We start from the raw sequence: 137614 nt of genomic DNA, 5'->3' as shown, positions 1-137614 counted from the left end.
ATAGATAAAAATAGATACATAGGTAGGTAGGTAGGTTGAGGATGGATTTTGTTCCAAAGTTTTTTTTTATGTTGACACTTTGAGAAGTATTTATTTTACTCATTGTCTTAGTCAGGGTTTCTATTCCTGTACAAACATCATGACCAAGAAGCAAGTTGGGGAGGAAAGGGTTTATTGAGCTTACACTTCCACATTGCTGTTCATCACTAAAGGAAGTCAGGACTGGAATTCAAGCAGGTCAGGAAGCAGGAGCTGATGCAGAGGCCATGGAGGGATATTCCTTACTGGCTTGCTTCCCTTGCCTTGCTCAGCCTGCTCTCTTATAGAACCCAAGAGCACCAGCCTAAAGGTAGTACCACCCACAAGGGGCCCTCCCCCCTTGATCACTAATAGAGAAAATGCCCCACAGCTGGATCTCATGGAGGCACTTCCCTAACTGAAGCTCCTTTCTCTGTGATAACTCTAGCCTGGGTCAAGTTAACACACAAAACCAGCCCATACAATTGACCCCTTGTCAACTTGACATACAAGCACATCACGATTAAGCCTCAACCTTTACTTTCTTATTCAACCCCAAGATCTAAATAACTTTAAATGTCCCACAGTAGTGAAACAGTATTCGGCAAAACCAGAACGGGGAAGTGGGAAGGGGTGGGTGGGAGGACAGGGGGAGAGAAGGGGGCTTACGGGACTTTCGGGGAGTGGGGGGCTAGAAAAGGGGAAATCATTTGAAATGTAAATAAAAAATATATCGAATAAAAAAAAAGTTCAATCCCTCTGGGCGGTGGTGGTGCACGCTTGTAATCCCAGCACTCTGGGAGGCAGAGACAGGCTGATTTCTGAGTTCGAGGCCAGCCTGGTCTACAAAGTGAGTTCCAGGACAGCCAGGGCTATACAGAGAAACCCTGTCTCAAATAAACCAAATCAAAAAAAAAAAGTTCAATCCCTTAAAAATGTCCAATATCTTTAAAAATTCAAAGTCTTTTAAAAATTCAGTCTCTTAACTGGGCTCCACTAAAATACTTCCTTCCTTCAAGAGGTAAAAATATCAGGGCACAGTCACAATCAAAAGCAAAACTCAAACTCCAATGGTTGAATGTCTGTGATCCAACTCATGATCTTCCAGGCTCCTCCAAGGGCTTGGATCACTTCTCCAGCTCTGCCCTTTGTAGCATACACCTTGTCTTCTAGGCTCCAGCTGCCTATACTCCACTCCTGCTGCTGTTCTTGGTGGTCATCTCATGGCACTGACAACCCAAAAACACTGCTGTCTTCCACTGTAACTAGACTTCACCAATAGCCTCTCATAGGCTCTTTTCATGGTGCCAAGCATCAACTCCTATGCATGACCCCTTCAGTCCTAGGCCATCAATTGCAACTGAGGTTGCACCTTCACCAGTGGCCTTCCATGACTTCACACAGTGCCGAGGCTCAGCTGCTCTTCATGACCCCTTCATGACTTCAAAACCAGTACCATCTGGGTGACTCTTAAACACTACCATGTCCAGCCATAGCACAAAGTACAACCATGGCTATCTCTAGAACACAGCCTATATGCTCTCAGAAAGCACTTCCCAGAAGATTTCACCTAAGCAATGCTGGCCCCCTCTTCTTTTTTCTTTTTGATTTTTAAATTGAATTTATTCTTCATTTACATTTCAAAGGTTATACTCATTCCCGGTTTTCCCCCACCCTGAAAACTGCCAACCCATTCTCCCACACCCTGCCTCCAAGAATATACTCCTCCACCCAACCCACTTCCATGACCCCCACTTGATTTCCCCACACCGGGGCCTATTGAGCCTTCACAGGACCAAGGGCCTTTCCTCCTACTGATACCCGACAAGGCATTCCTCTGCCACTCTTTTGGCTAGAACCATGTGTAACCCTTAGTTGATGGCTTAGTCCCTGGGAGTCCTGGGGGGTCTGGTTGGCCGACATCATCGTTCTTCCAATGGGGGTACAACCACCCCACTCCTCCAGTCTGCCCTCCAACTCCTCCATTGTGAACCCCATGATCAGTCCAATGGTTGGCTGCTAATATTTGCCTCTGTATTTATAAGGTTCTGGCAGGGCCCCTCCAAAAGGCAACCATAGCAGGCTCCTTTCAGTAATAATCATTTATCTGTGACCACATACCATGTATGTTCTTTTGTGATTGGGTTACCTCACTCAGAATGACACTTTCTATTATTTAATTTATTATTATTTTTTAGGATGACACTTTCTAGTTCTATCCATTCGCCTAAGAATTCCATGAATTCATTGTTTTTAATTGATGAGTAGATCCATTGTGTAAATGTATCACAATTTCTGTATCCATTCCTCTGCTGAAGGACATATGGGTTCTTCCCAGCTTCTGGTTATCATAAATAAGGCAGCTATGAACATAGTGGACCATATGTCCTTATTACATGTTGGGGCATCTTCTTGGTATATGCCCAGGAGTGGTATAGCTGGGTCCTCAGGTAGTACTATGTCGAATTCTCTGAGGAAACAGCAAACTGATTTCCAGAGTGATTGTACCAGCTTGCAATTCCACCAGCAATGGATAACTGTTCCTCTTTCTCCACATCCTCTTCAGGATCTGCTGTCCCCTGAGTTTTTCATCTTAGCCATTCTGACTTGTGTGAGGTGGAATCTCAGGGTTGTTTTGATTTGCATTTCCCTGATAACTAAGGATGTTGAACATTTCTTTAAATGCTTCAGAGCCATTCGAGTTTCCTCAGTTGAGAATTCCCTGTTTAGTTCTGTACCCCATTTTTTATTAGGGTTATTTGATTGTCTAGTGTCTACCTTCTTGAGTTCTTTGTATATATTGGATATCAGACAATTGAATGTAGGATTGGTAAAGAACTTTTCCCAATCTGTTGGTTTCCATTTTGTCCTATTGACAGTATCCTTTGCCCTACAGAAGCTTTTTAGTTTCATGAGGTCCCATTTGTCAATTCTTGTTCTTAGAGCATAATCCATTGGTGTTCTATTCAGGAAAATTTCCCCTGTGCCCATGTGTTCAAGTTTCTCTCCCCCCCCCCCCCCCCGATTTCTCCTCTATAAGCTTCAGTGTATCTAGTTTTATGTGGAGGTCCTTGATCCACTTGGACTTGAGCTTTGTACAAGGAGATAAGAATGGGTTGATTTGCATTTTTCTGCATGCTAACCTCCAATTGATCCAGAACGATTTCTTAAAAATGTTGTCTTTTTTCCACTGGATGTTTTTAGCTCCTTTGTCAAATATCAAGTGACCATAGGGGTGTGGGTTCATATATGGGCCTTCAATTCTATTCCATTGATCTTCCTGCCTGTCTCTGTACTAATACCATACAGTTATTATCACTATTGCTCTCTCGTAGAGCTTGGGGTTAGGGATGGTGATTCTCCCAAGAGATCTTTTGTTTTGGAGAATAGTTTTTGCTATCCTGTGTTTTTTGTTGTTCTAAATGAATTTGCAGATTGCTTTTTCTAGCTCTATGAAGACTTGATTTGGAATTTTGATGGGGATTGCATTGAATCTGTTGATTGCTTTTGGCAAGATGGCCATTTTTTACTATATTTATCCTTCCAGTCCATGAGCATTGGAGATCCTTCCATCTTCTGAGATCTTCTATGCTTTCTTTCTTCAGAGTCTTGAAGTTCTTGTCATATAGATCTTTCACTTGGTTGGTTAGAATCACAGCAAAGTATGTAATGTTATTTGTGACTTTTGTGAAGGGTGTCATTTCCCTAATTTCTTTCTCAGACTGTTTATCCTTTGATTAGAGGAAGGCTACGATTTAGTTGAGTTAATTTTATTTCCAGCCACTTTTCTGAAGTTGTTTATCTGCTTTAGAGTTCTTTGGCAGAATTTTTGGGATCTCTTAACTATACGATCATATCATCTGCAAATTTTAATACTTTGACATCTTCCCTTCCAATTTGTATAACTTTGACATCCTTTTGTTGTCTAATTGCTCTGAATAGGACTTCAAGTACTATATTGAATAGACAGGGAGAGAGCAGGCAGCCTTTTCTGGTCCCTGATTTTAGTGGGGTTGGTTCAAGTTTCTCTCCATTTAGTTTGATGTTAGCTACAGATTTGCAGTATATTGCTTTCACTATGTTTAGGTATGGGCCTTGAATTCCTTATCTTTCCAACACTTTTCTCATGAAGGGATACTGGATTTTGTCAAAAGCTTTTTCAGCATCTAATAAAATGGCCATGTGGTCTTTTTCTTTGAGTTTGTTTATTCAGTGTATTACATTGATTGATTTCTGTATATTGGACCATCCCTGCATCCCTGGGATGAAGTCTACTTGATCGTGGTGGATTATTGTTTTGATGCATTCCTGGATTTGGTTGGCCAGAATTTTGTTGAGAATTTTGCATCAATGTTCATAAGAGAAATTGGTCTCAAGTTCTCTTTCAGTGCTTGGTCTTTATTTGGTTTAGGTATAAGCATTATTGTGGCTTCATAGAATGAATTTGTTAGTGTTCCTTGTGTTTCTATTTTGTGGAATAGTTTGAGGAGTATTGTTATTAGCTCTTCTTTGAAGATCTGATAGAATTCCCCACTGAATCCATATGGTCCTGGGCTTTTTTTTTTTTGTTGGGAGACTATTACCAACTGCTTCTATTTTCTCAGGACTTATGAGACTATTTAGATCGTTTATCTGATCCCGTTTTAACGTTGGCACCTGGTATGTGCCTAGAAAATTGTCCATTTCGTCTAGATTTTCCAATTTTGTTGAGTATAAGCTCTTGTAAATCTGATGATTTTGTTTGAGTGTCCAGAGTTTCTGTTTTTATATCTGCCTTTTCACTTCTGATTCATTAATCTGGGTAGTGCTCCTGAGCCCTCTGGTTAGTCTGGCTAAGGGTTTATCTATCTTGTTGATTTCTCAAAGAACCAGTCTTGGTTTTGTTGATTCTTTGTATTTTTTTTTTTGTTGTTGTTGTTGTTTCTATTTCGTTGATTTCAGTCTTGAGTTTGATTATTTCCTGCCATCTACTCCTCTTGGGTGTATTTGGTTCTTTTTGTTCTAGAGCTTTGAGGTGTGTTGTCAAGTTACTACAGTAAGCTCTCTCCAATTACTTTTTGGAGGCACTTACAGCTATGAGCTTTCTTCTTAGCACTACTTTCATTGTGTCCCTTAAATTTTGGTATGATGTATCTTCATTTTCATTGAATTCTAAAAAGTCTTTAATTTCTTTCTTTATTTCTTCCTTGACCAAGCTATCATTGAGTAGAGCACTGTTCAATGTCCTTGTGTATGTGTGTTTTCTCTTTATTTTATTTGAACTCAAGACCAGCCTTAGGCCATGGTGATCTGATAAGGTGCATGGAATTATTTCAATATTCATGTATCTGTTGAGGCCTGTTTTGTGATCAATTATATTGTCAATTTGGGAGAAGGTACCATGAGGTGCTGAGAGGAAGGTACTTTTTTTTTTTTTGCTTTAGGGTAGAATGTTCTATAAATATCTGCTAGATCCATTTGGTCCATAACTTCAGTTAGTTTCACGGTATCTCTGTTTAGTTTCTAATTACATGATTTGTCCATTGTTGAGAGTGGGGTGTTGAAGTTTCCCACTATAATTGTGTGGGCTGCAATGTGGGCTTTAAGCTTTAGTAAAGTTTCTTTTATGAATGTGGGTGCCCTTGGATTTGGAGCATATGTGTTCAGAATTGAGAGTTCATCTTGGTAGATTTTTCCTTTGATAAGTATGAAGTATACTGCTTTATTTTTGACAACTTTTGGTTGAAATTCAATTTTATCTGATATAAGTATAGCCACTCCAGCTTGTTTCTTAGGACTATTTGCTTGGTAATTTTTTCCAACCTTGGACTCTCTGAGGTAATGAGTGTCTTTGTCACTGAGGTGAGTTTCTTGTATGCAGCAAAATGTTGGGTCCTGTTTATGTATCCAGTTTGTTAGTCTATGTCTCTTTATTGGGGAATTGAGACCATTGATGTTAAGAGATATTATGAAGAGGTGATTGTTGCTTCCTGTTACGTTCTTAGTTAAAGGTGAACTGTTTGTGTGGCTATCTTCTTTTGTATTTGTTGAAAGAAGATTACTTCATTGCTTTTTCTATGGTGTAGTTTCCAGTGTTGTATTGGTATTTTGCATCCATTATCCTTTGATGTGCTGGGTTTGTGGAAAGATATTGTATAAATTTGATTTTGTCATGGAATGTTCTCTCCATCTATGGTAATTGAGAGTTTTGCTGGACATAGTAGTCTGGGCTGACATTTATGTTCTCTTAGGGTCTGTATGAGATCTGTGCAAGATCTTATAGCCTTCATAATTTCTGGTGAGAAATCTGGTATAATTCTTTTTTTCTTTTCTATATTCTTTGTTTACATTCCAAATGATTTCCCCCTTTTTGGTTCCCCCTCCTCATATGTCCCATAAGCCTTCTTCCCTCTGCCCATTCCCCAATCACCCCCTCCCATTTCTCTGTCCTGGTACTCCCCTACAATGCAGCATCAAGCCTTTCCAGGACCAGAGCCCTCTCCTTCCTTCTTCCTGGGAATCATTTGATATGTTAATTGTGTTTTGAGTATTCAGAGCTTCTGGGCTAATTAATATCCACATATCAGTTACTGCATTCCATGTGTATTCTTTTGTGATTGGGTTACCTCACTTAGGATGATATTTTCCAGTTCTAACCATTTGCCTAAAAATTTCATGAATTCATTATTTTTAATTCCTGAGTAGTATTTCATTGTGTAAATACACCACATTTTCTGTATCCATTCCTCCACTGAGGGACATCTGGGTTCTTTCCAGCTTCTGGCTATTATAAATAAGGCTGCGATGAACATAGTGGAGCATGTGTCCTTATTGCATGCCGGGGAATTCTCTGAGTATATGCCCAGGAGTGGTATAAGAGGATCATCCGGTGTGGTGGTGCATGCCTTTAGTCTCACCACTGGAGAGGCAGAGACAGGTGAATCTCTGAGTTTTAGGCCAGCCTGGTCTACAAAACAAGTTCAAGGCAGTGAAGGCTACAGAGAAACTTAGCATGAAAAAATAAAAATAAAATGAAAAAAGTGTGTGTGTGTGTGTGTGTGTGTGAGAGAGAGAGAGAGAGAGAGAAAGAGAGAGAGAGAGAGAGAGAGAGAGAGAGAGAGAGAATTGTTTAGTTCTATGCCTCATTATTTTAAATAGGGTTGTTTAGTTTCATAATTTTTGAATTTTTTTAGCTCTTTATATATTCTAGTAATGTCATATATTTACACAATGGAATATTATTGAACTCTTAAAAAATATACAATTATGAAATGCACTGATGTGGTAGTTTGAATAAAAATGACCCCCATAAAGGGAAGGGGAGATGGGATTAGGAACTCTTGAAGGTGGGACTGGGAAGAGGGACATTTGTAATGTAAATAAATGAAAAACCTTTGCATATGGTAGACCAGAGACACTTCTGCCACAAGGAAGAACCTAGTTCCTCATACTTTCTAGAGAAATGGCATGAGCAGGGCATTCGTTAAGAACTACACCTCCCCTAAGAGGCCCAGAGCTGCTCTGGGACTCACTTCTCAGCAAACTCCAGATCACCAATCCCCTTCCATCCCTTCAACCCCTCCATCCTCCCCTGCCACTGCCCCATTCCATTGGATGTGGTAGATCCACGCCACTTCTGCCATGGGAAAGATCCTACTTCCTAATACTTTCTAGAGAATTGGCAGCAGTAGGGCATTTGAGAACCGGCATCAGCAGAACATTTGAGAACTAGCAACCTGCAAGGCATTCGACTCTTACCAAATCTGCCACAAGGAAGATCCCATCTCCTGACACTTCCTGGAGAATCAGCTGTATGCAGGGCATTTGAGAGAAAGGGAATCCCAGGAATACAGAAACACAGGCCTGCAGACCAGAGAAGTTAGAGACAACAAGACCAGCTAACACCAGAGATAACTAGATGGCAAAAGGCAAATGCAAGATCATTACCAACAGAAACCAAGGCAACATGGTACCATCCAAACCCAGTTTTCCCACAAGAGCAAGTACTGGATACCCCAACACACCAGAAAAGTAAGAGCTGGATTTAAAATCACATCACATGATGCTGACAGAGGACATCAAGGAGATAAATAACTCCCTTGAAGAAATACAAAAGAACATGGGTCAACAGGTAGAAGCTCTTAAAGAGGAAACACAAAAATCATTTAAAGAAACACAGGAGAACATGGGTCAACAAGTAGATGCCATTAAAGAGGGAAAACAAAAAGCCCTTAAAAATTTCAGGAAAACACAAACAAACAAATGAAAGAACTGAACTAAACTATCCAGGATGTAAAAAATGGAAGTAGAAACAAACAAACAAACAAACAAACAAACAAAAAAACGCAAAGTGAGACATCTCTGGAGATAGAAAACCTTGGAAAGAATTTGGGAGTCATAGATGTAAGCATCAACAACAGACTACAAGAGATAGAAGAAAGAATCTCAGGTGCTGAAGATACCATAGAAAACATTGACTCAACCGCCATAGAAAATGCAAAAAGCTTGTAACCCAAATTATCCAGGAAATCCAGGACACAATGAGAAGACCAAACCTAAGGATTATAGGCATAGAAGAGAGCAAGGATTTACAATGTAAAGGGCCAGCAAATATCCTCAACAAATTTATAGAAAAAAACTTCCCTAACCTAAAGAAAGAGATGCCCATGAACATACAAGAAGCCTACAGAACTCCAAACAGGCTGGACCAGAACAGAAATTCCTCCTATCACATAATAACCAAAACACCAAATGCACTAAACAAAGAATATTAAAAGTAGTAAGAGAAAAAGTTCAAGTAACTTATAAAGGCAGACCTATCAGAATTACACCAGACTTCTCACCAGAGAAGTTTGGTGTCTTTGGGTAAGTGGGAAATCAGGAAAGTCTTTACCATGGGCAATGTAAATGAAGATGATATTCAATAAATTAAAGAAATAATTAAATGAAACAAAAAGAAATTAAAGAAAAGGTAGCCCCCACAGGTCCATATATTTGAATGCTTATTTTTTGTTGTTTTTTTTATTCGATATATTTTTTATTTACATTTCCAATGGTTTCCCCTTTTCTAGCCCCCCACTCCCCAAAAGTCCCATAAGCCCCCTTCTCACCCCTTCCCACTTCCCCGTTCTGGTTTTGCCCTATACTGCTTCACTGAGTCTTTCCAGAACAAGGGGCCACTCCTTTGTTCTTTTTGTACCTCATTTGATGTGTGGATTATGTTTTGGGTATTCCAGTTTTCTAGGTTAATATCCACTTATTAGTGAGTGCATACCATGATTCATCTTTTGAGTCTGGGTTACCTCACTTAGTATGATGTTCTCTAGCTCCATCCATTTGCCTAAGAATTTCATGAATTCATTGTTTCTAATGGCTGTATAGTACTCCATTGTGTATATATACCACATTTTTTGCATCCACTCTTCTGTTGAGGGATACCTGGGTTCTTTCCAGCTTCTGGTAATTATAAATAGGGCTGCTATGAACATAGTGGAGCATGTATCCTTATTACATGCTGGGGAATCTTTTGGGTACATGCCCAGGAGTGGTATAGCAGGATCTTCTGGAAGTGAGGTGCCCAGTTTTCGGAGGAACCGCCAGACTGATTTCCAGAGTGGTTGTACCAATTTGCAACCCCACCAGCAGTGGAGGAGTGTTCCTCTTTCTCCACATCCTCACCAACACCTGCTGTCTCCTGAATTTTTAATCTTAGCCATTCTGACTGGTGTAAGATGAAATCTCAGGGTTGTTTTGATTTTACATTTCCCTAATGACTAATGAAGTTGAGCATTTTTTAAGATGCTTCTCCACCATCCGAAGTTCTTCAGGTGAGAATTCTTTGTTTAACTCTGTACCCCATTTTTTAATAGGGTTGTTTGGTTTTCTGGAGTCTAACTTCTTGAGTTCTTTATATATATTGGATATTAGCCCTCTATCTGATGTAGGATTGGTGAAGATCTTTTCCCAATTTGTTGGTTGCCGATTTGTCCTTTTGATGGTGTCCTTTGCCTTACAGAAACTTTGTAATTTTATGAGGTCCCATTTGTCAATTATTGATCTTAGAGCATATGCTATTGGTGTTCTGTTCAGAAACTTTCTCCCTGTACCGATGTCCTCAAGGGTCCTCCCCAGTTTCTTTTCTATTAGCTTCAGAGTGTCTGGCTTTATGTGGAGGTCCTTGATCCATTTGGATTTGAGCTTAGTACAAGGAGACAAGGATGGATCAATTCGCATTCTTCTGCATGCTGACCTCCAGTTGAACCAGCACCATTTGTTGAAAAGGCTATCTTTTTTCCATTGGATGTTTTCAGCCCCTTTGTCGAGGATCAAGTGGCCATAGGTGTGTGGGTTCATTTCTGGATCTTCAATCCTGTTCCATTGATCCTCCTGCCTGTCACTGTACCAATACCATGCAGTTTTTAACACTATTGCTCTGTAGTATTGCTTGAGGTCAGGGATACTGATTCCCCCAGAATTTCTTTTGTTGCTGAGAATAGTTTTAGCTATCCTGGTTTTTTTGTTATTCCAGATGAATTTGAGAATTGCTCTTTCTAATTCTGTGAAGAATTGAGTTGGGATTTTGATGGGTATTGCACTGAATCTGTATATTGCTTTTGGCAAAATGGCCATTTTAACTATATTGATCCTGCCGATCCATGAGCATGGGAGGTTTTCCCATTTTTTGAGGTCTTCTTCCATTTCCTTCTTCAGTCTTGAAGTTCTTGTCATACAGATCTTTCACATGTTTGGTAAGAGTCACCCCAAGGTATGAATGCTTATTGATTACAGAATGGCACTATTTCAAAAGTTTTGAAGATGTGACTTTACTTGGAGTGTGTGTGGCCTTGCAGATGAAAGTGAGTTACTAGATTGGGCTTTGAAGTTTCAAAACCACATTACCAGACCCAATCTCTGTCTGTCTCTCTCCTCCCCTCTCTCTTTCTCTCTTTTTCTTTAACTCCTTGAACATTAGAATGTAGTTTTCCAGAACCAAGCCTGCTTGCCACCATACTCCCTGCCATGATGATATGGACAAAGTTTCTGAAAGTGTATGCCAGCCCCCAATTAAATGCTTTCTTTTATCAGAGTTGCCTTGGCCTTGGTGCCTCTTCACATAGATATACAGTGACTAAGAGAACAGGTAAATAGAGGGAGTTATAAACATTCTAAGTGAGGTAAACCAAACCCAGAAGTCAAACATCAGGTGTTTAATCATTTGTGAATATTAGCTTGAATCTTCAAACATCTGTGTCTCATTTGTAGTACACATAAAGGTCAGACAACTAGTAAGGGGCCATTATTAATGATGAGCACATTTTCAAGGAGGGGGGAGATAAAACAACTCTATAAAGGGTTAAATGGGGTAAAAAAGGAAGGCTAGAAGAGAAAATAAAGTGAGGAATAACTAACACTACTGACTTTCTGAAAGAATCATATGGAAACCAGGCTTCCTAAGATATAGATGTACATGCACATAAAGAGAGGGTAAAGGGCTTAAGAGACAGCTCAATGAAGAGCACTGACTTCTCTTTCAGATTACCTGCATTCCATTCCCAACACACACATGGTGGCTCACAGCCATCTGTAACTCTAGTTCCAGAGCATCTAACACCTTCTCTGGCTTCCATAAGCACCAAGCACATACATTGTGCATAGACATACATGCAGACCATAAAAACACTCATACATGTTAAATAAAAAATTCATAAAGAGTTCTGGAGTTACACTACAAATGGACAAGTTCAGAACATGTGTTCTAGACACTACAAGCTAACAACTAAAAATGCCAATGCCAAACATGAGTTATCTCTTTTGAGACTGTTGGCCAGTGAGATTTCATAGACACTCAAACTTTATAGGTTATTGCCAATGTTCTTAGTTGTCCTCTAAAACTTAGCAGTGAGACCCTATTGCTGAAGATATCACAATCTAACATCACAAAAAACACAGAGAAATCAAGCTGGTACCAACATGGATGCTTTGATCCTAGTGGCTACAGTTTATGGTACTGAAAGATGCTATATAAACTACTGAATAAGACCGTCACCAATCCTACTTAGATATGAACACTGAAGACAATAATGACTTGCTTGCCAAGACATGCCCACTGGTTTGACAATGGCACAAACAATTGTGGGAACAAGCAACCATTTTCTGGTAGGATTTAAGGTACACTCCATAAAATGAAACCCATACCTGGCACCATTAACAGGCAAGGTCTTGTGTTTAGGTTGTATATTCTAAAAGAGAACCTACTACTTACTGTTCATCTGCTAAATAAACATAGAATTTAATTGAATCCTAGTATCTTATACTCATAGATTAATTTATATTTCAACTCTCATCACAGAAGCTTATTTTTGCAGTAGGTGATGATGAACACAAAGGCCTACATCGTGTTAAGGTGAAGAAAATAAGAGACGACAAATGTTTAGTCCTAAATGAGACATCTATATCACAACCCTCCTTCCAGGGCTCTAGAGTAAATGATAAAAAAGGGGAAGACAATAAAATCCAGGTAATGAGTGACTACAAAGAAATAGTATTTTCTGGATACAATGGGCAGTTGCACATATGAAATCACAGTGGTTGTGACAGCATGCACAAGACCTATACACACTCAAGCCAAACCAAATGCCAGTAAGGACAGGGTCATGAGCACAAAGTCTCGATTATGCTGAGGAACTATTGGCTGCTGTAAGCTGCTGGCAGAAGGTTGGTTTACTTTAAGGGTGTAATACCTGGTAGGTCTACCATTCTCCACTGGTTGGCCACTCATCTAAAGGAATATGGACAGCACAAATTTGACATCATTTTTTTAAAGGACACAAGGTTATTCAGGTAGGGAAGGTGAGGAGGATTTGGAAAGAAGTGAATAATAATCAAATAACATTGTTTTCAAAGAACATTTCAAAGATTTAAAAAAAAAACATTGCTCAGTTTTTATACTGATTCCAATATCCTCCCTTTAATGTATCAAAGTAGAGATTAACCTTTACACATACATAGAAAGGAACAAACCCTGACCTTCAACCCCAGATTTCTGGTGTAAAACTTCATGGAAAGAGAGTAGCTCCCCTACACATTCATCATACATGTGTTCAACCCTCCTTATGAGAACACACTCTCTGTTCCACGGGAGACTACCCTGTGTCCTGCCCATACAGTGTGCTTTGAACTTCTCCATGCTCAATAGATGACATGGTGCCAGACGGTGAATTTTACTTTTGCCCACCATAGAGGGATTGGACATGGCTGTAAGACATGTTATTTCCCCTGGATTCTTACTTTGAAATTCCTTCTTATGATAACAAGCTGTTTCTCTAATTATTGTGTTAAATATTCCTTATAAATACATGGTGTAAGAAACATTACACACACACACACACATGAACGTGTACTTAAAATGTAAAGTAGAGGTGGCTCAATGGTTAAGAGCACTGAATGCTGTTCCAGAGGTCCTGAGTTCAAATCCCAGCAACTACGTGGTGGCTCACAACCATCTGTAATGTGATCAGGTGCCCTTTTCTGGCATTTCTGAAAACAGCTACAGTGTACTTACATATAATAAATAAATAAATAAATAAATAAATAAATAAATAAATAAATAAATAAATAAGTAAATAAATCTTCCCCCTGCCCAGTTCTTTCTGCTGGAGCAGACTCTTTTTATTCGATGTATTCTTTATTTACATTTCAAATGATTTCCCCTTTTCTGGCACCCCCACTCCTCGAAAGTCCCATAAGCCTTCTTCCCTCCCCCTGTTTCCCCATCTACCCCTTCCCACATCCCTGTTCTGGTTTTCCCCTATACTGCTGCACTGAGTCTTTCCAGAACCTGGGACCACTCCTCCGTTCTTCTTGGACATCATGTAATATGTGGACTATGTCTTGGGTATTCCAAGTTTCTAGGTTAATATTCACTTATCAGTGAGTACATACCTTGATTGATCTTTTGAGACTGGGTTATCTCACTTAGTATGATGTTCTCCAGCTCCATTCATTTGTCTAAGAATTTCATAATTCATTGTTTCTAATGGCTGAATAGTACTCCATTGTGTAAATATACCACAGTTTTTGTATCCATTCCTCCATTGAGGGACACCTGAGTTCTTTCCAGCTTCTGGTTACTACAAATAGGTCTGCTATGAACATAGTAGAGCATGTGTCCTTATTACATGCTGGGGAATCCTCTGGGTATATGCCCAGGAGTGGTATAACAGGGTCCTCCAGAATTGTCATGCCCAGATTTCTGAGGAACCACCAGACTGATTTCCAAAGTGGTTGCACCATCTTGCAATCCCACCAGCAGTGGAGGAGTGTTCCTCTTTCTCCACATCCTCACCAACACCTGCTGTCTCCTGAATTTTTGACCTTAGCCATTCTGACTGGTGTGAGGTGAAATCTCAGGGTTGTTTTGATTTGCATTTTCCTAATGATTAATGATGCCAAACATTTCTTAAGGTGCTCTTAGCCATCCAAAGTTCTTCATGTGAAAATTCTTTGTTTAGCTCTATACCCCAGTTTTTAATAGGGTTATTTGGTTCTCTGGGTTCTACATTCTTGAGTTCTTTGTATATATTAGATATTAGTTCTCTGTTGGATTTAGGGTTGGTGAAGATCCTTTCCCAATCTGTTGGTTGATGTTTTGTCCTTTTGGCAGTGTCCTTTGCTTTACAGAAACTGTAGTTTTATGAGGTCCCATTTGTCAATTCTTGATCCTAGAGTGTAAGCTATTGGTGTTCTGTACAGGAACTTTCCCCCTGTGCCCAAAGCCTCAAGGGTGTTCCCCAGTTTCTTTTCTATTAGTTTCAGTGTGTCAGGTTTTATGTGGAGGTCTTTGATCCACTTGGAGTTGAGCTTAGTACACGGAGATAAGAATGGATCAATTTGCATTCTTCTGCATGCTGACCTCCAGTTGAACCAGCACCATTTATTGAAAAGGCTATCTTTTTTCCACAGGATGTTTTTAGCTCCTTTGTCGAAGATCAAGTGACCATAGGTGCGTGGGTTCATTTCTGGATCTTCAATCCTATTCCATTGATCCTCTTGCCTGATATTGTACCAATTCAATGCAGTTTTTAATCACTGTTGCTCTGTAGTAATGTTTGAGGTCTGGGATACTGATTCCCCCAGAAGTTCTTTTACTGTTGAGAATAGTTTTAGCTATCCTGGGTTTTTTGTTATTCCAGATGAATTTGAAAATTGCTCTTTCTATCTCTTTGAAGAACTGAGTTGGGATTTTGATGGGGATTGCATTGAACTGTAGATTGCTTTTGGCAAGATGGCCATTTTAAATATATTAATCCTGCCAATGTATGAGCATGGAAGATTTTTCCATTTTCTGAGGTCTTCTTCCGATTTCCTTCCTCAGAGATCTAAAGTTCTTGTCACATAGGTCTTTCACTTGTTTGGTTAGAGTCACCCCAAGATACTTTATGCTGTTTGTGGCTATTGTGAAGGGTGTCGTTTCCCTAATTTCTTTCTCCGTCTGCTTATCCTTTGAGTATAATTTGCTTGGGTGGATTTTGTAACCAGCCACTTTGCTGAAGTTGTTTATCAGAAGTTCTCTGGTAGAGTTTTTTGGGTCACTTAAGTATACGATCATATCATCTGCAAATAGTTGTAGAGTCCAGCTCATACATTCTAACAGTGGGTTATCTGGAAGGAGAGATGGGTATAGGAACGGAGGCAAAAGAAAACACATGGAGAGACACAAAGACACATGGCTTCTGGTTCAAGTTTCCATCTTTAATTCCTTCTCTCCCAAGATACAAAGGCAGGCCAAGACCCTCCCCTGAAGGCTGGAAACCGGTTCTTCTTGTTCTTCAATGAGGCAGCTGGATCAGGTTGCTGGCTGCTATTCTTTTAGAACAGTGGGCAGGCAGGAGGAGGTCACAAATAGTGATAGTTTGACTTCTTCCTTTCCAAATTGTATCCCTTTGGCCTCCTTATGTTGTCTAATTGCTCTAGCTAGGACTTCAAGAACTATATTGATAAGATATGGAGAGAGGGGGCAGCCTTGTCTAGTCCCTGATTTTAGTGTGATTGCTTCAAGTTTCTCCCCATTTAGTTTGATGTTGGCTACAGGTTTACTGTATATTGCTTTTACTATGTTTAGATATGGGCCTTGAATTCCTGCCCTTTCCAAGACTTTTAGCATGAAAGGATGCAGAATTTTGTCAAATGCTTTTTCAGTATTTAATGAAATGATCATGTGGTTTTTTTCTTTGAGTTTGTTTATGTAGTGGATAGCATTGATGGATTTCCATATATTGAACCATCCCTGCATTCCTGGGATGAAGCCTACTTGATCATGGTGGATGATCGTTTTGATGTGTTCTTGGATTTGGTGGGCAAGAATTTTATTGAGTATTTTTGCATCGATATTCATAAGGGAAATTGGCCTGAAATTCTCTTTCTTAGTTGGATCTTTGTGTGGTTTTGGTATCAGCATAATTGTGGCTTCATAGAAGGAGTTGGGTAGTGTTCCTTCTGTTTGTATTTGGTGGAATAGTTTGAAGAGTATTGGTGTTAAGTCTTCTTTGAAGGTCTGATACCATCTGGTCCTGTGCTCTTTTTGGTCGGAAGGCTTTCTATGACCCCTTCTATTTCTTTAGGGGTTATGGGTCTGTTTAGATGATATATTTGATCCTGAGCTAATTTTGGTATTTGGTATCTGTCTAAGAAATTGACCATTTCCTCCAGATTCTCCAGTTGTGTTGAGTACAGGCTTTTGTAGTAGGATCTGATGATTTTTTGAATTTCCTCAGTTTCTGTTGTTTATATCGCTTTTCATTTCTAATTTTGTTAATTTGGATACTGTCTCTGTGCCCTTTGGTTAGTCTGGCTAAGGGTTTATCTATCTTGTTGATTTTTTTCAAAGAACCAGCTCCTGGTTTTGTTGAATCTTTGTATGGTTCTCTTAGTTTCTACTTGATTGATTTCAGCCCTGAGTTTGATGATTCTCCTCCTGGGTGAATTAGCTTCTTTTTGTTCCAGGGCTTTCAGTTTTGCTGTTAAGCTTCTAGTGTATTCTCTCTCCAATTTCTTTCTGGAGGCACTCAGGGCTATGAGTTTTCCTCTTAGCACTGGTTTCCTTGTGTCCCATAGATTTGGGTATGTTGTGCCTTCATTTTCGCTAAATTCTAAAAAATCTTTGATTTCTTTCCTTATTTCTTCCTTGACCAAGGTATCGTTGAGCCTCCATGTGTTCAGCCTCCATGTTCATGTGTATGTGTATGTGGGCTTTCTGTTGTTTTTATTGTTATTAAAGACCACTTTTCCTCCATAGTGGTCTGATCGGAGACGTGGGATTATTTGATCTTCTTATATTTGTTGATGTCTGTCTTGTGACCAACTATATGATCGATTTTGGAGAAGGTACCATGAGGTGCTGAGAAAAAGGTATATTCTTCTTCTTTGTGATGAAAAGTTATATATATATATATATGTTAAATCCAATTGGTCCAAAGCTTCAATTAGTTTCACTGTCTCCCTGTTTAGTTTCTGTTTTCCTGATTGATCCACTGAGGAGAGTGGAGTGTTGAAGTCACCCACGATTATTGAGTTAGGTGCAATGTGTGCTTTGAGCTTTAGTAAAGTTTCTTTTATGAATGAGCATTCCCTTGCATTTGAAGCATAGATGTTCAGGATTGAGAGTTCTTCTTGTTGGATTTTTCCTTTGACCAGCAAGAAGTGTCCTTTCATGACTCTTTTGATGACATTAGGTTGAAAGTCAATTTTATCTGATATTAGAATGTCAACTCTGGCTTGTTTTTCTGAGACCATTTACCTGTAGAATTGTCTTCCAGACTTTTACTCTAAGGTAAGTTTTGTCTTTGACAAGGAGGGGTGTTTCCTGGATGCAGCAAAATGTAGGGTTCTGTTTCCTTATCCAGTCTGTTAGTCTATATCTTTTTATTGGGGAATTGAGTCCATTGATGTTAAGAGATATTAAGGAGTAGTGGTTATTGCTTCCTATCATTTTTGATGTTAATTTTATATTTGTGTGGTTATTTTCTTTTGGGTTTGATGAAAGAAGTTGAATATTCTGCTTTTTTCAGGATATAGTTTCTCTCGTTTTAATGGTGTTTTCCCCCTATTATCCTTTGTAGGGCTGGGTTTGTGGAAAGATATTGTGTAAATTTGGTTTTGTCATGGAATATCTTGGTTTCTCCATCTATAGTGATTGAGAGTTTCGCTGGGTAAAGAAGTCTTGGTTGGCATTTGGGTTCTCTTAGAGTCTGCATGAGGTATGCCCAGGATCTTTAGCTTTCATGGTCTCTTGTGAGAAGTCTGGTGTAATTGTGATAGGTCTTCCTTTATATGTTACTTGCCCTTTTTCTCTTACTGCCCTAAGTATTCTTTCTTTGTTTAGTACATTTGGGGTTTTGATTATTATGTGATTGGAGGTATTTCTGTTCTTGTCCAGTCTGTTTGGAGTTTTGTAGGCTTCTTGTATATTCATGGGCGTCTCTCTCTTTAAGTTAGGGAAGTTTTCTTCCATAATTTTGTTGAAGATATTTGCTGGCCCTTTAAGTTGTAAATCTTCACTCTCACCAATTCCTATAATTCTTAGGCTTGGCTTTCTCATTGTGTCCTGGATTTCCTGGATGTTTTGGGTTACAAGCTTTTTGCATTTTGCATTTTCTTTGATTGTTGAGTCCATGGTTTCTATGGTATCTTTGGCATCTGAGATTCTTTCTTCTATCTCTTGTATTCTGTTGTTGATATTTGCATCTATGGCTCCCGATTTTTTCCCAAGGTTTTCTATCTCCAAATCTGTCTCTCTTTGTGATTTCTTAGTTGTTTCTACGTCTGTTTTTAGATCCTGGATGTTTTTGCTCAGTTCCTTCACTTGCTTGTTTGTGTTTTCCTGTAATTCTTTGAGAGATTTTTGTGTTTCCTCTTTCATGACTTCTACCTGTTGATCATAGTTCTCCTGTATTTCTTTTTTTTATTGATATATTTTTTATTTACATTTCAAACGAATTCCCCTTTTCTGGGTCCCCACTTCCCTCAAGTCCCATAAGCCCTCTTCCCTCTCCCTGTTCCTCCATCTACCCCTTCCTGCTTCCCTGTTCTGGAATTCCCCTATACTCTTGCACTGAGTCTTTCCAGAACCAGGGGCCACTCCTCCATTCTTTTTGGACATCATTTAATATGTGGATTATGTCTTGGGTATTCAAAGTTTCTAGTGATTTTTGCATTTCCTCCTTATTGGCTACTAACTTATGACCCATATTCTCCTGAATTTCTTTAAGTGATTTTTGTATTTCCCTTGTAAGGACTTCTAGCTTTTGATCATTTTTTTCCCCTGAATTTCTTTAAGAGATTTATTTATGTCCTTCATGTGCTCCTCTAAAAGCATCCTGACCTGTGATTTTAAATCCAACTCTTGTTTTTCTGGTGTGTTAGGGTATTCAGGACTTGCTGTTGTTGGAGAATTGGGTTCAGATGCTGCCATAATGCCTTGGTTTCTGTTAGTAATGTTCCTATGTTTGCCTTTAGCCATCTGGTTCTCACTGGTGTTAGATGGTCTCATTGTCACTGGCTGGTGCTTCAACCTCCTGTGGACCTTTAAGGCTATTTCCGCGACACTGGATGACTGGATTTCCTCTGGCACAGATTACTGATATGCTGCCTTCTTCTTTTGTGCCTTTGGAGCCCTGCTGAGTCTTACCTCAAGCTATGTTATACTTGGGTTGTCTCAGTGAACCAGGTGTTCCCCGACTGCTCTGTCATGGAGCAAAGATGGCAGCGGAGAATCCCTCCCTTTACTGCTCTCCATGTAGGACACAGGCCCCATGATCAGCCAGCTGACAGACGAACCTTCTATGTGCTCAGGTCCTGGCTGCAGGCAGACCCCTGGAGGTTTGCCTGGAGCAGACTCTTGCCTGGTCTGCTCCAGGGAAAACACCATCCTAGAGAACCTACTTCGCTCAGAGCAGTTAAGGACCCACTGCACTCAGAGTAGTTGAGGATCAACTGCACTCAGTGCAGTGGGACAATATCTGGACTGCTTCACAGAAAACCCAACAGTCTGAAGGCCTCCCAGGAGATGTACTGCAGCCAGGGCAACAGATCAGCAGTTTCTCTGCCCCTGTGAAGAGGCCCCAGTTGGAAGGCCTCAAAGGTGGTCTCCTATAGCCCGGGCTTCAGGCCTACCAGGAGACTGAAGCAACCAAGGGACAAAAACGGCAGACTCCAGACCAACAAACACCAGGGATGTCCAGATGGCAAAAGGCAAGCACAAGACCATAAGCAGCAGAAGCCAATATGTGTGGGCATCATCAGAACTCAGTTCTCCCACCACAGTAAGTCCTGAATACAACAACACAGGTGAAAATCAGGAAGCCGACCAAAGATTCTATCTCATGCAAATAATAGAGTTCTTTAAGGAGGATATCAATAACTAACTGAAATACAGGAAAACACAGGTAAACAGGTGAAGGAATTGAAAGCAATCCAAGACCTAAAAGTGGAAGGAAAAACAATAAAGAAAACACAAATGGAGGCAAACCTGGAAATGGAAAACCTAGGAAAGAAGTCAGGAATTGCAGATGCAAGTATCACCAACAGAATACAAGAGTTTGAAGTGAGAATCTTAGGTGTAGAAGATACTGTAGAAGAGATTCACACAATTGTCAATTAAAATTCAAGACATTAAAACATGTAACCCAAAGCATCCAAGAAATTTAGGACACAATGAAAGACCATATCTAAGAAAAATCAGAATAAAGGAGAATGAAGATTTCCAGCTCAAAAGACCTGAAAATGTCTTCAACAAAATCATAGAAGAAAACTTCCCCAACCTAAAGAAAGAGATGGCCATAAAGGTACAGGAAGCCTATAGAGCAGCAAAGAAAGGGAACCAGAAAAGAAAATCCTCTTGTCACATACACATACAATCAAAACACTAAATGAACAGAACAAATAAAGAATATTAAAAGCTGCCAAGGGAAAAGAGCCAAGTAACATACAAAGGTAGACCTATCAGAATTACACCAGACATCTCAACAGATACTATGAAAGCCAGAAGAAGCCTGCTCAGAGGTCATTCAGACTCTAAGATAACACAAATGCTAGGCCAGGTTACTATACCCAGCAAAACTCTCAACCAACATAAATGGAGAAACCAAAATATTCTAGTACAAAACCAAATTTGAACAGTATCTATCTACCAATCCATCCCCACAGAGGATCCTAGAAGGAAAACTCCAACACAAGGAGGGAAACTGCACCAAACAAGGACAATATATTAACCATCACACAACAAAGTCAAAAGAAGAGAACCACAAGCACATAAAGCCACCTACAAAACAAATGTATCAGGAGCCAACAGTCATCTCTCTTTAATATCTTTGAATATTAATGGGCTCAGCTCACCTATATAACGATATAAGCTAACAGACTGGATTCACAAGCATGATTCATCATTTTGCTGCATACAATACACACACTTCAATAACAAAGACAGACACTATCTCGGAGTAAAAGGATCGGAAAAAACTCTTCCAAACAAATGGTCCCATGAAACAAGCAAGAGCTGCCATTCTAATATTCAATAAAATAGACTTTCCACCACAAGTTATCAAGTATGATGAAGAAGGACACTTCATGTTCATTAAGGGAAAATTCACCAAGAGAAAGTCTCAATTCTGAACATCTATGCCCCAAATGCAAAAGCACCCACATTCTTTATAGGAAACGTTACTAAAGCTCAAAACATACATTGAACCCATATTGTAATAGTGGGAGACTTCAATACCCCACTCTAGTTAATGGGCAAATCATGGAAACATAAACTAAATAGACACAGTAAAACTTAGAGAGGTTATGAACCAAATGGATTTAACCTACATCTACAGAACATTTCACTCTAAAACAAAAGAATACATCTTCTTTCCAGCACTTCATGGTGCCTTCTGTAAAAGCAACCATATAATTCACAAAACAATCCTCACCCAATACAAGAAGATTGAAATAATACCATGAATCCTATCAGATCACCATGGCCTAAGGCTGGTCTTCAATAACAGCAAAAACTACAGAAAGCCCAGATACACATGGAAACTGAACAACTCATTACGCAATGATAACTTGGTTAGCAAGAGAAGAAATAAAGAAAGAAATTAAAGACTTCCTGGAATTTAATAAAAATATTAACACATCATGCCCGAACTTATGGGACACAATGAAAGCAGTGCTAAGAAGAAAGTTCATAGCACTTAGTGCTCAGCTAAAGAAACTGGAGAGATCTTACACAAAAAATTTGACAGCACACCTGAGAGATCTAGAACAAAGAGATCTAAAGCAAACTCACCCAAGAGGAGTAGAAGGCAGGAAATAGTCAAACTCAGGGCTGAAATCAACCAAATAGAAACAAAGAAAACAATACAAAGAATCAACAAAACCAGAAGCTGGTTCTTTGAGAGAATCAACAAGATAGATCAACTCCTAGCCAAATTAACTAAAGGGTGAAGAAACAGTATCCAAATTAACAAAATCAGAAATGAAAAAGGGAGACATAACAACAGAAAACAGAGAAATGGAGGAAATTCAAAACAATCAGCAGATCCTACTATAAAATCCTATACTCAACAGAACCGGAAAATCTAGATGAAATGATGGTTTTCTAGACAGATATCACATCTGACAAAGTGGGTAGGAGGTATGGGATATGGAACAGTTGGAGGGTGGGCAGTAGTGGTGGTGAATAAAATATGGAGTGTAAAAAATATAAATTAATTAATTGAAAAAAGGAAACTTAAGCTTTACACATGGTTTAGTCTTTGTAGTTGTTTGTAAGTGCCATCTTTTCAGTTATATTTCAGAAACCACAAAATCATATGTATATCATTTTAAAGACACTTAGGATCGCCTATTCTCTCTGTGAACATCCCAATTTAAACTTAAAGCATGTAAAAAATTTTGTCTCCATCTCTGCTTAATAAACTGTATTATGCTTCAAAAAATGTCAAAGTAACACTTTCTTTCCTCCTGGGGCAATCATTGAGAACATTTCTTATTGGCTTTACTTTAGTTTTAATGCTTTTGAAGCATCTAATTCATAATGCAGGTATTTTTATTTTAAGTGGAAAGAATTATATTGTACAAAGTCTTTAAATTTTGACATTGTTTTTATTATATGTCTATGGCTCCTGTTCTGCATGCATACATGTCTGTGCAATATGCACATGCAATGCCTGCAGGGACCATGGGAGGTCGTTAGATCCCCTAACTACAGTTAAAGATACCTATGAGTAAACACATATGTGCTGGAATCTAACCCTCTGGAAGAGCCAGTGCTTGTAACAACTGAGTCACCTCTCCAAGTCTGTATAAAGGGATGTAAGATTTATATTGGAAAATACGATTTTGAAGTTGTAGAAACACATTTAAAAATAATGTTTTATTTATTTTGGGTATTCGATATAATTTCTTCTGATCATCTTCATCTTCCTTCTCTTTTTTTCTCCCAGATCCTATTCTACCTCCCCTAAAACTCAACATTGTGAATTCCACCCCCTCCCTCTGTGTCTGTCTGTCTGCCTGTCTGTCTTCATCTATCTATATATCTCACTCTCTCTCACAATCTAATTAAAAAGGTGAGTAAAAGCCAGGTATGGTGACTCACATCTTTAATCTCAGCACTCAAGAGATAGAGGCAGATAGATCTCTGTGAGTCTGTGGCCAACTTCATCATATCAAGTTCAAGGATAGCCAGTGGTAATAGAGAGAACTTGTCTCAAAAAAACAAAAAAACAAAACAAAACAAAACAAAAACAGTTGATCAAGTTCAGTATCTGTTAGCTTTGGCATGGGGCCTAACCTTGAGTGAAGTGGATATGCCAGTATCCCACCAAATAAACTGATTTTTCTTCTCCCAATAGCAAACAAATTACAATAACTCTTTAGCTAGGAATGGAATGTCCTGACCTCTTCCCACTCCTCTATGCTAGGATTTTATCTGGCTTGAGATTGTGCAGGCCTTTTGTAGACTGTAATGACCTCTGTGAGTTAATATATGCATCTGCCCTGCTGTGCTGGGAAATATTGGCTCCTTTAAGTCATTCCCCATCTCCGAATCTTAACCACCTGTCTTAGTTAAGATTTTATTGCTGTGAAGAGACACCATGACCAGTGCAACTCTTATAAAGGAAAACATTTAATTGGGGCTGGCTTACAGCTTTGGAGGTTTAGTCCATTCTTGACATGGTAGGAAATATAGTGGTGTGCAGGTAGATGTGGTGCTGGTGAAGGATGAAAGTTCTACATGTTGATCTGCAGGCAGCAGGAGAACTGAATGTTACACTGTTTGCTACACTAACTGTAGCTTGAGCATAGGAGACATCAAAGTCAGCCTCTACAGTGACAGCCTTCCTTCAACGAGGCCACACCCAAGAGTGCCACTCCCCATGGAACAAGAATTCAAACCCACAAATCTATGGAGACCATTCATATTCAAACCACCACAACATCTTTCCAACAAATCTTCCTTATATATTCCTTAAAAGAAGAATGTGATAAAGACATATCATTTAAGGCTGAGTCTAACAAGTAAACAGACCTTAGTACTACTGACTCCATTGTGGAAGTACTATTCAGGCCATAAAATTTAGCATATAGACAGCAACATCAGGCAAAATGAAAACAAAGGCCTAATCCTTCCAAGTTTATACTTCTGGGAAAATCTCTAAATGCACCAAGTTGCTTTTGACTTTTGTAGTTCCACTTCTGGCTAATTGTTCTTGTTCACTGAGGTATATCATCCCAGGATATAGTGTTTTTGTGCATAAAAGTTCAGCCTGACAAAGGCTGGGGGCTACACTGAAATCCTGAACACTGGTATAGTTACTAGCCAGCTAATAAAGACTTTCTACTGGCTTTAACCTGTGTCTGAGTAGTCTCTGGTAGATTCCCCACAACACCCAATACTCCAAAGTCTCTTGGGTCTGCTCATTGACCAGCTGTGGGTCTCCATGTTAACTGCCATCTACTTTGAGGAGAATCTTCTCTGATGAGGGTTTGTGGATGTAGCAATAAGTAATTGAGGATCATTTTATTGTTGTGTCCTGTTGACAGTAGGAACACAGATCACATGATGCAAGGCAGTGTGAAATGACCATGGTGTTGAGTCATGGACTCTTTTTTTTTTTTTTCCAGTGTCCTTTTTTTTTTCTTTTTTCTTTTTTTTTTATTCGATATAATTTATTTACATTTCAAATGATTTCCCCTTTTCTAGCCCCCCACTCCCCAAAAGTCCCTTAAGTCCCCTTCTCTTTCCCTGTCCTCCCACCCACCCCTTCCCACTTCCCTGTTCTGGTTTTGCCGAATACTGTTTCACTGAGTCTCTCCAGAACCAGGGGCCAGTCCTCCTTTCTCCTTGTACCTCATTTGATGTGTGGATTATGTTTTGGGTATTCCAGTTTTCTAGGTTAATAACCACTTATTAGTGAGTGCATACCATGATTCACCTTTTGAGTCTGGGTTACCTCACTTAGAATGATGTTCTCTAGCTCCATCCATTTGCCTAAGAATTTCATGAATTCATTGTTTCTAATGGCTGAATAGTACTCCATTGTGTAGATATACCACATTTTTTGTATCCACTCTTCTGTTGAGGGATACCTGGGTTCTTTCCAGCATCTGGCAATTATAAATAGGGCTGCTATGAACATAGTAGAGCATGTATCCTTATTACATGGTGGGGAATCCTCTGGGTATATGCCCAGGAGTGGTATAGCAGGATCTTCTGGAAGTGAGGTGCCCAGTTTTCGGAGGAACCGCCAGACTGATTTCCAGAGTGGTTGTACCAATTTGCAACCCCACCAGCAATGGAGGAGTGTTCCTCTTTCTCCACATCCTCACCAACACCTGCTGTCTCCTGAATTTTTAATCTTAGCCATTCTGACTGGTGTAAGATGAAATCTCAGGGTTGTTTTGATTTTACATTTCCCTAATGACTAATGAAGTTGAGCATTTTTTAAGATGCTTCTCCACCATCCGAAGTTCTTCAGGTGAGAATTCTTTGTTTAACTCTGTACCCCATTTTTTAATAGGATTGTTCGGTTTTCTGGAGTCTAACTTCTTGAGTTCTTTATATATATTGGATATTAGCCCTCTATCTGATGTAGGATTGGTGAAGATCTTTTCCCATTTGTTGGTTGCCGATTTGTCCTCTTGATGGTGTCCTTTGCCTTACAGAAACTTTGTAATTTTATGAGGTCCCATTTGTCAATTCTTGCTCTTAGAGCATACGCTATTGGTGTTTGAGTCATGGACTCTTAGCACTTTGAAACTGTAACGTCCCAATACTCTTATGAGTTGCCTTGTTCATGGCGTCTTATCACAAGCAATGGCAAATTAACCAAGATAACAGTACATTCTTGAGTCATAGAATGTGAATAAGTGAAGGGGGTACTGACCTGGTATTTTCATTCCTTCTGGCTAGACTTCATGGTGCTGGAAGGTAATATAAATGCTACTAGAGGTGAAGAGTGACTGTCAAGCTTATCCACTTTGGAAACTAGTGAAATACAATAACAACCTACCTGGTGTGAGATGCACCCTGATGCAGTACTGACATGGTAGCTATGGATTTATGCAACCATTTTACAGCCCAGGTTTAAGGCCCAGTTCATGAGGTGGAAGCCATACCTGACACTATTAACCAGACCGAGAACCTGTGACTAGGTAGGGTATAATATCTAAGAGAAAGCCCATTATTACAAACTTACTAAATGAGCATAGCATTGAATGATTTCTAATGGCTTATTGCTTTGCCTGTATATCAGTGTATCTTTCAATCCTCATCAGAGACCCACAAATAACATGTGGGGGATAAGAGCATTCATTGTAGGCATAAATTTTTCTCAACTTATTTTAATAAGTGCTCAACCTCTCGTCTAGCCCATTAACAACCACAGGTAGTGGAAAAGAAAAGGTATTAGGACACTGCGGAAGCAGCCCTGTTTAGAAAGAGTTGTTTGGGGGCAAGTTCAATCTTTGTTGTCATAATATCAGCAGTTCAGTCCAGTAGCAAACAGTAAATATGAACCCAGAGCTGCAGTCCAATCACCACACACAAACCAGAAACTGCAGTTCAGTTCAGAAGATGCAAGGTTCACCAACCAGCCTGAGGTGTTCTCTCTATGGCATCACTACAAGGGGATCTCAGCATCACAATGTAAGGTGAACCAATACATGTGTATCATTAGTAAAGAATAGTGAGGCGGAGCAAAGCGAACCAGTGATCGAGCTTCCGTTGTCTGTGGGGTCATATTTATATTCCTTATGAATATCATGTGTCCTTTTACAAATTTGCTATAGCAAAAATCCTTTCATCTGTGTCTGCTTCAGAAAAACCTTCTTTCACATGTGTGCTTTAGCAAAACATCCTTGTACCTGTGTTATCCAACAAAAAGTCATGTGACATAACTGGCTTTCCAAAGAAACCAGAAGTTTCCACTTCACTTCATGTAGTGATGTGTATACTAGAGGCTGACTTTAATAAATGTCTGGCTGTAAATGAAATGTGCAGCAAACCCTTTATGTCTGACTTGACTGAAATATTTCAGCAAAGCCTTTGCCGTGTTTGGGTTAATCAGTAGAGCCTGAGAAATTGTTATGAGACTGAACCTTGAAGAAATGTTGTCTTTCTAGAAAGTCGTATGTGGTCCTACATGAGAATTTGTAGCTGCACTAATCTTAGTCCTGAGACACTCCTGGCAGACCTGGAGTTCCTACTTTTGATTATGGATGGCCATGGTCAAAAGGGACTGAGATTTGTAGTGTTGTCTGCTCTTATGAGCAACAAAGGGCAAGATAACTTTGGTAGCTGGAACCTTTTGCAGCCCCAATTAACCTTGTATGATGTTTGGATAAAGTAACTGGAGTGAGTTAGCTGGGTATCAGTCTTCCCTGGGAGGTGGTACCCCTCTGCTTCTTCAGATAAATGATGGCTTAGCATCTTGGTGAGCTTCTCTCTCTACTATGGCACCTACAACCAACATCCATCAATAGTTTCAAATTGCTCATTCCTAAATAGGAAATCCATATCACACCCCTTCCCTCAAGACTCGAGGATTACTTAGGAGTGGGACTAGAAAGACTCTTAAGAGCCAAAGGTGATGGATATTTCCAAAGAAGCTAAATTTGGGGCACAACAGAACCCATGCACATGTTAATTTACCGCATTACAAGATGAGGGCACGTTCAAGTCAGACAAAAATACCAGTGTAGAAGAAGAGAGTAAGCACATAGACCCACCAATAACTAGAAATGTATTGGAATTTGATAGCCGATTGGGAAAATGGAATTGTGTTCGTTAATCTGTGACCTCTGTTATACTGACCACACTATAGGACTGGTGTGCTGTCAAGCTGCTAGTGTATGCTCTCACCAGTTTCTTTTTGGAGGCATTTACATCTGTGAGTTTTGCTCTTAGCACTGCTTTCATTGTGTCCTAAAAGCCCAGAATACCCAAGACCACATGAAGCTCAAGAAGAAGGAAAACCAATGAGTGGATGCTTTGGTCCTTATTAGAAGGGGGAACAAAATACTCACAGGATGAAATACTGAGACAAAATGTTGAACAGAGACTAAAGGGAAGGCCATCCAGAGACTGCCCTACCTGGGCATCCATCCCCTACACATTCACCAAACCCAGACACTATTATGGGTGCTAAGACATGCTTACTGATAGGAGTCTGATGTAGCTGTCTCCTGTGAGGCTCTGCCAGATTCTGACAAACACAGAGGCACATGCTCTCAGCCAACCATAGGACTGAGTATGGGATCCCAAACTGAGGAGTTAGAGAAAGTACTAAAGGAGTTGAAGGGGGTTGCAACACCATAGGAAGAAGAAAAAGATCAACAAATCAGAGCTCCAGATTTCCCAGGGAATAAACCACCAACCAAAGAGTAAGCAAGGAGGGACCCATTGCTCCTGCTGCATATGTAGCAGAGGATGGTCTTGTCAGGCATCAGTGGGAGGAGAGGCCCTTGGTCCTGTGAAAGCTCAGTGCCCCAGTGTAGGGGAATGGCAGTACAGGTAAGTGGGAGAGATTGGTTTAGTAACCAGGGGGAGGAGGTGAAGATAGGAGGTTTCTGGGGAGAAACCAGGAAAGAGGATAACATTTGAACTGTAAATAAAGAAAATATCCAATAAAAAGTGGGAAGGGGTGGATGGGAGAACAGGGTGAGGGAAGGGGGCTTATGTGACTTTCGGGGAGTGGGGGTCCAGAAAAGGGGAAATCATTTGAAATGTAAATAAAAAATATATTGAATAAAAAATGTAGGTGTCATCAAAAACATACAAATTATTGTCCAATGAAATACTTTTCATTGAGTATACTGCCAAAAATATAAGAATAAAAATATCCTAAAGATGTGTCAAGCAGTTAATTAACAAAAAAAAAAGAATAGCTGGACTCAAAGTGTTCAGAGAAACACACACACACACACACACACACACACACACACACACACACGGGGGTGAAGAGATAGAGACAGACAGAATCAGAGAGACAGAGAGAACATGACAATGTGTAGTATGGTTAAGGAGGAAGGGGTGGAATTGGAGGAGCTGGGGAGGGTAAATCTGTTCAAATTGTGCTGCATTAAATTCCAAATAATCATAAAGTTTGTTTATTTATTTATTTATTTATTTATTTATTTATTTATTTAATTTGATATATTCTTTATTTACATTTCAAATGATTTCCCATTTCATGGATATCTCCCCCTCCCTAAAAGTCCCATAAGCCCTCTTCCCTCCCCCTGTTCCACAATCAACCCCCTCCCGTTTCCCTGCCCTGGTAATCCCCTACACTGCTGCACTGACCCTTTCTAGGACCAAGGGGCCTCTCCTTCCTTCTTCTTGGGCATCATTTGATATGTGAATTGTGTTTTTGGATATACTGAGCTTCTGGACTAATATCCGCTTATCAGTGAGTGCATACCATGTGTGTTCTTTTGTGATTAGGTCACCTCACCCAGGATGACATTCTCCAGTTCTGCCCACTTGCCTAAGAATTTCACGAATTCATTGTTTTTTAATAGCTGAGTAGTAGTCCAGAGTGTAAATATACAACATTTTCTGTATCCATTCCTACGTTGAGGGATATCTGGGTTCTTTCCAGCTTCTGGCTATTATAAATAGGGCTGCTATGAACATAGCAAAGCATGTATCTTTATTACATTCTGGAGAATCCTCTGGGTATATGCCCAGGAGTGGTATAGCGGGGTCCTCAGGTTGTATGATGCTCAGATTTCTGAGGAACTGCCAGACTGATTTTACTATGTTTAGATATGGGCCTTGAGTCCCTCTTCTTTCCAAGACCTTTAACATGAAAGGATGCTGAATTTTGTCAAATGCTTTTTCAGCATCTAAAGAAATGACCATGTAGTTTTGTTCTTTGAGTCTGTTCATGTACTGGATTACATTGATGGATTTCCATATATTGAACTATCCCTGCATTCCTGGGATGAAGCCTACTTGATCATGGTGAGTGATCATTTTGTTGTGTTCTTGGATTCGATTGGCAAGAATATTATTGAGTATTTTTGCATTGATATTCATAAGGGAAATTGGTCTAAAGTTCTCTTTCTTTCTTGGATCTTTGTGTGGTTTTGGTATTAGTGAAATTGTGGCTTCATAGAAAGAGTTGGGTAGTGTTCCTTCTGTTTCTATTTTGTGGAATAGTTTGAAGAGTATTGGTGTTAGGTCTTCTTTGAAGGTCTGATAGAATTCTGCACTAAAACTATCTTGTCTTGTGGCTTTTTTAGGGTGGGAGACTGTCAATGACCGGGGTTATGGGACTGTTTAAATGGTCTATCTGAGCCTGATTAAACTTTGGTGGTTGGTATCTGTCTAGGAAATTGTCCATTTCATCCAGATTTCCCAGTTGTCTTGATTATAGGCTTTTGTATTAGGATCTGATAATTTTTTGGATTTCCTCAGTTTCTGTTGTTATTTCTCCCTTTTCATTTCTGATTTTGTTAATTTGGATACTGTCTCTGTGCCCTCTGGTTAGTCTGGTTTATCTATCTTGTTGATTTTCTCAAAGAACCAGCTCCTGGTTTTGTTGATTCTTTGTATAGTTCTTTTTGTTTCAACTTGGCTGATTTTAGCCCTGAGTTTGATGATTTCCTGCCTTCTACTCCTCTTGGGTGTATTAGCTTCTTTCTGTTCTAAAGCTTTCAGGTGTGCTGTTAAGCTGCTACTGTATGCTCTCTCCCATTTCTTTTTGGAGGCGCTTAGGGCTGTGAGTTTTCCTCTTAGCACTGTTTTCATCATGTCCCATAAATTTGGGTATATTGTGCCTTCATTTTCATTAAATTCTAAAAAAAAAATCTTTGATTTCTTTTCTTATTTCTTCCTTGAGCAAAGTATCATTGAGTAGAGGATTGTTCAGCTTCCATGTGTGTGTGGGCTTTCTGTTGTTTTTGCTGCTATTGAAGACCAACCTTACTCCATAGTTATGTGATAGGAAGCATGGAATTAGTTTGATCTTCTTATATCTGTTGAGGTCTGCTTTGTGACCAATTCTATGGTCAATTTTGGAGAAGGTACCATGAGGTGCCGAGAAGAAGGTATATTCTTTTATTTGGGATGAAATGTTCTAAAGATACCTCTTAAATCCATTTGATCCAAAACTTCTGTTAGTTTCACTATGACTCTGTTTAGTTTGTGTTTCCCTGATCTGTACATTGAGGAGAGTGGGGTGTTGAAGTCATCCACAATTATTGTGTGGGGTATTATGTGTGCTTTAAGCTTCAGTAAAGTTTCCTTTACAAATGAGGGTACCCTTGCATTTGGAGCATAGATGTTTAGAATTGAGAGTTCTTTCTGGTAGATTTTTCCTTTGATGAGTATAAAGTGTACTTCTGTTTCTTGTTTGATGACTTTTCATTGAAAGTCTATTTTACTGGATATTAGAATGGCTACTCCAGCTTGTTTCCTGGGACCATTTGCTTGGAAAACTGTTTTCCAGCCTTTTACTCTGAGGCAGTGTTTGTCATTGACACTGAGATGCGTTTCCTGTATGCAGCAAAATGTAGGGTCTTGTTTAGGTATCCAGTCTGTTAGCCTATGTCTTTTCATTGGGGAATTGAGTCCATTAATGTTAAGAGATATTAAGGAATAGTGATTGTTACTTCCTGCTATTTTTGATATAATTTTTATGTTTGTTTGGTTATCTTGTTTTGGGTTTGTTGAAAGAATATTTTCTTGCTGTTTCTTGTGTGAGTTTCCCTCCTTTTGTTGGTGTTTCATTCATTATCCTTTGAAGGGCTGCATATGTGGAAAGATACTATGTAAATTTGTTTTTGTCATTAAATATCTTGGTTTCTTCATCTATGTTAATTGAGAGATTTGCTGGATATAACAGTCTGGGTGGGCATTTGTGTTCCCTTAGGATCTGTATGACATCTGCCCAGGCTCTTCAGGCTTTCATGGTCTCTGGTGAGAAGTCTGGTGTAATTCTGATAGGTCTACCTTTATATGTTATTGACCCTTTTCCCTTACTGCTTTTAATATTCTTTCTTTGCTTAGTACATTTTGTGTTTTGATTATTATGTGACAGGAGGAATTTATTTTCTGGTCAAATCTATTTGGAGCTCTGTAGGCTTCTTGTATGTTCATGGGCATCTCTTTCTTTAGGCTAGGGAAGTTTTCTTCTATAATTTTGTTGAAGGCATTTAAGTTGGAAATCTTCACTTTCTTCTATACCTATAATCCTTAGGTTTGGTCTTATCATTTTGTCCTGGATTTCCTGGATATTTTGGGTCAGGAGCTTTTTGTATTTTTCATTTTCTTTGACTGTTGTATCAATGCTTTCTATGGTATCTTTTACATCTGAGATTCTTTCTTCTATCTCTTGTATTCTGTTGTTGATGCTTGGATGCATGACTCCTGACTTCTTTCCTAGGCTTTCTATGTCCAGAGTTGTTTCCCTTTGTGATTTCATTATTATTTCTACCTCCTTCTTTAGACCCTGGATGGCTTTGTTCGATTCCTTGACCTGTTTTGTTGTGTTTTCCTTTAGTTCTTCAAGGGCTTCTCCCTGTTTACTTGTGTTCTCCTGTATTTCTTTAATAAAGTTATTTATGTCCTTCTTGAAGCCCTCCATGCAGCCCTCCATCAGCATCCTGACCTCTGATTTTAAATCCCAATCTTGCTTTCCTGGTGTGTTGGGGTATCCAGGACTTGCTGTTATGGGAGAATTTGGTTCAGATGGTGCCATATCACCTTGGTTTCTGTTAGCAACGTTCCTATGTTTGCCTTTTGCCATCTGGTTATCTCTCATGTTAGCTGGTCCTGCTGTCACTGGCTGGTGATTGTCCTCCTGTGTGCCTGCAAGTCTATCTTAGCAACCCTGGGTAACCTGCTTTCCCCTGGCACAGATTGCTGTGGTGCTGCTGAGTTCCTGGGTCCTGGCAGGTCGTGTCTCATGTGATCCTTTACTTTGGTGATCCCTGCCTACTACTTTGCCCCCCCCCACCTTTACTGGATCACAGATGGTGGGGCCCCACCTCCAAGCACAGGACTCCCTTTACCTGCCTCCATGCAGGGCAGATGACTTCTGGTGCCTAGCTGCCTGGCTGTGTTGCTGCCGAACTCCTGGGTGCAGGAAGCATCCTGGCGAGTGCATCCCAAGAGATATTCTACTGTCCTTTACTCTGGATATCCCTGTCCACCAGTCTGCCCCTCCACACAGTCACAGGAGCAAAGATGGCGGTGTCTCACCTCTAAGTGCAGGACTTCCTCCAACCACCTCCCTGTAGGGCAGATGACCCCCGGCAGGATAGGTGCTCAGCTGGCTGGCTGTGGCACTGCGGAGCTCCTGGATGCAGATGGAGTTCTGGTGGGGTGTGTCCCAAGTGATCCTCTACTCTAGTGAACACTACCTCCCAGTCTGCTACACAGTCACAGGAGCAAAGATGGCAGCATCCCCCATAAAGATTATTTAAAACACAATTTGTATTTATCTGTTTGCTAAGATGTGGAGTTTTTAATCAGTTGAATTTTCAAGGTTTGTTGACACAGGAGCCCATAATCTCACATTTTAGCTGAGTGAAAGAAGGAAAAATTGATACGTTCATGGAATTAAATGCAATATAGTAGCAAAAATGAATTAACTACAAGTTCAAAAATACAATCTTACCACCACAAAATGAAAATTTTAAAGATAGAACTTCAATTACATCCACTTAGAAAAAAAAGTCTCTAAATTTCTAGATTGTATACTATAATTTATTTATTTGCTTGTTTGCTTGCTTGCCACAGGGTCAGACTACATAACTCTGCCTGTGTGAAAAATCACTGTGAAGACCAAGCTGGCATAGAACTCAGGGGGATACAGTCATCTGTGTCTTCCAAGTGTGCCATCATGCCTGGAGAGTTTTTGCTTTTAATTCTTAATTTTAGCCATTAAACCTAAAAGTAAAGCTTATATAATATGTTCACAATGGTTGCCCCATGAGAAGAGAAAGGGTTACATTGACCTAAGTACAGATTAGTGTACACAGTTACTTGCCATGTGGGGTATGTGTAATTCCATGTTGTAGCAAGTGATTTTCAGGAATATTTAAAAACGATGCTTAGAGAAATACTTTATTACTGTAGGAATGAATTTCATATAGGAGACTCTGGAAAACAAAGTGTCTTAGAGCTAATCCCTGTGTGGTGGGCAAAAGTAAAATTCACCCTCTGTCATGTCCTCTATGGAGTACGGAGAAGTTCAAAGCTCACTGTGGTCTCCTGTGGAATACAGTGTGTTCTCTGGAGTCCTGTTCTGTGCTATCAGGCTGTTTGAATGGCTGTGGTGACATCCACCACTACGGAAGAACTAACTTTTAATGACTTTCCAGCCCCCAGAGTGAACTCTCTGGTGTAGCTCAACTTGGGGAAAGGTATGTCCCCAAAGGCAACTGGCCTGGTCTACTTAATAAATTCATCAGGAGACTCATTTCAAAGGTGGAGGACTGATATATTACTTCTCTGGGTGCTCCAAAAAGATGCACTAAAACAAGGCCATCAAGGCCTCAGGTACCAAGGGGGGGGGCAAGTCAATTGGAAGGGTACGTGCTGCCATTCTGTGTGCAGTTTGGCTGTGGATGTGTTTAGGAAGCCTTCCCTGCACATCTATCTGTGGGATGGAGTCGCACTCAGTGAGGATGCCAAGACACCCTAACCTGAGACAGAGAGTGAGGTACAAAGAACCTGTCAATGTTCCCACTTGCCAGTCTCCTTGTGCAGACCATGATCTTATCAGATGTTTTGTCTCATGTCTCCTAATACATTTCCTCTTAATTTCTCTACACCTCTTTATCTTCACACACATTTACTATTTTCTATTCTTTATCTTAGCATGTGTTCTAGCAAGTGTTCTACATGTATTGGTGTAGGACCCCATCTTCTCATCTTTTCACAAATATTGTCATTGGCCACCTGTCCTCTACATTTGATTGCAGATACTGTTTCCCCTGGCCAAGGCAGTGCACAGTCTCACTTGGATTCTTTACAAGGTACTGATGACATTAAAGTTCCTTTCTCCAGTCATCTCTCTCAAAGCATGTCCTCTTTCTGAGCTTCCACCTTAGCTTTGCAGACTGCCTAGGTCTATGCTTGTCTTGACAGGCACTGATGTCACCATCAAATGGAAGAGTCTTGTGCTGGACACAGCAGCTCCGTTTGAAAGGTCAGTTACTTTCACAGCTACGAATCTGTCATTTCAAGCTCTCCTGGCTTTTGAGGTTGCTGACTTGTCATCTGATGTCATTCTTACAGAGCTATCTTGGAGGAAGGGTTGGCAATCTATAGTTATAATATGTAAGACTCGTTCTGGGGTTCACGTGTTTTTGTGATTAGATATTTTCTTTATTAACATTTCAAGTGTTATCCCTTTTCCTTGTTTCCCCCCTGAAAACCCCCTATGCCATCCCCCCTTGCCCTGGTCACCAACCCACTGACTCCTGCTTCCCTGTACTGGCATTCTCCTACACTGGGGCATCGAGCCTTCACAAGACCAAGGGCCTCTCCTACCATTGATGCCTGATGAGACCATCCTCTGCAAATACGTGGCTGAAGCCATGTGTACTCTTTGGTTGGTGGTTTAGTCCCTGGGAGTTCTGGGGTTACTGGTTGGATCATATTGTTGTTCCTCCTATGGGGATACAAACCCCTTCAGTTCCTTGGGTCCTTTCTCTAGCTCCTCCATTGGAGACGATCTTGACTATGATGTGTTTTTGCATGGCTCCTATCTGGTCATGTCTATTCACGGTGTGTTTGAACTATTATTTCTTTTGTAGGGTTGGGAAGCATCGGCTCTAGTTCTGTTGGTTGACTTGTCAGTGCCTGTAGACTTTCTCACCTTGCTCTTGGTTTGATTGAGTGTCCCAAATATCTGGACAAGCTCATCCCTTTCTTTACATATTCCTCAAAGTATGGTAGTCTTTATGTCATCTCCAAGTCTAGAAATTCCTTCTCAGCTTCATCTCATCTGCTTCAGTTTTCAGCCATGCTTCTGACTTGATTGAGTGGGTCTGTCACCTGCATAATTTCTGTTTGCTCCCAGAGCTCCAACTTCCTTGCCAACTCTCTCACAAAGGAGAAAGTTGGCAAGGAAAGTTATCCACTCGATTGCTGGGCCTTTCATCTACTCTGTCAATTTTCTCATCTGGGGCCTGAAATGGTCTGCTTACTTCCTTCATTAATTTGGGTCCTGCACAAGGCTGTGGATCCTCTGTATACTACGACTCTGAAATGTTTTTCATAAATTTCACACACACACACACACACACACACACACACTTTCCTTGATTCTATTCTAGTTGTATTTATTCTATTGTTCTATTTGGAGGTGTGATGACAGTGAATATTTCTTATACATGTGTACAGGTGTGTGTGTGTGTGTGTGTGTGCATGCGTTTTTGAATGTGCATGTGTTTATGTGTTTGCACATTGTTGGGGTGGATGTTTCTGTCTGTTTTTTTACTCATTTTCCTCATTCATTTCACCTCTTTTATTGTTTCTGTCCGGTTGTTGTCCTCAGCTGAATTTGTTTCCTATACATTGTGTGGGTGTGGAGGGAGAGCAAGAGCAGCAGATGCAGTGATTGACAGCCCGCCCAACTTAACCTGAAGTAGAACAATTGTGCTTCATCTGTTGCCCCAGTCAGGTCCAGGTCCAGTGGAAGTAGAGAGCTTTTGTCTAGGCAAGCTTTTGTCCAGACTGCACCCTGTTTAAAGGCAAAGGTCTCATGTTCCTTTGACTCTGCATTCCTAGCCAGTGAATGGTAGGGAAGGTTACTTTGTTCAGGGGATTTACAGAGACTCAGCCTCATGCTCTGGTGTCCTGTTTCTGCTTTGTCTCCACAGTCAGGGCTGCTTTGACACATCCAGACCCAAGGCACATCCCTGCAGCTGGGCCAGTTTACCTGACTATGGATTGTAGGTATTGGCTTGTGTTCACATCTGTGCACAGAGGAGGCCAAGGGCATTTTCAGCTTTCTAAATTTTTAATGAAAGTGTTCTGGGTGAATTAGATTCCTCCCCATTCATAGCAGAATGACAGTGGGCCTGGGTCTCATGGATGTGACATGATTTGTACAAAGAACCTATCCTGTCTGTCTTGTGGCTAGGAGGTTCAATGTATTTGGGTCCATCCTGGTTCCTGTTTGGATCCACCGCCATATCTAGGGTCTTGATCTGACAAGATAGCCTTGGAATAAGGATCTTCTTAAGGGTATAGATTTCACCCTGCCTATGGTGAGCATGTAACTGAGCCTGGGTGGTTAAGGTTGCCCTGGAATGCTGGCTGGCTTGATTGACTCTAGCACACATCTCAGCTGGACTGGAACAGAGGCACTGAGCTGCTCTGTAGCCCCCAGCCAAAACCTAGGTCCACAGTGCTGCTTCTGATGTGCAAAGATGTGTCACTCTGTGACTACATCTCTTTGCTCCTATCTCTCAGGATACTTCAGGATCAATTCAAATTTTCATGTCTGGATCTCCCAACATATATCAGTTTTAATGGTACTGTGCTTGAGAATGCCAAAATGATCTTTCAAAAAGGCATGCCAAATATTACCCTTGCGTGTTGTATTACTTGGCAAAACACTTCAATTCTTGATCAGATCTGTTTTTTTTTTTTTTTTTTTTTTTTTTTTATGGCATGAATGCTGCTTTGTCCAGAAAATTCTTTAAGATTTTATTTTGTACAGTTGGATTGTTAGGTATAGTTTTACCCTTTTTATTTCAGGAACCTTTACAAGTTGTGGGAACCTTATTGTCCCAAGCACTGATATTTGGCTTAGAAAGAAAGAGGCAGGGAGCTAAAAGTCCCTTGGATAGCTTAGGTAGGTAAATGTTGAAATGATCCTTATCCTAACAGAGTTTTGTAATAGAGTCCTAACCAAAGTTAAAACTACTAATATTCACCTGCTTGTTCTGTGCTATAATGTTCTATAGAAATGCCAAATAACTAAGAATATATTTGTTTAGAGAGGAAGTACAAGGGCAATAGCAAAGCCATCATCCACATGGAGAGATCATGCAGCATTTATCTTTCTGGGACAGAGTTACTTCACTCAGAATAATTATAGCACCCTTCTTCTCCTGCATACTTTATGAATGATATTCACATATATGCATATATAAATAAATTTGAGATCTTTCATATACATATTATCATTTTTATTATCTATTTTTATTATCCATTAATCTAGTGATGGGCCTCTAGTCTGCTCCTAAATTCTGACTACTATGAGTATAGCAACAGTGAGTGAATATGAATGAGCAAGTGTCTCTGTAGTGAGCTGTGTAATCCTTTGCTCACATGCCAAACGGTGGAACATAGCTGGATCCTGTGGCAGATCCATTTTCAGCTGTTTGAGGAGCCCTCTACCGACTTCCATTTTGAATGTACTGGTTAGCGCTCTGGGAGAGTTTTTCTCTTTCCTTCCCAGCATGTGCTATCATTTGTTTTATTGATCTTGGCCTTTCGGATTTAGATAAGGTAAAATCTCAAAATAGTTTTAATTTGCATTTTCCTGATGACTAACGGTGTCAGACATTTAAACACAAGTGCTTCTCAGCCATTTGTCTTATATTTGTCTTTTTGAGAATGTTCCATTTAATTTTATACCTTAATTTTTTGATAATTTGTTTTCTTGATGTTCAGGATTTTAGCTGTGTATATTATAAATCTATTTTTCCAATGAGTCAAATATGCCGTGGCTCATATACTAACATGGTAGGTGTTTCCACATGAGTTCTGTAACCTGACTTTTCTGCTCTCATGTTCTCAAGAATAATGGAATCCACTTCCTGGAAGAGGCTGAGCCTCATCTGTAGAATGTGCATCTCACTACCATCCTCTGTGCTTAACTGTCAATCACTGTATCACTTAGTCCATTAATTTTAACTTTATAATATTATGCATTTATATTTTCTTGGTTTGCCTTATTCTAGCAGAAGTTTACTGAAGACTTCATTAAGATAATGTTTCCAAGAGACCTAATTTCTGGATTCTTCCTCCTGTTAGAAATTTTCATTGGACTCATGGGAAACTTGCTCCTCTTCATACTATACATGCACACCTTCTTAATTCCGTCTCGTCAGAAGAAGCCCATAGATATGATCTTCACACATCTAATGCTTGTCAATGTTTTGAGCATTGTGTTTAGGCTGATACCAGATGTCATGGCATCCTTTGAAGTCAGGCTCCTTTTCCATGATGTTGTGTGTAAGGCAGTTTTGTATGCATACAGTGTTACCAGGGGACTTTCTGTTTGCACTACTTCTCTACTGAGTTTATTTCAAGCCATCACTGTCAGTTCTAACCATTCCAAGTGGGCATGGCTTAAATCCAAGCTTGAGTCATACATTTTTCCATCACTCTTCATCATCTGGATCATCAACACGTTTCTCTATCTTCCTATGGTTGAAAACGTAAAGGGAAAAATAAACTTCACAATTGTGGGTTCTAAGTATTCCCAGATATACTGCCAAAGTAGCCAGGTTCGCCACCACACCACCATGTCACTTTTAACTGCACTAATAATTAAAGACATCCTGTTTGTGGTTCTCTTGATGTGGTCCAGCCTCTACATAGTGAGTCTCCTGTTCAAACACAGTAGGAAAACACGACATGTCCACAATTTCAGTGTCTCTCTCCATGCATCTTCTGAAAGGAGAGCCACCCAAAGCATCCTTCTGCTTGTGGGTTTCTTCATGTTTTTCTATTGTTCAAACACCTTTGTCACCTTCTATTTGTTTTATAAACATAAGAACAGCCCAGTATTGGATCTCATTACTAGAGTTTTATCTTCAGGCTACCCAACCATCTGCCCTTATGTTTTGATGAACAATAGGAAAATTATTTCCAAATTAATTTCTTACCTATCAAACTCTGAATGTATTGTTTTCTACAAGAGGATGCTATGTCTAACTTGACATCCTAAACGTACTTCTGCCCTAGAGAATTCTTTATGACATCTGATAAAAATAACCATGGTTCCTGAGAACCCAATATTCACACACAATAATAATTGACAGATAATGCTTTGTTTGTCTGTCTGTCTATCTGTCTGCCTGTTTGTTTGTTTTGGTTGTTCCAAACAGTGTTTCTCTGTGTGGCTCTGGCTGTCTTTGAACTCTCTTTGTAGACTGTGCTGGATTCAAACTTAGAAATTCACTTGCCTCTGCCTCTGCAGTGCTGGGATTAGCCTGGCTAAGTACTACATTTTAAAGGACAGGGCTCCATATAGGCTGTGTTGTCCTAAACTCATTGTATAGTGGAGATGTCTTTGGACCCCTGTTCTTCTTGACCCACATCCTAAGTACTGGGACTACAGGCAGGTAGTCATCTATTTTTTTAAGAGATGGTGTGTTTTTAATATGCAACTTGGAAGATTTTATAGGAACAAACATACATTAATAATTAACAATTTTATATGACTTTGTGTCTAACTTTTATACTGAACAAATTCAATATGTAATAGTATTATAACTAACTTTATATGTATATGTGAACTCTTTAAATGATTGCAGAGTGTCCAATAGATAATGCTCCTAATTTTTAGGTGCAATGAAACATGGGTTTATTTTATAGCATGAAATTACATTGTTTATTCCAAGTGACCTGTGATTTGCCTTGGTTTTCTCTGCTTGGTTCAATTTTTTATTTTTATTTTCCTCATGAGGTTTGCCATGGATTTTATGGGCTCTAACTTCCAAGCATCTTGAATTGCCCAACAACAGAAACTTGGGTCAAGGTGGCATCTCAATCCTTATCATCTTAAGTTCATGTTTCTCCATCTTAATCATTGATTACTGTGGTGTAAAAGAAAGGTGATTTTAATCCTAAGAAAAATAAAGAAAGTAAAAAGTTTACTGTTGCATGTGTTTGATCTTCTATGAAATTATTCTTTCCTGAGCAATTTTTATATATAAATATGTTAATCATACCAGAAATGTTCTGACATTGTGTTAATGACAACAAATAAATAATTCAGAATAAGAAGACTGTATACCATACTCATTGTGTAGAAAAAGTATGTCTTTGCTGAGGAGATGGTTCTATAAATAAAACACTTGCCATGCTAGTTTGAGAACCAAAGTTCCAAACCCTGGCGCTTATTAAATGCCAAGTGTCCATGGAGGCCTGATTATTTCAGACTCAGAAGGTAGTGGACAGGGGGAATCCCCAGAGGAATCTGGCTAGCAAGACTATGTGTGTTGGTGAGCTCTGGGTTTGATTGGAATGGATAATTCACCTCAGTTGATAAGGTTGAAGAATGATGGGAGATGATTCTTGTTGTCAACCATGGGCTTCTACATGCATGTCCTTTGAAGCTGCAAGAGCCCACACCATTCCAAGCTAGTTGTCTCTTTCTGTGTCATGTCTGTGAATCAAGAACTAAGTTCCTAGCTATTGTTCCAGTGCCTTACCTGCCTATCTGCTGCCATGCTCCCTTCTATACTGGTCATGGAGTCTAACCGTTTGAAACAATAAGCCCCAAATAAACATGTTTAAATGTAAATTGGTCATGGTGTCTTTTCACAGCAATAAAACTGTAACTAAAACATTATTTCTATTTTACAGATGAGACAAGTATAGTGTCATAGGTTCATTTCTGTTACCGTGATAAAATATCTGAAGAGAAGCAAATCAAGGGAGATAGGTTTTATTTTAACTTTCAGCTCCAGGTAATAGCTCATTATTGTGGAAAAAGTCACAGCATCAGGACCATGGAGTAGCTAGTCACATCACCTCCACAGTGGAGAGCTGAGAGAAATGAATGTGCATGTGCTTTCTCCTGGCTTATGACTCTCTATACTTATATAGTCCAGATCATCTTTCTGGGGAATGGTACCACCTGTAGTCGGTCTATGGCTTCTAACACCAGTTAAGAATCAAGAAAATACCCACAGTCATGTGTATAGTACAACTTGATTTAGAAAATCACTCATTAACTCTAGATTGTCATGTTGTTATTACAAACAGTTATTGTCAATAGTTTGCCTAAGGTCACATAGTATATAACAACTGGAACTTGAATCTGGTTCATGTGCATTGAACTACTTCACTGCATTTTTCTCTTCTTCTAATAATTAAATAGAAATTAAATTAGATAAAATTAATTAATTAATTAATTAAATTAGGGAAAACAAAAATATATTGGAATTGGACAAAACAAACAAAGGAAAAGATCCTAAAGGGAAACACAAGAAGCAGAAGCTTACTTGCTCACACACTCAGGAATACCATGAAAACACTTACCTGGAAGATGTAACATATATATATGGAAGAGCTGGTACAGAATCATGCTGGTCCCATGCATGCTGCCTCAGTCTCTGGGAGTCCATATGAGTTTTGATGGTGTTCATTTAGAGGCTCTTGTTTTCTTGGTGTCCTCCACCTCGATGGCTTCTTCACATTTTCTGTCTTTTCTTCCTAAAGGTTCCCTGAGCCCTAAGGGAAGGGATTTGGTCTAGACATTCCTTTGTGGGTGAGTGTTCCAGGATCTCTCATTTTCTGCATGTCTGGCTGGGGGTCTCTGTATTTGTTCCCATTTGCTACAGGAGAATATTTAAGGAATACAGTGGAAAATTTGGGGCTGGAGACAGTCACATAAAGATTAACATAAGAAGCCAGTTGCTGATCTTGGGAGCTAGGAGGAGACGTGCTGGTGAGAGGAGGCGGCAGTGGGCTACTGCCAGTGGAACAGAGGGGACAGGGACTAGGCACGCCCTGTGCCTGCTACCACTGGCCACTGCAGGCCAGCTGGGCTACATGCGGCAGAGTTGCACTGCTTTTTATTGCACTGAAGCCCCATTAGACCTCTGACTCCTGCCAGCCAGTCATGAGAGGTGCTCCACCAGCTTGGCTCCCAGATGCCAGAGAGATCTGACAGTGCCAGGTATGCAGACATAGACCGAGGCTAACATCCTTTGGGTCTAAGCCTGTCAGGCTTTTGCCTGCACCCAGGCCCTGGGCAGCTCGGTGGGCCATCTGTGTGCCAACCTGGCCAGTTTGAAGAGTATTGGTGTTAGGTCTTCTTTGAATGTCTGATAGAATTCTGCACTAAAACCATCTGACCCTATGCTTTTTTAGTTTGAAGACTTTCTATGATCCCTTCTATTTCTTTAGGGGTTATAGGACTGTTTAGATGATCTATTTGGTCCTGATTTAATTTTGGCATTTGGTATCTGTCTAGGAAATTGTGCATTTTATCCAAATTTTCCAGTTGTGTTTGTTGATTATAGGCGTTTGTAGTAGGATTTGATGATTCTTTGAATTTTCTCAGTTTCTGATATTATATCTCCCTTTCATTTCTAATTTTGTTAATTTGGATACTATCTCTGTGCCCTTTGCTTAGTTTTGCTAAGGGTTTAATCTATCTTGTTGATTTTCTCAAAGAACCAGCTCCTGGTTTTGTTGATTCTTTGTATGGTTCTGTTTGTTTTCACTTGATTGATTTCAGTGCTGAGTTTGATGATTTCCTGTCTTCTACTCCTCCTGAGTGTATTAGCTTCTTTTTGTTCCAGGGTTTTCATGTGTGCCGTTCAACTTCTAGTGTATGGTCTCTTCTGTTCCTTTTTGAAGGCACTCAGAGCTATGAGTTTTCCTATCAGCACTGCTTTCATTGTGTCCCATAAATTTGGATATGTTGTGCCTTCATTTTCATTAAATTCTAAAAAGTCTTTGATTTCTTTCTTTATTTCTTCCTTGACCAAGGTATCATTGAGTAGAGTATTATTCAGTTTCCATGTGTATGTAGGCTTTCTGTTGTTTTTGTTGCTATTGAAGACCACTCTAACTCCATCCATAGTGATCTGATAGGAGGCATGGTATTATTTTGATCTTCTTATATTTGTTGATGTCTGTCTTGTGACTAACTATATGATCGATTTTGGAGAAGGTACCATGAGGTGCTGAGAAAAAGGTATATTCTTTTGCTTAGGATGAAATGTTCTATATATATCTGTTAAATCCAATTGGTCCAAAGCTTCAATTAGTTTCATTGTGTACCTGTTTACTTTCTGTTTTCCTGATCGGTCCATTGAGGAGAGTGGAATGTTGAAGTCACCCACAATTTTTGTGTTAGTTGCGATGTGTGTTTTGAACTTTGGTAAAGTTTCTTTTATGAATGAGGGTGCCCTTGCATTTGGAGAATAGATGTTCAGAACTGAGAGTTCTTCTTGGTGTGTTTTTCCCTTGACCAGTAAGAAGTGTCCCTCAGTGTCTCTTTTGATGACTTTAGGTTGAAAGTGAATTTTATCTGATATTAGAATGGTTACTCTGGCTTGTTTCCTTAGACCATTTGTTTGTACAATTGTTTTCCAGCCTTTTACTCTGAGGTAGTGTTTGTCTTTGACACTGAGGTGTTTTTCCTGTACGCAGCAAAATGTAGGGTCCTGTTTACGTATCCAGTCTGTTAGTCTATATCTTTTTATTGGGACATTGAGTCAATAGATATTAAGAGACATTAAGAAATAGTGATTATTACTTCCTGTCATTTTTGGTGTTATTTTTATATTTGAATGGTTATCTTTTGGGTTTGATGAAAGAAGTTTACTATCTTGCTTTTTCCAGGGTGTAGCTTCCCTCCTTGTATTGGTGTTTTCCACCTATTATCCTTTGTAGGGCTGGGTTTGTGGAAAGATAATGTGCAAATTTGGTTTTATCATGGAATATCTTGGTTTCTCCATCCATGGTAATTGAGAGTTTTGCTGGGTATAGTAGTCTTGGCTGACATTTGTGTTATCTTAGAGTCTGCACGAGATCTGCCCAGGATCTTCTAGCTTTAATGGTCTCTGGTGAGAAGTCTGGTGTAATTCTAATAGGTCTTCCTTTATATGTTACTTGACCTTTTTCTCTTACTGCCCTTAATATTTTTTCTCTGTTTAGTACATTTTGGGTTTTGATTATTATGTGACTGGAGGTATTTCTGTTCTGGTCCAGTCTGTTTGGAGTTCTGTAGGCTTCTTGTATATTCATGGGCATCTCTCTCTTTAGTTTAGGGAAGTTTTCTTCCATAATTTTGTTGATGATAATTGCTGGCCTTTTAAGTTGTAAATCTTCACTCTCATCTATACCTATAATCCTTAGGTTTGGTCTTCTCATTGTGTCCTGGATTTCCTGGATGCTCTGGGTTACAAGCTTTTTGCTTTCTGCATTTTCTTTAACTGTTGAGTCAATGGTTTCTATGGCATCTTTGGCATCTGAATTCTTTCCTCTATCTCTTGTATTTTGTTGTTGATATTTGCATCTATGGCCCCTGATTTCTTCCCAAGTTTTTTATCTCCAAAGTTGTCTCCCTTTGTAATTTCTTAATTGTTTCTACTTCTGTTTTTAGATCCTGGATTATTTTGCCCAGTTCCTTCACTTGTTTGTTTGCATTTTCCTGTATTTCTTTAATAGATTTTTGTGTTTCCTCTTTCATGACTTCTGCCTGTTGACTCAATTTCTCCTGCATTTAAGTGATTTTTGTGTTTCCTCTTTATTGGTTACTATTTGTTGAGCCTTATTCTCCTGAATTTCTTTAAGTGATTTTTGTGTTTCCATTGTAAGGGCTTCTAACTTAACAATGTTCCCCTGTATTTCTTTAAGAGATTTATTTATGTCTTTTTTGTGTTCCTCTAAAAGCATCAGTGACCAGTGATTTTAAATCCAAATCTTTTTTTTTTCTGGTGTGTTGGATTATCCAGGACTTGCTGTTGTTGGGAGAATTGGGTTCACATGCTGCCATATTGCCTTGATTTGTGTTATTAATGTTCCTGCGTTTGCCTTTTGCCATCTGGTTATCTCTGCCGTTAGTTGGTCCTGCTGTCACTGGGGGGTGCTTGGACCTCCTGTGTGCCTGTAAGGCTATTTCTGTACCCCTGGATGACTGGGTTTCCCTGGCACAGATTGCTGATGTGCTGCCCTACTCTTGGGTGCTGTTGGAGCCCTAGTGTGCCTTGTTCCATGTAATGCTATACTTGGGTTGTCTCTGTGTACCTGGTGTTGCTTGTTTGGTGCGTCTGGTAGTGAAGATGGTGGATGCCATTTGGATACCCTCTAAGACCTGATCACTCTGTAGGGCAAACGGCCCAGGACAGGGCTTGCTGCTGGTTTTCAAATGCTCTGCTGATGCTGGTTCTCGAATGCCCTGCTTCTACTGAATAACCTGCTACTGTTCATTCTCGAGAGAGTATCAGAAAGTAGTATCTTCCCCATGCCAGATGTGGCACAGGTCTACCACATCCGATGGAAACGGGCAGTAGTGATTGACCTGTTCCTGCCGGTTCTCCAGAGAGTATCAGGAAGTGGGATCTTCCCTGTGTTAGGTGTGGCACATGTGTCTGGCTGAGCTGGCTGCTTGGCCACAGGAGCCAAGATGGTCGGGACCTCAGACCAATGGGCTCCCTTAACCACGGGACTCCCTGCAGGTTAGATGGTCCCCAGCAGGATATGTGCCCAGGCAGCTGTAGAGCTGCCCAGATCCCTTACTCAGAAGGAACCCACATAGGCTGTGTCCTGAGCAATCCTTCACTCTGGTGTCCTCTGCATACCTGGCTGAGTTGGCCGCTTTGTCACAGGAGCCAAGACAACCTTGAGAGTAATTAATCTTGACTTTCCTTCTTGCCTTCCCTGAAGCAAAATTATTTTTATATATACTGTCCCTGGGTCAAAAACACACTTCACTTTGTTTTTAAAATTTATCCCTTTATTTCTCACTCGTGTGTGTGTGTGTGTGTGTGTGTGTCCATGAAGGAGAGAAGAGGGCATTAGATTTCCTGTTGTTAGAGTTATGGATGGTTGTAAGCCATCTCATGTCATATTGGGGATTGTACTTAGGTCCTTTGCAAGAGCAGCAAGTGTTTTAACCACTAAGCTACCTCTCTAACATCCCAAACACCTATTTCTTATGTGATCTTATATCAATTCTGTTTTGTGGATTGTGGGAAGCAAGGGTATATAGACAGTCCTCTTGTGTGACCCCAAACACACCAGAAACAAATACTTATTGTTGTATATCCAGGATGTGTGTCAGTTGTTAGCACAGCATTAATGTAGTCACAGACAACTGACACTTAGTAAATCTAGTCAAACTTGAGATTTATGGATGAGAATACAAATGTCTTCTGGGATCTAAGTATGAGCATGTGATACTAGGACTTCAAACAGGTATCTTTTTTTGGCCTAGAGAGGGCCATGTGTGTGTGTGTGTGTGTGTGTTCCATTACAAAAGGAGCAGGACAAAAGAGGAGAAACCTGTCATTGGAACCCTAACATTCAGATGTAGAACCTTTGACTCCTTGTTTAAACCACTGAGTTGTCTTTTACCTTAAAATTCTTTTATTACTTTTCTAAGTGTGCCTTGTGATTCACTAGGAACAGACAAGCATCATCTTTCTAGAAGTTCCAACACCTTCTATACCTATCAAATCCAACTCTGTGCCTCAACAAGTTCCCTTTTCATGTCTACATGTTGGTTTGAGCACAACTGACCTCGAGCTGGATTTTGTGGCCTACTACTTAGGTCCCTTGTATTAGTTGTGCACACAGAGCCCCAAAGTCAATCCATGCTTTATTATTAATATCCTTCACTTCAGAGGTACCACACTACAACAAACCCTAGGACCTGGGTCCAGAGGCCACCAAGAATCTAGGTATTTTTGACGTATTATCAGTCTCTCTCTCCCTCCCCTTCTCCCTCCCTCCCCCCTCCCTCTCTGTGTGTGTGTGAACGTATACATGTGGAAGTGAGAGAACAACTTTTGGGAGTTGGTTGTCTCCTTCTACCATGGGTTCTGGGGACTGAATTCATATCAAGTTTGCAAGGCAACCACTTCAAAATTTTAATCTGCTGAGCCATCTCTTTGACATTAGATGTTCTTCAGCTCCCAGTTCTCTCTTCCTCTTCAGTGTAGGCTTCATTCCCATACGGGCCTGAGGTGGTTGGTGGTAAGCAGTCCTAGAATCATCTCATTTTGGAACATCTTAGAAGTAAGACTATCTTTCCTAAGAAACCTGCCTCCATTTGAGAAGATAGACTCCACCGGCCAGAATTTGGCCAAAAGCCCATTTTCAAACTAATTGCTGAGAAGACTTTGGCATAGTCAGATGCCTAGAAATGGTTATGGTTCTGAAGTGGTTCAGAAGAAGGATGAAACATCAGCTGTCCTAGCAATGGATTAATTGTGAACCCTTCATTCATATGGCCCTAGAAGAAATTCATTGACAAAAAGAAGAAATGGATGCTGGGCCATTTCATTTTTCCTCTGGATCTGTTTTCCCCACACTCTCCCAGAAGCCATGAACTCAGCCTGGAGACCAAAATAATGCTGTTTATTTCAATCTCCAAGCACAGCTGTTCACTTAGTCCTCTTCCCTCTGAGGCAGTATGTAGGTTGTCCCACCAGAGAACCATCTCCCCTGCCCCACCCTGAGAAATGGCCAACTCCCCAGGTCATCCTATCTTTTGTCTTCCTGTGCTTTGTCATCTCCTTTTAAAAACTGTCTGTGTCCCTTCTCACCCCCTTCTCCTTCCATGCTTCACTTCCACAGCCCTGTCTCTTGTCCTTCCTAACCTTCTCTTCTTCAGTTTTGCTCATTCTTCCTTGTTTTTCCCATTTCAACCTTGTAATCCCCCAGGGCTCTCTGTCCTTACTCCTGTTAGTGGCCCCATACCTTGGCTTCTTTCCATAACCTCCACTGTGCTTCCCCCTGCCCCAGCTCTACCCCTTTCTTGCTTTTTTTTTTTTTGTCTTGGCTGACCTCTCTTCATGTGTTTCCTTTCCAGGGCAATGCCCTTTAAATGTGCCCTGGCCATTAGCACTTCCCACAGGTGTGGCTCCAGGATTTCAGAGATAATACCCAGCATCCCCTAGGATGTAGAGAAAGAAGGACAAGAGGAGGTCCTTAGATGACTTAGGAGGTGATTAGAAGAGCTGGGGTGGCCCACTGGGCATGAGTCCTATTATCTTTGGGATCAAAGAATATTTTCTTGCCCTCCATGTGGAGGGCAGCAGGCAGGGGTACACAGGGTCAGGGTTCCTGAGATCTTCCCCAGCAATCTCTGAGTAGGTCCATGTGGAACAAGGCTGCCCCTGTGAGGAGACGTGCAGCAAAGAGGTGTCTGCAGGGCAGGCGTCTGGCAGCGTAGATTGAGCAGCTGCAGTATGTCAGGGCCCCATCCAGGAAGAAGTCTGAGGTGCCATCCTTAACGGCAAAACCAGCCCCAGTCCAGTGGAAACCTCGGGTCCCATGCTGCCTAGCAAAGGCCAGCTCCTCTGCCACTAGATCTGCCAAGTCTGGCCCACAGGCTGCTCGGAACTTGGCTAGCGGCTCACAGTCCACCCCTTCATCTCTACGGGGGCGGCAAAGACGCTTTGGTTCCCCTGGGCCCTTTTCACTTCCTCCATGTACTGCCTCCTCTGCAGCCAGGGACTCAAACCTGTTCACTGCCCATTCTGGATTGCCTTTCAACACAGTCTGCACAGGGGCGGTGCATGGCACACCATTCCCCATCCCTGAAAGCCTCCCCACAGGGTCCCCAAACTCTACCTGCTGTCCACCATTCTTGAAACCCACAGGTTGGGGTCCCCCACTGTCTCCACTCACTATGCCTGCAGCTCTTGCATCCTCTAAATGAACAACAACAATGTCCTCCAGGCCCCTTCTCCTTCTGACTAGAAGCCTCCCACTTCTCTCCTCTGCAGTTTCTGGCCCTTTCTGTCCCTCAGCTCCCCACTGTGGCCCCCTCTGAATTCTGTCCTCAGGAACTAACTCTATGGGCTTCTCCACATGGGCCTCTCTCCACTTTCTAACATCGATCCCCTTCTCTACTTCCAACTGAGGCTCTTTCCAGTCTGGAGGTTCCAGTGCACGTGCCCTCTCCTGCTGTAATTGTATGTCACTCCAGGGCCTTCCTTCAAGACTCTTGGCCTTCTCTGACTCAACCTGGTTGCCTCTCCTATCTACGGGCCCCAGCACCCTAACCCTTCTATTCTCTGTCTGGGCTCCCCTCCAGTCTCTGACCTCTGTCTCCCTCAAATGCTCTTGTTCCAGTTGTGCTCCTGTCCCTTTAGGACCCCTCACCTTCTGATTCTCCAACCAGACTTCTTGACAATCTCTCGAGTGCAATCCCCTCCCTTTCTCACTCTCCTGATCAGGCCTTCCACAATTGTTGGTCTCTGCAGTCCTCACCTTCTCCTTCTCCATCTGTGCCCTATGCCTGGGCTCACTCTCCAACAGCACTCTGTCGCCATTAACACCCTCTGAGGCTGCCTCTCCAGTTGCGTCTGCCCATTGCATGGCCACTAGGTCACGAAGGCACTGAGCTACACTATGTGAGGGGCTGAGGCATCGCAAGAGTCGCCTGCGATGGCCGCGCACAAGAGCACAGGCATCCAGGTCACGGGTAGCTTCGTAGGCACGGAAACGTACCCACATGTCGTGGCGGGGCGCCCAGTTGTGCTCAAAATATCTGATGAAGGCAGTTGGAGCCTGGGAACGCAACTCAGCCAGCGCCTCGCTGTAAGCTGTATAGGATTTTGAATCTGCCAGGCGGCATAAGAGTGGCCACAGGTCTGGATCCTCCTGGCTGGCACCGCCCAACTCCTGTGCCTTACTGAAGAGTGTCTCCAGACCCTGAGCGCGACAGATCTGCACACGTGCACAAGGCAATAGCTGCCGAACTGCGCGCAGTTGTCCGGCCACCTCTGGTCCAGCTGTAAGGCAGCGCACTCGTCCTTTGACATCAGGAGCGCTTTGCAGCAGGGAAACCAGCATGAATCGCAACAGGCTAGGCGTGCCGGGACGCGCCACGCAACAGGCAGCCTGGCGTGCACGTCCAGCGCTGTCTACACATAGCACTGCCATCAGGTCCAGCGTGCCCTGCAACCCAGGCAGCCGGTCCACCAACAGAATGCGCGGGAAGCGTCGCAGCAGCGCCCTGGTGCGCGAGGTGAGAAGGAACACAGTCTCTACCATTGCTTGGTCCTCCACAAACACCAGTTTCACCTGCGGATAGGGGCAAGAAGTCAAGAAAAGAGGTTAGGGTACACCCTGTGTGCGTGCGTGTGTGTGTGTGTGTGTGTGTGTGTGTGTGTGTGTGTAATGCAAATCCATTCGTTCATGGATCGGCACAGATTCTTTTCATTGACAAGAGGCATATAAAAAAGTCAAAATCAAAAGTTCTTATAGCCTCGCAGCTCTCCACAGTTTGTGACCAGGACATCCTGTTCTGAGAAGACTGGGACATTCGCATGTGTGATGCTCTGAGCCGCTGTGATACTCTTGAGTCCTATCTGCTCCTGCTGCTGGGAGCCAGGTGTTTGTTATTCCTTCCTGCACCCAGCAGCAGTCTATGCAAGGACCATGGAGCACAGCAGGCAGCAGGAATGCTAAGAGACAAGCAGCTATCTATCTGTGCCTGCTGGAGCAGGGACTGTGAAGCTAGTAGACAAGCCTCCAGTGGGGTCCCCACTGCTTTAGCTTGAGGGCCATTGGTAAGCAGCAGATTGTGGAGGCAGATCGGATGGTCTTGATTTAAGCCTCCCTACCCGCCTCGCCTCATGGCTTGATTTTACCTTTCTGCCTCAGTTTCCTCTTTAACCTCCATTCCTGCGGGATTCCTCTTCTAGGAACTGACTGTTCATTCCTCCCAGTCCTGAGAGAGGGAACAGCAGTTAAGATCCGAGCTTTCTAGTCCAGACTGCCCCACCTGAGGTTCTGCAGCTACTTCTTTCTGCCTAAGTGGCTTCTGGCAGCTGGCCTCATCTCCATTTCATCTTTAAAATGGCAACAGCAAGTCCTGGGACTAGAGAGATGAAATGTATTAATGAGTCTTGTACATTGCCTGGTGTAAGCAGCATCCTCATTATTAAGAAGTGGTCTATGTATATATACCACTTAAGAGTCCAGGATCCTAATGGCCATATTCATTATTTGCTCAAAGACTCCCCGCTCTCCCAAGACAGGGTTTTCTGACACCTACATTGGTCTCAAACTATGTAGCTAAGGATAATCTTGAACTTCTGGTCATCCTTTCTTGCTCACCTTCTGAGACGTGGGATTACAGGCACGGACTACTACACTCTGGCTTATAAGAGGCTCTGGGCATGGAACCAAAGGAGCCAATTGAGCAAGCACTCTACCAACTGGGCTACACCACCAGCTCTAGATCTCCCTAAGGACTGGGCCAGTGGCTGGAGATCCGTGAGCCAGTTTCTATAAGAAATAACTTACAGTGGTGGAAACAGAATTTGACTCCAATTTAATCAGAGGCCTCTCCACAGCCATTCTGCCATAATCCAACCTCATCCTGCAAGACTTAAAGAAACAAAAACAAAACACTGAATAATGTCCAGCCTTCACAAAACCTACTAAATAACCCATGGGCAAACTGAGTACATGGCTCAATGGGCAGAGCTTATGATGGTAACTCCAGCACTGGAAAGCAAAGACAGGCAGATTTGGAGAGTTTAGAAACAGTCAGTCTAGCTGAAAACAGCAAGATTACTTCAGCATGACATTGAGGCAATAACACAGTGATAAGAGGAAGACAGGTAGTATTCTGCTCTGACTTCTACATAGAAACACATTGTTTGTTCCAGTACACGCAATTACACACACACACACACACTCAGAGAGAGAGAGAGAGTGAGAGAGAGAGAGAGAGAGAGAGATAGACAGACACACAAACACACTCACACCTACACACTCATGTGACAGAAATACATAGATATTTGCTAAATAATAGGTTTGGTAGAGTCCAAAAAGAAGAAAGGCATTGCTTATCTAGCCCTAAAATCACACACTTAGCACTCCAAAGGGTACTGAGATTCAATGTTTTAAGAAAACACACACACACACACACACACACACACAGTATATCATTGACTCAAGTTATAGTTCTACAACATATTCAGATATTACATACTTTTAAATTATTTTATGTGTTTTTTTTTTTTACTGCATATATATCTATATATTGTGTGTGTGGCTGGGGCCCTTGGAGGCCAGAAGAGGATGTTGGAGACCCTGGAATTGGAGTTACAGTTGTGAACCTCCAGGTGGATGCTGGAAATGAAACTGGATCCTATGGAAGAACAGCCAGTGCTTTACTTTTTTTTTTTTTTTTTTACTTACTTTATATATCTGAGCACACCGTAACTGTCTTTAGACACACCAGAAGAGGGCACTGGATCCCATTTACAGATGGTTATGAGCCACCATGTGGTTGCTGGGAAACTCAGGACCATCTGATGGTTTGTAGAACCAAGGACATATTTGGTAGAGCACAGTATGGTGTGGTGGGAGGGAGTACCTCAGCGGGACCATGCTGAGCAGCCAGTGCTTTTAACCTCTGATTCACCCCTCCAGTCCTCACCATTTACACTGTCATCTGAATTTACTTAAAAGATGTTCAGTCCAAACCTGCTGTATCCAGTAGGGTAGCCACATAGAGCTCTTTATTCATTTAAGCTGTTTCATACTGTTGTAATAAACTGCTAACTGTGAGTATAACATGCTTCCTGTGTTCTGTGATTCCCAGTGAATCACTGAACCCCAGAGTGGCCAAAAAGGTCTCCAATGGCAATAGGGGAGTGACTTGCTCAAGTATTTGGGCTACTAAGTCTAGGAGAAAGGCTTAGGCCATGGGAGTAGTGGGGTAGGAGAAGGCAGAGTTGTATGGGTGACACTTAATGGGAGTGCTGACATTTGATGAAGGTGGAGCTCTTCTGTAAATAAGTTTAGTTTTCTTCCAAATAGTTTTGGAATGAGCGTGATATGCAGAGCACTGCTCTAGGCATGGGAAAGTGTAAATAAAGTGCACTGTGGTGTGTGCACATGGAACAGGCAGAAAATCAAAGAGAAATACATCTTAAGTTGATTCTGGGTGAATGAAGTGCTGAGGAACATTAGTCATTCTCTTCCAGACACTCCTCCAAACCCTTTAATAACCCCACAAAGCATGCACTGTAATCACCCCATCCCTCTTTTATTTTTGAGGGGAAAACAGACACAGAGAAGCCAGTTGCTTGCTCATTTGAGGTCATCTAGAGATAACTGGCAGAGTAAGGGTTTGAGGCCATGTGGCTTGGGCATAAGGCCAGACTCATGGGCTTTGTGCACAGTGGTGCATCTGCAGAGATGCAAACGCTTTAGGAGCATTGTTTCAGGTGTGTGCAGGTAGTGGGTAGAGACCAACCATAGCACTTTCCACCACCACTTACAGCTCCCCATATGCAAGTATGCCCTTTCCCTTCCATATCAGAATGATAATACTGTCCACTTTGTCCTGAAGGAGGAGAAATGAGGGAGTGACAACAATAGCTAAATGATTAAAATATACGGGGTTTCTTACTTTCTGGATTCTTTCTCTTTCTGCCCCTGCCTCACTGGTGTAGCACACTGTTATCTATGCATGACATGATAGACACTTTCCTGAGACTTTAGCAGAGGTTCTCTCTGTCCTCTTTGTCTCACTATCTGAAACCTGTACAAGACTGGGGCTATGTAAGCTGCGCTATAATGGTGAAGAGTGGCTCATGAGGACCACACCCTCCCCAAGGATGTGTAGGCTGTTACTGGTTGCTAGGAGAAAGACATTTTCTTCTGTAGCTCCTTGTAAACTGTCCATGCTTCTGTAACCCTAAATAAAACCATCAGTTTACCAAGCTAGACTTGGGTGGAATTGCATGTTGGGTATGTTGTTGCTCCATCTGGGGTGAATAGAAATTTGTTCATCTGAGGAAAAGTTTACATGTTCCCTGACACTCATATTTAATCCACACCTGATAACCCAAAAAAATAATATCTGTTATTATCATCCCCATTTACAGATGAACAAACTGAGGTTCCAAGAACCTAAGTTTCCTGTTCATAATGTGTTCAATCACCTACAGCCAGTAAAAAAGCACAGCCATGATGTGTGGGAAGCTTTGAGAATGTCAAGTTGCCAGCCTTGACTCTATCTACCCCACCTCCAAGATGGCTGATGAAGTATAAACACTGGCAAAACTTAGGAAAGGTCTTGATGACACGGCCCCTGATTTTGTCCTTTGCCAAATGTACTGGTTATTTCACTATTTACTGTGACCAAGAACTTGCTAAGAAACAACTGAAGTGAGGAGAATTTATTTTGGCTTACAGTTTGAGTCCATAGTCCTTCACAGCAGGGGTAGAGGGTATGGAGGAGTGTTAGGAAACAGAGCTCTGACAGGAATTGGGCCAAGTTATAAAGACTCTAGACACTACCTCAGTGATCTCCTTCCTCTAGCAATGCTTCATCTTGTGAAGGCTCTACAACATTCCAAAATTGTGTCACAAACTAGAGACCACATATTCAAGCACATGACCCTAGAAGGAACATCTCACACTCAAAACACAACAAGTGACTGTGGTTCTCTCCATCCTGGACACTTAGTATTTTCTACTTCATGTGCTTTGCAAGTGGGCAGTATCAGGACTTGCTTTGGTCAATGACATATAAAGAAAAGGGCCAGGCACTGAGCTGTCTAACAACCATCTCTGCTATGCTTTTCAGTCCCAGCAGTGTTCTACAGTGGTGTGTAGTATTACAGGCTCAGGCACATTCGGTGCTCCTTGGAGCCTCACGGGAGGTCTTTAGTTCATTAGGGTATGCATCTGAAAGACTGCGACTCCCACTGGTCTTTGAAGCATCTCTGCTTCTTGTCTTGCCAGGGCCTTGAGCAGGTTGCTCTGCCATGTGTTCCCCACATGATGTGCCACCATGCCAGAGGCCCAAATCAATGAGGCTGCCGCTTCTTGACTTGAATCTTTAGAACTGTGAAGTAAACAAACTTATTTACTTTGTAAAGGTTATGGCCGTGGGCATTTCAGTATACTGATATAAAGCTAACACACTCTTCCTTGAAAAACTGCTGCAAAGTGAAAGGAATATAAAATGCTGTTCATCTAGTCTTGGGATGACAATAAAGAACTCCTTTTCAGATCACTGTTGTGCTTTATAACACAGAAGTCTTTCAAAAGAACTTAGAAGTAAAAGAGCCTGGGGAAGACTATGAAAGGGGGACTGAGCAGCCTACTCTCTTGTCAACCTCTAAAGATGGGGAAGAGAAAACGGATGACAGGTGTAACACTTACCTTGGGAACTGGAAAGCACGTGAGGAAACTGATGGTCATCCCACCCACAAAAACTGTGAAACTTAAGTGGGCAGATGGTAAGTACTGGTAACCAATATAGAATCCCCATTAGGACCAGGCAATACAGGGTTTGCTCATAAGACCAGGTTAGGGCTCTTGGAAACCCTCTAGGTTGTCACTCTTCCAAGCCACTGGAAGTTTATTCTGTAAACAGGGTAAATGGGAAAAGTTGCTGGCCTTGGGGACAGAGGCCCACCTGAGAATGAAGGAGGGAGATTCCAAGCTCCATGCAGTGTCAGCATGCATCATGCTGACTGCCAGATCCAGTCTCCTCCCCATACAGTTGCTAGACTGTGGCAGCCTGGCCTTCACCCCCAATCAGTAAGTGAGAAGACTTTTCTCAGGGGCCCTGACCAAGTCCCAGGGAAAGAAGGAAAGATGTTGACATTTGGCATTCTTCAGCATGCGAGGTAAGACAAACTATTTGTGTGCTAGGCATGGTAGCACACTACTCCCAGGAGGCAGAGACTAAATGACTAGGAGTTCAGTCATTCTTAGGTACACGGCTACTTCTAAGCCAGCCTGGGCTACCATGAGCCCTTACCTCAACCAACCAATGAACCAATCAAACAACCAAAATGAAGATGCAAGTGATGTGTAGAACAGACAACACTGTTAAGTGGTGTATGTGTGTAAGTGTGTGTGTGTGTGTGTGTGTGTGTGTATGTGCACTTGAGCGTGTGTAAAGTCATGCACGTGTGTGCAAGCTGGGGCAGGTTATGGTTAATGGAGTTTTAATCAGACACAAAGAACAACAATAATATTGGGTTGTTTACAGGGACATGGATGGGCCTGGAGATGATATTAAGCAAATCAGACTGAAATAGAAAAATACTGCACTTTTGTCTTATACATACAGCCAAAAATATACATAATAAAGTCAAGGAGGGTTATTAGGAAAGGGGATGTAGAGAATAGAAGGGGAAGGAGGGAAGAGGATGATGTGAGGTTGATAACTAAGGTCCAAGTACATAGTACACTTGAATGGAAATCTCATGAACTTATAGCTTTGTGTACTACATATAACATATATATATATATATATATATATATATATATATGTATATATAATACAGAAATGCAAACTTACCTGCACATGTATAGCTCTATGCTACATGATGCAAAAGACATACTAATGATGAAGTCTGTTTAAATTCAATTACTTAAAAATTGCAGCTTTGGGCTGGGGAAATGGCTCAGGTGGTAAAGTACCGACCACTCCAGTACAGGGACCTAAGCTTAGATGGCTAGAACCCACATAAAAATCTAGTGGGAGATGAGGGCAGAGACAGGTAGATGCCTGAAGCTAATTGGCTAGGAAGCCAGACTAGTCAAATTAATGAACTCCAGGTTTAGTGAAAGTCTTTGTCTCAAAAATTAAAGGGGTTGGGATGGGGAAGCAAGGTGCCTTGGGAGGTAAAAGTGCTCCCAACCATGCCAGAGGACCAGAGTTCAGTCTTCAGGACATATATGGCAGAGGGAAAGAACTGATTCCCGAAAATTGTCTTCTGACCTCTGCATGCAAGCTGTGGCAAGGGTATACCTGCACCCCTCCCCCAATAAATAAGTATAGTATATTTTAAAAGCTTTGCAAAGTAATCAAGGCCAACCTCAGGTGCCTATGTGTGCTCCACCCCTACAACCAAATAATAATAATAAAACAGCCAACTAACCACAAAACTAATTCCTCAACCATGTTAAGAGTCATTTTAAGTGATCAAGAGTATATGAGGTCAATGGCTACTATACTGGATAGCAGAACTAGAATCCCCCATTAAGAGGTTGGGGGCTCAGTGGGAGAACACCTGACTAGAATCCCCCAATGAGGGTTTGGGAGCACGACTCAGTGGTAGAGTGCTTGCCCAGATTGTAGTTCTAGTTCTCTTGTAGTTCTAGTTCCTCTGGTTCTACCTCAGGAATGCAAAAATAAACAACAGATAGTTAACAGTATATTACAATTTCTGGCGTCCCTAGCTTCTTCTGCTTTACAATACTTTGCACTCTATCACATTATATAATAGTTTCCTGTGTGTCAAGTTCAGGGGCATATCCTGGGAACATTCATTAAACAATGGACTTGCTTATATACTTTCCATTTGTATAATCCAAGATCAAAAAAATTACATTTCATTCCCTTGCTTGGGTCCTCCTCCTCCTCCTCCTAGTACTCAACTGACATCTGATCTGGGTGTTTTTTTTGTTTCTGCCACTAGAACTTCTGCAAGGTAGCCAACTTATTTAATTTAAATCGTGCTTATTTAATTTTCAGTCCATTAAAATGAACTCAGACTCTTATGGTACCAGTTACATTTCAAGTGCTAATCAGCCACACATGTCTGGAGCTCCCATACAATGCAGTGTAGAATCAAAGAGTCTGTACAGTATAGAAAGTTGCTGTTGGACAGCCCATATTAAAGGGTGTTCTGTGGCTGAGCCTTAAGCATGCTAGCAGGTGCTTATCAATAAATGAATGATGTGTGGCAAAAAACGAATGAACAACCCAGAAAGTTGGTCAACATGGTTTTCTCCACCCAGTGCTACCTCCTGTGAGACCCTACCTTGGCCTCCGGGTCTGTGCGGAAGAGCCCTTCAAGCACTTGCAGGGCATCTAGGACTCCGTGGTCCGGGCCCTTGCAATGGGACAGCAGGCGGCGCACGTCAGCAGGGGCCACAAACTGCTTGGAGATCTGGTTGGTAATGCGGACTGGCAGGCAGGAATTGGCCAGCAGGTGGCCTGGGCGGAAGTGGTAGGCGAACTCTCTTGGGCAAGCTGGGTGTGAGTGGGTCAGCTGGCACTCAGTCACCACTAGTCGATCTCGCAAAGGACTCAGCTTGACAGTGATGAAAGCCGGGCAGCTGGGCTGGGGAGGCCTGCAGGGGGAACCACCAGAGCCTCTGTCACAACCTTTTGTGCAATCTCGGTTCTCTGTTTTCTCTCGTTCTCTCTCCCCTTTCCCTCTCCTCTCATTAAGTTTTAAGGATAGAGGAATGGAGAGGCTTACGACTACACCAGCTGAGTGAATTTGTACAAGTTTCTGCATTTCATCTCTGTGTGGTAAAAGGGAATTAATAACGAACTTGTCTCATAGGATCCTTGTGAAGATGAAAAATAATTGGTATGCTTAAAACCCTCAAGACCAAACATCTACAACATAGCAAACACTACACACTGGTATAGTCTTCATCCACACACCCAACTCTGTCCCAAGATGACCACATGCCTTTGTTATATCACTACCAGAATTTTTTAGCAACAAAATAGTTCAGGGGCTGGCAAGATGGTTCAGCGGGTAAAGACATTTTCCACCCAGCCTGAAGACCTGAGTTGGATCCTTGAAACCCGTATGTTGGAAGGAGAGGACAAGACTCCTGCAAGCTGTTCTGATTGCTACACATACATGTGACCACACACATATATACAGACACTCATGCAATAAGTAAATAAATGTAACAAAATCATATAAACACTTGAGATTGTCTTGTATCTGCTTCTGATACCATCTCCACAGATTTTCCCCTTCCCTCCATCCTTAGAGACAACCACAACCTGTAATTATGTATTTTGCCTTATTATGTTTTCAAAACCACAAGCGATGGATAGCATATCTCTGCTTCCAAACTTTGTATATCCAGGAACTACTCTGGCTAGAGGTAGGAAGGTCATCTGAGTCCTGGAGTTCCAGACTAGACTGGGAAGTACAGTTTAGACCCCTTCTTAAGGCAACAAATGAAAACAGGGGAGAAAACTCCCTTCAAGAATAGGGAATGAGAATAGTGCCCATCAAGATATGCATCACCTGTCATAGATGTGTCAACGGCACTTTTGAGCCCTATACTATTTGACCCTCAGCAGTGTGACTGCCCGCATATGAACATTAAGACACTGACTGGCATGTACACAACAGGACTATGTATACCAGCCAGAACCTGAAACCAAGCTACAGGTTGAGAATAGAGGCTTTGATACACTCTAAAGAAATGTAATACCAAACAACACTAACCACAACCACTACCATCTCCAATGTGGATGTACCTCAACAAAGCCAGAAACAGAAGAGCAATCCATTGTGGGATTCCTGTTTACATTAAATTCAATGGTAGACCAAGCTTACCTTTACTAGACTAGAGAGTAGTGACCTTTGAGTAGTTAACCTTAGAAGGGATACATATGGGGTTTTGTTTGGGTTTTGAGACAGGGTTTCTCTGGGTAGTCCTGGCTGTCCTGGAACTCTCTCTATAGACCAGGCTAGCCTCTGATTCACAGGAGTTCTAGGTTTTTTACACATGTGTTTTATTTTGTGCATTGTTAACATACTTAACATGCATAGTGTGTATATTTCCCTATATGTATGTTACACTCTGGAAGTACAGTGGGAAAATTGATATGCCCTCACAACTAGCCATAACATTGTGTCATCTAAAGTTATTCAAGGAACTTTTCAGATCTGATTAGACAATTCTGGATTATAGTGGTGGCAAAGGGGTCAATATCATTACTGGGATCTTTATATGAGAGAGAAATAAAAGATTCAGAGAAGGAAGCAAAGCACTTGTGTGGCTCGTGTAGGCTCTAGAAGCTAAAATGGTAGAATATACTTGTCCTGCACCTCCAGGAGGGCCAGAAATTCAAGGTCATTCTCAAAGTTATTCTGGTCTACATGAGACCCTGTCTCAAAAAAAAAAAATAGCTTAAGCCACCATCTTTGCAGTAGTTGTTCAAAACAGGAGACAATGACAATGGGCACACCTATGCTTCCTTTTAAGACTGTTAGATTTTTCCCAGGCTTTTCACTTGCTATTGCTGCATTCCACGACCCTGACATCTACTAGGTGATTTCCCCGTTGTTTACTCAGCTTACTCTCTTAGATGACACTCTGTGTGAGTTTGGAACAGTGGTTCTCAAGCTGCAGAGAACACCCTGTCACATGAAATCAACTTCAGGAGTTCTAATCATTATTGTACAGAATCAATAAGAAAAATACAAATCAGTATTTGGGTTTGATCCAAGTATCTTAAAAAAACACACACACAGTATTTTCATAAAATAATATTTAAGTTGCCATCTTGAAATAAGGTTTAGTGGTATTTCTCTATGGAGTGGTGTGATAACAGCACTTCTTCCCCCCTGGCAGGAAGTTATACTTATAGAATAGTGGTTGGCAAGCATTTTCTGTTAAGAGTGAGAAAGTAGATATACTGCAAACAGATATATGCAAATACACACAAGTATATGCAAATGAATGGTGTTGCTATGTTTCAATAAAACTTTATAAAAATAAATTTCAGGTTGGACGGAGTCCAAAGGCTTAGCTTAATGGCCCTTGTTTGTAACCTACAGAGTCTACTATGTAGTTAGGAAGTCATGGATCATTCCTTAGTGGTCTAGTAAATGTCAGTAGTGAATTCTACCACAAGTGGTCTTCCATTGTCTCCAAATCACTCCTGAGACAGGTGATTGTCCTCTGGATAAATAGCATGATGAAAAATTTAAATGAACCATTTCTTTTCTCCTACATGCATACTCAAGAACTCAGCAGATTAAAAATTAGAAAATCTAAATAATTTGTGCCTTTCCCCCGTGTTTATCAATAGTAAAATATAAAGGTAGAAAAGTAATCTATTTTGATGTTTTAGACAGAATCATGCAGTTAAACCCAGGTTGGCCTTGAGCTCACAATCTCCCTAACTCAATGCTGGGATCAAAAAATTCTTACATACATAAATTGTAATAAGTAAAAAATGTATTGGCCCACAGTGGTATTAGGCAAAAGCAACATGCAGCCACATTTGATCTACCCAAAATGGCACATTCCTGAGATTTCATGCACTCTGTTTTTTAAGGAGAGTTCATAGTCATTTGTTGGAGTCTGGTCTGGTCTCTTTGAGACTGGGTGGTTTCTGCTTCTAGGTCAGATCTTATGATTCAGGGGATGCTACCATGTTTGTGAAACCATTGATCTTTTCAGAAAACACATGTCCTCTGTGTGGTCCTGGCATCTCACATGACAAAATATGGATGCCTCAATGTGCCATTTTTAGCAGCTGTTTCCCTGCACATAGGGGTGGGTAATGCCGGCACCCCTAAGTGCAAACTCCACACAGACAGTAATTACTCATTTTACCTGTTACCTATAGCAGCACCTGGTACTCAAAGAAGCTCAACAATAATATATAGTAGTTTTCCACACCCACTGGCTTTATCTGCAAACCCATTGAGAATCAAAGTTTAGGAAAAACAAAAACAAACAAATGAAAAACCAAACCATCTATACTGACTACATTATACACATATTTCCTTGTCATGGTCCCCAGCAGTACAACAGGGTTAAGCACTTGCAGGCAGTAGGTATTACAAGCCATGTAGAGGTACTTAAATTTCACAGGAAGATATACATGAGTTATATGCTACACACTTTGAGCACCCGTGAACTCTGGTGTTATGGAATCAATGCACAGATACCAAAGACAAGTGTATATTGAGTGAACCATTGGATCCCATCTCAACACCTGGCAACACATTCAGCACACCTTCTCATCTCAACAAAGCCACCCATCACCATGACCTGCCTGCCATGGTTTTGAAATGTCTCAGGACCGTCCACATGGCTTCCCCCCATCTTTACAGCCACCAGCATTCTCTCATCCATCACGAGACATCTTTTGCCTTTCTTTTACACTCACTTGACTTACTCTTCCTTCAGACCATATCACCAGCATCGCCTCCTCCATCAAGTCAGTCCTTTCTGAATTCCAGGCTAGGGTAGATTCCAATACATACTGAGGTGAAGGTGTAAAAAATGTCTGTGTGTATCCTATGCTCCCAATTCCATCTCACACATATATACTGCATATATGAGATGTTCAGAACATCCTTCTTGACTGGACCAGTGGGCTGATTCCCAGAACTGTCAGGCACTGAACACTTGATTCCTATATTGACAATCCATGACTGAAATTCAGATGGGTGGCATAGGGCAGTTTTAAAATCAGAAGCATGACCTTTGTAATCAAGACTGTGGCATCCAAGTCTTGACTTTGCTGCAGCAGCTGTGTATATGGGTCATTTAACTACCCCATGTCTTGGTTTTCTCACTAGGGATGAAATACTGCTTGCTATTCTTCCAGGCTTGATGCACAGAGATAAATGATGTACAGTAGTTAGAGGAGTGAAAGTACATCTAACAAATGGTAGCCAATATTTCCAAAACATTCTTCTAAAAGGATGTAGTTTTCATCTGTTTGGTGTTCCCCTCATGTTTATTATGAAATAAAAACAAATAAAAAGATTGTGTTAGAGTGGGTGTGGAGCTTAGAAAATAATTTGTGTCAATCATTTCCTTCCTTCTACCATCTGGATCCCTGGGATCAAACTTAGGTGGTCAGGCACCTTTATTCACTGAGCCATCTTACTGACTTGACATAATTGTTCTTCATCTTGTAGATTAAAGACTTTGTGTTTTTAAAGGCTGCGGTATGTTGGGGAGGGTTAAGGAATACTACTCTACAAAGAAAAATTGTATGGGAAATGCCACTGGTGCTAGAGAGTTGGAGGTATATGGAGAGCAATTTGAGGCCACCGAATCTCTGGAAAGTAGGTTATCTCAAATATTCCAGACTCAGCCTCTTCCTTGCCACTCAACCCTGTCCTCTAGACCAGGGTGAGACTCCTGAATCAGTCCTGACTTTGCTTACAGCCTTTTGGAACTCCTCAGTTTCCCAAGGATGAAGCACCAGTCCTGGGACTCAGTCTTGTCAGGTCCCATCTTTGACACATTCCCTGAAGCAGACTTGAAGTCATGGCCTATCCCTGGACTGTGGCATCAGAGAGGTTCTGCTTTGTGCAACTGGCTAGGGCAAACTAGCCACCAACCCCCTACCACGGAGCTTTCCACTAAGGATTCAGTCTTTCTGTCCACTGGGTCCTCAGGCTCAAATTTAGGGCATTGTTCTCACTCCACATACTCCCTGAACAATGGTTCTTCCTGGCATTTGTAGAACATCTGGAACAGTAACTACTAACACCATGTGTGCTTTTTTAAAACTGTACATGCCTAAATATATAGATAAAACTTTTAAAGGACCAGTTTACTGGTCATCTCTTCTAGGAAACCATCTAGAACCACCCCTAAGATTTTAAGTACAATATAGCTCAGTGGGTAAGGGTACTTGCTGTCAAGCCAAACATAAGGGTCTGAGTTGGATCCCTGGTCCCCCCCCCCCCCCATGGAAGAAGGAGAGAATGTATTCCCTTGAGTTGTTCCTCCACACCTAGACTGTGGCATGTTCCTATTTCCCCACAAAATAAATGCATGCCAAAAAAAAAAAAAGATTTTAAGTAGAGTGGACCACTTTCCTTTTGTCCACCTCCCATCTTCCCCGTCACCTTGATTCTCACTACTGTATGTGGCTATTTGAAATAGCCTGTGTCTGTGTTGTGCTTTCTCCTTCCTTCTTTCCATTCTTTCAGTCGTTGTCTTTTGGGTTAGATTCTCAGGGGTTCAAGAGCTAGGATAATTTATTTACCTGTGGTCTCAAAACACCCAGCATGCACACAAGAGGTACTCAATAAATGGTTGTTAAATGTTGAATTATGTCCTGCTAGCAAAGGCAGATTCTGGATGAAGCCTGTCTCTTTTGCAAGTGCTCACTCTCTAGACAGTTGTGTGAGGACATGTGCTTAAAGTTGTTGTTCTGGTGTTAGACCTCTGAAGCTCCACTTCTACCACAAAGAACAAATCAGAGCGTAACCCCCGCCCCCAACAAATGTTGAAATACTTTGGGTAATAACAGCTATGGAGTGGTTACTTCATGTGGGATGCCCTTCCAAATAATTAATAGGTATTAATTCATCTATTCAAAACCTATGACACAGATACATCTGTGTTCCTTGTTTCCAAAATGACCAAACTGAGGCCCAGGAAGGTGAACTTATCTCCTCCATGACCATAATTATAGGTAGACACCAGTCCTGGGTCTGTGCCCCTACTTTGGTAGCAACTATCACTTAATTGGCTGCCCTGGATTCCAGGCATGGATAAAATGCCTTCTTATGCATGCTCATATGTCCTCACAGTGGTCCTAAGAAGCAACTATACATGTGATAGACCCATTTCAGGGATGTGAAAACTGAGGTTTGGAGGTGTGCAACCTGCTGCCCAATGGTACCCTACTCCATTAAGCGGTAAGGACTGGAGACTGGCAGCCTGAAGGCATAGCCGGCATTCTTAAGTACTCTGCTCTTACCCATGGCTTCAAACTAACGTTCTCAAACTCTCTCTCAGACACACAGGGACCAGCAGAGGGGCAGGACAGAACGGTGGCAGCTCTGAGCATGATGCAGTGGAGAGTAGTAGAGTAAGCGGCAAACAGGATCTGAAGGGAGTCCAGCAGCTGACCATTTGCTATATAGCTGCATGGTTTTTGTTCTTGTTCTATATTCAAGGAAGACTTCCCTAGTCCTAAGTGGCTCTCTTGGACTGACTACCAACCCTTTGGTGGCACTACCCATTTGCCAGGAACTACCTGTAAACTTATTCTTAACACCATTCTTCTGGTCAGTCAGAAAATTCCAGATGGATAGATTTTAGTCTAAAACATCCCTAAAGGACAGGATCTGGTTCTACAGTGAATGGCGATATCTTCCTGTCTTATGGCTTTCCTCACAGTTCAGTCTTCCAGGCTGCTATTTGGAGATGTGTAAAACCTGGCCTTCCCACTTCTGTAGCTGGCTCTGGTATTTGGGGGAAACCAATTCTCTTCTTTCTTTTGGCTTGTTTCAGTATGCCCCTCATGCTCTATAATGGCATCTACTAAACCCTGTATATCAAGCCCGGGTTGTTTTGTAGTAAGTGTATTTATTTCCTGGCTCAGTCTCTGTCTTAGTAAGTGTCCTTCCTTGAATCTGCCCTGCCTGGCTTTCTGTACTTGGCAGAATCAGTGGCTTCTCCCCCTGGTATTGAATCTATGGGTAGGAAGCTCTGTCTGGCTCAACCTTTGCTCCCCTCCCCCTGCAGGGTCACAGCTCAGGCTCACGCACCACGCTGTGGACTTGTTGGGCATGCGCACATCCTTGCACACCAGCAGCACGTAGCTGTACTTGAGCACGTGGATAAGCCTGTAGAGTGGGGGCGTGTTGGCCCAGGGGCTTCGTGCCACACGTGTGGAGCTCTTCACGGAGAAGACTACCAGCCGCTGCTGGCACCACTTGTCGAAGAAGCGGCTGAACTCAGCCCAAGAGAAGAAAGTTCGATCCAACAATTCCTGTTCCTCCTTCTGCACGGCTGTGCTTGGTGAGGGCTCTGTCAGCTCCATCCTGAGACCCTGAGTGGAAGTGGGGAACAGAGCTGGACATCAGACCCATCTCCACCTGGGTTATCCCAATCTCATTATCAGAGTGTCTTATCAGCTATTGGTGTCTCAGGTATCACTCAGACAATCAAAGTGGCTTTGTTGTTTGCTTTCCACAGAGGAATCTCTATTCCGTTTTTGTGGTTCACCTGTTGCTTTCCTAGGTTCAGGAGATATTTAATCAACTTCAATTCTAGTTCCAGTTTAGATGTGACCTCTAAGTACAAGTGTGACCAGTTCTAAATATTTTGCCGTCAGCTCTATTGTAAACATCTTTGCCAATGTATTCCTAGCTTCTGGCTAAGATTTCTCCTTCCAGACGTGTGTCTTACGCCTGGCAGTCCCATTGTTCTGGAACTTCCTCATCCTACAAGTCTACATTTGACTGTAACTCATATACTTTCACAGCTAGGCATGAATCTCTCATCCCAAGCATAATCCTCATACACCTTGGCTTTCTTCTCCCTAGGTGTGTCAGATGTGCAGCTGTTGCCCCTCAGATATGACCGCCTTGAATTGCTACTTTGATCTGTGGCTTATGCTTCCCAAAGATACTCTTATCTCCAGATGTGCTTCCCAAGTCCAGTCATGGATCTTTTGCCTACAGGGGTGTGGCCCACTTGGGTCAAATTCAACTCAGAAGTGTCACCAATAGTCATTTTGGTCCATACTCCTCCAAGACTTACTCTCCTCTTGGGACAAGTTGCAGACCCCTCTTCCCAGAAATAGCTACTATTCTCAATGTGTATCTTCGTTCTGGACATGGCCCTTTGTCTTCAGATGGCCTTCTTCATTTCTAATGCTCTCCCTGCCTCCCACGTCCCGCTGAGCCTCTTCTCCCTTGCACCCCTTTTATCCAGCTCCCACCCCTAGAGACTCTCTCAGCCCGTCTCTCCGAAGCTCCTCCCGGCCTGACCATCCCACACAGAGGTGCTTCTCCACTCCTAAAGCTAAGCACCCTTCCGGCCCCCTCCCCCTCAACTCACTTACCCAACCCAAAGCGGCGTCCACCTCCCACAATGCCCCGCGCCCAAGCCCAGCCCGGCCCTAGCTCCCGGGATGCCCCGCGCGGTATCCGCCTTTCTTGCCCCAGTGCCTGTCAAGGTGGCTTTCCACCAACCCTTCTCCTCTCCCCGACTGTCACCCTTACGACCTCGCAGCCTCACCGGCTCATCCACAGGGAGAACAGGCTCGGGGCCGCTTCCCAGCATGCTGTGCGGGACAGCGCCCTTCCTCTCCCTACTCTGTCCCATTTCAGGCCGCCTCACGCTCTAGAGACTACATCTCCCAGCAGCCTCCGGGCGATAGTTGCGGCACGCGACACTCGCAGGCCCCGCCCTCGCTCGTCTCCGCCTCCAACCCCGCCCGCCGAAGTCTGCGCGCGAAATCTGTCTGGCGCGAATTTGGGGCTTTCGGGTTTGCGTTTCTGAGCGAGCGAGTCTGGCGTCCGGCAAAGTGATTGAGAGAGGCAAGTGCGGCTGTGGGCCCGTGGTCGGGGCTGGGGTCGGCGAGCGTGCGGAGCGCTTGTCGCCAGTGAACTTCGCTGGTTCCGGGTGCGGGCAGCGGAACGGACTTGGGGATGTCCTGGCGGCAGGTCGAGGGCGCGGGCTGTCGAGGGCAGCAAGGGGCCGCGTGCTGGGAGAGCCACTGGCTGGCCAAGGCCGCAGCAGGCTGGAAGTTTCGGCGTCTGCGGAGGACTGGTGGAGGCCGGGAAGGGCGTGACTAGGGAGAAAGGCTGGTGCTGGGCGTGGCCCTAGGAATTAGGGGCGGCCTGGGGCTGGAAGGTTTAAGGGTGCGGCGTTTTACCTGCACGCCTGCTGTCAATCAGTGTACTGTGCTGTGGACGCTGGTAAGGAAAGCAGGTGACGTCATTGGTAAGCTAGAGGTCCCGTCTGAAGACCAGGGAAGCTTGGCGTGATGGGTGTCAGGAGCCGGGGGGAGGTGAGCTTGGCTGCCCGAGGGGGCACGGATGGGATAAGACGAGAGAGCTGCAAGTGAGGCCTGGAAACACTCAGGGGAGGGCCAGGGCTTGTTGCCTAGTGTGTGTGGAGTTGAGGCAGAGAAACGTGAGCCCGGAGAACAGAGGGAAGTTGTCAGGGTGAGGACGGACCATTGGAAAGGGAAGGTGGCATTTGGCGTTTGGCAGCCAGGGAGGGCTTGAGATATAGCTTAGTGATAGAGTGTTTGCCTAGCGGCAACAGACCCTGCCTGGATTCTATGTTCAGTAATATAAAGGGGTAGGGGGCAGATAACGAAACTCTCAAAGAATAAATATGTGGAAAAAAGCCCCTACATGTCCTCAGTGAGATATTCATATTATATGGAAAGCAGTCACCATTAAGATAAATTTCCCATTTAATGATTTGGAAATTTTATGCCTTAATAATAATTTATTTTAAATCTTACTTTTTAAAAAAGATTTATTTATTAAATGAAGGGAGTACACTGTTGCTCCCTTCAGACCTACCAGAAGAGAGCATTGAATCCCATTGCAGATGCTTGTGAGCCACCATGTGTTTGCTGGGAAATGAACTCAGGATCTCTGGAGAGCAGTCAGTGCTCTTAACCTCTGAGCCACCTCTCTAGCCTCTGGTTTAATAATAAATCTTAACCAAGTTCCATATTGGTTTTTAAAATTGGGTGTTTTTCTTGAAGAAAAAAATGCATGTTTCTGATTGTAAAGCTGTGTGTGTGTGTGTGTGTGTGTGTGTGTGTGTGTATGCATACGTTCACGTGCATGCGTGTTTGAACACACCAGGAATTGTGTATGTCATGTATTTGGTAATGCACATAAATGTATGGGAATCCAGGCCCGTGTGTGCAAATACCACTCTCTGCATTACCTTATTGTCTTCAAATAGGGTCTCTCATTCACTCTGAAGTTCAATCATTGCTCTGGCTAGTTTGACCGATTGACCAGTGAGCTTCTGGGATCTGCCTTTATCCACCTGTATCTGTCCCATAATGCTGGGTTTACAGGCATGTACAACCATGTCTGACATAATTTTTTTTTTTTTCTTTTTTACATGGGTGCTGGGGATTCAAACTCATGTTCTCTTTTTTTACAGCAAACACTCTTACCCACTGAGCCATCTCTGCAATGCCTGGTTACACTTGTTCTTTATTTTCTTAAGAAGAGTGTGCTCCCCTTTCCCCCAGGTCTTAGTGTCTGCACAGCCAGTATCCTTAGCTGGTCTTTGGATTTCTTTTTCAGGTACAACTGATGGGGAAAAAAGAGCAAGAGAGGAAAGGAGAGACTTCTGCTGCCAACATGCAGAGAAGTATTATGTAAGGCCCCTGCTGTGCTCAAGGCACTTTGTGTTGTGTTGTTGTGTATGTCATGTATTTGGTAATGCACATAAATGTATGGAAAAATGCGAACTAGCATTCACCCCAGGGCACTGATAACACAAGCCAAAGAAATGATTCCACCCAAATTTAGCTTAGTAAAACAGTGAGTTCTATGGTGTTACTTATAGGAAAGCTGATGGGTGGTAGTGACTCTTGAAAGCTGCATCCCTGGAGCTGTCTGCTTAGCCTATAGGCAGCTCCACAGAAGAGTCCCCTCACCCTCAGCAATTACCAGACTACTTATGTAAACCCTGGGGAGGGGCTAGCGGGTCTTAGAGTTCAGTCATCTGGAAAATTGGAAATGGGAGGGGAGAAAGGTAATGATGCAAATCATTAATTAATTTTTAGTTGCAGGGTATGGATCCCTAATGCAGTAGTTTTCAGTTCTCAGTTTTGCCCCTTGGGAACATGTGGCAATTACTGGAGACATTTTTGTTTCTGACAGTTTAAGGGTTCTGCAAACTGCTTTTGATATCTAGTGGGCAGAAGTTAGACATGCACTAAACCTCCCTCAGTGCACAGGGCAGCCTTAGTGCTAGTTCAGAATCTGTGCACCAATGGGATGTTTCATGTTTAGGAGCATGAAAGAGGAAGGCACTTGGTTTCCATAGTTGCAGGCTTAGTTATATCCATCCACCAAAATGGTGTCATGGTCTATTTCTCTGTGGTCAGCTTTGTCACCTTTGATGTTACTCTCAGTCTGGCCCTCCCAGGGTGCCTCTCTCCTTTATATTTTCTATTTTTTTCTCTCATATATTACGTCCTGACTAATATTCTCTTCCCTTTGCTCCTTCCAGCCCCGTCTCCCAATTCACTCCTCTTCCATTTCCTTTCAAAAACAGGGCCAGCCTCCCAGGGTTATTAGCTAAATTGGCATAACAAGTTACAGTAAATCTAGGCACAAACCCTCATATCAAGGCTGGATAAAGTAAATCACTAGGAGGAAAAGGTCCTAAGAACAGACAAAAGAGAGTTACCCCCTTCTGCTTTTAGGAGTCCCACAAGAATACCAAGCTACACAACCACAACCTATATACAGAGGACCTAGCTTAGACCCATACAGAGTCTGTGATTGCAGCTGCAGTCTCTGTGAGCCCCTATGATCTCTGCTTGGTTGATTCTGTGGGCCGTGTTCTCCTGGTGTCATTTACCATTATGACTCCTGTGATTTTCTCCTCCTCTTCTGTGGCTGGAGATGGTGTCTGGAGCTGCAGATGTGGTCCAGGTGTGCAGAGCATCAGTGCTATTAATGACTCACCTCCTTGTGCTCCCCCAGGTCTTTTTTTCAACCCACAAAAGAAGGTAAAGCAAAGAAGTCGGAGAAGGAGACACCCAGCAGCATCAGAGAGAAGGAACCTCCTCCAAAGTATGTAAGGGACTGGGATAGCATATGCCTTTAACAAAGTGTGTAAGGGACGGGGATAGCATATGCCTTTAACAAAGTGTGTAAGGGACGGGGATAGCATATGCCTTTAACAAAGTGTGTAAGGGACGGGGATAGCATATGCCTTTAACAAAGTATGTAAGGGACGGGGATAGCATATGCCTTTAACAAAGTGTGTAAGGGACGGGGATAGCATATGCCTTTAACAAAGTGTGTAAGGGACGGGGATAGCATATGCCTTTAACAAAGTGTGTAAGGGACTGGGATAGCATATGCCTTTAACAAAGTGTGCAAGGGACGGGGATAGCATATGCTTTTAACAAAGTGTGCAAGGGACGGGGATAGCATATGCTTTTAACAGTCAAGATTCTTTTGTCTGCATGTGTTAAAAACCTACTTCAGATGTATCAGGCTTCAAAATGATACTTAATTTAGATTGTTGACAGCCAACAGAATTCTTGTCAAGGATCTGTTTGCACATGCTCTGAGTTCATTGTAGACCAGACTCTCCATTGGGTAGTGATGTTGGCCACATTTTGCTTCATACATTCTCAGGAAGGTGCTGGGTGGCCTTGTTTGGGTAACATGTTCACCCTTGGGCCAGAGTATGAATGTGAATACATTTGGTTCATAATCTCCAAATTGAGATGTTGAGCAGGAAACTTCACTTCCTTTGTCCCAGCTTCCTCAGGAGTAAAAAGGTACCTAATATCCGATAGGTTTTCTGTATAAGGTCAGTGAGTAAACAGATGTGCCTTTTTGTTTTTATTTTTTCAAGACAGGGTTTCTTTGGGTCGCCTGGCTATCCTACAACTCAATCTGTAGACAAGGCTGGTCTCAAATTCACAGAGATCCACTTGCCTTTTCCTCTCCATGTGGTGATTAAGGGTCTGTACCACGCCTGCCCGGCCAGATGTGCAATTTGTAAGACTACATACTGTAGGAAGGTGAAGCTATAAATGTTGAAGTAGGTCACTGTGTCATATACATTGCTCTGTGCAAATGCATAAGATTGTTTCTTTTCTGTGATTTACTTAGGTCATACTGTGTATGTTATATGTTGTTATTTATCAGCTTGCTTTTGTTAACATTTTAGCATAGAGGATTTTTTTTTTCCTGTTAAGAAACACAGGAGCTCAGTTCTTTTACTTTCTATGTTGTATTCCCTTCTGTGGCTATCCTAAATAAATTATTTAGCATTTCCTTTCTGGAGAATATTTAGGCCGTTTCCTTTTTGCTTTTACTTTTCCAATTTGCTTTTACTTTTAATTACATGTATAATTATGTGTGTAGGTATTTTTTATTTGTCTGACATTGATCTCTATATGAGGAATTATACATGGTAATTGTAAAAACATTAGCTCAGATAACTAAGAAGAAATTTGACCTTGGGGCTGGAGAGATGGTATAGTAGTTAAGAATACAGATTGCTCTTTCAGAGGACAACAGTTTGCTTCTCAGCACCCATATCAGGTAGTGCACAGTTACCTGTAACTCCAGTTCCAGGGTATCTGATACTTCTGGCTTCTTGGAATACCTATGCCCATTTGCACTTAAGCACACATAGACACGCACACATAATAATAATAATAATAATAATAATAATAATAATAATAATAATAATAAATCTAGGGACTTCAGAGATGGCTCAGCAGTTAAGAGCATTTGCTTCTCTTCCAGAGGACCTGGGTTCAGTTTCCAAGTATTTGGGTGGTGGTCACAACCACCTGTAACTCCAGTTCCAGGGGATCTGAGGCTGCCTTCTGGCTTCTGCAGGCACTAGGCATTCATGTGGTACATAGATATACATGTGAGCAAAGCACCCATACACATGAAAATAAATGGATTTATGGTTTTTAATCTAAGATTTCTTGAACTCTTTCCATTAATCCTTCCCAGAGGAAGCACTGTGACCAGTTTGGAGTGCTCTATCAAACACATTTATTGACACATTAGATACTTAATATACCTGATGAATGGGTAATGGTCTATCATACTAGAGCACAGGGCCTGCCTGATACTGAGAGCTCCAGTGACTGGCACAATGCCTGACGTGTAATCCATACTCATTCACAAACACCTTTAGCTTACTTTTAAATAACAAAAGTGACACTATTGTATATGTAAATTTCTTGTGTATGTTGTATATTCATGATATTGTACATATACATTTACTCAGAAAACAGCTGTTGGGTATTTTCTATGTGCCAGCCACAGCTCAGGATACTGAGTTTGAGGTGAGCCAAGTGGGTGGCCATTCCTCTACTTTCCCAAGGGCTTGTAGGACTGTGTCTGTGGTGCTGAGCATGAACCTGCTTCCCTCTTTGTAAGAAGTTGTATAGGATGAGTGCCTGTGATCAGGAAGTAAGGAGTTGCTGATACTCATGACGGCCTCTGCTCAGAGACCATGAGCTTTCTGAGGACACTCAGCACTTCAGAGACTGCCACCAGGAAGCATTACACTGTACCTGTTTCCTCATAATTGGAGCTGCCATCAAGGAGACAGTGACTTAGACTAGGTGCCCCTTTCCTCATGTAAGACTTGAGGCTATTATGCTGTTGCCTGATGATGTCTCCTGCTGAAACTTTTGTGGCTAAGAGACAAGGTCTTCAAATGGATATTAGCGTCAAGCCCGTCCCTGTAAGAAATCATGACATGTCCTTGCAGGATGCCTCAGGCATGGGTTACAGAAAGAAGGGAGGAAAGGGTACTTAAGTACACATAATGAGGTCAAGTATGGTGGCACACATCATAATCCCAGAGCTGGTGAGGTGGCACAGGAGGGTCAGAAGTTCAAAGGCAGTCTCTGCTACTTGCTGGTTGAGGCCAGACCTAGTACATGAGACCATCTCAAAAGGGAACAATAAAGTGAATGCCATGGAGGCACCTAGAAGACGCCTGCTCGTGAAATGCAAGGGACCGCAGAGTCCTGTGGGTGATTTCCGTGTGCTGTCTGCCGCGTGTTCCTCCATCTCCCTCTTGACTTCCAGGGTGGCGCTGAAGGAGAGGAGTCGAGTGGTGCCTGAGAACGACTCTCCAGTGAAGAGGCTAGGAAGGAAGGTAGCCCAGGTCCTGAGCAGTGAAGGGGAGGATGAAGATGAAGACCCTGGCATCACCAAAGGCCAAGTGGGTTCCGACAGCCTACTGGTTTCTTTCCTGAATTTAACTTTTGTGTGTACGTGTGTATATCCTTGCTGGGCACATGGAGGTCAGAGGACAACTTTGTGGTATTCTCTCCTTCCTTTTTCACATGAGTTTTAGGAGCTGAACTGAGTCTCTAGGCTTGTGCAACAAGCACCTTTACCCACTGAGTCATCTTGCTGACCTCAAGCCTGCCAATTTCCTACTCACCCATGCAGCTGAGTACAGTAGCTGTACAGGAAGATTCTGCGGACATTGTTCAGGAGACTGGCAATCTCTGCTGCTGTTCTTTGAAGCAGGAGGGTTGGGTATAAGGTTCTAGCCTATCTTCTCTGGAAGGTGGGGCTCATTTGGCCTCTTGACATTATACCTCAAGTACCTCATGGAGGAGCATACCCTTGGTGCTGGCTATTTCAGTTATCCTGTAGTTATGTACAGGTCAGGTACCTGGAGTGGATTATCGTAGTCTGTGGGCAGGGCTTTTGTTTTTGGAGGCCTCTAGGGGAAGACTACTTTCATGTCTTTTTTTCTAGAAGCCTGTTTCTCCATTCGTTGAGACACGCTTATGTTTGCTTTCGGTGCTCTCTGGTCACATTTCCCTGTGACTCTTTACTTAATATTTTTTATATCTTGTGTGCATGTCTGTGTTTGTGTGACATGCAAGTACATGCCATGTGTGTGGCAAGTGTCACAGGATAATGTGCAAGAACTAGTCCTCTCCTTGGATCTTGGAACTCACTACAAGGGAGGCTGAAAATACAGTCCTTAGTCTCATGACCACACTAGTTATAAAGGAGGCAGAGAGATAGAGTCCTTAGGCCCATGATTGTATTAACTTCAGGGGAAGTTGTTAGGTCTTTAGTAAGGCCACCTATGTAAAAGTGTAAAAGGAAGATTCTGTTACTTTGAGAAGCAGAATTAATATTGGTTTTCATAATGGAGTGATTCTGGGACACTAAAAGTTATGAGGGTGGGTCTAATGATACCTAGGTGAGAGACGGTGGCCTGGTTGGGGATGGGCCTGAGGAACCAGAAACGATGTTAGACATGAGAGGCTGAGTTCATTCTGCTCTGAAGCATGTGGTAGCTGTGACTGCATACATCTTTATTCTGGAACTGATCTTCCTATCTCCTTTCAGAAGGAGTCTGTGTCAGACTCCGAAGAGAGCTCTCCTCCCAGCCCTGACACATGTCCTGAGAACAGTACTTTCTTCAACCGTAGCCCTTCCATGGATATCTCCCCATCAGGATTCCCAAAGCGTCGAACTGGTAAGGATAGGCCAGTTCCACTCCATCCACACTACCCATGTGATCATCCTTCCAGTGGCTCTGATGGTAGAACCGTGGTGGTGAGCAGGGTTAAGTCCCTGAGCTGTGTGACCTGTGGCAAACAGCTTCATCTTTGCAGAGATGTGGTTGTTTTGCTTGTGGAACAGGTGGACTGAAGTACAGTGTCAATTGCCCAGAAGTGCTAAGATTAAAAGCTGATTCATGTAAAGTACACGGGCCTGACTTGGTATGTGTGGGAAATTGTGATTGTCATGGGGAGTGATAGTTGCTGCACAAGGCTCTGAGTAGGAACACAAGAATGCAAGTATGGAGCCTTCTGGAAGAGCAGGTAACTAAGCTGAGCCCTGAAAGGCAAAGGGAGCGAGGTTGGGTAGGAGAGAGGAAGAGAATTCCAGAGAGTGTGAGTGAGTTAGGAATATCTGGGTCACTTAAGTTTGGAGTTCTGTCACAGGGACCACAGAATTCAGGGGACACTGAATGAAGAGACTAGAGAACATTCTAGAGAATCAACCTGAGACAGGAGACCTAAATGGAACTAGAAGGATTGGTATGGGGAAGGGCCAGGTGAGGGCCATATGTGACCTGAGGACTGAGCCTGCTCTGATGGTTTGCAGTGTGGTGGCTTGAGATGGGTACTTGTAAAGTTTCAGTGTGTTAATTAGTGGACATTGGGAAGCCGGTGCTTCCTAATGCTGTAAGATCGGAGATACTCATTCAGTTCAGCCAGTGCAGTCTGCAGACATGAAATTGAAAACCCTAAACTGTGCAACATCCCTGGACCCAAGCAGTACATACAGGGTGCTCCATGAGAGCACGTCTCAGCAAGGAAGTCTTCAGTATCCCACGAGCAACTTGGGTGTGGGAATCTGCTTGTTTATAGAATGCTGTCTGTTTTTAAAACTCTTAAACACAATGTGTGAATTGACAGGTATATACATACAGCATGTGAGATTTTGAAAACTTAGTGTATATTTTATTTTTTTCTCCCCCTTTTCATACTTTGACAAAATGCCTTCCAGAAGCATATAAAAGATAGAGTTTATTCTGGTTCACGGTTTGGCAGTGCAGTCCATAATCATTGGGAAAGCATGACAGCAGATTCCTGTCAGAAAGCAGAAGCAGATAACACTGGTGCGCAGCTCACTTTCTCCTCGTGTGTGTGTGTGTGTGTGTGTGTGTGTGTGTGTATACACACACACACACACACACATATATATATGTCATATACCTAGTTCCGAACCCCTGGTATGGTGCCACCCAAATTCAGGGTGAACTTCCACAGTTCAAACTAAACAGAACCGTCCTCACAGACACAGAGGTGTATCTCCTAGGAATTCCAGATTTAGTCAATTTCCAATGAATATGAACACTCAGCATTAAAAAAAAGACTGCTCGAAATTTAGAATTGAAATTGTGTTCAGATCATGGTGTGTAGCTGGAATTAGGTTCTCCATTTTGACTTTTTTTTCTCTCCTTTCAACGCTCAAGTTTATTATCACATATGCAGCTTTCTGAATGCTTCCGTGAGGCAGAGCTGTCCACAGGGATCTCTGGGAGCTCAGCTGCCAGTTGTCCATGCTGCCTAGGGAAGGTTCAGAGAAGGCAAGTGGAGACTTTCCCAGATGTGTGTCACATGTGCAGAGACTTAGAGGTAGGAAAAACAGGACACGTGGGACTTCTGACACTATGGTGTCTCTAGAGAATGCAGTGATTTGAAGAGGCAGCTGGAGGATAGCATGTGGCAAGAGCTAGAGAGGAATGTAGTCTGGATCCCCAGGGTTCTCAGGCCCCAGGCCCAGGTACCGAGGACATCCCCGTATCATTTACTGCAGCTTGTTTCCTTTCTCAAAATGCAAGAAAGGGAAGGGCAGACAGACAGAATAAATAACTTGCCCAAGTTCCTAGACTCGGGGCTGGAAAGATGAGGTACACATGGGGTAGTGGCTTTGGGAGGTCAGAAGAGGAAGGATCCAGAACCTTCTAGGTCTCCTCTTTGAGCAGGCAGTGTGTCTGATCACAGGGGCAGGCACAGACACACTGGTGGTCAGCTACAGTACTCCCTTTACCTTTGCAGCACGGAAGCAGCTCCCCAAACGGAAAATCCAAGACACCCTTGAGGAGCAGAATGAGGACAAAGACAAAGCAACTGCTAAGAAAAGGAAGAAAGAAGAAGAAGGTGAGGGGGCAGGATGAGAGGAGCATGTTTGTGTGCATGTGTTTTCAAGAGACACAGAACGGGGACCTACAAGGGTAGGGGAGGTATGTGCAGTACAAGATGTTTACACTTCCAAATCTGATATCCAAACCTTTAAATCAACATTTTAGATTTGGGACCAGACATGGTTGCCTGTGCTTACAATAATAGCATCCAGGAAGCTGGGGCAGGAGGATCACTGCAGTTTGAGGTCAGCCTGGTCTACATAGCAAGGCTATTTTCAATAAATAGTAAAATGAATAAATTTTCCAGACCCCAATACACAGGAGCACATTGCGAAAGCTTTTTGAAACATTTTTGTCTTAATTCATTATTATTTATAAATGATTTCAATTTTATCTTGTTTTATTTAATGGAAATTGTTTTTCATTGGAGGTGAGTTCATCCAAGGATGTACTTTGAGGCAACTGGAAACTAGCTTTAAGCTTAGCTAGCGTTTCCTGTGGTGTCCAGGAGGTGCTGCTGTGTTCCCGCGGAGACTGTAGACCGTCATACTGTTGAGAGGGTTCCCTTTATTTTGGGGGTACAGGGAAATAGCCACAGAGACAAATCTATTGATCATGGGGGCTGTGTGTGATTTCATCAGCTGCAGTTGTTGACCCGGCCAGGATCTTGTTCATGTGATAAGAATAAAAATCTCCATGTGGCTCAGTTTCCCATGATAGTTTTGAATTATTTAGTGGAGGCTTGATTTCCTATTGGCTGTTAGTAGTCAATTAAAAAAATTCTCTGTAAGTTGGAGATTTTAGCAATTCTGAGCATCTCCTAGTAAAAGGAGTATCTTTGTTCTAATGCAGATTTCCCCCAGGTTAGTGTTTGTAATTTTATCATTACCCTGGTGGTATGACTTTTTAGTACATTTGTAAAAATATACAGGATAGGCAGGTGCTCCACTGCTGAGTTGCATGTCTGTATCTTGTTTTTACCCAAACTAAAAATGGAATTTACTCTGTGGTCCAGGCAGACTTCGGACTTGTGACCTTTCTGCTTCAGACTGTACTGTGTGGGAGTGCCTTTAGGCCTCACTTTCATTTAACTTTTTTGTCTCTCATGAGGAACAGAGACCCCAACAGAAAGCCTCACAGAGGCTGAAGAGGTAAAACAGAAGGAAGAAAAGGAGGGGGACCTGCCCCTAGTACCCCCTGAGCCCACAAAGTCCCATGGTGAGTTGCTTATTACCCTGGCTTCATGAACCTGCTTGGGGCATCCACTTGTCTGTGGAAAGTGGTTCACTGAAAAAGGCACAGACTTCCCAACTTGGGTTCAGTGTGAACTCCAAGATAATCAGGTTTGCTTTTACAATTGGGTTTATTGCTTATTAAACATGCATGTGGGAAGAGAGGAAAGAACCCTTAAATAAAATGCTTTTAGACATCATAGGTTTCAAATACAACAAAATGAGTGGGTGTTTATTAAGTGCAATATCTAAGCTTAGTTACACGATTCAGAAGAGGGAGTGTTCTTGTAGCTTCTGTTCCTTGGTGTCCTTGAGACCCCTATGTTGTAGGTCACGTTTGTAAGGACACTTTTAGGCATATACATATATCTATTTTCTATAAGAAAAATGGTACTGTTTGTTTGAATCATGCTAAGATTTAGAATATACACACATACACATACACACACACACACACACACACATATATATATATATATATACACATACACACACATTTTATAAATTTTATATATATATATATATATATATATATGTGTGTGTGTGTGTAAGATATATATTTTAATGTTGGTGGTGGAACCCAGGACCTGATATATGCTGGCAGGTGTTTAATTCTGAGCTGTACCTCAGTCTTCTCACTAGAGGAAGAGGCAGGTACTCTGTTACTGAGCTATGGTCCCAGCCCCCTCACTGGTGGATTCTTTTATTTTTTTTTTTTAAAGAATTATTTATTTATATTATGTCTATGTCACTGTCTTCAGACACACTAGACGAGAGCATCAGATCCCATTACAGATGATTATGAGCCACCATGTGGTTGCTGGGAATTGAACTTAGGACCTCTGGAAGAGGAGTCAGTTCTCTAATTGCTGAGCCAATTTTTCAACTCTTATTTAGGGATTCTAGACAGGTGCTCTACCACGGAGTCACACCCCAGTTCTGTTTTGTTTACTTTGTTTGTCTGAGACATGATCTTACTAGGAGGTGTAGGGTTGCTTTGTAGTTTTGTTATTCCCCTGCCTCAGTTTCCCTGAGATGGTATTTCATGCTGATGGCCACCTAATTGGGTGATGAGGTTTCTTTTCACTACCATTCCTAAGTTTGCCATTTTTGCTTCAGTATCATCTGTGCTTTCATTAGCACTAAGGAGTGAACATTAGGCCAGAGAGGGCCTGCATTACCTAGCGGATGGAGAAAGGTCAGAATTGCTCAATTTTCCACTCATAGGGTACAATGGCGTTGGGATCTTAACATTTAGAGGTAGAAACTATTTATAGTGAGTGGTAATTTTATGGAAAGTTTCTGCCCTATTCTATACTGTTTTGCTCCAGAATAAATGACACAGAGACATCAGATTTTATGATCAAGCTGCTGGCGCTGTGCTAGGCAGGTTCTGAGCTAGTCTAACCTGATTAGTCTACTAATAACCAGAGAGACTGCCTGTTACTTGCCAATTGCGTCTTGCTATTTCCATGTGTATCCTCAGGGTGAGCTTTCCTTGGCTATGTGCTGTGGTCCATCTTCATCTTCCACCCTGCCCCATGGCAGCTGTCTTCTGCTCTCCCTTTTCCTTCTCTCCCTCGTGGTCCCTACCTGAGATCACCTCACTCTATCCAAATCCTGTCTTCCTCTCTCTAGTGCCCAGTTACATGCTCTAGCTTTTTATTTAACCATCAGGGATTTTTTGGGGAACATTCTTCACAAGACATTGGTCAATACAATGCCCATGTCCAGACTGCAACCTGATCTTGGGGTATAGAACTAAGCATCAGAACACACAGTTTAGAAGACCAGCCCCAACAGCTGTTTGTATCACTCTACCCTTTCTGATTTCAGAGTCAATAACCCTGACAGAGACAGAGAACACTCCAGTATGTAAGGCAGGTGTGAAGCAGAAGCCTCAGGAAGAGGAACAGAGCAAACCTGCCAGAGGTGCCAAGACACTGAGCAGTTTCTTCAGTGAGCGCCTTTTTCATCTTTATCCATCTGGGCTGTGTAGGCAGCGGATTGTGGGACTCTGTTTAGGCAGTGCTGGCTGAACAAAGCACGGGAGTTGGGCCTATGAAGATTAGGGACCCTCTACTTCCTATTTTCCCTTGCAGCACCCCGAAAACCAGCAGTGAAAACTGAAGTCAAACAAGAAGAGTCAGGCACTCTAAGAAAGGAAGAGACCAAGGGGTGAGTCAGTGCCCAGGTCTGAGAAACATCTCCTAGCACATTCTCTTCTCCGAGTCCATGACTCAGCCCTAGCTTGGGTTTTCTCCTCTTGTAGGGCTTGGTCATTGGCCAGTGTTTTAGACACTTTGGACCCTGTTGCAAAGCCTTAGGATACAGGCAGAGTAAGAACTGTTTAGGGAGTTTGCATACCCACTGGTTGGCGTTTTGTCTGACCTCTAACTTCCAGTATGACTCCCCCAAAGGGCAAAGGGCATACAGCAAGGTAACCATGGTAGTAATTCTTGCCTCTCACCCCCTACTCACCTTCCTAGACTGGTTCTGCATTGTTCCCAGGACAAAATCTTAAAGCCTCTTTGCCCTCTGGTACCACCCAGCACTCTATCCTTAGTTCTAAGTACACTGATTCCATCATACTGAACTTACCAGGTTGTGTTCATGCTATCGAAGCAGCAGACATCTACATTGGAATCTTCTGAGGGCCTCTCTGTCAGCAGTGAGGAAATAGGAATGTGTTAACCTTTAGCTTTGTAAGCCAGGCCCAACACATAGTAGAAACATTTCTTAGACCCAGAGTTACCCAATTTCAACTTCTCTTTGCCTCTTTAGAATCCTGGATCCAACAAATTATAATCCTTCCAAGAACAACTACCATCCCATTGAAGATGCCTGTTGGAAACATGGCCAGAAGTAAGGAGTTAGCCTTCCCATACTGTTTTAGGTTCTATCCCTGTGACTATGGGAGACTGTCATTTTGGCCTCTGTTGGAAGAGCTGTCATCTCTCTCCCATCTCTGTTTTGGACACAGAGTTATGTATGGGAAGGGATAGTGGATAGTTGCCTCTGCATGTGTTCCCCAGGAGGATGTGAAGAGGCAGGCTGTATATAGACTGTTACGGCCTATTCAAATGCTTATCATATCTCTTTTCCTTTCTCAGGGTCCCTTTTCTTGCTGTGGCCCGGACATTTGAGAAGATTGAGGAGGTTTCTGCTAGGTAATTAGTTACTCAGGCACAGGGGCAGGTTCTTTGGCGCTGTTCTCAGCATGGCATTGTGTGCTGCTTCCTGCCCTTCAGTCAGTCCTCACCTCTTCTCATAATGGTCGTTGTCCATTCACAAAAATGGCTGACATATTTTTGAGGCTGAGACTGAGAAGACCCTCAGCTTCTCATTTCTTAATTTTTTTTTTTTTTTGGCTTTTGAGACAAGGTCTTTCTATTCTATGAAACCCTGGCTGGCCTGGAGCTCACTGTGTTGACCAGGCTGGCCTTGAACTCAGGAGATATACCTCCTCTGCCCCTGAGTGCTGCTATTAAAGATGTGGACTCCTCTGCCTGGCTGCCTGGCTACAGCATAGTTTTTGATGGCATAGTCTCTTGGTCTAAGTGGATCCTGCCTGTGCTCAAAGGCTGCATGCAGCTGAGATAGCTACGAATGTAGTTGAACACAGATGTCTTAATGGTGTGAGAACTCTCTGTTGTTGATTGTAATTTGATTGTGCCGTTCTGGAGCTTTTCAGATGACCTCCCCCGTCACTGTCAAAGGTTGAATGTGCTTGTGTGAGACACAGGGTCACCCAGGTCTGCAGGGTTAGGAAACAGATACTAGGAACTACAGGGGATGTGTCACACAGCGACTTTAGTCTTGTTTCTACATCTCAAGTGGATAGAAGTCTAGTCTTGGTTACCGTGAGCATGACCTTGCTTGGTGAGCTTCTCCTGCAGAGCGTTCCCTCCCAGTGATGGCTGTGTCAGCGTCAGTTGTACAGGCTGGCACCTTTGCTCCTCTCCTCTCCTCTCACAACTCTGTCCTTTCCTGGCCCCCCATACCTGGGGCTTTCTTATAGACGTATAATGGGGTATTCTTCATTTGGCCTTAGTCTTGTTTTCAGTTCTCCATGTTGGTTTAAGCTTTCCTGACATAAATTTCTTCATTTTAATACATCTTTCGGCTGCCCTCAATGCTTTGTCCTTAGAAATGTTTCCTTGGGAATGTTTAAGAACTTCCCATGGGCTGTAACCCCAGGACATGGAAGGACCTTGAGTAGCAGGATATCTAGCAGCAGGTGAGTGAGGCAGCCAAGGGCACAGTTAGCTTTGCTTTGCTTCCTGGTGGTGTGCCTGTGGCAGGTGGCTTGGTCTCCCTTCTCAAGCTTCGGTTCCCCCATGAGTAAAGGGAAGAATGGAATATCTCTGTCTTTTATGAAGATTGAGTTTATCTACATAACGTAGGGGAGACTGCTTTTGGAGAATCTCTTATGTTCTCTACCTGGAGGAAACTTCAGGATGGCTGTTCTGTTCTGACCCACAATATCTTATTCTGGTTTAGGGCTATGGTCAGAACCAAGATGGTCATCTTGAATCCAGAACTGTTAGTGGCAGGGATTCCCACGTTCATTTGCATCATGACACTTGCCCTTTTCTGTCTTGGTTTCTTGTCTAGATTCTCACCTATGGTGTTTAGCTGGCCTATCCCCTCCATCTGTTTGTGTTCTTTGTCACTTTGCTACTGATGAAGGTTGCAGTGATTCTCAGTTTGGATTTGTAGCCCATTTCCTCAGAATTAGTTTCAGACAATGTCTTTTCACTGCGTATGATGTCACTGGTCTGGTACTCCATCACCCACTTGGCCTCAAGGCTGAGTGCCTGGCTGCCTCCCTGTGCAGCCTCCCTCTTGCCAACCTTGTGGAGACTTCCTGCTCCTTTCCTAACCTTCACCTGCTCTTTCACTTCTGCTGTCCTAGGACAGCAGAAACAGATTGCCACTAGATGAATTAAAACAATAGAAAGTTATTTCCGCAGTGCAGGAAGCCTGAAATCTATAGCTAAGATGGTGGTAACAGTTTGGTTGTTGGCAGGCAGGTTAACTCCTCTTGAGGCTTAGAGAGGGAATTTGACTCAAGTTCTTCCAGCTTCTTCGACCCCAGCCAGCCTTGGCATTTCCAGGCTTATGTGCATCACCGTGGCCTTTTCTGAAAGGCCATTTAGGGCTCACCGTTATCTAGCATGCTTTTCTTTCCATCCCTAATCAAACCTACAAAGTCTGCTTCTAGATACGTCACATTCTGCAGCTGAGCAGACATGGGTCTGTCTGTACATCCCAACATCCAGCAGTTGATCTTTTTTTTCTGCATCAGCCATCCATTCCTGTGGTCTTTGCACAGGGGTGATGAGATGATTCTGTGTTTCTCTTTTCCCTCCTGCCTTTCTAAAAGAATTGTTCTTTAGGCTTATTCTAAGAAAAACAACCTTTCTTTATTTCCTTTATTTTATTTTTTTGAGACAGGTCTCATGGAGCTCATGTCAGCCCTGAGCTGCTCTTTCTGCTTCCACTCTTGAGTACTAGGAGTGCATGTGGGCCTCCACACCCCAGTGCACATGCGGCGTAGGTGCTCTGTCAGCTGAGCTATGTCCCAGATCACATGGCTCTTCCATCAGCCCATGTCAGTTGGGCAAACAGCATTTATAGGAAGCGTGGCCATCATTCTCAGTGGCTTGAGTGTCCTCGAGTGGAGAACCTTGGCCTGACCCTCAGCCTGATAGATTTTAGTTTCCTGACCTCGGGCAAGTCTTTCCGTGCCTGTTTTCCTGTTTTGTCAATTGTAAAGTGGGCATAATAATAATGCCACCTGTCTCAGAGTGGACATGAACCCATCAGTTAAATAATAATAATAATAATAATAATAATAATAATAATGCCACCTGTCTCAGAGTGGACATGAACCCATCAGTTAAATGGTGGAAGGGTTTAAAGCCAATGCCTTCTTGAGGAAGTGTCTGTGTATGGCTGCTGTTCTCTGTCAGTGATTGTGTCATCTTCATTGTCATTTTTTCACAGTCATCTTTCCACAAGAAACTGTCATTGTTCCTTTGGCTCTTTATTCTTCTCCTTTCTCTATTTTTCCTTCTCATTCCCTGGGACGCCACACCCCACTGACCTTGGCGTAGGTGGACGCACCCTGGCCACACCCCACTGACCTTGGCCACACCCCACTGACCTTGGCGTAGGTGGACGCACCCTGGCCCTTTCTTCCAGGCTCAAGATGGTGGAGACACTAAGCAACCTGCTGCGATCCGTGGTGGCCCTGTCCCCTCCGGACTTGCTCCCTGTTCTCTACCTCAGCCTCAGCCGCCTTGGGCCACCTCAGCAGGGACTAGAGCTGGGTGTTGGTGATGGTGTCCTCCTCAAGGCAGTTGCCCAGGCCACAGGTAGGAGGGGTCCACTTGAACTTTAGAAAAGTTAGGACTGGGGGATAAAGGTAGAGGGAGAGGCAGTAGAAGAGTACTTGACAAGGCCAGAGTTTCAGGGTCTGGGCAGACAGGGTGGGAGGCACAGCCTGTGCTGGGATAGGAGCTGTGGGGTGGAGAGGAAGGGTGGTGAAAGCCATCGAGTTGTCTTTACTGCTTGCTTGTCCATCTTGCCAGCCTCTTGCTCCTGCCTCAAGTATGCCAGATTAGGATTGTGCTTTCAAACATGAGCAAGGTCAAGGCAGAACAATAGAAAGACAATAAAGGAGGGGGTGGCAACTGTTAGAGACCAGCTAAGGATCAAACAGGCAGCCCTCTCTACCTCCACTGACCCCATCCCATCCCACTCCATGGGTTTAGTTGCATCTACACATAACTGCCAGTCTGGGTGTGCTCACCCAGCTGCTTGTTTTTCTCAGACTGACTGTTGCTTAGACTTCTTACACTGACATCATTGGAGCCGGCATTTACTAGTTGTATCAAGGAAGCAATCTGTAGACAAGGGAAGCCCCACCCTCCCACCCCCTAAGTCCAGATGACCAGTGAAGAGACACAGGTTGCTGCAGTGTCCTCTTCTACTTTCTTCCCCACTGCCTCCTCTCTCAAGGTCGTCAGCTGGAGTCCATCCGGGCTGAGGTAGCTGAGAAGGGGGATGTGGGGCTGGTGGCTGAGAACAGCCGCAGCACTCAGAGACTCATGCTGCCTCCACCTCCACTCACCGTTTCTGGAGTCTTTACCAAATTCTGTGACATTGCCCGGCTCACTGGCAGTGCTGTAAGTAGAGCAGGGTGCCTTATCCCAACACCCAGATGTCCCGAGACCCAAAACAAAGCCTGTGGTGGGGACTGTGTACCTTAGTGTTCATCTGTGCTTGTGTGGTTTACAGTGTCTCTTTCCGTTCTTCTCTGGAGAACCTAGCATCTAGTGCCGGGTCTCCTGGGTGTCAGGACACTGGTTACTGCTTGTGGCAAAGCGAACGAGGCAGAGAGCTACCTCATTGCCATTCTGTCACATTAAGACACTACAGCAGCTGGTGGTGGTGGTGATCATGGCAGTGGCAGGTTTTCCAAAGTGAAAAGTGTTCTCTGATGGTTCCTTGCCTATTCTCTACTTTGTTTAGTCCATGTCCAAGAAGATGGACATTATCAAGAGCCTCTTTGTTGCCTGCCGCCACTCGGAAGCCCGGTTCATTGCCAGGTAAACATGGGGCTCACGAGAGCGGGGAGGCATATGGTCCTAGCTAGTGAGCCCTTGGCAGTTGTAGACACTGCTAACACCCTGACTGCCTTCTCATGAGGAAAGTACCAACATGACCCAGTTCTAACTTTGCATTGGAAGCCCATCTTAGTTACTTTTGCATTACTATGATTTGAGCACTTGGTGGTGTCTTGAATGGTTTGGGTCCATCTTGGTAGGGAAGGCATAGTAGGGTTTGTAGCAGCAGGAGTGTGTGTGTGTCTCCTCACATCGCAGCAGACAAGGAAGCAGAGTAAGATCAGGACCAAGGCCTGTATAGCCTTCTATATAGTGACCTGTTTCTATTGGGTAGGCCCCATTTCCTGAAGTTTCTCTAGCCTCCCAAAATAGTATCATCAAGCTGTAGACAAGCATTCAAAGTATGAGTCTGTGGAGAACATTTCATATCAAACCATAATTACTTCCTGTCATCCTCCATTGGTGATGCTGCCTAGAAAAGGGTCCTGGAGTTCAAGGGTAAATTCTGTGGTTGATAACTGATGTCTGCCTTGGCGTGCATTCAGTATAAGCTGACATGACAGTAGAAGGAAAGTTACTGATCTCTCTTGAAGTGGGTTTTGAAGTAATTTTTTAGGTGTTCTGCCCTGTACCTACTGTTTGATACCATCTAGTCACCCAGCCACTATGGGAAGTAAATCCTATTATCCTCACTGGAACTGATAGAGGTGGGGTGCGGGTAGTGTAGCTATGCAGCCTGGATATCTGGATAACTCTCAGATTTTTGTCTGCACACCCACTAGCAGAGTCAGGCTCTGTCTCTCAGCTTTGCCGTGACTTGCCCGCCTCAAGCGTCTACCTTCTTGGCTGTGAAATTCCTGCTTCTGTTTCCCAGTGGTCATGGCCATCTCTGGCTAGCCCAGGTTTCTTCATCTGTTAGGGATTATAATGATATCTTGGGTCTCTTTGAGGCTTTGAAGACTGAATATTGAAGAGGTTCCACAAAAGGTGGAGGCTGGGGAGACAGGAGCAGGCAGAGTGTGAGGGCAAGATGAGGGCTAGGCAGCTCACACTTGCTGCTCTGTCCTTAGGTCCCTAAGTGGGCGGCTGCGTCTTGGGCTGGCTGAGCAGTCGGTGCTGGCTGCCCTTGCTCAGGCTGTGAGCCTCACACCCCCTGGCCAAGGTGAGTCGCTCTGGCCCACTTTCATCCCATCACCAGGGCTTCTCTTTTCCGTCTGTTTCCCCATTGTCTTCTGAGAATGCCCTTGGACAGCCTACCTCATTCCTTGCCCTGTCAAATGCCACATACCACCCTCTGACCCTGAACCATTGAATTGCTGAGGGGTCTTGTTCATTACTAAGATGCTGGTTGGTCTTTTCATAGAATTTCCCACAGCCGTGGTGGATGCTGGGAAGGGTAAGACAGCAGAGGCCAGAAAGATGTGGTTGGAAGAACAAGGCATGATCTTGAAGCAGACCTACTGGTGAGATGCAGGGTTGGGGAAGAATAATGATCAACATGTGAGTGACTGACATGGTGCTCATAGTAACAAGGGATTGTATTCTAGACAGGGATGATGCTGGGTTGCATGTGAGGGCTGCAGGCACAAGATGCCCAGAGTTCCAGCCAAAGCCCTAAGGTACCCAGAGAAGAGGCTGGTTACTACTCATAGTAGATATTACCAGCACAGAGAGGTTTTGGGCTTTATAGTGAGCCACATGGAAGGACTTCGGCCAGCTGCTGACCTGGGACCATTGACTGACCTGGTGACCATGCCAGAGGAAAGAGGGACAGTGAGCAGTTCCATAAATGTCCCCAATGCACTTGATCTGTGCTTGATTGCCCTGGGTGCTGGGCACATGGCAGGGATGAGTTTCTCACAGATCTCCCAGTGGCTTAACCTCTGGAGCATCCACCATCTGCCAAGCTCTATCCAGCCCACTCTGCCCAGTCCCAGACCAGCTGAATAAGTCAGCAGTAGCCTTGAGTGGGACACAGTCACTGGGACATGAGCAAGGGGTAATAGAGTATGCATGCTGAGGACAACAGTCAGCATGGTGTGTGTGTGCTGAGTAGGACACCTGGGGACAGGAGTTGGGGACTTGGTCACAGAGATAAGTTGAGCCCAGGCATGGGCTCCGGGATCTCTGCACCTGCACTTGTATGTAGACAGAGTTTTCAAGTTAGTAGTTTGTGGAAAGAACCTTCGTGGGCTGGGTGTGGTGTATACTCTTGGTATCTCACGTTCTCTGCTGATTTGGGATATGAAGCAGGATCCTGTCTTATAAAATCAAGGAGTGGGGTCTGCTTAGCAGTTGAGTCTAGCTTTCCTAGACTCTCCCAGTGAGGGGCTAGTAGTGCTTGCCTAGAATCCACTCTCTGGAACTGGCCACTGCCTGTTAGGTCTGTCCTATCTGGGTTGCGGGTATGGAATATATAGTCCAGCAACAGAACATTTTTTTCATATGCCCAAGGCCTGGGTTCTACCCCTTCTCCCAGGACCATGAAAGAAAACAAAAGACCTTGTCATCTTGCTATCTTCTCTTGAACCCATCCCCAGTGAGGTGCCTGACCTGGATCGAATCATCCCTGTACTGCTGGAGCATGGCCTGGAACGTCTCCCACAGCACTGCAAGCTGAGCCCAGGTATCCTCCATGGCCCCATGGCTGGGGCGGCTACCTTCTATAGATGAAGTTGTGTGAGCAACTACACCCAGATAGATTCTGAGTACTTGGCTCCCTTTGCTGAGGCCTTATCTTCCCCTCTCCATTCTCCCTTATGAACTGAGTAGGGCATGGGCTGCAGCAGCAGAAAATGTCCAGAAGGCAGTGGCTTGGCCACAGAGAATGTGCCATGTACATACGTGTTCAGAGCAAGGCAGGCAGCAGTGGCAGCCTCTGGCTGTGCTCCAGTGTTCCTCCAGGGACCTGGGCTCCTTCTGTCTTGTCCTTCTATCTCCTTCCTTTCACTCTAAGTCCTTTATGATCAGGGGAAAGAGGGAGGTAATGTTGCTTGTAAAGGATATGACTGATGTGACCATATTACTTGTTCTGTTACTCGTTAGTTCTGTGCCTTTATTAGCTTCCAGGGGGCTGGGATGGGGACCCACGTGTCTCTTCTCAAATGTGGGCAGTCCTCTGCCTCATGTCAGCAGAAGTGAGTAGTAGGTCCAAAGGCACATTGGTAGCTTTTGCCTCGCCCTCTAATTCCTTATCTCTTGCCTTTCCTCGGCCTCCCTAACTTGTGTTCTTTCCTTCCAGGGGTCCCGCTTAAACCAATGCTGGCTCATCCCACTCGGGGTGTCAGAGAGGTCCTGAAACGCTTTGAGGAGGTCGACTTCACCTGCGAGTATAAGTACGATGGGCAGCGGGCACAGGTATGGGCCAGTACAGCCCTTCCTGTATGAGGAAGGTACTTAGTATAGGTCCTAAGTAATGCGTGCATGTGCACACAACACACACACAGGTCCTAAGTAATGCGTGCATGTGCACACAACACACACACACACACACACACACACACTTACTTTAAATAGAAGTTTTAAAAAAAGAAAAAAAAAGATGGGGGATGCTGGGCATACATTATAGGTGTAAGAAAACTTGAGGTGATTTGCTCAGATCTGTGTAGCAGCTCTTTGAGCCTCTCAACCTATGAATGAAGGTGAGCTCTGAAGACAGTGTCACATAGGAAGGTCTTGCTTGATTTCCTCTTCCTTCCGTGGTGGTAGATACATGTTCTGGAAGGTGGAGAAGTGAAGATCTTCAGCAGGAACCAGGAAGACAACACAGGAAAGTATCCTGACATTATAAGCCGAATCCCCAAGGTGAGCATCTGCCTGCTGGGCTGTAGTACAGCCCACTCTGGACCAACCTGCTTCTGTGGGGGAGGGTTTATTAGGAGGACTCTGGAAAATTTATATCTGCATATAACAAACTTGGCTTCAGTGTTGCCTGCAAAGATGTTGCTTAGTCCTCTGATCTGGAGGCAGGAATAGGCTGAGCTGACTCCGCTATCTTTGGTTGGCCAGCTTTTCATCCCCACTTTTGCCTCCCCATATCTACTACATTCCAGACAGAAACAGTGAGAAAGAGGGTTTAGGCCTTTGTCCCATCCTGCCCACTACCCCTACTATGGATGCTGTCTAACACAGGTTCCTATGAATGACCTTAGTAGAATCCTGGATCACGCTGGAGTCTGAGGATCTGAGGCTGAGAGAGGATCTCAAGGACACTGGCCTCTGAGCAGCTGCAGCTTTACAAGTACCTCAGGCAGAACAGGGCTGGGCCTTAGGCCAGGCCTTTCTTTGTACCTTGTGGATATTGAGAATTGAACCCAGATCCCTTGCAAGGATATCACTCTTAACCACTGAGCACTTCTTAGAAGTGGCCTTGAGCAGGAAGCGCATTCTTACTCAGCAAGTGTTGGCTAGGCATCTGCTGTATGCCATAGCCTGTGGTGCCATAGCCCCGCTTGCTGCCTTCATTAGAGATGGGCAATGTGGACTCCGAAGAAGAGGTCCAATATCTGTGACTGAATAAAGTCCAATAACTGTGGCTGAGATACTGCTCAGTGGTTAGAACACTAGTCTAGAGTCTTAACAGTGAGAAACTGGAGGTGTGGCTTAGTAGTAGTACACTTGTCTTGTGTGCACCAGTGAGCAGCTGAAGGAATGGCTCAGTGTTAGAGACATTGCCTTGAAAACACCATTGAGTTACTGGTAGCGTGACTCAGTGGTAGAACGTTTGCCTGACATGTACTACCCAAGACCCTATGTTAAATCCCTAGCCCAAGTGAAGAAAAAGTAGATTTGAATTGGACTGTTTTTTTGAATTGTCAAACCATATAGCTAGCTCTGGGATGCAATGTGAAAGGCAGTTCCTGGCACTGTGCCTGGGAAAAGAAGGCTTTCCAGGGAAGACACAGGATAGGGAGTGGGGAGGAAGACAAACAAAGCAAAGGCTCAGTGCTATGAGGCACCCGTCCCTTAGAGGCACAGAATACCTGCTGATGTGCTGAAGTAGAGAGAGGCTGAGGATCAGGGACTGGGGAAGAGCTCTCCACAACTCAGGGAAGTGGCATACCATTTTTATCAGCACGTACAGCCATAATAATCAGGGTTTGACAACTACCCTGTCTGCTGGCCAGAGACTATTGCAGTCAGGGTCAGTGCAGTACAGGAGACCAGCAGTTGGGTGGTGAGGTGGAGACAGTCTGGCTTAGGCAGACCTCAGAGTGGAAGTACTGGGTTCACAGGAAGTTGAATGTAGTTAAGAAAAGAGGGACGTTTCTCTGGCTGCTGCTGCTGTGTCTGGTCTGTGGTACCAAATGGCAAGTCATCAGGAAAGCTAGTGTACTTTGGTGAAGACTCTTGTGTCCTGCTGAGGTCAGCTGTGGTTTGTGAGAGCAGTGGGAGGGTAAAGCAATTCATTGGCCTGCTTCTGTCTTTTGACCCCTTCCTTTTGTAGATTAAACACCCCTCAGTCACATCTTTCATTCTGGACACCGAGGCTGTGGCCTGGGATCGGGAAAAGAAGCAGATCCAGCCATTCCAAGTGCTCACCACGCGCAAGCGCAAGGTAGCATCAACCCATACACTTATGGAACAGTGCCACACTTTGTCTCTTTCTTCCCAGTCCTGACTTTGGGGTCCTACTTGGTTCTCTAGGGTCAGAAGGAATCTGGATGTCCATCTCCTAGCTTCAGCAGAGTGCCCAAGCCACCACATTCTTACCCAGCATCCCAGTTAGGGAAGATAGAAGGGTCCTTTTCTTGTGTTTGTCACTTCACTTTGAAAGCCCTGTTGGGGAATTCACATTTCTTTACCTCAGCTGGCTTTTTTTTTTATATTTAGTTGGCCAGAATTGTGGCATTTTATCATCATTAGCTAGAAGGGAAACTGGACATCATATGTGAAGGAGAATGAAGTCAGAATTTCCTAAGAGCCATCCTCATTCAGGGCTTATGCTTGCAGCATTGCCGCCTCCTAGGCAGTGTGACCGTAGCTGGGGGTAGCAGTGAGGAATGGTAGGGGCCAGCCTGAGACATGGCGAGATAGGGCACAGAATGCCACCTCCCTCTCCCCTCATGCCTGGTCTTTTATTCTGTCCCAACTAGGAGGTTGATGCATCGGAGATACAGGTGCAAGTGTGTCTGTATGCTTTTGACCTCCTCTACCTCAACGGAGAGGTAAGTTCTGCTTTGTGACAGGTGGCCACAGGGTGGCAGGTTGGAGTGAGCTTGGAGCTACCTATCTGGGTTCTGTTCCTGCTTCTACCCCAGCATTGAGCTGGGAGGTCATGTTCAGGCAGTGACTCGTGGACTCCGGAGGCCAGAGCCCCCCCCCCCCCCCCAGACTTTCTTGCAGGGCTTTTTTGAGGACTCTTCTGGTTTTACATTTGTATGGTCTTTCTTCCTGTCACATCTGTATGAAGTAGGTTTTTCTCATGACTGCAGAAACTATGGAAAAGCCAGCTTCTGTTCTCTTCAACACTGTCATTCAGCTGTAGCCCCTCTTCTCACTGTTCATTTTTACATAGAGGTGTGTTTTATGAAGCATGCTGTTTGGAGGTGTGGAGGTGTAGCACAGGAATAGACTACCTCCTTGTCTTGCTCTCAAGACCCCAAGCTTTATTTGCAGAACCCTAAAAAGGGAATTATAAATGCTATTTGGGTATATTGGATGTACTGATTTTTAATGAATTAAAAAGTCTTTAAATTTCGAACTTCTGTATCACAAATATCAAGAAGCGTGACCCACTCTTCTTTTCCCCTAAATAGAAGGTCTTTAAATAGAGTCCTCAAGTACATTTTAACAAACAGGGGGTGTTGCTCAGTGGTAGAGTCCCTACCTAGAATCCTACAGTAGGGGATGGAGGTGTGGCTCAAGTGTTGTACCTGCCTAGAATCCCCTAGTGAATGGCTGGGACTCAGAAGTAAAGAATGTTCCCAGGATTTATGAGACCTGATATCTCATAAATATCTCTAGTCTCTAGTATCTGCTTTAAAAAAAAAAAAAAAGATTAAGCGTCTTGAGACTGACAAGTTTGAAAATGGTCACTTAGGGTATCAGAAATCATTCTCACCTCAGCCTGGTGAGAAATCATCCTGTGTGCTTATGGGATTGGGCTGAGTGATGATGAGATCTCTCATTTTTCCTTGTCTCCTCTTTCTGCTTCTCTCTTGATGTCTTCTGTCTGATCAGTGCCAGTCAAATCTCTGTACTGGTCCAGATCTGGATTTGTTACTGGGCCATTAGAACTGACATTCTATATTCTCCTGCCTAACTGAGCCACAGAGCACATACTGTTTCCACCAAACAGATGAGTTTACCTTAGAGAAGAAAGGTGAGCAGAGGCTAGCCTTCCTATGGGTAGATGACATCTCATTCAGGTTATATCTGTCCTGTCTGAATATATAAAGTTTATGTGTGTGTGATCTGGCCTCAGCCTCCTAAGTTAGCAAGCAGGCAGCACCCCTGTCTAGCTTACTGAGCCATTGTTTATAAAGGACCTTAGCGTGTATGAACTTTGGTTTCTGGGGCAGGGCTTCCATAGATACTGAGGGACCATTGCATTGACTAATGTGTTTCTCACTTAGAAGGTGATTCCCAGTCCTTCATTAGCATAGTGAAGATCCTCTTGGATATGTATGTGAACTTCATGGTCCTAACCCTTGTTGGGTGGGGTTAAAAATACTAGAACTGGGACCTGTGGGATGACATTCAGCATGTAAACGTGCTTGACAGTGAAGCTTCATGACATGACTTCAGTCCCTGAAACCTATGTGAAGATGGATAGAAAGAAATGACCCTACAGAATTATCTGACCTCCATATGCATGCCATGTCATACCCATACCTACATACTATGATAAACAAATAATAAGTAAAAACTAAATTATAACTTTACAAAGTGTTTGTCTGACACCAGGAAGATGGTGGCTCCCCACTAGATAATTTTGAGTTCAGCATGTTAGTGGAGTCTGCCTTTCTAATTCCTTCATCTATGGTTAAAGCTCTAATACAACAGTCCTGTGGGCTGTTCGTTCATTCTGCTCTAAGGAGTTCTGTAACCACATCATTATGCTTGTGTATGCTGTTAAGGTCTGGACTTGTACCGTTTTTTGTTTCCTAAGTGTTGTCCACTTTCTTTCCTCATAGTCCCTGGTTCGTCAGCCCCTGTCTCGACGCCGGCAGCTGCTCCGTGAGAACTTCGTGGAGACAGAGGGTGAGTTTGTCTTCACCACCTCCTTGGACACCAAGGACGTCGAGCAGATTGCTGAGTTCTTGGAGCAGTCAGTGAAGGGTGAGTGTAAACTCTTCTCTCCCAGGGTTTGAAGCTTTGCTGTACCTGTGCTGACCGTGTTCCCGTCTCCCAAACCCTGAGATTTGCCTGAAATCCTGCCTGCTTATGTCTCGTGAGCTACTGCTTCCTTAGTCAGGCTTCCATGTTTCCTACAGACTCCTGTGAGGGCCTAATGGTGAAGACCTTGGATGTTGATGCCACCTATGAGATTGCCAAGAGGTCACACAACTGGCTCAAGGTGATTCTGGCCTCTGCTTGGCCTTCCCAGTGTGGCTGTCTATCCCTACTGTGCACAGTCTCCATCTACTCCCTGATGAGTGTGGTTCCCATTATATGATTCTACCCCAGTCAGATGTCCTCCTGAAGTGAAGTGTCGTTAATGGCTCTTCCAGGAACTCACTGTGAACTTCCTAGCCTAAGCCTTAGGGATATCATGGCGAGGAAGCCAAGTCTGGGCTTTATGTCCCCTGTCCTTGTTGCATGAGGTGTACAAAGGAGAGGCTTCTGGGTTGTGTCCAGGGTAACCTGCCTCTGATGAGCTCATGGAAAGAGCCAGCTTGGTTCGAGTCTTGAGAGCGTCCTGGGTAGTTCAGAAGAGTTCTCTGGAAGTGACATCTGGGCCCAGCAATGGACAGAAGGAAGGGGTGGATTATGTGAAGAGGGTAGAGTAGATGGGCGGGAGAGCCGCAGGTGCAGTGGGCTAGAGGTGGAGTAGGCTTACCGAGTGAGCAGGGGAGGTCAAGGGAGCAGGCTGTAAGACTGTAGCACCTTGGGCCTGGGAGATGAAACTGGATTCTTTTCAAAAGGTTTCAGGAAGCCAGGAGTATCTTAGTGAAGTCGTATGATCCTGTTGTCATTTTGCAGGGGTCCTCTGGCTGATTTTTAGAGAATAAGCCAGTGGATGTAGGTTTGGGCAAAAATGTGGAAAGTGGGGGAATGTTTTCTGGCACAAGATGACAGATGGAGGCTCTTGGGAGCTGTGCAAGCCAGTCCTACTGCACTTTTTTTCCCTTTGTTCTGGTCTCTTTCTCCTGTCTGGTGTCAGGTCATTGTGTACAAACCTTCCCTGCCTTAGCAATAGTACTAAGGCACTCTTCTCTTGTTCCCATAATCATAAGTGTCTGCATGGCACTCTGCTGCTACTACTTCATAAGTATTTCTTGAATGGATGGTGTACTGGCTGGTTTTGTGTGTCAACTTGACACAGGCTGGAGTTGTCACAGAGAAAGGAGCTTCAGTTGGGGAAGTGCCTCCATGAGATCCAGCTGTGGGACATTTTCTCAATTAGTGATCAAGCAGGGAGGGCCCCTTGTGGGTGGTACTACCTTTAGGTTGGTGCTCTTGGGTTCTATAAGAGAGCAGGCTGAGCAAGCCAGGGGAAGCAAGCCAGTACGGAACATCCCTCCATGGCCTCTGCATCAGCTCCTGCCTCCTGACCTGCTTGAGTCCCAGTCGTGACTTCCCTTAGTGATGAACTGCAAAATGGAAGTGTAAGCTGAATAAACCCTTTCCTCCCCAACTTGCTTCTTGGTCGTGATGTTTGTGCAGGAATAGAAGCCCTGACTAAGACAGATGGGTAAGTGTGAAGGAATGGGTTGAGTGAGTTAGCATTGGCTATTTGGGAATTGAAAGAGGAAAACAAGATGATTTCCAGGCTGGTTGTGTGGTCCACATTATAACTCCAGCATTCTGGAGGCTGAGGCAGGAGGATCCAGATTCCAGCTCAACCTGAGGAGATGAAAGGTGATGCCCCTCACACACCTCCAGCTCATTTACTTTGCTTCAAATTGAAAAGCACTTTTTCCTACAGCTTCCCATGAGCCTTGCTTCTCTTCCTCACAGCTCTTAAACACAAACCCCGAGTAGCAAGTTCCCATTTGGGCTCCTGCCCCTCATTCCTTGCTTCCCTCCTCCAGCTGAAGAAGGACTACCTTGATGGTGTGGGCGACACTCTGGACCTTGTGGTGATTGGTGCCTACCTTGGCCGGGGGAAGCGGGCTGGCCGGTATGGGGGCTTCCTGTTGGCTGCCTACGATGAGGAGAGTGAAGAGCTGCAGGCCATATGCAAGGTCCTGGGGCCTGGGTGCTGGTCACAGAATTGGGAGGGATGTAATTCTACTCTGGGGTGTACCAGTCATCATGCGTGTGCAGGTTCAATCAACTCTGAATAAATGAGTGACATTTTACATGTTCACTCATGTGATCAAGTGGCTTGTAATTTGTCATATTTTTGGGCACTACTATGTTACCATTTTACAATATTTATCTAGAATGGAGTTTTAAAAGCCCTATTGTTATGATAGAAGGCAAGAAATAATATAAGGCCATTAATACAGATAGCACCTATCTAGTTAGAAACTTACACAAGCAGTTACAGGTAGCTGCCAGCACAGACTGTGACTCTACTCATTTTATCATTGCCTTGGTATTGTTAAGAGCAGGAGAGGTCGGGAATTATAAGGCCAGTGCTGTCCTGGGATGGAGCTGGGAATGTACAGTTGCTGTCTAGGATCTCCCAGTGAGAGGCTGGGGCGTGGCTTAGTGGTAGAGCCCCTGCCTAGAATATCCCAGGGAAATGCTGTAATGCTGTGTTTGTGGTTTAGAGATAGAGCACCTGCCTAGAATCCCCCAGTGAGGGGCTGGAGGTGTGACTCAGTGGTACCTCAGATCTTGCCTAAACATTGAAGAGTGTCAACAGAGGAGAGCGGATTTTTTTTTTTTAAAGCAAAGGACAGTACATGAAAAGTACAGCCTTTCAGGGCAGGGGATTGTGGGTGATAGCTCAGTAGCATTACTCCACTTCACCTCAGGTGGCACAAACAGGGTTAGGTGCTGGACCAGCTGGCCAGATGAACTTCTAATTTGCCATTTTCTCCTGCAGCTGGGAACTGGATTCAGCGATGAGGAGCTGGAGGAACATCACCAGAGCATGCAGGTGGGCCCTGTGACCGCCCAGTGCTTCTCACCACACTTAACTTTGTGCAGGGCTCTGGCTTCATGGCATCCCAGAGCATCCAGGTTCAAGTCCTGGATCGAACAGCTACTTCATAGTGACGCTCTTCCAGGGACTGCATGTCCCAGCCCAGCACACACATGGCCATTGGGTTCTGGTAGTTTTCCCTGAGAAGTGCCAAGAGACTCTAGAGAAGAGTGGTCTTTCTTAGTGGGCTTAGGCGTTTTAGGGTGTGAAGCTCTGCTCTGCGCTGTGTATCTTGACCCCTCTCTGTCCCATTTTTGGAAATCTCTCTGCTGTTTCCCAGGCTTACACTTACCCCCTCAGAAACTTTTCCCCTCCCCTTGTGTGTTATGTCTTTGTCTTCTGTCTCTGTCTGTCTTGGCTTGTGGCTCTGTTTGTAGAATCCCTCTCAGTCCCAGTGTGTCTCCTTCCTTTCCCCATTTCTCTTTGATATTCCTTTTCTAGCTTTTTGACTTTAAAGACTGCTCCATTTTCTTCTCTCCTTCTCTCTTCCCTAATCTCCATCCCCCTGAGCCTTGGCCCTGGCTTTGAAATTTGACTCATTTCTTCTGCTCACTGCAGGCCCTGGTGTTGCCTACCCCACGCCCCTATGTGAGGATTGATGGGGCAGTGGCCCCAGACCACTGGCTGGACCCAAGTGTTGTATGGGAGGTGAAGTGTGCTGATCTTTCCCTATCCCCCATCTACCCTGCTGCACGGGGCCTGGTGAGTTCTGGGGTCTGGGAAGGACTCTTGAAGGGAAGGAAGGCAGAGGTGATGGGGAGAGATCTTGGGATGTGCTGTTCCAGTATACTAATCAAAAACCTTGAATATATTTAGATGTCAGATATCATTCTCAGCTATAAAAGAAGGCAGTGGCAGTGTCCCCTTTGGTAGCATCTCACCTCCGTCTCCAAAGTAACTTGAGAAGCCAGACTTCAAAGAAAGTTCAGTACCTCACCAGTGTTTCCTTCATTTCTGACGTTACTCAAAATTAGTTGTCATGGTACCAAGTTCTGCAATTCCATGGCTACTGTCCGTATGTCAGAACAGATCAGTGATATGTTCTTGGTGCCTCCAGCAGCCATCGAGTAGCCACAGGAGAGAGATCGTGCCACTGAGCTTAAAGGGCCCTGTGTCTGGCCTAGAGCTCGGCTGCTATGTACTTTCTGAGGAGAAGCAGACTTGTATTTTGCAAAGTGGACCTCCTAGGTTTTTGCTGTTGTTGGTTTTAGGGTTTTCTTGGTGCTTAAGGTAACTGCTTGGCTACTAAATGCCCTCAACTGTGATTTTAGACAGATGCTGTACCAAGTTAGTCCCTCAGCCCCTCATTCTAGGCAGGGCTCTACCCATAAGCCACACTGCCAGCCATCACTGGGGGATTCTAGGCAGGGACTCTACCACTGAGCCACGCCCCCAGCTCCTCATTGGTGGATTCTAGGCAGGGGCTTTACCTGAGCCAAGTCCCTTCACTGAGGTGTTATTGCTGTTATACCCCTCTTTTTCTCCCATGCTGTTATTTTGTGTATTTTCGTTATCTTTGTTTATTTAGAGACAAGTTCTCATTAACACACACAGGTCTTGAACTTGAAATTCTTCTGCCTCATCTTCCTAAGCATCTGGGATTACAAGCAAGTTCTACCAGGCTTGGTTTATCTCATTATTTTTATTTTTATTTTTTTTTAATACTTCCTATACAGTAGAGAGCCAGGACCTTTGGCACCACGTTCAAGGAGTTACCTTTGTCCTACCTTACTGTGACTCACCTATAGTTGAATAACTGGCATGTAAGCCTCACAGAAATGCCAGTCTGTGTACCTTTTGCTCATAGATGAGAAAGAGATAGCATCACAGGGAGCTGTGGTAACTGCTGCTTGGCTCCTGAAAGCTGCTATTTAACATTAAATCCCTGACTGCTTTTCAGCACTCATGGTTATCAGGATGCTAACAACGTAAGTAACTATAGAATCTTGTATTTTCTGAGTATTACAGTACATGAGGTACCATGATTTCAAATATGTTGACACCTTCTTTAACCCTTATGGCCCATTGCTCAGCCCCATTGAGTTTAGGCCCAGGTTAGAAAAGAAGAGATCAGATAGGGAGTCACTTTCCAGCTTACTGCAGTTGGAGCCCAGCAGAGTCCCTCCCCTACTACTATCCTCTCCCACAGGTGGACAAAGAGAAAGGGATCTCTCTTCGTTTCCCTCGGTTCATTCGTGTCCGTAAAGACAAGCAGCCAGAGCAGGCCACTACCAGTGACCAGGTGAGGCTCTGGGTAGAGGGTTGGTTCTGGCCATGAGCTATAGAGATGGGAGTTAACTGGGGATCTGCTGATACCCCTCCTCTCCAACTTTTCTCAGGTTGCCTCTTTGTACCGGAAGCAGAGTCAGATTCAGAACCAACAAAGCTCGGACTTGGAATCCGACATTGAAGACTATTAACCTCCTTCTCTCCTGGGCCTGGGGTGGAGGTTGAGAGAATGTGGGTACTAGTGGATTGGTGGTGGTGACTGGCGTGTGTGGGGTTACCAGGGGTGAGATCCTGGGGCTGGGAGGCTTCATTTTCTTCAATAAATGACGTGTCTGATGCCTACTTGGTAAGGAGGTCTACGCTGAGCTCTGTGGCATGGCTCTGAGCTCACACAGGTATAGCATGCCAGTTGTTGAACAATCTGCCTGCCGTCTGGCAGCCTCCAGCCACTTGTGCTGTGGAACACTCAAAACATGACTATTGCCACTTAGGACTAGAACAGTGCAGTTTACTTAAATAGACACATGTTGTCAGTGCTAGGCAGTGGATAGCAGCAGTCAAGAGCTCTCATGGTTTAGCTTCTTTGAACTCCCAGCACTCTGTCAGGTTGACACTGTTAGCTCTCCTTTGCAGATATAGATGAAGACACAGAAACTGCCAGCACCCTTGCCAGGAGCATCAACACTTATACTCCAATCCAGTAGCTCTGCTGACAGTCATTCCCACATCTTTCTAACATGGTCCCCATGCTCTTGGGAGAGAGTGGTGCAGTACCCAGGTGTGTGGTTCCCATTTGTACCACCTACTGTCTTGTCTCAGACATTACCTCAGTCTTTAGAATAGCATTTCAGTCATCACTCCACAAGATCAGGAAGTGACAGCAGCTGCTTCGCTTATGGCTGTGCCCCGAATATAATGTCTAGGGTACGGCAGGTGCTCTGAAGTACTACCCGAGTGCTAGCCTCCTTTGGCACATGACCAGAGACTAGGCATCACTGCTAGTCTAACCCCAGTGTCCCTTTCCTTCTTTTGTGTGCTTCAGTCTTCACAAGGGGTACAGATAGCACTAGCCAGTCTGGTCCCATGAAACTCACCTGAGGTTGGAGAAGACACAGACACACTGGAAAACTCTAGCAGATGTGATAGAAAGGCCCCTAAGATTATGGGGAGAATATTCGAGAAAGCCCTGTTTTCTTGAGATGGTCCCTGAAAGAATGGGGCCCTGGCAGCTTTCTGGTCATCATCTGGAAGAGACAGTCCAGTAGGGTAGACAACCAGGCAAAGTCCCAGATCTGCACAGCTAGAGCCATTCTTGTGGGACATAGTAAACCTGCCGTAGTTAGGTTTTCTATTGCTGTGATGAAACACCCGTGACCAAAAGCAAATTGAGGAGGAAAGGGTTTATTTCAGCTTATAGGTCTACATCACTATCATTGAGGGAAGTCATTGTTGGACCTGGAGGCAGGAACTAATGCACAGGCCACAGGCTTCCTTCCTCTGGCTTGCTTGGCCTGTTTTCTTATAGCATCCAGAACTACTAGCCCAAGAGTGGCACTGCCCAGTTGGCCTTCTCATATTAATCACCAATCAAGAAAATGCCCTGCAGATTTGCCTACAGGCAACCTAATAGAAACATTTTGTCAAGGTTCTGTTTTCCCAGGTGAACACTACCTTGTGTCCAGTTGGCATAGAAGCTAGTCCCCATAAAGCAGTTGTCCTGGGCCTGGGAGATGGCTCAGTCAGTAAAGAGTTTATAAGTATGAAGACCTAAGTTCAATCTACCCCAGAACCCCCTCAAGCCAGGCACAGTAGTTGAGGTGGTAAAGACTGCAGGATCCCTGGGTATAGCTGAATTGACAGGCTCCAGATTAAGTGAAAGACCATACCCACCTCAAAAAAACAAAACAAAAACAAAAAAACAGTGTCGAGTGCATGATTTAGGAAGATAATTGACACTGAGCATACCTAGGCACACACATGTGCACGTACACCCACATGAATGTACCAACAGGAACGTATGTACATGCTAAAACATGTCTATTGGGTCTTCTGTTGGCTACAGTTGACATCCTGCCCAGTATAAGAGTTAATAAGGTGAGCCACAGAAGGAGCTTGAAACACAGGATTCAGTATGGTCCCTGGCTAGCACGGCCTTCATGGGATCCAATTGTCAAGCCTGAACCAATAGGCTTTCTGCCTTCCTGACTTGCTAGTGTTTTCCCTCTCATACTCTTGGTTTTTATGGATTTGTTTTTTCGAGACAGGGTTTCTCTGTATAGCCCTGGCTGTCCTAGAACGCACTCTGTAGACCAGGCTGGCCTTGAACTCAGAAATCCGCCTGCCTCTGCCTCCCAGAATGCTGGGATTACAGGTGTGCGCCACCACCGCCTGGCTACAATGAGCCCCACTAGGTTTTTTTTTAAATTAGGTATATTTTTTATTTACATTTCAAATGTTCCCTTTGCTGGTTCCCCCAACCCCCGAAAATCTCATAAGCCATCACTCCTTCCCCAATCAACCCTTCCCCAATCAACCCTCCCCCGATCCCCTGTCCTGGTATTCCTCTACACTATGGCATCAAGTCTTTCTAGGACCAAGGGCCTCTTCTCCCTTTGTTATCTAACCAGACTGTCCTCTGCTGCTGATGTGTCTGGGGACCTTGTGCTCACTTCAATGGCTGGCTGAGAGTGTCCGCCTCTGTATTTGTCATGCACTAGGAGAGCCTCCCAGGTAGTAGCTATATCCGGCTCCAGTCAGCCAGCACTTGTGGGCATCCACAATAGTCTATGGGTTTTGGAACTGTAGATAGGATGCATCCCTGGGTGGGGCAGTCTCTGGGTGGTCTTTCCCTCAGACTCTGCTCAACCTTTTGTCATTGTATCTCCTTCTGTGGGTAATTTTTTCTCTTTCTACAAAGGATCCAAGGATGCATTCTTTGTTCCTACTTCTTTGGCATCATTTGATATGTGAATTGTATCTTAGGTATTCCAAGCTTCTAGGCTAATATCCACTTATCAGTGAGTATATACCATGAGTGTTCTTTTGTGATTGGGTTACGTCACTATACTGGCTAGTTTCGTGTGTCAACTTGACACAGGCTGGAGTTATCACAGACAAAGGAGCTTCAGTTGGGGAAGTGCCTCCATGAGATCCAGCTGTGGGGCATTTTCTCAATTAGTGATCAAGGGGGGAGGGCCCCTTGTGGGTGGTGCCATCCCTGGGCTGGTGGTCCTGGGTTCTATAAGAGAGCAGGCTGAGCAAGCCAGGGGAAGCAAGCCAGTAAGAAACATCCCTCCGTGGCTTCTGCATCAGCTCCTGCTTCCTGACCTGCTTGAGTTCCAGTCCTGACTTCCTTTAGTGATGAACTGCATCGTGGAAGTGTAAGCTCAATAAACCCTTTCCTCCCCAATTTGCTTCTTGGTCATGATGTTTGTGCAGGAATAGAAAACCTGACTAAGACATCCTGAGTGACTCTGGATGATATTCTCCAGTTCCATCCATTTGTCTAAGAATTTCATGAATTCATTGTTTTTAATGAATGAATAGCACACCATTTAATGGCTGAATAGCACACCATTGTGTAATAATACCACATTTTCTTATCTGTTCCTCCATTGAGGGACATCTGGGTTCTTTCTAAGTTCTGGCTTATATCTGTATATTCCTCAGGTGAAAAATCTTTATTTAGCTCTATACCCCATTATAAATAGGGCTGTTATGAACATGGTAGAGCATGCGTCCTTATTACATGCTGGAGAATCCTTTGGGTATATGCCCAGGAGTGGTATAACAGGGTCCTCTGGTAGTATTATGCCCAATTTTCTCAGGAACTGCCAGGCTGATTTCCAGAGTGGTTGTACCAGCTTGCAATCCCACCAGCAGTGGAGGAGGGGTTCCTTTTTCTCCACAACCTCTCCAGCACCTGCTGTCTCCTGAGTTTTTTTATCTTAGCCATTCTGATGGTGTGAAGTGAAATCTCAGGGTTGTTTTGATTTGCATTTCTCTGATGACTAAGGATGTTGAACATTTCTTTAGGTGCTTCTCAGCCATTTGATATTCCTCAGGTGAAAAATCTTTATTTAGCTTTATACCCCATTTTTAATAGGGTTATTTGGCTCTGGGGCCTAACTTCTTGAGAGTTCTTTGTATATATTGGATATTAGTGCTCTGTGGGATGTAGGGTTGGGAAAGATCTTTCCCCGATTTGTTGGTTGCCGTTTTGTCCTATTAACAGTGTCCTTTGCATTACAGATACTTTGTAATTTTATGACATCCCATTGGTCAATTCTTGATCTTAGAGCATAAGCTATTGGTGTTCTGTTCAGGAACGTTTCCCCTGTGCCCATGTCCTCAAGGGTCTTCCCCAGTTTCTTTCCTATTAGTTTCAGTGTGTCTGGTTTTATGTGGAGGTCTTTGAACCACTTGGACTTGAGCTTAGTAAAAGGGGATGAGAATGGATTTGCATTCTTCTGCTTGCTGACCTCCAGTTGAGCCAGTACCATTTGTTGAAAAGGCTATCTTTTTTCCACTGGATGGTTTCAGCTCCTTTGTCAAATATCAAGTGACCATAGGTGTGTGGGTTCATTTCTGGGTCTTCTATTCCATTCATCTACCTGCCTGTCACTGTACCAGTACCATGCAGTTTTTAACATTATTGCTCTGTAGTACTGCTTGAGGCCAGGGATACTGACCCCCCCCCCCCACCCCAGTATCTTTTACTGTTTAGAATAGTTCTAATTCAATTCTTTAACTGTTTAGAATAGTTTTCGCTACCCTGGAATTTTTTTGTAATTCCAGATGAATTTGTGAATTGCTCTAAGTCTGTGAAGGATTGAGTTGCGATTTTTATGCGGATTGCATTGAATTTGTATATTGCTTTTGGCAAGATGGCCATTTTTACTATATTAATCCTGCCAATCCACGAACATGGGAGATCTTTCCATTTTTCTGAGGTCTTCTTCAATTTTTTTTCTTCAGAGACTTGAACTTCTTGCCACACAGATCTTTCACTTGTTGGGTAGAGTAACACCAAGATACTTTTTATTATTTGTAACTATTTTGAAGGGAGTTGTTTCACCAATTTCTTTCTCCTTTGAGTATAGGAAGGCTACTGATTTGCTTGAGTTGATTTTTGTAACCTGCCACTTTGCTGAAGTTGTTTATCAGTTGTAGGAGTTCTCTAGTGGAGCTTTTTTGGGTCACTTAAGTATACTATCATATCATCTGCAAATAGTGATAGTTTGACATCCTCCTTTCCAATTTGTATCCCTTTGACCTTCTTTTGTTGTCTAAAATTGCTCTAGCTAGGACTTCAAGTACTATATTGAATACATATGGAGAGAGAGCCTTGTCTCGTCCCTGATTTCAGTGGGATTGCTTCAAGTTTCCATTTAGTTTGAAGTTGGCTAATGGTTTGCTGTATATTGCTTTTACTATGTTTAGATATGGGCCTTGGATTCCCGATATTTCCAAGACTTTTAGCATGAAAGGATGCTGAATTTTGTCAAATGCTTTTTCAGCATCTAATGAAATGACCATGTTTTTTTTCTTTGAGTTTGTTTATGTAGCGGATTACATTGATGGATTTCCATATTTTGAACCATCCCTGCATCCCTGGGATGAAGCTTACTTGATCATGGTGGATGATTGAATATTTTTGCATCAACATTCATAAGGGAAATTGGTCTGAAGTTCTCTTTCTTTGTTGGATCTTTGTGTGGTTTTGGTATCAGTGTAATTGTGGCTTCGTAGAAGGAGTTGGGTAGTATTCCTTCTCTTTCTATTTTGTGGAATAGTTTGAAGAGTATTGGTGTTAGGTTGTCTTTGAAGGTCTAGTAGAATTCTGTCCCAACCCACAGGACAGTCAACAGGGTCCCCAGAACTACCTAGAGAAAGGCAAGAGACAAGAGACACAAGGAAATAGACAGCAAGTCTGTACTCTGATCAAGCTGTCAATCTTTAATTTTCACACAAGGTATTATAAAGGCAAGCAACCAGGTGTGGGGAGGGGTGAAGGGGGAAAGTCATTGTATTTGGGGAACAATCTCAGGGGGCTAGCATCATTTCTCAGGAACAGTTTCTCAGAATTGTCTCTCAGAATCTCAGGAAAGATTAGGCAGGTGCAGTAGGAACTTGGCATCATATTTCGATCATGAGGAGGTGATGTGGAAAGGAGTTGCTATAGTAACCTAACCACAGGTGAGCTTCATTTGTTTGAGCCCACTCAGGTAAGCTCTGTATGTACTGACCATCTAGCTTACTTGGCTAATCTTTAAACTAGTAGATTTCCTTCTAAAAGCAGCCTAGAGAAAGCAGGCTAGAAATGGCTGAGAGGAGGGGGTTGCAAGATCTCTGTGAGAATGGCTCCTGGCAGAATTCAGCACTAAAACCATCTGGTCCTGTGCTTTTCTTGGTTGGAAGACTTTCAATGTCCACTTCTATTTCTTTAGGGGTTATGGGACTGTTTAGATGATCTATTTGATCCTGTTTTAATTTTGGTATTTAGTATCTGTCTAGGAAATTGTCCATTTCCTCCAGATTTTCCAGTTGTGTTGAGTAAGGCTTTTGTAGTAGGATCTGTTGATTTTTGAATTTCCTCAGTTTCTGTTGTTATATCTTCCTTTTCATTTCTAATTTTGTTAATTTGGATACTGTCTCTGTGCCCTCTGATTAGTCTGACTAAGGGTTTTTCTATCTTGTTGTTTTTCTCAAAGAACCAGCTCCTTGTATTGTTGATTCTTTGTAAGGTTCTTTTTGTTTCTACTTGGTTGATTTCAGCCCTGCGTTTTATGATTTCCTGCCTTCTACTCCTCTTGGGTGAATTAGGTTCTTTCTGTTCCAGAGTTTTCGGGTGTGCCATTAAGCTGCTAGTGTATGCTCTCTCCATTTTCTTTTTGGAGGCACTCAGGGCTATGAGTTTCCCTCTTAGCACTGCTTTCATTGTGTCCCATAAGTTTGGGTATGTTGTGCCTTCATTTTCATTAAATTCTAGAAAGTCTTTGATTTCTTTCCTTATTTCTTCCTTGACCAAGGTATCATTGAATAGAGCATTGTTCAGCTTCTTTGTGTATGTGGGCTTTCTGTTGTTTTTGTTGCTATTGAAGATGACCCTTATTCCATAGTGATCTCATAAGAGGCATGGAATTATTTCAGTCTTCTTATATCTGTTGAGGTCTATTTTGTGGCCAATTACATGGTTGATTTTGGAGTAGGTACCATGAGGTGCTGAGAAGAAGGTATATTATTTTGATTTATGATGAAATGTTCTACAGATATCTATTAAATGTATTTGGTCCAAAACTTCAATTACTTTCACTGTATCTCTCTTTAGCTTGTGCTTCCCTGATCGGTCCATTGAGAATAGTGAAGTGTTGAAGTCACCTATGATTATTGTTTGAGGTGCAATGTGTGCTTTGAGCTTTAGTGAGGTTTCTTTTACGAGTGAGGGTGCCCATGCATTTGGAGCATAGATGGTCAGAATTGAGAGTTCTTCTTGGTGGATTTTTCCTTTTATGAGTATGAAGTATCCTTCTGCATCTTTTTTGATGACTTTTGGTTGAAAGTCATTTTTTTCCGATATTAGAATGTCCACTCCGGCTTGTTTCCTGTAACTATTTGTTTGGAAAATTGTTTTCCAACCTTTTACTCTAAGGTAGTTTTTCTCTTTGACACTGAGGTGTGTTTCCTGTTTGCAGCAAAATGCTGGATCCTGTTTATGTATCCAGTCTGTTAGTCTGTGTCTTTTTATTGGAGAATCGAGTCCATTGATGTTAAGAGATATTAAGGAATAGTGATTGTTGCTTCCTGTCCTGTTTGATGCTATTTTTATGTTTGAGTGGTAATCTTTTAGTTTTGTTGAAAGAAGATTACTATTTTGCTTTTTCTAGTGTGTAGTTGCCTTCCTTATATTGGTGTTTTCCATCTATTATCTTTTGTAGAGCTGGATTTGTGGAAAGACGTGTAAATTTGGTTTTATTATGGAAAATCTTGGTTTCTCCCTCTATGGTGATTGAGAGTTTTGTTGGTATAGTAGTCTGGACTGGCATTTGTCTTCTCTTAGAGTCTGTATGTGATCTGTCCAGGATCTTCTATCTTTCATGGTCTCTGGTGAAAAGTCTGGTGTAATTCTGATAGGTCTTCCTTTATATGTTAGTTGGCCTTTTTTCTCTTACTGCTTTTAATATTCTTTCTTTGTTTAGTACATTTGGTGTTTTGATTATTATGTGATGGGAGGTATTTATGTTCTGGTCCAGTCTGTTTGGAGTTCTATAGGCTTTTTGTATGTTCATGGGCATCTCTCTTTTAAGGTTAGGAAAATTTTCTTCTATAATTTTGTTGAAGATATTTACTGTCCCTTTAAGTTGTAAATCTTCAATCTCTTCTCTACCTATAATCCTTAGGTTTGGCCACCTCCTTGTGTCCTGGACTTCCTGGATGCTTTGGGTTACAAGCTTTTTCCATTTTACCTTTTCTCTGACTGTTGAATCAATGCCTTCTATGGTATCTTCAGCACCTGAGATTCTTTCTTCTGTCTCTCTTGTATTCTGTTGTTGATATTTGCCTCTATGACTCCTGATTTTTTTCCAAGGTATTCTATCTCCAAAGCTGTCTCCCTTTGTGATTTCTTAGTTGTTTCTACTTTCGTTTTTAGATCCTAGGTGGTTTTCAGTTCCTTCACTTGTTTTCTGTGTTTTCCTGTAATTCTTTAAGGGATTTTGGTGGTTTTTTTTTTTTTTTCAGGACTTATGCCTGTTGTCCCATGTTCTCTTGTATTTTTTTAAGTGATTTTTGTGTTTCCTCCTTATGGTCTATCTGTTGTCCCTTGTTTTCCTGTATTTCTTTAAGCAATTTTTGTGTTTCCTTTTGAAGGGCTTCTACCTGTTGACTCATGTTCTCCTGTATTTCTTTAAGGGAGTTATTTATGTCCTTCTTGAAGTCCTCTAACAGCATCATGATGTGTGATTTTTTTTTTTTTATGATGTGTGATTTTTAACACCAGGTTTTGCTTTTCTTGTGTGTTGGGGTATCCAGGACTCACTGTTGTTGGAGAACTTGGTTCAGATGTAGCCACGTTGCCTTGGTGTCTGTTGGTGAGGTTTTTGAGTTCTCCTTTTGCCATCTGGTTATCTCTGGTGTTAGCTGGTGTTACTATCTTTGACTGTGGCTTCTCTGTGCTCCTGGGAGACCCGTTCTCTCTGTCTATACCGGTATATAAGTACTTTTGGGAGACCTGGCCTCTTGTAATTGTATTTGTGTATGTAGCTCAGTGGCCGGATCAACTCTGGGTGCAGGTGGTAATCGGAAGGCTCCCGACCCTGGCTGTTCCTAGGCTCTTATGTCCTCAGGGTTTCAGGCTGTGCCCTCTGAGCAACAGGGGTGGTCCTATTATACCTCCGGGCCCCTCTGCATGCCTGAATGGTTAGCTACTTCCCTGCATCACTTGGATATGGTACATGGTGGCAGAGGGTGGTCCCAAGCCAGAAAAGGAAACTGGAGGGTTTCCTCTAGAGGATTCAGGATAGGATTCTCTGAGCTGTAGGGCAGGTCTCACCTGTGCTGACTGTCTGCTCTGCTCTGCTCTGCTGGGTGGATAGCTAGCTTCCTGTTCCACTTTGAGATAGTGCACTGTGGCATAGGATGGCCCCAAGCTCTGAATGCAGAACTCCCTCTAACCGCGGGACTCCCTGCAGGTCAGATGTTCCCTGGCAGGATAGGTGCCCAGAGGGCTGTGGGGCTGCCCACCTCCTGGGTTCGGGTGGAGCCCTGGTGGGCAGTGTCCGGAGTGATCTTACACTCCGGTGTTCGCCCACTAGTTTATTAATGATCTTCATTTAACAGGGAGGCACTGTGCTCTACCATTTGGGTGATGGGGAGGGTCAAGAAGGATTTCGTCTTGGGTGTCTGCTTCAGGCCACATATTCACAGTAGGTATTCCACGAGAGCCTCCTGTGCACCCATGAGATAATGGAAACTGCCAAGATCAATGCAACTGAGGGTATCAAGCTGATGGCTAGAGCATGTGGACACTGAAGAGACAAGTCTGGAGTTGGGTGAGCAGTGGGTGCATGAATCTTCCCCAGAGAGTGTAATCCAGCTCAGTTTAAAAGTTGGCATAGGTCTGTTTAGGTGTTTGTCTGAGGGCATCATGGGAGGTTGAAGAATGCACACTAGGAAGCAGCAGTCCTAATTCATGGTGAATCAAAAGAACCAGATATCAGTCACATAACCATAACCTGCAGCAAAGCTTGCTGGGAAGTGTTTATGCTGGCAAGGCATTTTTAAACAATCTGAGTGGAGCACAGCACATTTTCCTATGTGGGTGTAAAAAGAACCACACTTAGTCTTAAATGTCTTATGCATGACTTCATCCAATTCTTCCCATGAAGCTATTCTTTTGGTACAATTATTGTCTGTGTCTTTTAGAAAAAGAAAACCTTAACAGGATGCAGATACTTGCTACAAATTTCATCTAGCAAGTAGTAGATTGAGATTTGGCCTGTGCCCTCAAATCTTCAGGCTGCTCATGTACCATGATTTAGAGAGCCCTCTCTGTGCCTAGCTGAAGATCTGTTACATTCTTCATGGGCCTACCCCTCATCTCACTAGTGATAAAAGTGAGCTTGCCAGCTGCCAACGAGGCTAAGGAGTAACAGAGCTCATCTGGGAGCCGTGTCTGCCTCCAGGTGCCATTCCTTTATCTGGGGCTGTTCCTCTGTCCCTTGTCATGGCTTGTTGTGAAGAGACGGTGGTTCTGGGCACACTGCCATGCCTGCAAGTGTTTTTTGTTGTTTGTTTGTTTGTTTGTTTGTTTGTTTTTGCCATCTTGGCAACAAAATGAAGGCACTGCCCAGGTTGCTGCCAGGAACACCCAGCTCTTGACAAGTTAGAAGTGTGTGGTAATTGTCCTCTAGCCAGTTTTCTCCCAAGTAAGGTAAGTCCTGCCTAAGTAAGGGCTAGCAGACAGTAGAGATTAAGCTTGCCTTCCAGGCTTATTCACCAGAAGACAGCTTTACCTTCATCCAGAAGCTGAAAGAACCGTGATATGAAACCCGAGGAACAGGCTGTTGAGAAAGGGAACAAAGCTCTAGGTAGAGACAGCAGCGCCATGAACACTGATCTTGTTTGGGCTTAGGGAAGCCAAGAGGTTAGGTATCGATGGTCAGATGCTTGTAGGTTTAGGGATCAACAAAATGATGTGGAAATGGAAAAGCCATGCTGTAACCATGTTTTGTAAATGATGCTTGTCAGGACAAGGCCTTTGGAGATTACTGCCCACTTGGTAAGGGCCTTGGATCTGGTACCAAGAACCCTATGCCTCAGGCCTCCAGACTTTGGCTGCGTTTACTCTTAGGGTAATTTTTAGTTTTCCTTTGTCAGTCATGATTGCATTTGAGTTTATTAAGAACAAAGGCCTTTATTAAATATTCTAAAGTTTCTATATGGGAATTAAGATGTCTTTTTAGTTTATTGAACCTGGGTTGTTTCTTCCCCCCCCCCCTTTGGAATATACAAACTGGTTCTTCTTACTTCTCCTGGCTATCTCTCATCTGAGTAAGTTGGAGAAAGTCAATTAGATTAATGATTCTTGCTTAACTGTCTTAGAGAAGAGATTAATATGTTTCATGAACTTAGGAGATGGTTTCTTATTTTCTTATTTTCTTTTTTTTTGGTTTATTTGAGACAGGGTTTCTCTGTGTAGCCCTGACTGTCCTGGAACTCACTCTGTAGACCAGGCTGGCCTCGAACTCAGAAATTCACCTGCCTCTGCCTCCCAAGTACTGGGATTAAAGGTGTGCGCCACCACTGCCCGGCTAGGAGATGGTTTCTTAAGAGAGGCTATTAAAAACATATGGGAACATATTAGGACAAAGATGAAGGGTGGGAAAGGTCAGACATCTCTTTGGTGCCAAAAAAATTAACAAAGAATTTTAAATCTTCCAGTCCCCTTGGAAATAAAAGTGAAAGTAGAAACTGCCAGAAGAAACAAAATTTGATGTCAACAGTTAAGAATCAGGCATCAATTATTACCATTCTGGGAATGTGTAAAAAAGAAGAAGACTGTATCAAAAACATTGCTGCTAACACAAAAGTGGTGTGTAAACCATTTATAAATTATTAGACTTACACCTGGAAAATACTCTAGGTATAGTATCATACTCTCTGCTGACTCCAAAAATACCGCATACTGTTAATAAAGATTAGCATTAGGGCTTGTGTTTGCTGGCCTGGGTACATTATGAATAGGATGTGCCTGGCTAGATATAATCATTCAGGCTTGCCGTATAAAATTAATAGTTAGATACGAGGTAATGTTTCATTAATTCTTAGATATAGGTAAAGGTCAGTGAAAAAAAGGGAGTGGGGAAGAGAAACTAAAATGGGTAAGTTGTGCTTTTTGGAAAGTGATTAAAGAAACAAATTGAAACTACTCATGCTTGAATGCTTTAGAACTTGTATAAATAGAAATGGCTTGAGCTCTTGGGGGCTACGTGCTTGAATAACAGCTAGTGATTAGTGTCTTTATTTTTGCTGCTGCCATACCTCTAACCTATGTTTCAGAACCTGGCTGGAGTCTGGTGGAAATAGCGTCCCCATAGTATGACTTGTTAGTAGCTTTTCAGGTGTGTGCTTACTGATAAGAGGCTGGCCCATTGTCTGATTCTGTTTTGTCTAGTTGGGCTTGCTGTGTAGCCTAGGCTGTCTGTCCCCTTAACTCATGACTCTTGTACCTCACGTGGCCAGTGTTGGATGACAGGTGTGCACCATTCTACTCTGCCATTATCTAGCTTTTAGAAAGTCATTGTTCAGTTGGGACAGCTTTTAAAGCAATTCTTTGAAAGCAGTATTTTAATGTTCTGCTAAGTTTCCTTTCTTATTCCTCACTGGAGAGCAGAAACTTAATTTTCACTCTATTCATTTATTTGTATGTATGCCATATCAATCATGAGGAAGTCAGAGGACAACTTGAGGGAATTAGTTCTTGCTCTCTACCATTTGGGTCCCAGGGAATGAACCTAGGTATTAGGCTTGAGAGTAAGCACCATTTCCCACAGAGCCATCTTGCTAGCACTTTTTTTTTCTACCTAGAAATATTTTATTTGAAAGATCACTTGAATACAATTTGAGCTCCTATTTTCTTACAAGACATGTTATAGTAGTCAAGTTGGTGTGCGATAAGAAAATGCAAGTCTGAAAAGTACTGGTAATATTTGTGATTTTTATAGTGTGATTCAAACTGCCCTCATGAATACACTGTGTTTTTCATATTTTCCTGTAGACTTCCCAGGGTCGCCCAACAGAACCAGTCACAAAGAAGACTCACCCAGATGAGCACTGTGGCCCAGGCTTTTGCAGCTTAAGTCTTTACTAACATTAAATACTTGGTGTTTTAACCCTATAACTTGTCAACTATTTCTGTTTCAAAAATAACACAACCAGGAAGGGTATATGCAAAAAAATATCATTTGTCTCAATTCATGTCAATGAAATTAACTAGATTCTCATTGTTAATGAATTCTCTATTTTCCTAAAAACAATAATAAAATCAATTTTTAAACTCCTTTTTTCCCATTTGGAGTTCATCACAGAAAATCACAATTGGATACAATGCAGAATCAAAGACTAATATTTTTGAAGGTGTCCTTCAAAGACTAATATTTTGAAGGTGGCCCATGGCCACATGTGAACTGGAGACCTGGAAGAGAATTCTGGGGATAAACGGGAAGGGGACAAAAGATGTATACCTGCCCCCCCCCCCACACACACACACATCAAGGAGAAGGCCCCCAATTCCTTGGTTCCTCTTCTCAGCGGGTTGCCTGCTTCAAGTCTTGCTGGTCTCTGCTGGTCTCCAGGTGAAACTGCCCTGAGGCAGCCTTGGTTGTCAAGGTGAAAGGGCTGTATTGTTCCCAGCTGAACTAGGGCAAGAGATAACACCAGCGGAAGGGTGGGGGCTCAGAAGTCCAGCTCAATGCTGTGGGGGAAGGGACAGTGTGCTTGCAGCAAGTCCTCTGCTATATGCAAGAATGGATAATCTGTGAGGAGTGGCACTATCTCTCCAGAGCCAGCAAGTGTTCAGGTTTAAAGCACCAGAAACACAATTACTACTTTTAGTGATTTATTCTCTCTCTCTCTCTCTCTCTCTCTCTCTCTCTCTCTCTCTCTCTCTCTCTCCCTCCCTCCCTCCCTCCCTCCCTTCCTCCCTCTCTCTGTCCCTCCCTCCCTCCCTCCCTCCCTCCCTTCCTTCCTTCCTTCCTTCCTTCCCTCCCTCCCTCCCTCCCTCCCTCCCCGCCCCCCTCTCTCTCTTGGATGATTCCTGAACTGCCTCCTCAGAGACTAGTGAAGCTCCCTTTCTAAGCCTATAATGAGGAGTTTCTATATGTGACTTCCTGATTTTTTTTTTTTTTTTTTTTTTTTGAGACAGAATTCTGCGGTGTAACAGTCACGGCTGTCCTGGGCTTGCTTATAAATCAGGATGGCCTGGAACTCACTGAGGTCCAGCCATCTGCCACTGGAGAGCTTGGATTAAAGGCATGTGCCACCGTGCTCATGACTTTCTGATTCCTATCCACACTGGAATCTTTTTGGGAGACATAAGATCTGGTGGCTTATCAAGTGGGATAATGGAGTGGCCTTGAATTCATCTCCAGCACTGATTCACGTGTCTTATTGGTCCAGCCAAAGAAGGAGGTACTGATCCTGTAATTCATTATAAATTTGTGGTATGAGAAGTTCCTTTTGGGGCTGAAGAGATGGCTCATAGGTTAAGAGCACGTGCTATCATTGTGAAAGACCTGAGTTCAGTTTCCAGCACCACATCACGGCTCACAACTGTCAGTAACCACAGTTCTGGGGGATCTGGCTCTCCTCTGTTGACCTCTTTAAGTACTAGGCCTTTCACAGAGCATAAAATATGCGCGTGCACAAAACAAAAACAAATGTATCTTAAGAAGTGAGCTTGTATATTCTCACTGTTGAGTATTGGACTCTCCTCCTTTTCAGTCTCTTTCCTGCGTCACGGACTGAGTTTCCTTACTACACACACGAGGTTTTCTGTCCTTCATGCTTCAAGCATGGAATTCTGATTATCAGCCTGTGAGCAGGTCTTACATGGTATCTAAGAGAAAAATTCATCTTTAAGCGGCTTAAGCAACGTCTTTGGGCTACTTGTGTAATATGATATATTGAGAAGGGGATGTGAGGCGTCAGCTATATTCTGCGGATCTAGCTTCTTTCTTCTGTGCCATATTTGGGTGTCACATGGGTCTTGGGTTGGCGGCCCAAGGGCTGCAGAACACCCCAGCAGCTTCACATGTTACATTTAGACAACAGAAAAATAAGAGAGAGAAAAATAGAAAAAAAATTAAAAACAATTAGAGCCTCAGCTCCTACTTTGTAACTCTTCCAGTAATTCTTTAGCAAATAACTAAGTTTATTGCAATCATTATCTCTTTCTCTGTCTCTGTCTCTGTCTGACTCTTGCTCTTTTTCTGTGTCTTTTGCCATTGCACCAATTTCAATTCCATTTCTCATTCTGTACTTAATTTGGATGAATCTTAGATCATTGATCTTTACATCTTTTTTCTTTCTGTTTTTTAATTAAATATCGTCTTCATTTACATTGCCGATGGTAAAACCTTTACCGATATCCCCCCTTCCCAGAGTCCCCTAACCCCTCTTCCCACCCCGTCTCCACATATCACATATGTGCCCCTCCGCCCGACCCATTCCCACCCACCCCACCCCCATTTTGCTTTGTTGGGGCCTCTATTGAGCCTTTATCTGACTAAGGACCATTCCTCCCAGTGATGCCCAACAAGGCGTTCCTCTGCCACATTTTTGACTGGAACCTTGTGTACCCCTTGGTTGATGTTTTAGTCCCTGGGAGTCCTGGAGCATCTGGGAGGCCAAAATGATTGTTCTTCCCATGGGGCTATAAACCCCTTCAGCTTCCCTGGACCACCCTCCAGCTCCTTTGTTGGGGACCCCACACTCAGTCCAATGGTTAGCTGCTAGCTAGCATCTGCCTCTGTATTTGTTTTTTGTTTTTTATTTATTTATTTATTTATTTATTTATTTATTTAGACATCTGTTTAATTTCCTTTTTACCATGGTAAAATTTTATAGCAAAAAAAGTAACTTAGGAGAGAAATTGTTTATCTTTTTTTCTATATTCTTTGTTTACATTTCAAATGCTTTCCTCTTTCCAGGTTCCCCCCTCCCCATATGTCCCATAAGCCTTCTCTCCACCCATTCTGCAATCACCCCCCCTCTGTTTTCTCTGTCCTGGTACTACCCTACAATGCTGGATCAAGCCTTTCCAGGATCAGGGCCCTCTCCTTCCTTCTTCAGGGGAATCATTTGATATGCTACTTGAGTATTCAGAGCTTCTGGGCTAATTAATATCCACTTATCAGTGATTGCATTCCCTGTGTATTCTTTTGTGATTGGCTTACCTCATTTAGGATGATATTTTCCAGTTCCAACCATTTGCCTAAAAATTTTATGAATTCATTGTTTTTAATTCCTGAGTAGTCTTCCATTGTGTAAATATACTACATTTTCTGTATCCATTTCTCCATTGAGGGACATCTGGGTTCTTTTCAGCTTGTGGCTATTATAATAAGGCTGCTAAGAGCATAGTGGAGCATGTATCCTTATTACATGCTGGGGAATCCTCTGGGTATATGCCCAGGAGTGGTATAGCCAGGTCCTCCGGAAGTACCATGCCCAGTTTTCTGAGGAACAGCCAGACTGATTTCCAGAGTGGTTGCACCATCTTGCATTCCCACCAGCAGTGGAGGAGTGTTCCTCTTTCTCCTTATCCTCTCCAACACCTGCTGTCTCCTGAGTTTTTAACCTTAGCCATTCTGACTGTGTGATGTGAAATCTCAAGGTTGTTTTGATTTGCATTTCCCTAATTACTAATGATGTTGAACATTTCTTAAGGTGCTTCTGGGCCATCTGAATTTCTTCAGGTGAAAATTCTTTGCTTAGCTCTGTATCCCATTTTTTAATAGGGTTATTTGGTTCCCTGGGATCTAAGTTCTTGAGTTCTTTGTATATATTGGATATTAGCCCTCTGTCGATGTAGTGTTGGTGAAGATCTTTTCCCAGTTTGTTGGTTGCCATTTTGTCCTTTTGACGGTGTCCTTTGCCTTATAGAAGCTTTGTAATTTTATGAGGTCCCATTTGTCAATTCTTGATCTTAGAGCATAAGCGATTGGTGTTCTGTTCAGGAACTTTTCCCATGTGCCCATGTCCTCAAGGTCTTCCTCAGTTTCTTTTCAATTAGTTTCAGTGTGTCTGGTTTTATGTAGAGGTCCTTGATCCACTTGGAGTTGAGCTTAGTACAAGGAGATAAGAATGGATCGATTCGAATTCTTCTGCATGCTGACCTCCAATTGAACCAGGACCATTTGTTGAAAAGGCTTTTTTTCCACTGGATGTTTTTCTGCCCCTTGGTCGAAGATCAAGTGACCATAGGTGTGTGGATTCATTTCTGGGTCTTCAATCCTATTTCATTGGTCCACTTGCCTGTTCCAATACCATGCAGTTTTTTCACTATTGCTCTGTAGTATTGCTTGAGGTCTGGGATACTGATTCTCCCAGAAGTTCTTTTAGTGTTGAGAATAGTTTTAGCTATCCTGGGTTTTTTGTTATTCCAGATGAATTTGAGAATTGCTTTTTCTAACTCTATGAAGAACTGAGTTGGGATTTTGATGGAGATTGCTGTGAATCTGTAGATTGCTTTTGCAAGATGGCCATTTTAACTATATTAATTCTGCCAATCCATGAGCATGGAAGATTTTTCCATTTTCTAGGTCTTCTTCAATTTCCTTCTTCAGAGACCTGAAGTTCTTCTCATACAGATCTTTTATTTGGTTAGAGTCACACAAAGATACTTTATATTGTTTGTGGCTATTGTGAAGGGTGTCATTTCCCTAACTTCTTTCTCAGCCTGCTTATCCTTTTAGTATAGGAAGGCAACTGATTTGCTTGAGTTGATTTTATAATCAGCCACTTTGCTGTTGTTTATCTGCTTTAGGAGTTCTCTGGTGGTTTTTTGGGTCACTTAAGTATACTATCATATCATCTGCAAATAGTGATAGTTTGACTTCTTCCTTTCCAATTTGTAACCCTTTGACCTCCTTATGTTTTCTAATTGCCCTAGCTAGAACTTCAAGTACTATATTGAAAAAATAAGTAGAAAGGGGGCATCCCTGTCTAGTCCCTGATTTTAGTGGGATTGCTTCAAGTTTCCCTCCATTTAGTTTGATGTTGGCTACTGGTTTGCTGTATATTGCTTTAACTAAGTTTAGGTATGGGCCTTGAATTCCTGTTCATTCCGAGACTTTTAGCATGAAAGGATGCTGAATTTTTCAAATGCTTTTTCAGCATCTAATGAAATGATCATGTGGTTTTTTTCTTTGAGTTTGTTTATGTAGTGGATAGCATTAATGGATTTCCTTATATTGAACCATTCGTACATCCCTGGGATGAAGCTTACTTGATCATGGAGGATGATCGTTTTGATGTGTTCTTGGATTCGGTTGGCAAGAATTTTATTGAGTATTTTTGCATTGATATTCATAGGGGAAATTGGCCTGAAGTTCTCTTTCTTTGTTGGATCTTTGTTTGGTTTTGGTGTCAGCATAATTGTGGCTTCGTAGAATGAGTTGGTTAGAGTTCCTTCTGTTTCTATTTTGTGGAATAGTTTGAAGAGTATTGGTGTTAGGTCTTCTTTGAAGGTCTGACAGAATTCTGCACTAAAGCCATCTGGTCCTGTGCTTTTTTTGGTTGGGAGGCTTTCTATGACCCTTTTTTATTTCTTTAGGGGTTATGGGACTGTTTATATGATCTATTTGATCCTGATTTAATTTTGGTGTTTGGCATCTGTCTAGGAAATTGTCCATTTCCTCCAGATTCTCCAGTTGTGTTGAATATAGGGTTTTATAGTAGCATGTGATGATTTTTTGAATTTCCTCAGTTTCTGTTGTTATATCTCCCTTTTCATTTCTAATTTTGTTAATTTGGATACTGTCTCTGTGCCCTTTGGTTAGTCTGGCTAAGCATTTATCTATCATCTTGATTTTTCTCAACGAACCAGCTCCTGGTATTCTTGATTCTTTGTATGGTCCTCTGTTTCTATTTGATTGATTTCAGCCCTGATTTGATGATTTCCTGTCTTCTACTCCTCTTGGGTGAAATAGCTTCTTTTTCTTCCATGACTTTCAAGTCTTTTGTTCAGCTGCTAGTGCATGCTCTCTCCATTTTCTTTTTGGAGGCACTCAGGGCTATGTGTTTTCCTCTTAGCACCGCTTTCATTGTGTCCCATAGATTTGGGTATGTTGTGTCTTCATTTTCATTAAATTCTAAAAACTCTTTGATTTCTTTCTTTATTTCTTTTTTGACTAAGGTATCATTGAGTATAGTGTTGTTCAGTTTCCATGTGTATGAGGGCTTTCTGTTTTTGTTGCTTTTACTCCATAGTGATCTGATAGGAGGCATTGGATTAGTTTGATCTTCTTATATTTGTTGAGGTCTGTCTTGTTACCAATTATATGATCGACGTTGGAGAAGGTACCATGAGGTACTGAGATAAAGGTATATTCTTTTGCTCTAGGATGAAATGTTCTATTATATATCTGTTAAATCTAATTGGTCCAAAGCTTCAATTAGTTTCACTATGTCCCTGTTTAGTTTCTGTTTTCCTGATCGGTCCATTGAGGAGAGTGGAGTGTTGAAGTCACTCACAATTATTGTTTTAGGTGCAATGTGTGCTTTGAGCTTTAGTATAGTTTATTTTATGAATGAGGGTGCCCTTGCATTTGGAGCATAGATGTTCAGGATTGAAAGTTCTTCTTGGTGGATTTTTCCTTTGACCAGCAAGAAGTGTCCTTCTGTATCTCTTTTGATGACTTTAGGTTGAAAGTCAATTTTATCTGATATTAGAGTGGCTAGTCCGGCTCATTTCCTCAGACCATTTGCTTGTAAAATTGTCTTCCAGCCTTTTACTCTAAGGTAGTGTTTGTCTTTGACACTGAAGTGTGTTTCCTGTATGCAGCAAAATGTAGGGTCCTGTTTCCTTATCCAGTCTGTTAGTCTATATCTTTTTATTGGGGAATTGAATCCATTGATGTTAAGAGATATTAAGGCATAGTGATTATTACTTCCTGTCATTTTTGATGTTATTGGTTATCTTCTTTTGGGTTTGATGAAAGAAGTTTACTATCTTGATTTTTCCAGGGTGTAGTTTCCCTTCTTGTATTGGTGTTTTCCCCGTTATTCTTTGTAGGGCTGGATTTGTGGAAAGATATTGTATGAATTTGGTTTAATCATGGAATATCTTGGTTTCTCCATCTATGGTGATTGAGAGTTCTGTTGGTTATAGTAGTTTTGTCTAGAATTTGTGTTCTCTTAGAGTCTGCATGAGATCTGCCCTGGATCTTCTAGTTTTCATGGTCTCTGGTGAGAAGTCTGGTGTAATTCTGGTAGGTCTTCCTTTATACATTACTTGGCCTTTTTCTCTTTCTGCCTTTAATATTCTTTCTTTGTTTAGTACATTTGGGGTTTTGATTATTATGTGAGGGGAATTATTTCTGTTCTGGTCCAGTCTGTTTGGAGTTCTGCAGGCTTCTTGTATATTCATGGGCATCTCTCTCTTTAGGTTAGGGAAGTTTTCTTCCATAATTTTGTTGAAGATATTTGCTAGCCCTTTCAGTTGTAAATCTTCACTCTCATCTATGCCTATAATCCTTAGGTTTGGTCTTCTCATTGTGTCCTGGATTTCCTGGATGTTTTCGATTACAAGCTTTTTACATTTTGCATTTTCTTTGACTGTTGAGTCAATGGTTTCTATGGTATCTTCAGCATCTGAGATTCTTTCTTCTATCTCTTGTATTCTGTTGATATTTGCATCTATGGCCCCTGATTTCTTCCCAAGGTTTTCTACCTCCAAAGTTGTCTCCCTTTGCGATTTCTTTGTTGTTTCTACTTCTGTTTTTAGATCCTGGATGGTTTTGCTCAGTTTCTTCACTTGCTTGTTTGTGTTTTCCTGTAATTCTTTAAGAGATTTTTGTGTTTCCTCGTTTATGACTTCTGCCTGTTGACCCAAGTTCTCCTGTATTTCTTTAATTGATTCTTGCATTTCCTCCTTCGAGAAGCCATGGCTTTTTTCATTTGACTCATATTCTCCTGAATTTCTTTAAATGATTTTTGTGTTTCCCTTGTAAGGGTTTCTAACTTTGATCCATTTTCTCCTGTATTTCTTTAAGAGATTTATTTATGTCCTTGTGTTTCTCTAACAGCATCATGACCAGTGATTTTAAATCCAAATCTTGTTTTTCTGGTGTGTTGGGGTATCCCGGACTTGCTGTTGTTGAAGAATTGGGTTCAGATGCTGCCATTTTGCCTTGATTTCTGTTGGTAATGTTCCTATGTTTGCCTTTTGCCATCTGGTTATCTCTCGTGTTAGTTGGTCTTGTTGTCACTGGCTGGTGCTTGAACCTACTGTGAGCTGGTAAGACTATTTCCACACCACTGGATGACTGGGTTTCCCCTGGCACAGATTACTGATGTGCTGCCCTCTTCTTTGGTGCTGTTGGAGCCCTGGTGTGTCCTGTCCCAAGCAATGTTATATTTGGGTTATCTCTGTGTACCGAACCTGGTACTGCCTGTCTGCTCTGTCAGGGATCAAAGATGGCTGTGAGGATCCTGCAGACACCCTGCAGGGCACAGGACCCATGCCTTGCTGGCACACAGATGAACCGGAGATCTGCCCAGGGCCTGGATGTAGGTGGCATCCCACAGCTCGACAGTCTGCATCCCCAGAGGTCCTAGACTCTGGATATCTTGGTACCTGGGGTCACCTGTCCTGTCTGACTGGGAGCGAAGATGGCAGCTGCCGACTCTGCCTTTTTATTTGTAAGGCTCTAGCAGGACCCCTCTGGAGACAACCATGGCATGCTCCTTTTGGTATACACTTCTTGTCGACCATAGTAGTGTTGGGGTCTGTAAACACATGGCATCAGTAATAGTGCCAAGGAATTGGGGCCTGCACATGGGATGGTTCCCAACTTGGGCCAGTCTCTGGATGGCCTTTCATTTAGCCTCTGCTCTATTTTTGTCCCTGCATTTCCTTTAGACAGGAACAACTCTGGGTCAAGAATTTTGAAGATAGGTGGGTGGCCCCATGCCTCAAATAGGGGTCATGTCTAGCTACTGGAGGTGTTCTTTTAGGTTCCATCTCTCCACTGTTGGACATTTCAGCTAAGGTCATCCCCACTGGGTCCTGGGAGCCTGTCACATCACTGGGACTTTCTGGAGGTTCCCACGACTCCCCACCACACATGCTGCATTTTTCTACTCATTCTCTGGGCCCTCTGGGTTTCTCTCCTGTCTCCCCCCCCTTACCTGCCTCTGTCTCTTTTTCTCTCGCCCTACCCTTTCCAATCCAGGTCCCTCCCTTCCTCTTCCTCTGGTGATTATTTTGTTCCCCTTTCTAAGTGGTATTAAAGTAGCCGCACTTGGGCCTTCCTTCTTGTTAAACTTCATATGGTCTGTGAGTTGTATCATAGGTATTTTGAGCTTTATGGCTAATATCCACTATCAGTGAATACATACCATGTATGCCCTTTTGAGTTTGGGTTACCTCACTTAGGATGATATTTTCTAGTTCCATCCAACTATTCTGGAAATCAATCTGAAGGTTCCTCAGAAAATTGGAAATAGTTCTCCCTGAAGACCAAGCTATACCACTCTTGGGCATATATCCAAAAGATGCTCCACCATACCACATGGACACATGCTCCTCTGTGTTCACAGCAGCATTGTTTGTAATAGCCAGAAGCTGGAAACAGCCCAGATGTCCCTCAGCCCAAGAATGGATACAGATAAAGTTCATTTACACAATGGAATACTACTCCATTGTGTTGTTAAAAACGAGGCTTTGTACCTTTTTAAAAATTAACTTTTAAATTTGGCATTGAAGAAGTGTGTTTTATTGTGACATTTCTATACAAATTTTTTGTTGCATCCTCCTGTCCCAACCCCCAGCCCCCTGTTTCTCTACTTGATCCTGCTGATCTCCTTCCTCTTCTTTGACTTGGTCCTCTTCCCAATTCTATATTCCTCATAATAGTAGCTTGAAATTACCTGTGGTTTACCACAGCAACTGCTAGGTGCTATAAGCCAGGGTCTCTGCTATCAAACTGGGGCTCATAGTATGTATGTAACCCAAGAAGTCAAGTTAGCTAATGTCTTCCCACTATAGAAAGATAGTTGGTAAATGTATACTAACATGCCACCTGACACAATATGTACATATGTGAGATATATATGTGTGTGTGTATTGCATATATTTAAATATGTAGTATATGTTTTATGTGTATATATACACATATATCACTATATATACAGATATAGTGTATATAGTGGTATATACATTGTATTTAGAAGTGTGGATTTTATATATCTGTAAATGTCCAGTATATCAATGTATGTACATATAGCATATATAAATATATTACAGTAAATGGGTTATATGTTCATTAATATAGATGTAACTATGCAAGTATGTATGTATATCATTGTATACCTATGTTTATACATCTTTTTATGGTATGTACTATATATATAAATAATGTACATAGTATATATAGTGTGTGCATGTATATATGATATATATATGTAGTGTGTATGGTGTGTGTGTACACTGTATATATAGTGAGTAAATGTGTATATAGCGTATGCCTATAGTGTGTATATGTAATGTATATGTATGCGCATTTGTTTGTGTAGTATATATGTATGTATATTAGTATATATGTATATACTGGATACATTTACTATTTGTACATGTTAATTCTAGAAGGAAATGAGAAAAATTCTGAAGGTTAAGAGAATGTAGATTCTTCAAGAATAGCAGAGAGGCCATGTGGTTGTGATGCATGACTTTGATCCCCAGTATTTGGGAGACAAAAACAGGTGGACCTGAGTTTGAAGCCAGCCTGGTGTGGTCTACAGTGGAGTTCCAGAACAGCCAGGACTACACAGAAATCCTGTCCCAAAAAAACAAACAAACAAACAAAAAACCCAAAACAACAATAACAAAACCATAACTACAACAACAAAAACCAAACCAAACTAAAAGAATAGGAGACTTCATATCAATTCCTTATACTGTTTGACTTAAACTACCACCTGATAATAACTGATAAGATTAATGATTTGCACAAAGATGTTGCTTACTGAGTATAAGGTAGGTTGTTTGTGATTGTATTTCATGTATAATACACCATGAGATAGATGCTATTGCCTGCAATTTACAGATGATAACTTCAAGACCTTGGCTAGTTAAGTATTTTTTGGAGAAACTAGCAGGAAGTAATATAATACCCATTCTGTAGGCAATAATCTTTGAGACTGTGGCAAGTTTGTTGTCTGCAAAAATTGATGGAATAAATTCCTTGTTTATAGGCGATGGCCCATGACGCTGGTGAGTTAAGTATTATTTTTTCCTGAGAAATTAACAAAGAGTAACCCAAAACATTGTAACTCGTCTATGTAAGTACTGTGTATTTGGCTAAGGAGGAGAAAGGAAGAAAATATAGGAGAGGAAGTGAACAGGAGAGATTGGAGCAGTGGGGTGAGAGGCTAATTTAGTGTGCGGCTGAGTCCTGGGGCAGGCTCCACATTTGCTGTTTGAACATCACAGTCACTTGCCTACTGTCAATGAGAGGGGTCTGAGCTCAAAGACATAGCTGTGACAGAATAACTGGCAGAATCAACTTTAGAGGATTTTCTTTGACCCATTGTTTAAGGATATGGACCTATCATGGTAGGGAAGGCATGCTGGAACCCCATCATAGGGAGCTGGAATTGACTGTGCAGTTTGTTAATCATGTCATGAACACAGAGCTAGACTAGAAGGGATGGGGGGTTGCAGTGTGGAAGGCCCACTCTGGTGGTCCTACATTCTTCAACTAGGTCCTGTTACCTAAACGTTCCACAGTCTCTTAAAACAGTGGCATCAACTGGGGACCAAATGTTGAAACACATGTGCCTTTGGTGACATTTTGTATGGAAACCATAACAGGCTTGGTGGTTTATCTCTGGAACCAGCATTTGGTCTCAGACCTGCCTTTTTTCCCTCAGGGTTCTGCTGATTACAGAACAAAGATTGGAGAAGGAAGGAAGGAAGGAGAAAAAGGGCAGATAGAGTGCTCTCAAGTGAGTGGCTGTGAGGAGCAAGGCAAGACGACCAAAGGGGAAAGGTCCAGAGACCTGTGGCAGGACTAAACAGGACTTGAAAAAAACAGCCAAAGAAATGATTCCTATTATTTCTACTCTAGTCATAGAGTGGACCCCAGGCTCAATCATAATCAAAGACTCTTAATCTAGAACTAATGGGAGCAGATGCTCCTATATACATGTGCATAGGACTGGCCATGTAGGATTAAATAATGTACTTGGATTATCTTTTATCCTTCGAGAAAACTATTTCTCTCTCAATAACCACTAATTGCCCATAGCTTATCTAGGGCTGGAGCCATATGAGATTTCCCTCATCTACATTCCCATGTCAACTTGAGTTTTTATTATGTAGGTCTTGTTTGGAAAACCATTACATTGAGGTTTCATAGGTGCAGATCCTCTGTCAGGTCTAAAGGACAAATTTAATTAATAAAAATTATAATCTAAGTTATGAATGGGAAGGGTAACATAGATAATATCATATTCCACTTATTCCACTTAACGTATAAGTGTTATAGAAAAGCTAGGGGGGATTGAAAGCTTTAATGAATACATATCCAACAGTATTTTGAAAAAGTCAGAAAAATCAGGTCAAAGTGGGAGATACTATTTTCTTTTTGAGACAATTGAATATAAACATTTCAGTTTTAAAAACAACTCTGAGCCGGGCGGTGGTGGCGCACGCCTGTAATCCCAGCACTCTGGGAGGCAGAGGCAGGTGGATTTCTGAGTTCGAGGCCAGCCAGGGCTATACAGAGAAACCCTGTCTCGAAAAAAAATCAAATCCAAAAAAAAAAAAAAAAGAAAGAAAGAAAAGAAAAAGAAAATAACTGACACAAGTGTTTGTCCTACCTATTTTTAATGTAAACTTGACTTTAATCCCAGGAACCAGATTTCCAGTTAGTTCTCTTTTGGCATGATTTCCAGTTAATTCTTTACCACGCTCTACTGGTGCCAGCTTGCAATACAGATAAAAACTAGAAAGCACCCTCCCCCCCCTCCATAATAGGCTGGGCTTCCTTTATGTGCACCATCCAGGCATTTGTCTGCCACCTTGAAGCAACTCACAACCTAATCCCCAAGTATATATTGCTGGTTGCTACTCTTCTCCGTCTATCTTTCCTCTGTGCAGAGGCCTGCTGGGCATCCCCAAGGTCTGTAATTACCAAAATCTTTTTACCAAACTTTCCTTCTATATGTGTTGGTGTCACTGAAGCTGTAAAATGACTCCCTGACAGAGAGCAGTTAGCAGAGAGCAGTTAAACTGCTAGGGAATCTCAGCTAGTACAGTGTGGAGCAGTTGGTAAGGAGAATAAGAGCGGTCCATCACATTGGAACTAAAAACAACCCATGTGTAGGATCCATGAATTATATCACTGCTGATAGTCACTGAGAACGGCAACTCTCAGTTGGTAGTTTTCCCCCCAAGCTAATTTAGTCTGGTGTCATCTGTCTGTTTTCATCAGTTCCTCCCACAGGAGGGAAGAGTGTTTTGGTGGATGAATGTGTTTGGGGAGACTAGACAGGTCCTCTTAGCCCATCTCCTAGCAACTTCTACAAGGACTTGAAACATCTAAGGCCTTTCAAAGGTAAGGAATTTCTAGATTGGGGCAGGGCAAGGACAGGTTAGGAGTCACAGCCAGCCCAAGAGCCCACTGTTGTTCATGGTTGGGGTGTAGTTTCAGTGAGCCTCAGTGTCCCCAGTGTCCATCAGGGAGTCTGGTAGGGGGAGGAGAAACAGTGTGGAATAATGTTCAGGAGGGCAGTGTGTTCCTGATGCCTCATCCTACCCGCAACTGGAGCAATAGCCACAGTTGGATGGAACAGCTGTAGTCTGGGCTGAGGAGCCAATGGCTGAAAAGACAAAAAAAATCTGGTTTAAAGACACAATCTTGGCTGGAGAGATGGCTCAGTGGGTAAGGGGTCCCAGAGGTCCTTAGTTCAATTCCCAGCAACCACATGATGGCTCACAACCATCTGTAATGGGATCTGATGCCCTCTTCTGGTGCGTCTGAAGACAGCTTGAAATTAATTAATCAATCAATCAATTAATTAATTAATTAATTGAATACAGTGTACTTATACACATAAAAATAAATAAATCTTTAAAAAAAAAAAGACACAATCTTCCAACATGTGTTCAACAAACTATCCACAAGGACCTAATTACTTTTTCTTCTGTGCCATATTTAAACTATTTAAATGACTTTTGGAATTCAATCCATGACTTTATGACAATTACCAGATATTCACTGCAAAGTAAGGTTAGACTGGTGGATTAATGTGCCTTAAGGACTAAGTCCAGGTTCATTACTACAGAAACCACAGGAAGAAACAATATTCACCTCAGAATTCCATCATCCCATAACAAAGTGGGATGTGATTGTGCCACAGGAGAAAGCAATATTGAAAGTAGTAGAAGAAGTCAGGAAGATGAGCTAGCTGTGCTGGGTCTCCTAAATCACAGCATAAGCAGTAAGCCACATACAAAATTAACTTTAAATGTGTTTATCACATTTTATTTATTTGTGTGTGTGTGTGTGTGTGTGTGTGTGTGTGAGATGTGGTGTGCCTGTGCCACAGCATATATGTGGAAATCAAATGATAACTTATGGGAGTAATTTTCTTCTACCATGTGGGTCCAAGGAATCAAAGAAAACAGCCCATATCCACTCCTGTTTTCCGTCAGAAAGCATCAGACCTCCCAGGGATAGTCACTGAACACAAAATAAGAAGACACAATAAGTCTAGGCACAAATCTTCATATCAAGGCTAGATGAGATAACCCAGTAGGAAAAAAAAAGTTTCCCAGGAGCAGGAATTAGAGTCAAAGACACTCCCACTCCCATTGTTGAGAGTCCCATAAAAATCCCAAGCTAAACAGCCATAACATATATGCAGTGGCCCTAGGCCGACCCATGGAGGCTTTGTGACTGGGACTTCATTCTTTGTGATCTTAGTTGGTTCTGTGGGCCACGTTCTCATGGTGTCTAAACCCATCTGGCTCCTGCAATCCTATATATCCTCCCTGCCTCCCTCCTTCCCTCCCTCCCCCCTTCCTACCTCTCCCCTCCCTTCCTCAATCAATCAATCAATCAGTCAATCAATCAGTCAATCAATTTTGTACCCTTTCAGTTACAGATAAAGCTATATAAGCCTTGGAAGTAACAGTGTGGAGAATGAATAGAAGGTGGGATAACCACAGAAATGTAATATTTAATTATGGGTGAGGCAGCATCTTTAGAGACATTTGTATCTCCAGCTCAAATTACACTGATTTATTTATTCATCAATCTATCATCTATTTGTTTTTTATGTGTATGTATGTGAGTAAATGTTTGCCCACATGCTTGCACTCATATGTCACAGTGCATGTGTAGGTCAGACGACAACTAGGGCAATCTCTAGCTTTTCTGTATGGTTAAGTCATCTGAGTGATTGGCAGACACCTTTACCTTAAGAGCCCTCTTGGCTGGCCCTTGGTTGTTCTTTAGTTTATGTTGTCAATATTTGACACACACCTTAATCTCAGAGCTTTTGGCCACCTTTGCTCCTAGGCAACGTGCAACACCACTCCAGGTAATTTCTATGCTTTCTTTCTCCCTGAAACATTTCTGAAGTTTCCTGTTTTTCCTTGTCTCCAGAAGCTCTGTGGTCTAGTTTGCCACTGGACTCCAGGAAGCAGAAAAAGCACAAACACAGTCCCAAGATTGTGGAGGCTCTAGGAAAGCTGAACATCCAAGCTGACCAGGTGAATGCAAGTGAGGGGCCACACTGGTGGGGTTGTCTGTGCTGTCTTTAGACTCTGCAGCTCAACTCCACTAGGATGAGCAGGGAAGTATCTAAATAGGTACAGACTTACTCTACTAGAGGTGTAACAGGTTTCACCCTGACCAAGCAGGACATTAGATATGCTCTTGTTCCTTACTTTGTCCACTAATTGTCTTACTTCCAATGCCCAGGCTCTAGTCATTGCTGTCTTGGGCTCTGGTGGGTGACTGCAGGCCCACATCTCTTGTCTTGGTGTGCTGAGTGAGATGAAAGAACTTGGGCTGTTGGATGCTGTCACATACCTCACAAGGGTCTCTGGGTCCATTTGGTAAGTGTTGAGTTTGGACTCAAGGATGCACCATGTTTTCTACTATCAGAATGGGATTGTATCTTCCTCCAGTTACCAAATATATGCTTTCTTGATTTTCTTTTTCTTAAATAGACAGATGATATTTGTTTATTTCATGCTGTATGGTGTGATACCTGACAAACAACTTAAAAGAAGGAAATGTTTATAATGGTTCTCAGCTTGAGAGCATTGTCTGTTATGGCAGGAAGGACCCTCTGTAAGTAAAGGGAAGTGTGCTTATACTATTTATTCAGTCTGGGTCCAGCCTGGGAAATGGTATGGTCACATTCAAGGGGTATCTTTTTATTCTATTTAAATGTGTTTGTCAACACTGTCACAGACACACAGAGATTTGTCACTGCCTGTGAGTTGTTCGGTTGTGTGGGCTCTGCATACTTGTGTGGAGGCATGTTGAGGTTAGTACAAGTTTTCCTCTGTTGGTCTTTATCTTAATGCTGTGAATCTTGGCTTCTTAATGAGCCTGTGGCTTACAGGTTCGACTATAGGATTCACCTCTGTGTGCTCTCCAGTGCTACAGGTGCAACCATGTTTATCCATGCATAATTTTTTCATGAGTGTCGGTGATTCAAACTCAGGTCCCATGCTTGCTTGCATAGTAAGTGTTCTTATTTACTCAGCCTTTCCTCCGGCCCAGAGTTCTACTTTAAATAGTGTATCAGTTGTACAACAGAAGGGGCTTTGTTATATTTCCATAATGCTTAAAATACATTCTTGTTCTTATCAACCTCTCTTATTACTTTTATCTTATTACTCTCTGTTACTTTTATCTAATTACCTTATCTCTATTACTTTACCCTATTACATTTATCTTCTTCTGCTTCTTACTTCTCTGCTTCCTCATTTCTAGGGTTTTACAAGTTCTAGGGCAGTGTTTACATTTTAGGTAGGTATATATTTCCCCTTATGGTCTTTTAGTTTGTGAGAGACCGTTGTGTTAAATCTGTGTGGGACTTTATTCTTCCAAAGCATTCAAATATACTCATCCCTGATAGCCTGATTCGAAGTCCAAAGCAGACTTTGTTAATCATTCTCTTCATCTCTTGATTCTCAGCCCATGGTAAACATTGTTAATAATCTTGGTACCTTTTCAGTAACAGTTAAATCTACACAAGTTTTTGAACTAAATGTGTGAAGAATTAATGGTGGAGGTAACAGATAGCAAAAGTGTAGTGCTTAATGGTGAGATAGCTCCTACAGAGACATACCTGCTGTTTTAGTTATTGTTTCTTCTTGCTATAGAGCACACTCAACAAAAGTAATTTGAGAAAGGAAGAGTGTTTTTGTTTCAATCAAATATGTTCTATTGTGGAGAGAAGGCATGAAAGCAGGAAAATGAGACAGCTGGTCACATTGCATCTTCATTTCAGAAGCAGTAAGAAGGGCTGGAGAGATGGCACTTACTTCATTTCCAGAAGGTCTGAGTTTAATCGCTAGCACCCATGTCAGGTGGCAGGGAATCTGACACTTTCTGGTGTCTGCAGTTGCAGGTGTACTCATATGCCCATATCCACACATCTGCTTCCTCATTTGTGTACATGTAATGAAAAACAAAGCTGAAAAGATAGAAGCATGAGAGATGAGTTCTGGCGATCCTTTATCCTTTTTATTTGTCCAAGATACTAGTGCTTGGATTGGTACCTTCCACATTTTAGATCAGCAGTTCTAAACTTGCAGGTTGTGATGTCTTTGGTAAACTATCTTTAAAAATATTTACATTATGATTAATAACAGTAGCAAAACTACAGTTATGAAATAGCAACAAAACAATTTTATGATCAGTTGTCACAACAACATGAGAAACTGCACTAATGTGTCACAACATTAGGAAGGTTGAGAAATTGATGCATCTTCCTACTTTCCTGAAACGCCATTTCAGGCTACCTAGAGATGTGTCTCCTGAGTGATCCTAAATCTTCACAAGGGCTAGAAAGATAATTCAGTCAGTAAACTGTAAGTACAAGACCAAACATTGACCCCAGAATCGATAGTCTAAAAAGCTGGGTATTGTGGCAGATGCTTGTGAGGTCGACACTGGAGAGGTAGAGCCAGGTGGATCCCCCGAGTCCACTAGCCAGTTAGCATTGTATGAAAATCAGTAAGGTCCAGGCTAGTGAGAAACCATGTCAAAAAACAAGGTGGATGACTTCTGAGGAATGACACCTAATATTGTTCTGCGGCTTCAACGGGGACCCACACATGTACATTTGTGCTCTTTTTCATCCATGCAGGCACATGAGAACACACACACACACACACACACACACACACAAACGTGAGCACACGCACACATACACACACACACACACAGACACACACACACACGCACACAGACATACACTACATTACATCCTTGTTGGCTGGGGTTGTTTCATACGTCTTTCTTACCAACTCCATAGCTGTTATTGAAATAGAAATTATAGTCTTTCTTCTCAAAGCTTAAGTATGATGATGGTGATGGTAGGGGAATAGGAGTCAGGCCTTGCAGCTCCTCAGCATTCCCACAACCCTAACAGTGAATTATTTAGGACTAGTATTAGACCATCTGTCACATCTGTGTGCCCCTGTCTCCTAGGGTGTTGGGAGGATTATGTTTCTAATCCTACAAGGTTTCTGTGACAGGGAAAGCATCCAGATGGAGCTATCTAATAGAAAAATAAATTGAGTCATGTTTGTCCCTTCTGATTTTTTAAAAGCTCCATTGAAGATATAAAAGGATATAGTGACATTAATTGTAATGGTACATTTTCTTTTGTAATAAGTTTTTCAGTCATTTGAAAATTATATATGTACATATATTTTTATATAGTAAATGTTTATCATATCCATTCCTCACTTATCCTAGGCCCTCCCCAACACACCTCCCTCCCAACTTCAAGTTCCCCTTTTTATTATGACTCAGCCCCATTAGTTCTTCCATGTGCACATGGGTGAGGAGTCATCCTCTCGGGTATAGGTTACACCCAAAAGAAAAATGATTCTTTCCTTCAGGTATCTGCACATGAGTCTTTCATCATGTAATATACAAGTCATTAATCAGATATTTTATATTTCTTTTGTCAGATCAAGTCTTTGAAAGCTGATATTTTAAATATCTTTATTATGTTTATCTATTGAGCATACATGTATATGTACATGTACATATATGTGCCAAAGCATACAAATGGAAGGCAGAGTAGAACAGTAGGTTCTCTCTTTATACCATGTGGGATTTAGTAATTAGGCATAGCAGCAAATGCCTTTACCCACAAACTATCTCAAACCATCCTGCTGGCCATGATGCATATTTTGTGTCTACATCACATTTTGGTTTTGATGCATGAGCCTCAGTGTGTGCTAATAAGAATGTGCATGTGGAAAGGAGCTGTCTGTACCAAGCTCATTCCTCATGTGCCTCAACTTCCCTATTATGGAATGGCATGCCAGAGTTTCAATTTCCCATCACATTAATTCCATGTCGTATTAATTACTTTTCTGGTTGCTTTATCAAAACTACCTGAGAAGTGGGGCTGGGCGTATAGCTTAGTGATTAAGAGCACTTGTTGCTCTGTCATGAGGACTGTAATTCACATACTAGCATCCACTTTAGGAGGCTCACAACATCTGTAATTATACTTCAGAAGGATCTGACACTCTGGGTTTCTGTGGGCACCCTCACACACATGTGCATAAAGACAGATAAACATGTTCAAATACACACACACACACACACACACACACACAAGCTCTGAAGGATCTGACACTATCTCCTGACTTCTGAGGGTGCCCTCATACACATATGCACACAGAAACATAAACATGTATGCAAACATACACACACACACACACACACACACACACAGAGAGAGAGAGAGAGAGAGAGAGAGAGAGAGAGAGAGAGAGAGAGAGAGAGAGACTCTGAAGGATCTGACACTCTTTCCTGGCTTCTTGGGCACCCTTATACATGTGTACATATAGATAGAGAAACATGTACAAATACACACATATGCACACATAAACAAACAACACTAGACACTTGAAGTGAGTATTCATTGTGCTTCCATGAGCATTTATATACCCATGTTTATATATATATACACACAGAAGCATAAACATTGATACAAATTTTAAAAAAAATTGAACACTGAAACAGCTGATATCAAATTTCCTTATAGGAACTGGTAAGGAGTTCCCCTTTGAAAACCTTTCCCCTTCCTGAACAGAACACCAATAGCGTATGCTCTAAGATCAACAATTGACAAATGGGACCTCATAAAATTACAAAGTTTCTGTAAGGCAAAGGACACCATCAAAAGGACAAATCAGCAACCAACAAATTGGCAAAGGATCTTCACCAACCCTACATCAGATAGAGGGCTAATATCCAATATAAACAAAGAACTCAAGAAGTTAAACCACAGAAAACCAAATAACCCTATTCAAAAATGGGGTACAGAGTTAAACAAAGAATTCTCACCTGAAGAACTTCAGATGGCAGAGAAATATCTTTAAAAATGCTCAACTTCATTAATCATCAGGGAAATGCAAATCAAAACAACCCTGAGATTTCACCTTACACCAGTCAGAATGGCTAAGGTTCAAAACTCAGGAGACAGCAGGTGTTGGCAAGGATGTGGAGAAACAGGAACACTCCTCCACTGCTGGTGGGGTTGCAAATTGGTACAACCACTCTGGAAATCAGTCTGGTGGTTCCTCAGAAAACTGGGCACGTCACTTCCGAAAGATCCTGCTATACCACTTCAGGGCATATACCCAAAGGATTCCCCAGTATGTAATAAGGATACATGTTCTACTATGTTCATAGCAGCCCTATTTATAATAGCCAGAAGCTGGAAAGAACCCAGGTATCCCTCAACAGAAGAATGGATGCAAAAAATGTGGTATATATACACAATGGAGTACTATTCAGCCATTAGGAACCATGAATTCATGAAGTTCTTAGGCAAATGGATGGAGCTGGAGAACATCATACTAAGTGAGGTAATCCAGTCTCAAAAGATCAATCATGGTATACACTCACTAATAAGTGGATATTAGCCTGAAAAATTGGAATACCCAAAACATAATCCACACATCAAATGATGTGCAAGAAGAACGGAGGAGTGGCCCCTGGTTCTGGAAAGACTCAGTGTAGCAGTATAGGGCAAAACCAGAACAGGGAATTGTGAAGGGGTGGGTGGTAGAACAGGGGGAGGGAAGGGGGTTTATGTGACTTTCGGGGAGTGGGGGGCCAGAAAAGGGGAAACCATTTGAAATGTAAATAAAAAATATATCGAATAAAAAAAACTAAAAAAAAAAAAAAAAAAAAAAAAACCTTTCCCCATCTATCCATGTTTTCAGTTTGTTTATATAAGATCAGATAAAGAAAATAAGAAGTGTAAAGATGGTAGGTTATCTGAAAACAAATCCAGTTACCTTTCAATACCTGAGTGATCCCCAAGGAAGATGCTTAGCCTTTCTATGCCTCTCTAAACAGAGTGATACTATTGTTCCTTTTGGTGGCAAATTATGAAGATGATTGTGCTGGTTGTTTTTTTTGTCAATTCAGCACAAAACAAAGTCACCTGGGAAGCAGGGGACTCACCTGAGGAATTACACATCAGATTAGCATGTAGACAAGTCTGTGAGGTCAAGTTCTTGATTAAATGTTTAATGTGTGAGAACCCAGCCTAATGCAGGCAGTGCCACTTCTAGGCTTTTGGTTCTTGATTATATAAGAAAGCAGGCTGAGCAAGTCATGGAAATGTAGCATTTCTCCATGGACACTTCATCTGTTCCTGCTTTTCCAGAGTTCCTGCTTAATCTTTTCTCAGTGATGGGGTAAAATTTGGCCTGTAAGCCAGATAAACTTTTTTTTTTAATAAACTTTTTTTGTTTTGGTTAGCGTTTTATTACAGCGATAGAATTCAAGCTAGAAAATATGATGTAACAGTCACATATTTGGCACATATTCATTTGAAAAGCAAATACTATCTGCCTATCTGCCAAGTGTAGGATTGGGATTCAAGGGGACACTGCCATGGATTGTGTGATTGGAACATTATTAGAATGTTCCAGTTACTTGTCTGTTGCTGTGATAAAATACTATACCCAAAGTGACTTATAGAAGGAAGAGTGTATTTGGGCTTCTGGCTTCGCAGAAAGAGTCTATAGTGGATGGTGAGGCCTAGCAGCAGCAGCTGGAGCTAGAAGATGAGAGATCACACCTTCTCCCCAAACACAAAGCATGGAGAAGTGGGGTGAAGTTATAGAGTCTCAAAGCTCACCCTCAGTGATGTATTTTTCAGCAGATTCTATAACCTTTGGAACAACAAAATTACAATCAGTGCCACCAACGGGGGTTCCCGTTCAAATACATGGACATTTGACAGATGTTCTCATTCAAACTACCGATTATTAATGCCATTTACACACAGACACCAGCAGAGTTCAGGTCCAAGAACTAAGACAGGCAATGTGGTAGGTGCTCTGAACAAGAGTCAGGACACACATGCCAGTCAGGGTCATCCTCATAGGTCTTATGACTCACATGCTGTTAGTAGGTTCCAGACTGTGTCTGTGAGATGTGAAGGGAAAAGGTCTTGGATTATAACATTACCTAATGATGTATTTTTCCATCTTGCTCTCATCAGCCTATGTACTAAGTAGAAGTATCACACAGAGGCTGTGTGAGTGGTCCATGTACTCCAGTCCTTATTTACTATCCCTATCTTCCTTATGGACAGTTAATCACTCTTTCCCTGATTTGTTATCAGGGAAATAGTCAGAATCAATGTTATCCTGACTCATTCCCTCTTTAGCGTCATGGCTCAAAATTCTGATCGCCAGCCTATCACTTCTCTTTGTCCCCAGGGCACTGTCTTCATTTTACACCAAGAACAGAAATATGGAAGGGATGGAAGAGGAGCTGAAACACTGATATGAGAAGAATGAGTGGCACTTTCAAAAGAGCCTGGAGAAAGCCGTCCAGGCATCAAGGAGGGAGAATTACTCCCTGAATGACCTTTGAGCCTATTTGATTGTTTCCAGACAAACTAGAGAAGAGGAATAACAAATTGACCAACCTCCTCTTTCAGATCATCCCAATATGGGCACATAGAACTTTTACCTCCAGACTAAAAATATCCCAGGGCTGATTGGTTGTAAGTAGAAGAATCAGGATCTCACTCATCTGTGCTGTAACATAAGTAGAAGTTACTGGAAACATCTAGGGACACGCAAAGATAAGAGGGTCCAAGGCACCTGATTTTTCCATCCCTCTCATAGGTCGTTTCTTTTCTCGAATATACATTTCTCTGTCCTTGCATTCATATTTGGTTCTTTACAGAACATGTTTTTTCTAGCCCCAGAGTATCACTGTGGTCACCTGCAGACCCTCACACCAGCTGCTTCTAGGATCTAACCTCAGGTTGTCTAAGAACATAACCAGATCTGCTCAGTTCATATCAGACGGCTATTATGATCCAAATGCCTGTGACTACCAGACTG

At 42.6% G+C, this 137614-nt stretch overlaps 2 protein-coding genes and 1 pseudogene across 6 annotated transcripts; 2 read left to right on the top strand and 1 right to left on the bottom strand.

The window, feature by feature from the left end:
* The first annotated feature begins 39510 nt into the window (after positions 1 to 39510).
* LOC127670900 (vomeronasal type-1 receptor 4-like) lies at positions 39511 to 40459 on the top strand (annotated as a pseudogene).
* Positions 40460 to 48250: 7791 nt separating this feature from the next.
* On the bottom strand, positions 48251 to 68299 carry Zswim9 (zinc finger SWIM-type containing 9). 2 transcript variants are annotated; one of them, XM_052170866.1, is made up of 4 exons: positions 68213 to 68299; positions 66736 to 67019; positions 59257 to 59569; positions 48251 to 51526 (listed from the first exon to the last, which is right to left on the bottom strand). In XM_052170866.1, the coding sequence occupies exons 1-4, from the start codon at positions 68297 to 68299 to the stop codon at positions 49550 to 49552; spliced, it is 2661 nt and encodes an 886-aa protein (XP_052026826.1). In that variant the 3' UTR covers positions 48251 to 49549. The 2 variants fall into 2 exon arrangements, with proteins under 2 accessions (XP_052026826.1, XP_052026835.1); XM_052170875.1 differs by lacking the exon at positions 68213 to 68299 and adding an exon at positions 68037 to 68090.
* A 117-nt stretch (positions 68300 to 68416) lies between these two features.
* On the top strand, positions 68417 to 114158 carry Lig1 (DNA ligase 1). 4 transcript variants are annotated; one of them, XM_052170838.1, is made up of 28 exons: positions 68417 to 68514; positions 70261 to 70334; positions 71674 to 71763; positions 74773 to 74908; positions 76066 to 76192; positions 78288 to 78389; positions 79490 to 79591; positions 81442 to 81564; positions 81708 to 81783; positions 82390 to 82470; positions 82719 to 82775; positions 85816 to 85988; positions 86635 to 86801; positions 87148 to 87224; positions 88313 to 88404; positions 88606 to 88705; positions 89783 to 89868; positions 90484 to 90599; positions 90951 to 91046; positions 92689 to 92799; positions 93338 to 93409; positions 95381 to 95525; positions 95681 to 95763; positions 97442 to 97594; positions 98407 to 98460; positions 99064 to 99207; positions 100655 to 100747; positions 114011 to 114158. In XM_052170838.1, the coding sequence occupies exons 2-28, from the start codon at positions 70270 to 70272 to the stop codon at positions 114101 to 114103; spliced, it is 2814 nt and encodes a 937-aa protein (XP_052026798.1). In that variant the 5' UTR covers positions 68417 to 68514; positions 70261 to 70269; the 3' UTR covers positions 114104 to 114158. The 4 variants fall into 4 exon arrangements, with proteins under 4 accessions (XP_052026798.1, XP_052026790.1, XP_052026815.1 ...); XM_052170830.1 differs by having other exon boundaries at positions 76063 to 76192; XM_052170855.1 differs by lacking the exon at positions 114011 to 114158 and adding an exon at positions 100845 to 101084.
* The last annotated feature ends 23456 nt before the right edge of the window (positions 114159 to 137614 follow it).

The sequence above is a fragment of the Apodemus sylvaticus genome, chromosome 1 (assembly GCF_947179515.1).
Source record: "Apodemus sylvaticus chromosome 1, mApoSyl1.1, whole genome shotgun sequence".
Lineage (NCBI taxonomy): Eukaryota > Metazoa > Chordata > Mammalia > Rodentia > Muridae > Apodemus > Apodemus sylvaticus.
The sequence above is the reverse complement of the archived record's forward strand: the minus strand, read 5'-3'. Positions and strand labels throughout refer to the sequence as shown.

Bases quoted from the DNA above. Each gene is read 5' to 3' on its own strand.
- Zswim9 (XM_052170866.1), bottom strand. From the start codon at position 68,299: ATGGGACAGAGTAGGGAGAGGAAGGGCGCTGTCCCGCACAGCATGCTG. The intron at 67,020-68,212 runs GTGAGGCTGCGA...ACTTCCACTCAG, and splicing joins TTCTCCCTGTGGATGAGCCG to GGTCTCAGGATGGAGCTGAC. The intron at 51,527-59,256 runs GTAGGGTCTCAC...CCCTATCCGCAG, and splicing joins GCACAGACCCGGAGGCCAAG to GTGAAACTGGTGTTTGTGGA.
- Lig1 (XM_052170830.1), top strand. From the start codon at position 70,270: ATGGGGAAAAAAGAGCAAGAGAGGAAAGGAGAGACTTCTGCTGCCAAC. The intron at 74,909-76,062 runs GTGGGTTCCGAC...ATCTCCTTTCAG, and splicing joins CTGGCATCACCAAAGGCCAA to AAGGAGTCTGTGTCAGACTC. The intron at 85,989-86,634 runs GTAGGAGGGGTC...TCCTCTCTCAAG, and splicing joins GGCAGTTGCCCAGGCCACAG to GTCGTCAGCTGGAGTCCATC.